The sequence below is a fragment of the Haliotis asinina genome, chromosome 13 (genome assembly GCF_037392515.1).
Source record: "Haliotis asinina isolate JCU_RB_2024 chromosome 13, JCU_Hal_asi_v2, whole genome shotgun sequence".
In the NCBI taxonomy this organism is placed as follows: Eukaryota; Metazoa; Mollusca; class Gastropoda; order Lepetellida; family Haliotidae; genus Haliotis; species Haliotis asinina.
The window spans coordinates 34,875,831-35,020,009 of record NC_090292.1 but is presented as its reverse complement, the minus strand read 5'-3'; the positions used below and the strand labels follow the sequence as shown (position 1 = coordinate 35,020,009).

The 144,179-nt window shown below is 41.4% G+C and overlaps 4 protein-coding genes across 8 annotated transcripts; 2 read left to right on the top strand and 2 right to left on the bottom strand.

Moving 5' to 3' along the window:
• Positions 1-14,576: 14,576 nt before the first annotated feature.
• On the top strand, positions 14,577-15,634 carry LOC137259997 (MICOS complex subunit MIC13-like; the record flags this gene model as incomplete). Its single annotated transcript, XM_067797676.1, has 3 exons — positions 14,577-14,729; positions 14,829-14,880; positions 15,460-15,634. Coding segments are annotated over 3 exons (309 nt in total), but the record flags the coding sequence as incomplete, so codon positions are not given.
• A 22,109-nt stretch (positions 15,635-37,743) lies between these two features.
• On the bottom strand, positions 37,744-42,744 carry LOC137260326 (MICOS complex subunit MIC13-like). The gene is made up of 4 exons (XM_067798006.1): positions 42,652-42,744; positions 38,861-39,005; positions 38,710-38,761; positions 37,744-38,134 (listed from the first exon to the last, which is right to left on the bottom strand). The coding sequence occupies exons 1-4, from the start codon at positions 42,732-42,734 to the stop codon at positions 38,031-38,033; spliced, it is 384 nt and encodes a 127-aa protein (XP_067654107.1). The 5' UTR covers positions 42,735-42,744; the 3' UTR covers positions 37,744-38,030.
• Positions 42,745-52,936: 10,192 nt separating this feature from the next.
• On the top strand, positions 52,937-85,704 carry LOC137260325 (1-deoxyxylulose-5-phosphate synthase YajO-like). 5 transcript variants are annotated; one of them, XM_067798002.1, is made up of 10 exons: positions 52,937-53,021; positions 75,453-75,619; positions 76,700-76,813; positions 77,190-77,332; positions 77,558-77,696; positions 78,616-78,789; positions 79,546-79,643; positions 80,671-80,858; positions 83,463-83,602; positions 84,298-85,704. In XM_067798002.1, the coding sequence occupies exons 3-10, from the start codon at positions 76,712-76,714 to the stop codon at positions 84,409-84,411; spliced, it is 1,098 nt and encodes a 365-aa protein (XP_067654103.1). In that variant the 5' UTR covers positions 52,937-53,021; positions 75,453-75,619; positions 76,700-76,711; the 3' UTR covers positions 84,412-85,704. The 5 variants fall into 5 exon arrangements, with proteins under 5 accessions (XP_067654103.1, XP_067654105.1, XP_067654104.1 ...); XM_067798004.1 differs by having other exon boundaries at positions 53,003-53,021; positions 75,457-75,619; XM_067798003.1 differs by lacking the exon at positions 52,937-53,021 and adding an exon at positions 66,335-66,397.
• Positions 85,705-86,384: 680 nt separating this feature from the next.
• LOC137260323 (sulfide:quinone oxidoreductase, mitochondrial-like) lies at positions 86,385-143,016 on the bottom strand. Its single transcript, XM_067798000.1, has 10 exons — positions 142,674-143,016; positions 129,892-130,062; positions 128,959-129,012; positions 126,497-126,694; positions 111,103-111,206; positions 105,501-105,609; positions 105,122-105,305; positions 93,104-93,171; positions 92,241-92,419; positions 86,385-91,106 (listed from the first exon to the last, which is right to left on the bottom strand). Exons 1-10 carry the CDS (start codon positions 142,878-142,880, stop codon positions 91,046-91,048), a joined length of 1,335 nt encoding a protein of 444 aa, XP_067654101.1. The 5' UTR covers positions 142,881-143,016; the 3' UTR covers positions 86,385-91,045.
• Between the last annotated feature and the right edge of the window lie 1,163 nt (positions 143,017-144,179).

Genomic DNA, 144,179 nt, shown 5'->3' with positions numbered 1-144,179 from the left:
CTGTGTGTGTTGGTGCGTCTTGGTGTTTCTGTGTGTTTGTGAGTGTCTGTGTTTGCGTGGATTGGTGTGTGTTAGTGTGTGTCCGTATGTGTGTTATGGTGTGTTGGTGAGAGTGTTTGCTTGTGTTGCGTGGATTGGTTCGTGGGTGTTGGTGTTGGTTCGTGTTGGTGTGTTTCGTGTGAGATGGTGTTGGTTTGTGATGATGTTGGTTTGTGTGAGTGACGGTGTATCTGCGTGTTGGTGGGTTGTGTATGTTGGTGTGTCTGTCGCTGTGTGTTGTGCTTTTGTGTTTGTGTGTTCGTGTGTATGTCTGTGTGTGTTGGTGCGTCTTGGTGTTTCTGTGTGTTTGTGAGTGTCTGTGTTTGCGTGGATTGGTGTATGTTGGTGTGTGCCCGTATGTGTGTTATGGTGTGTTGGTGAGAGTGTTTGCATGTGTTGGTGTGTGTGTTGGTTTGTGGGTATGGGTGTTGGTTCGTGTTCGTGTGTTCCGTGTGAGATGGTGTGTGTATGTATTGATGTGCGTTTGTGTGAGTGACGGTGTATCTGCGTGGTGGTGGGTTGTGTATGTTGGTGTGTCTGTTGCTGTGTGTTGTGCTTTTGTGTTTGTGTGTTGGTGTGTATGTCTGTGTGTGTTGGTGCGTCTTGGTGTTTCTGTGTGTTTGTGAGTGTGTGTTTGCTTGGATTGGTGTGTGTTGGTGTGTGTCCGTATGTGTGTTATGGTGTGTTGGTGAGAGTGTTTGCGTGTGTTGGTGTGTGTGTTGGTTTGTTTGTGTGGGTGTTGGTTCGTGTTGGTGTGTTCCGTGTGAGATGGTGTGTGTATGTGTTGATGTGTGTTTGTGTGAGTAACGGTGTATCTGCGTGTTGGTGGGTTGTGTATGTTCGTGTGTCTGTTGTTGTGTGTTGTGCTTTTGTGTTTGTGTGTTGATGTGTATATCTGTGTGTGTTGGTGCGTCTTGGTGTTTCTGTGTGCTTGTGAGTGTGTGTGTTTGCGTGGATTGGTGTGTCTTGTGTGTGTCCGTATGTGTGTTTTGGTGTGTTGGTGAGAGTGTTTGCGTGTGTTGGTGTGTGTGTTGGTTTGTTGGTGTGGGAGATGGTTCGTGTTGGTGTGTTCCGTGTGTAATCGTGTGTGTATGTGTTGATGTGCGTTTGTGTGAGTGACGGTGTATCTGCGTGCTGGTGGGTTGTGTATGTTGGTGTGTCTGTTGCTGTGTGCTGTGCTTTTGTGTTTGTGTGTTGGTGTGTTTGTCTGTGTGTGTTGGTGCGTCTTGGTGGTTCAGTTTGTTTGTGAGTGTGTGCTTGCTTGGATTGGTGTGTGTTGGTGTGTGTCCGTATGTGTGTTATGGTGTGTTTGTGAGAGTGTTTGCGTGTGTTGGTGTGTGTGTTGGTTTGTTTGTGTGGGTGTTGGTTCGTGTTGGTGTGTTCCATGTGAGATGGTCTGTGTATGTGTTGATGTGTGTTTGTGTGAGTAACGGTGTATCTGCGTGTTGGTGGGTTGTGTATGTTCGTGTGTCTGTTGTTGTGTGTTGTGCTTTTGTGTTTGTGTGTTGATGTGTATATCTGTGTGTGTTGGTGCGTCTTGGTGTTTCTGTGTGTTTGTGAGTGTCTGTGTTTGCGTGGATTGGTGTATGTTGGTGTGTGTCCGTATGTGTGTTATGGTGTCTTGGTGAGAGTGTTTGCCTGTGTTAGTGTGTGTGTTGGTTTGTTGGTGTGGGTGCTGGTTCGTGTTGGTGTGTTCCGTGTGAGATGGTGTGTGTATGTATTGATGTGCGTTTATGTGAGTGACGGTGTATCTGCGTGTTGGTGGGTTGTGTATGTTGGTGTGTCTGTTGCTGTGTGCTGTGCTTTTGTGTTTGTGTGTTGGTGTGTATGTCTGTGTGTGTTGGTGCGTCTTGGTGTTTCTGTGTGTTTGTGAGTGTCTGTGTTTGCGTGGATTGGTGTATGTTGGTGTGTGTCCGTATGTGTGTTATGGTGTGTTGGTGAGAGTGTTTGCGTGTGTTGGTGTGTGTGTTGGTTTGTTGGTGTGGGTGTTGGTTCGTGTTGGTGTGTTCCGTGTGAGATGGTGTGTGTATGTGTTCATGTGCGTTTGTGTGAGTGACGGTGTATCTGCATGTATCGGGTTGTGTATGTTGGTGTGTCTGTTGCTGTGTGTTGTTCCTGAATGTTTGTGTGTTGGTGTGTATGTCTGTGTATGTTGGAGCGTCTTGGTGTTTTTGTGTGTTTGTGAGTGTCTGTGTTTGCGTGGATTGGTGTGTGTTGGTGTGCCCGTATGTGTGTTTTGGTGTGTTGGTGAGAGTGTTTTCATTTGTTGGTGTGGGTGTTGGTTCGTGTTGGTGTGTTCCGTGTGAGATGGTGTGTGTTTGTATTGATGTGCGTTTATGTGAGTGACGGCGTATCTGCGTGGTGGTGGGTTGTGTATGTTGGTGTGTCTGTTGCTGTGTGTTGTGCTTTTGTGTTTGTGTGTTGGTGTGTATGTCTGTGTGTGTTGGTGCGTCTTGGTGTTTTTGTGTGTTTTTGAGTGTCTGTGTTTGCGTGGATTGGTGTATCTTGGTGTGTGTCCGTATGTGTGTTCTGGTGTGTTGGTGAGAGTGTTTGCCTGTGTCGGTGTGTGTGTTGGTTTGTTGGTGTGGGTGTTGGTTCGTGTTGGTGTGTTCCATGTGAGATGGTGTGTGTATGTATTGATGTGCGTTTGTGTGAGTGACGGTGTATCTGCGTGGTGGTTGGTTGTGTATGTTGGTGCGTCTTGGTGTTTCTGTGTGTTTGTGAGTGTCTGTGTTTGCTTGAATTGGTGTGTGTTAGTGTGTGGCCGTATGTGTGTTATGGTGTGTTGGTGAGAGTGTTTGCTTGTGTTGCGTGGATTGGTTCGTGGGTGTAGGTGTTGGTTCGTGTTGGTGTGTTTCGTGTGAGATGGTGTTGGTTTGTGATGATGTTGGTTTGTGTGAGTGACGGTGTATCTGCGTGTTGGTGGGTTGTGTATGTTGGTGTGTCTGTCGCTGTGTGTTGTGCTTTTGTGTTTGTGTGTTCGTGTGTATGTCTGTGTGTGTTGGTGCGTCTTGGTGTTTCTGTGTGTTTGTGAGTGTCTGTGTTTGCGTGGATTGGTGTATGTTGGTGTGTGCCCGTATGTGTGTTATGGTGTGTTGGTGAGAGTGTTTGCATGTGTTGGTGTGTGTGTTGGTTTGTGGGTGTGGGTGTTGGTTCGTGTTCGTGTGTTCCGTGTGAGATGGTGTGTGTATGTATTGATGTGCGTTTGTGTGAGTGACGGTGTATCTGCGTGGTGGTGGGTTGTGTATGTTGGTGTGTCTGTTGCTGTGTGTTGTGCTTTTGTGTTTGTGTGTTGGTGTGTATGTCTGTGTGTGTTGGTGCGTCTTGGTGTTTCTGTGTGTTTGTGAGTGTGTGTTTGCTTGGATTGGTGTGTGTTGGTGTGTGTCCGTATGTGTGTTATGGTGTGTTGGTGAGAGTGTTTGCGTGTGTTGGTGTGTGTGTTGGTTTGTTTGTGTGGGTGTTGGTTTGTGTTGGTGTGTTCCGTGTGAGATGGTGTGTGTATGTGTTGATGTGGGTTTGTGTGAGTGACGGTGTATCTGCGTGTTGGTGGGTTGTGTATGTTGGTGTGTCTGTTGCTGTGCGTTGTGCTTTTGTGTTTGTGTGTTGGTGTGTATGTCTGTGTGTTGGTGTGTCTTGATGTTTCTGTGTGTTTGTGAGTGTCTGTGTTTGCGTGGATTGGTGTATGTTGGTGAGTGTCCGTATGTGTGTTATGGTGTGTTGGTGACAGTGTTTGCGTGTGTTGGTGTGTGTGTTGTTTTGTTGGTGTGGGTGTTGGTTCGTGTTGCTGTGTTCCGTGTGAGATGGTGTGTGTATGTATTGATGTGCGTTTGTGTGAGTGACGGTGTATCTGCGTGTTGGTGGGTTGTGTATGTTGGTGTGTCTGTTGCTGTGTGTTGTGCTTTTGTGTTTGTGTGTTGGTGTGTATGTCTGTGTGTGTTGGTGCGTCTTGGTTTTTCTGTGTGTTTGTGAGTGTCTGTGTTTGCTTGAATTGGTGTGTGTTAGTGTGTCGCCGAATGTGTGTTATGGTGTGTTGGTGAGAGTATTTGCGTGTGTTGGTGTGTGTGTTGGTTCGTGTTGGTGTGTTCCATGTGAGATGGTGTGTGTATGTGTTGATGTGCGTTTGTGTGAGTGACGGTGTATCTGCATGTAGGTGGGTTGTGTATGTTGGTGTGTCTGTTGCTGTGTGTTGTGCTTTTGTGTTTGTGTGTTCGTGTGTATGTCTGTGTGTGTTGGTGCGTCTTGGTGTTTCTGTGTGTTTGTGAGTGTGTGTGTTTGCGTGGATTGGTGTATGTTGGTGTGTGTCCGTATGTGTGTTATGGTGTGTTGGTGAGAGTGTTTGCCTGTGTTCGTGTGTGTGTTGGTTCGTGTTGGTGTGTTCCATGTGAGATGGTGTGTGTATGTATTGATGTGCGTTTGTGTGAGTGACGGTGTATCTGCATGTTGGTGGGTTGTGTATGTTGGTGTGTCTGTTGCTGTGTGTTGTGCTTTTGTGTTTGTGTGTTGGTGCGTCTTGGTGGTTCAGTGTGTTTGTGAGTGTGTGTTTGCTTGGATTGGTGTGTGTTGGTGTGTGTCCGTATGTGTGCTATGGTGTGTTGTTGAGAGTGTTTGCGTGTGTTGGTGTGTGTCTTGGTTTGTGGGTGTTGGTGTTGGTTCGTGTTGGTGTATTCCCTGTGAGATGGTGTGTGTATGTGTTGATTTTGGTTTGTGTGAGTGACGGTGTATCTGCGTGATGGTGGGTTGTGTATGTTGGTGTGTCTGTTGCTGTGTGTTGTGCTTTTGTGTTTGTGCGTTGGTGTGTATGTCTGTTTGAGTTGGTGCGTCTTGGTGTTTCTGTGTGCTTGTGAGTGTGTGTGTTTGCGTGGATTGGTGTGTGTTGTGTGTGTCCGTATGTGTGTTTTGGTGTGTTGGTGAGAGTGTTTGCCTGTGTTGGAGTGTGTGTTGGTTTGTTGGTGTGGGTGATGGGTCGTGTTGGTGTGTTCCGTGTGTAATCGTGTGTATATGTGTTCATGTGGGTTTGTGTGAGTGACGGTGTATCTGCGTGTTGGTGGGTTGTGTATGTTGGTGTGTCTGTTGCTGTGTGTTGTGCTTTTGTGTTTGTGTGTTGGTGTGTATGTCTGTGTGTGTTGGTGCGTCTTGGTTTTTCTGTGTGTTTGTGAGTGTCTGTGTTTGCTTGAATTGGTGTGTGTTAGTGTGTCGCCGTATGTGTGTTATGGTGTGTTGGTGAGAGTGTTTGCGTGTGTTGGTGTGTGTGTTGGTTTGTGTTGGTGTGTTCCATGTGAGATGGTGTGTGTATGTGTTGATGTGCGTTTGTGTGAGTGACGGTGTATCTGCATGTTGGTGGGTTGTGTATGTTGGTGTGTCTGTTGCTGTGTGTTGTGCTTTTGTGTTTGTGTGTTGGTGTGTATGTCTGTGTGTGTTGGTGCGTCTTGGTGTTTCTGTGTGTTTGTGAGTGTGTGTGTTTGCGTGGATTGGTGTATGTTGGTGTGTGTCCGTATGTGTGTTATGGAGTGTTGGTGAGAGTGTTTGCCTGTGTTCGTGTGTGTGTTGGTTCGTGTTGGTGTGTTCCATGTGAGATGGTGTGTGTATGTATTGATGTGCGTTTGTGTGAGTGACGGTGTATCTGCATGTTGGTGGGTTGTGTATGTTGGTGTGTCTGTTGCTGTGTGTTGTGCTTTTGTGTTTGTGTGTTGGTGCGTCTTGGTGGTTCAGTGTGTTTGTGAGTGTGTGTTTGCTTGGATTGGTGTGTGTTGGTGTGTGTCAGTATGTGTGCTATGGTGTGTTGTTGAGAGTGTTTGCGTGTGTTGGTGTGTGTGTTGGTTTGTGGGTGTTGGTGTTGGTTCGTGTTGGTGTGTTCCGTGTGAGATGGTGTGTGTATGTGTTGATTTTGGTTTGTGTGAGTGACGGTGTATCTGCGTGATGGTGGGTTGTGTATGTTGGTGTGTCTGTTGCTGTGTGTTGTGCTTTTGTGTTTGTGCGTTGGTGTGTATGTCTGTTTGAGTTGGTGCGTCTTGGTGTTTCTGTGTGCTTGTGAGTGTGTGTGTTTGCGTGGATTGGTGTGTGTTGTGTGTGTCCGTATGTGTGTTTTGGTGTGTTGGTGAGAGTGTTTGCCTGTGTTGGAGTGTGTGTTGGTTTGTTGGTGTGGGTGATGGGTCGTGTTGGTGTGTTCCGTTTGTAATCGTGTGTATATGTGTTCATGTGGGTTTGTGTGAGTGACGGTGTATCTGCGTGTTGGTGGGTTGTGTATGTTGGTGTGTCTGTTGCTGTGTGTTGTGCTTTTGTGCTTGTGTGTTGGTGTGTATGTCTGTGTGTGTTGGTGCGTCTTGGTGTTTCTGTGTGTTTGTGAGTGTGTGTGTTTGCGTGGATTGGTGTATGTTGGTGTGTGTCCGTATGTGTGTTATGGTGTGTTGGTGAGAGTGTTTGCGTGTGTTGGTGTGTGTGTTGGTTTGTTGGTGTGGGTGTTGGTTCGTGTTGGTGTGTTCCGTGTGAGATGGTGTGTGTATGTATTGATGTGCGTTTATGTGAGTGACGGTGTATCTGCGTGTTGGTGGGTTGTGTATGTTGGTGTGTCTGTTGCTGTGTGTTGTGCTTTCGTGTTTGTGTGTTGGTGTGTATGTCTCTGTGTGTTGGTGCGTCTTGGTGTTTCTGTGTGTTTGTGAGTGTCTGTGTTTGCTTCAATTGGTGTATGTTAGTGTGTGGCCGTATGTGTTTTGTGGTGTGTTGGTGAGAGTGTTTGCATGTGTTGGTGTGTCTGTTGGTTTCTGGGTGTGGGTGTTGGTTCGTGTTGGTGTGTTCCGTGTGAGATGGTGTGTGTATGTGTTGATGTGGGTTTGTGTGAGTGACGGTGTATCTGCGTGTTGGTGGGTTCTGTATGTTTATGTGTCTGTTGCTGTGTGTTGTGCTTTTGTGTTTGTGTGTTGGTGTGTATGTCTGTGTGTGTTGGTGCGTCTTGGTGTTTCTGTGTGTTTGTGAGTGTGTGTTTGCTTGGATTGGTGTGTGTTGGTGTGTGTCCGTATGTGTGTTATGGTGTGTTGGTGAGAGTGTTTGCGTGTGTTGGTGTGTGTGTTGGTTTGTTGGTGTGGGTGTTGGTTCGTGTTGGTGTGTTCCGTGTGAGATGGTGTGTGTATGTGTTGATGTGGGTTTGTGTGAGTAACGTTGTATCTGCGTGTTGGTGGGTTGTGTATGTTGGTGTGTCTGTTGCTGTGTGTTGTTCCTGAATGTTTGTGCGTTGGTGTGTATGTCTGTGTGTGTTGGTGCGTCTTGGTGTTTCTGTGTGTTTGTGAGTGTCTGTGTTTGCTTGAATTGGTGTGTGTTAGTGTGTGTCCGTATGTGTTTTATGGTGTGTTGGTGAGAGTGTTTGCGTGTGTTGGTGTGTGTGTTGCTTCGTGTTGGTGTGTTCCGTGTGAGATGGTGTGTGTATGTGTTGATGTGTGTTTGTGTGAGTGACGGTGTATCTGCGTGTTGGTGGGTTGTGTATGTTGGTGTGTCTGTTGCTGTGTGTTGTGCTTTTGTGTTTGTGTGTTGGTGTGTATGTCTGTGTGTGTTGGTGCGTCTTGGTGTTTCTGTGTGTTTGTGAGTGTCTGTGTTTGGGTGGATTGGTGTCTGTTGGTGTTTGTCCGTATGTGTGTTATGGTGTGTTGGTGAGAGTGTTTGCGTGTGTTGGTGTGTGTGTTGGTTTGTTGGTGTGGGTGTTGGTTCGTGTTGGTTTGTTCCATGTGAGATGGTGTGTGTATGTCTTGAAGTGTGTTTGTGTGAGTGACGGTGTATCTGCGTGTTGGTGGGTTGTGTATGTTGGTGTGTCTGTTGCTGTGTGTTGTGCTTTTGTGTTTGTGTGTTGGTGTGTATGTCTGTGTGTGTTGGTGCGTCTTGGTGTTTCTGTGTGTTTGTGAGTGTCTGTGTTTGCGTGGATTGGTGCATGTTGGTGTGTGTCCGTATGTGTGTTATGGTGTGTTGGTGAGAGTGTTTGCGTGTGTTGGTGTGTGTGTTGGTTTGTTGGTGTGGGTGTTGGTTCGTGTTGGTGTGTTCCATGTGAGATGGTGTGTGTATGTATTGATGTGCGTTTGTGTGAGTGACGGTGTATCTGCGTGTTGGTGGGTTCTGTATGTTTATGCGTCTGTTGCTGTGTGTTGTGCTTTTGTGTTTGTGTGTTGGTGTGTATGTCTGTGTGTGTTGGTGCGTCTTGGTGTTTCTGTGTGTTTGTGAGTGTGTGTTTGCTTGGATTGGTGTGTGTTGGTGTGTGTCCGTATGTGTTTTATGGTGTGTTGGTGAGAGTGTTTGCGTGTGTTGGTGTGTGTGTTGGTTTGTTGGTGTAAGTGTTGGTTCGTGTTGGTGTGTTCCATGTGAGATGGTGTGTGTATGTGTTGATGTGGGTTTGTGTGAGTAACGTTGTATCTGCGTGTTGGTGGGTTGTGTATGTTGGTGTGTCTGTCGCTGTGTGTTGTGCTTTTGTGTTTGTGTGTTGGTGTGTATGTCTGTGTGTGTTGGTGCGTCTTGGTGTTTCTGTGTGTTTGTGAGTGTCTGTGTTTGGGTGGATTGGTGTCTGTTGGTGTTTGTCCGTATGTGTGTTATGGTGTGTTGGTGAGAGTGTTTGCCTGTGTTGGTGTGTGTGTTGGTTTGTTGGTGTGGGTGTTGGTTCGTGTTGGTTTGTTCCGTGTGAGATGGTGTGTGTATGTCTTGAACTGTGTTTGTGTGAGTGACGGTGTATCTGCGTGTTGGTGGGTTGTGTATGTTGGTGTGTCTGTTGCTGTGTGTTGTGCTTTTTTGTTTGTGTGTTGGTGCGTCTTGGTGTTTCTGTGTGTTTGTGAGTGTCTGTGTGTGCGTGGATTGGTGCATGTTGGTGTGTGTCCGTATCTGTGTTATGGTGTGTTGGTGAGAGTGCTTGCGTGTGTTGGTGTGTGTGTTGGTTTGTTGGTGTGTGTGTTGGTTTTTTGGTGTGTGTGTTGGTTCGTGTTGGTGTGTTCCGTGTGAGATGGTGTTTGTATGTATTGATGTGCGTTTGTGTGAGTGACGGTGTATCTGCGTGTTGGTGGGTTGTGTATGTTGGTGTGTCTGTTGCTGTGTGTTGTGCTTTTGTGTTTGGGTGTTGATGTGTATGTCTGTGTGTGTTGGTGCGTCTTGGTGTTTCTGTGTGTTTTTTGAGTGTGTGTGTTTGCGTGGATTGGTGTGTGTTGGTGTGTTTCCGTATGTGTGTTATGGTGTGTTGGTGAGAGTGTTTTCGTTTGTTGGTGTGGGTGTTGGTTCGTGTTGTTGTGTTCCATGTGAGTTGATGTGTGTATGTGTTGATGTCTGTGTGAGTGACGGTGTATCTGCGTGGTGGTGGGTTGTGTATGTTGGTGTCTGTTGCTGTGTGTTGTGCCTGAATGTTTGTGTCTTGATGTGTATGTCTGTGTGTGTTGGTGCGTCTTAGTGTTTCTGTGTGTTTGTGAGTGTCCGTGTTTCCGTGGATTGTTGTATGTTGGTGTGTGTCCGTATGTGTGTTATGGTGTGTTGGTGAGAGTGTTTGCGTGTGTTGGTGTGTGTGTTGGTTTGTTGGTGTGGGTGTCGGTTCGTGTTGGTGTGTTCCATGTGAGATGGTGTGTGTATGTGTTGATGTGGGTTTGTGTGAGTGACGGTGTATCTGCGTGTTGGTGGGTTCTGTATGTTTATGTGTCTGTTGCTGTGTGTTTTGCTTTTGTGTTTGTGTGTTGATGTGTATGTCTGTGTGTGTTGGTGCGTCTTGGTGTTTCTGTGTGTTTGTGAGTGTCTGTGTTTGCGTGGATTGGTGCATGTTGGTGTGTGTCCGTATGTGTGTTATCGTGTGTTGGTGAGAGTGTTTTAGAGTGTTGGTGTGTGTGCTGGTTTGTTGGTGTGGGTGTTGCTTCGTGTTGGGGTGTTCCATGTGACATGGTGTGTGTATGTATTGATGTGGGTTTGTGTGAGTGACGGTGTATCTGCGTGTTGGTGGGTTGTGTATGTTGGTGTGTCTGTTGCTGTGTGTTGTTCCTGTGTCTTTGTCTGTTTGTAGGTGTGTATGTTTGTGTGTGTTGGTGCGTCTTGTTGTTTCTGTGTGTTTGTGCGTGTCTGTGTTTGCGTGTGTTGGTGTGTGTGTTGGTTTGTTGGTGTGGGTGTCGGTTCGTGTTAGTGTGTTCCATGTGAGATGGTGTGTGTATGATTTGGTGAGCGTTTGTGTGAGTGACTGTGTATCTGCGTGTTGGTGGGTTGTGTATGTTGTTGTCTGCTGGTTGGTGGGTGTGTGTGTGCCTTGGTGTGTGTGGGTGTGTGTTGGTGTGTCTGTATGTGAATGTGATGTGTGGGTGAGGGTGTGATGTTGTGTGAGTGCTGGTATGGGTGTTGGTGTCTGTTGTGGTGCATTGGTGTTTGTGTGTGTCTGTTAGGGTCTAAATGTTTGTCCGAGTTCATGTGTTGTGTCTGTGTGTTTGTGTGTGCTGTGTTTGTTGGTGTGTGCTGTGTGTGTGTGTGTGTGTATTGGTGCGTCTTGGTGTTTCTGTGTGTTTGTGAGTGTCTGTATTTGTGTGGATTGTTATGTGTTGGTGTGTGTCAGAATGTGTGTTATGGTGTGTTTGTGAGAGTGTTTGAGAGTGTTGGTGTGTGTGTTGGTTTGTTGGTGTGGGTGTTGGTTCGTGTTGGCGTGTCCCATGTGTGTTGGTGTGTGTGTTGGTGTGTATATCTGTGTGTGTTGGTGCGTCTTGGCGTTTCTCTGTGTTTGTGAGTGTCTGTGTTTGCGTGGATTGGTGTGTGTTGGTGTGTGTCCGTATGTGTGTTATGGTGTGTTGGTGAGAGTGCTTGAGTGTGTTGGTGTGTGTTGGTTTGTTGGTGTGGTTTTTGGTTTGTGTTGGTGTGTTCCATGTGAGTTGTTGTGTGTATTTGTTGGTGTGCGTTTGTGTGAGTGGCGGAGTATCTGCGTGTTGGTGAGTTGTGTATGCTGGTGTCTGCTGGTGGGTGGGTGTGTGTGCCTCGCTGTGTCTTGGTGTGTCTGTATGTGTGTGTCTGTGTGTTGGTGTGTAGGTTTGGGTGTGATGTTGTGTGAGTGCATTTATGGGTGTTGGTGTCGGTTGTGGTGCATTGGTGTTTGTGTGTGTGTTAGGGTGTGAGTGTTTGTCTGAGTTGATGTGATTTGTGTCTGTGTGTTTGTGTGTGCTGTGTGTGTTTGTGTGTTCTGTGTGTGTTGGTGTGTCTGTTGGTGTGTGTTGGTGCTTGTGCATGTGTGTTTGTGTGTTGTTGTGTGTGTGTTGTGTGTGTCTGTGTGCGTTGTTTTGTCATGGTGTGTCTTGGTGTGTGTTGATGTTTTTGGGTATGTGTTGGGGTGTGTTGGTGAGAGTATTTGCAAGTGTTGTTGTGTGTTTGTGTGTGTTCCTGTTTCTTGGTGTGTTCGTGTTGGTGTGGGTGTTGGTGTGTGTTGGTGTATGTTGGTGTGTTGTGTGTCATTTGTGTGTATGTGTTGGTGTGCGTTTGTGTTGTTGTGTCGGTGTATCTGTGCGTTGGTGTGTTCTGTATGTTGGTGTGTGTGTTGGTGTGTGTTGGTGTCTAGGTGTGTGTGTGTTGATGTGTTGTGTGTGTCCTTGTGTTGGCGTTGGGAGTTTCTGTTTCTTAGTTTGTGGGTTGGTGCGTTGGTGTTTTGTGTATGTTGGTATGTGTGTGCTGGTATGCGCGTGTTGGTGTGTCTGTCTGTTTCTGTTGTTTTGTCTTGGTGTGTGTTGTGTGTGTTAATGTATGGGTGAGGGTGTGTTGATGTGTGTGTTGGTGTGAGTGTTGGTGTTTGTTCTTGTATGTTGGTGTTTGTGCGTGTGTGATTGTGCGATTGTTAGTGTGTCGGTGTTTGTGTGTGTTTTGGTGTGTTGGTGTGTTGGTGTGATGTTCTGTGTGAGTTGGTGTGTCTGTCTGTGTGTGTTCGTGTGTCTTGGTGGATGTGTACTTGTGTGTGTATTTCCATGTATTGGTATGTTCTGGTGTGTTTGTGTGTTTCTGTTTCGATGTGTGTTGGTCTGTGTGTTTATGTAGGTGTGTGTGTTGTTGTGTATTGGTGTGTGTTTTGGTGTGTTCATGTGTGTGTTTTTGTGTCGGTGTGTCTGTCTGTGTGTTACTGTGTTGTACATGTTGATGTGTTGGTGTGTCTGCTTCTGTGTTTTGGTATTTGTGTGTGTTTGTGTGTTGGTGTGAGTGTTTGTGTGAGTTGGTGTGTGTGTTGTGTCTCTGTGTTTCTGTATTGGTGTGTATGTCTGTGTGTGTTAGTTTGTCTTGGTGTGTGTGTGTTTGTGTGTGTGTTTCAGTGTATTTGTGTGTGTTGGTGTCTGTGTGTTCGTGTTTGTGCGTATGTATGTTAGAGTGTCTTTTTGACAGTGTTTGCGTGTGTTGGTGTGTGTATTGGTGTGCGCGTCCGTATGTGTTGGTGTTTTCGTGTTGGTTCGTGTTAGTGTGTTGTGGGTGAGCTGGTGTGTGTATGTGTTGGTATGCGTTTGTGTGAGTGTTTCGGTGTATCTGTGTGTTTGTGGGTTGTGTATGTTGTCGTGTCTCTTTGTGTGTCTGTCTGTATGTGTTGCTGTGTATTGTTGTGTATGTTTTGAGGTGTGTGTGTTGCTGTGTATTTGTGTGTGTGTTGGTATTTTGGTGCTCGTGTTGGTGTGTGGGTGTGTCTGTCTGTGTGTTGGTGTGTTGCGTACGTTGGTGTGTTGGTGTGTTTGTTGGTGTGTGTTGGCCTGTAGTTGTGTGTGTGTTTGCGTGTATTGGGTGTGTTGGTGTGTTGGTGTGTGTGTTGGTGTGTGCGTATGTGTGTTACTGTGTATTGGTGAGAGTGTTTGCGTGTGTTTGTGTGTGCCTTGGTGTGTGTTGTGTTGTGCATTTCTGTGACTATGTTTGTGTATCTGTGTGTTGGTGTATTGTGTATGTTGGTGTGTCTGTTGGTGTGTGTGTGTGTCTTTGTGTGTGTGTGTGTTGCTGTGTCTGTCTGTTTGAGTTGGTGTGTTGGTGTGTGTGTTAGTGTGTTTTTGTGTGTGTATGTGTGTTGGTGTGAGTGTGTTATTGATTTGTTGTGTGTTGTGGTGTGTGTCTGTTGTGTGAGTATGTTGACCTGTGTTCGTGTGTCTGTGTTCGTGTGTGTGTTGTGTTTCTTAGTTGGTGCTAATGTGTGCCTGATGGTATTTTTGTGTCTTAGTGTGTGTGTGTGTGTGTTTTTCTTGTGTGTGTTGGTCTGTGTATGCTGGTGTGTTGCTGTTCGTGTGTTGGTGGGTGCTGGAGTGTGCGTTGTTTTTGTGTTGGTGTGTGTATGTTTAAGTGTTTTGGTGTGTGTTTGTGTGTGATGGTGTGTGTTGGGGGTGTTGGAGTGTGTGTTGAAGTGTGTGTGTGTGTGTGTGTGTTGGTGTGTCTATCTGTGTGTGTTCGTGTGTTGTGTGTGTTGGTGTGTGTGTGTTGGTGTGCACATAAGGAGTTCAATTTGTTCGTTGATATTAGTGGTGGTCATTGACATTGTACATGTAACTCCATAAATATTATCATCACTCACCCTTAATTAACAATTTATCAATTAATTAATTAGCACATCCACAAGGACACAAAATCTCGCATTAATCTTTGCAAAAACAATAACAATAGGTTTTCACTGCGTTCGCTACTAGCCAGGATATAGTATCATTTGCAATCAAATTTATGTAATAATGTGACGATCATGATAGTAACAGTAACTGAATTCCAACAATATTATAACATAGTATTAATAATAATATTTATGTTTCTGTGATACCAATTTTGTAGTCTAGGACCCCTGAAAATTATGAGTATAAGTCCCAGGAAACCTCAAATACAGGACCAAGGTAAATCCCTGTGGATGTGGAATGATCATGCAGCTACCATTGATAACATGGTCTAAATTCTTGGAGATATATGGACAAACCTGTGGCCAATAGTATTGGGGGACAATTAAACTGATGATTCTGGATGTGTTTAAAATCATGCATTAAATAATTTCCAATAGTGGCATCACAACTTGCACAACATGCACAATTTAATTCTCAAGCCAGAGAATTAGAGCTTTGCATACTGTTTTCATTGGTTCTTGGGTCAACATGCTGTCACCAAAGCTGTAAGGAGACCTACAGTAAGTGAGTATACATTAAGGTGCTTTCAGAAATATTCCATGAATATCATGGCACAAGACACCAGAAATGGAATTCAAACATTGTACACATGTGGGGAAGTGACACCGGATCTTCAGTGTGATGAGTGAACAATAGCCATAAAATTAGCAATGAGGTCACTCGTTGATAAGCTACAGTCCTTTGCACCACACCTTCTCGTTTGAAGTGATGCATCTACCTAATTTTGCAAAACCATATATGGGCTGCACCAACAGACTTGCAGTAGGCCCGTCTGTTCTTACTTCAACATACAGGCTTTAGTGTACAAAGAAAGAGACCTGATTGGTCAGATGAGGAGCCCTCACCTATGGTATGGTTACAGGAGCAGTGGCAAGTGAGCTTTGGTGTATTGACTATTGCTGGCCAACAGTACTCTGAACAATTGAGGCATATGCACAGTAAACATCAATATTTTGTTACAGGCTTGCCAGCAAGCTAGCAGTTGGTGCTGGTGCAGTGTATGTGACCATTGACCAGGGTGTGTGGAACAACAGCAGCAATGGCAGTCAGGCCCTGGAGAAGGTGAAGGGATCTGTCCTGCCTGCTGCCACTGATTATGCTAAACAGGTAATCATCATCGCCACAAGTATGCATGGTAACCGATCTATTTCATTCAGGAAGAATCAAGAATATCCTCTGTTAAATTATTTTCTTCTTTCCTTTCAGATTCCATCTTTAGATGATGTCAACAATACAGTGTTAAGTGGCTGGAACTCAGGTAAACTTGTTATCTTTTGGTATTGATGGATAGTAACTCTCACATCAGTGTCACATGTTGTATTTGGGATTACACTTTCTCAGTAAAGTACATATTGTAGTACCTTTGGTTGTGTTGAGGCCTATCTGGGATTTGAACCCACAGCCTCAGAGTGAGGCAAGTCATTGCAAGCACTTAATCAGAAGCTTAACCCCAAATATAATGTGTTGCATTTGACCACTTTCTAAATGCAATTGTGTACTTTCATGTTAGTGTACTATGAATTGTAATCTTTAATATTGTAATATGTATGGTCATCTATGAGGTATGTGCAGTGGGTCAAATGGAGGGATTACCAAGCTGTCCTGCCTTTCATTCATATGTCTTTATTTAGGATTATTTCTGTAGTATGCATCACCATGATTTCAGTTTCAGGAACTTTCTATCTTGGACTGACTGTTACTGCTAAAAGATCTTTTGATTTGGGAGGTCTGTTGGGAAAAGAGTCGAGGCAGGAACGTCCAACACTTGCATTTGTTGACTTCGCTGTGTTTAGTCCTGTGACCTTGTCACTGATTTTGATTATATGATGTGTTTCAGGGGTGAAGACTGTGTTCCACTATGTGTCATCAGCACCAGATACAGTCGGGGAGTACAGCAAGAAGGCCGTGTCATCATCTGTCAACTTCGTACGTGGAAACTGATGAGGACGTGTTATTGTGTGGCAGATAGCTGAATGACTGGGACTAGAAGCATGTGTAAACAGAAGACATTGATCAGTGTATATAGCAGGGTGTGTTCTCCTTCAAACCAACACTAAACTGTTTGGTTTGTGCTCATTACCTGAACTGTAGAGTGATGTAACGGACAGTTCTACATACCATCATATCCTAAGGAATAAAATCCTGTATATTTATGACAACTGTGATCTGGTGAAGCAAAGATGACTTTGTTTTCAGTAAACACTTGCAAAACCAGTTGTTTTTGTTTTGTTCTTCTTTACAGTGGTTATGTGTAAACCATCCATCTCAGTGAATGGAAGTTCACTATCAAAGTCTAGTTACCATTCTTGCAGAACCAGGTTGGAATATCATAGCTTGATTGTAGTATGTCAATATCTTTCATTGCCCTGTTGAAAGCATACCTTTTTCAAATTCTGTGAACCATGTTGTTTGTTGATTCCTTTGGCTGGACAATACGTGGACCCTTTCGGCCAGACATTTTTCTCAGAAATTCCATCCTTCTCCTACAAGGATGGAAACTGTACTTTAAAAATCAGCTAATTCCACCTGGGGAAGATGATCTTCGTCACTGTGATACAGTCACACTTCATACTATCTAAATAAACTTTTCATGTCATTACCATGACTTTCACATGTTCAGCTCACAATGACACTGTCAAATATCGATTTACAAACAACAGTTTAACCTGTCCTACATGTCACTTTCTTCACAACAAAAGTGACCTGCTTCGGCAGCAATACTGAAAAGTTGTTCACTGTGCCTTGACAAAAAGATGCATTTGGGGTGCGATGATATGTGTGAACCAAGTCAGAGAGTCTGACCACCCGATGCCTTTAGTCACCTATTGCAACAAGCATTAGTTGCTGAAGATCAATTCCAACCTGGATCTCCATGGGTTGGATGTACTAAAAGTTCAAAACATTCTGAGTGGCAGGTATGCTTCATAATTGTAGTACCTGCCTGCACTTGTTACCCTTATGTAGGCATCTCAGCTCTTTAGGTTACTGGTGCAACAGTACCTGCCTGCCTGTGTAACACCCCTACATACTAGAGTCATGATGTTCAAATGAATTATGTGCACAACAAGGCAATATCTGAAACTGATATAAGTACATTAGAAGACTATGTAATCCAGAACCTTTGTTTATCATTACACTCTTACCATCAGAGAGTTGTACAAAGTTTTCTGGGGACAGTATGCAATTGAATTCATGCTCCTCCACGATGACATATTTCTTGGCAAATGTCATTCACCACACGACATTTGGGACATTACAACCACAGACACCACTACATGGGACATCACAACCACAGTCACCACTACATGGGACAGAACAAAGATATCCACCACTACATAGGACATTAGAGTTCTGACGAAGGAAACCCAATTAGTATCTCCTGTATCATCTAATGCTTTAAGCATTTCATAACTGCATCGTGAATATCGTGAAATTGGTTGTCTCATCAATCTTAGCCAATATGATATAACCCGACATCGGGCGTTAATAAATAATGGAAAACGTCCACATTCAGCTAAAATAACCTTGTTCGCGGTTTTGTAACTAACACGTAACAGGAACGTACAGAACTTTGCATGTACCTCTTCAATATTCTTATTTATCCTAGTACTCCATATTTCAGAACCATACAGCAAAATTGGTTGAATTTTCCCATCAAACTGTTTAAAACTTGCGTGGATCGGTAGTTTTTTGTACATGTATTTACAAATGAATTTCTTTATGACATGTAGGGCTCGTTCGGCTTGCATAGATATTGTTTCGCAGGCTCTGGAAAATATATTTCTACAAGAAAAGATGATACCTAAATATTTATAATATGATACCACCTCCAATGTCTGGCCGTTGAGGAACCATTTTTCACTATTGGAAATTTTACCTCCATTTTTGAAAACCATTATTTTAGTTTTACTTATATTTATCTTGAGGCCCCATTTCAGACAATATTCATTTAAAGTATCTATCTTACATTGTAACTGGACAACAGAATCAGCAAGGATCACGACATCATCTGCAAATAGCAGCACTACAAGATCTCTATGTTCGTTAATAAATACACCTCTCGTATCATTTAGTAACAGTTCCTTGACAAGTTCTTCGACATGTAACAAGAAAAGAACCGGTGATAGAATGCAGCCTTGCCTGACTCCCGCATATGTATCAAATACATCACTCATTTGAAGTTTATTAATTCTTACAGATGCTCTCACGTTGGTGTACATATTACGTAAAAGACGTTGGAGTTTACCATGTAATCCAGACTGTAGTAGAACATATAACAGTTTCGTTCTATTAACAGAGTCAAACGCGTTCTTAAAGTCTACGAAAAGGCAATAAAACTTCCCCCCTTTCTTCCGTAGATATTTATGGATAATACTATTTAGAGTAAATATGTGGTCGATAGTTGAATATTCTTCTCGAAATCCTGCTTGGCACTCTGATAGAAGTTCGCACGTAGACACCCAAAACTTAAGGCGATTGTCTAATACGGTGGTAAATAGTTTATTTAGCGTATTCAGTAATGCAATGCCTCTATAGTTGTTTGGGTCACTACTTTCTCCTGACTTATGTAGAGGTACTATCAGTCCTACTTTCCAGGCATATGGGAAAATACTGCTATCTAGAACCTGATTAAACAGACTATTCATAAGAGGAAGGAATAAAGAAATACATTCTGTAAAAACTTCGACTGGAAAACCATCTTCCCCGGGTGCTTTTCCACATTTCAAAGTTTTCACTGCACATACTATCTCGTTATCAGTTATATGGTCACCAAGGTATTCGTCAGACGTAATACAATCCTCGCATTCGTTAAAGTTGTGGTTTTTTACATATGTTTGCACGTGTTCCCCAGAGGGATTATCAATTTTGTTCGTATCTCCAGCGAGGAGGTTTTTAAAATAGTCAAGCCATTCGTCAACTGATGTGTTTTCAGATATCCATGTTGTGGTGCCTATGGTTTTGATGTCCTATGTACTGGCTGATGTGGCTGTGATGTCCCATGTAGTGGTGGTTCTCATCGTGGAGTCCCAAGTAGTAGTGGTTCTGGTTCTGATGTCCCATGTAGTGGTGTCTGTGCTTGTGATGTCCCATGTAGTGATGGTTGTGATTGTGGTGTCCTATATAGTGGTTGATTTGGTTGAGATGTCCAATGTAGTTTTGGATGTTCATGTGATGTCACATATAGTGGTGGATGTGGTTCTAATGTCTCATGTAGTGGTGGATGTGGTTGTGATGTTCCATGTTGTGATGGATGTGGTTGTGGTGCCCTATGTGGTTATGGTTGTGGCTCTGATTTCCCATGTAGTGATGGATGTGGTTGTGGTGTCCTATGTCGTGGTGGATGTGGTTGAGATGTAACATGTAGTGGAGGTTGAGATTGTGGTGTTCCATGAAGTGATGGATGTGGTTGTGGTGTCCAGTGTTGTGGTGGCTAAGGTTCTGATTTCCCATCTACTGGGGCATGTGATTGAGATGTCCCATGAAGTGGTGGATGTGGTTGTGATGTCCCATGTAGTGGTTGGTTTGGTTGTCATGTACCATGTAATGGTGACTAGCATTGTGGTGTCCCATGTAGTGGTGGATGTGGTTGAGATGTAACATGTAGTGGAGGTTGTGATTGTGGTGTCCCAAGTAGTAGTGGTTGTGGTTGTGAGATCCCATATAGTGGTGGATGTTGTTGTAATGTCCCATTTAGTGATGGATGTGGTTGTGGTGTCTCATGTAGTAGTGGCTGTGTTCGTTGTGGTTAAAGTGGTTCTAGTGTCCTATGTAGTGGTGGATGTGGTTGTAATGTTTCTGGTATACCATATAGTGTTGGCTGTGCTTGTAATGTCCTATGTATAACGTAGTGGTGGATGCGGTTGTGATGTCCAGGGAACCAGTAGTGGTTGCTGTGTTTCTGGTGTCCCGTGTAGTGGTAGCTGTGGCAGCCTGGTTCTCTGGGTCTGATGCGTCTGCGCTAACGCTCCGACACTGACCCAGGCAACCACTGCCGCATGGCGGCGTTCACTGCAGGGAGACGCGCCATACATTTACTATAGAAAAATCCGAGGACGGGTGGTTAGAAGTTTTTCATAGCATTTTCATCGATACTATGGTACACAATGACACACGTCCTACTTTCGCCACCGACATGTGCTTTGAAATTTCGTGTCAGCTCGCTATTACCACGAATTCGTACACATAAAACAGAGATCTGAACGGCCACACTGATTGAAAATAGTTAGCATCTTCATTTGGGGGGAATTTGATGACGTGTAATTCGTTGATTTGGCCCCATTTTCTCCTGCTATGCGTTGGAAACAAACTGAAAGCCTTGTCATTGTAACTAGAAAATGTTTTTTTTACATTACATAATTATAAGTAACAATAATTAGATCTAACACTTTTGAAACACATAAATGATTCACTCAACAATGTATTTATAACAATGTATGTTATGCAATGTTATGCAATAACAATACAAGAATATGGCCAATTTATTATTTGTATTCATTTGGTCTATACCATTTCAATATAACACTGGGCTCATCATAGTGATGCAACAGGCATTGATCTTACTCATGGTATGGCAATATCTGGGTGATGCTACTGGGAGGTTGATTACATATTGGGGCATTATATATAACATTGAATATACCCAATTCCCCAACCCATATATAGCTACAGTTTTGTATATAATAGGAAAACGGATACATCATGAAATATTCAAAATACCTGTGTTTGTATTAGCTTGTTTTGAAAGAGCCCATTTTTAAAAGGAAAGTGTGTCTAAAAGACACTGATACACAACACTCCAAGATGGGGGCTCATGTTTGTTGAAGACATGTTAAGTTAAAAAAACAGTCATTAATATTTCATAATGTGTCCATTTCCTATTACATAAAAACACTGTAGCTATACCTGGGGTTGGGGAGGGGTGGGAAGAGGGATATATTCTATTTGGACACCTCTTGTTACAAAAATCACAATAAACAGTTTAATACAGACAGTGTTGGATTGCATGACACATGCATGTCAGTGAGGCAATCTATCACAATTCCCTTGGCTTTTTAACATAAATATATACATGAGTTATATACAGAATCAGAGGTCCGTCTGTCAAAGTGTTCAGATAAAAGATGTTGGTTGGTTTGTTGTTTAAGGCTGCACTCGGCTCTGAAAACGTTATAATGAAGGACTGTATGTATAATTGAACAAAATATCTTCCCCTTAATATACAAAATTTACAGTCATTCAGTGTTTGGGACATTTGTGTATCTTCCAAAATCGACTGGAAGTTTAAACCTACTACATTTGAAAAGAACTGTGGGTGGTCTAAAGTGTATACGGATAGGGAATGTATGATTCTTTTCAACACTTAACAGTGATTTAAAATGCTGTTAATAGAAGGAATCAGACAAACTATTGATAGAACTGCATCATTGTTGTTGTAGGTTTTAAAATGATCTTTGTTTTGAAAAGTGAATTATTATCTTCACACCTTATGCTAATCACATATGTTCAAATTCAAATCTAAACAGAATATTTTAACGAGCAGCCCATCCTGGCGAGCATTTTCCGCTCATCCAGTTACAGTAGTCTGCACCAATACCTCATAGCCCTTGTGGTGTGCACAAGCTTTTTAACTTGTAGAGGGGTTCTGCCACATACTCCTCAAAGAATAGCATTGTTTGCAGTTTTGAGAAACCGTTTACACATTGTTGTTGTACATCTTCAATAATTTCACAGCATGAGGTCCCCTATACTTCTGCACACTTACACACCATAGGAACAATCATAACATTAAATATCATATTAATCTTGACATTATTTTATTTTCAACTTTCTTCTGACATCTGTACAATGCCATAACATCCTTTTTACTGTGTGCACCAAGAGTAGTTAGTGCTTTAGTCCAAATATGTTTAGGTGTTAACATACTATCCAGTATCTATATAAAGATATAATTTCTAGATACACCCCATAAAATTAAGATGTAAAAAAATAAAATCACAATAATGAACTGGTCAACAAGTACTGAGCAAATTACTCAAAATTCAAAAGCAAAATCACTGATGGTGAGTTAATTTATGTATGCATGCACTGCGTGCACTGAATAATTGCCGATGTCCGATGATTTGTATCAGATGTACTCTAAGAACACCAGGGTTATCATGCTCAAAATAATCAAAGTACAGCAAATGTATACTGATACTGGCTTCAAGCCACAAAAACAATAGTTCTCATGACAGGTTTCATAGGTAAAAATCACCCTTTATTCAACAGTTCAGAAACATTGGAATGTTCATCTGTCTTATAAGTTCTCCCCTTATATGTATGCCAGTGTATTAACATACTAATTATACCATTATTTTTGTGTGTTCAGTTTAGGAATATAAAGTACCAAATTCATTTTTTGAGCTGTAGATGTGTGTGAGTAGTATAGGGAATGGGGGTTCTGGATCACTTTCAAAAAAAGTCTCTACAACGCCTTATTTACTAACTAAGGCTTTGGTTGGGCCCTTAGCCCTACTATTACCCCTACTACATATGTCACGTTTACCGTTTAACGTGTGTTGGTAGGAGGTAACACTGTGCCGTACGGTACGATCAATAATTCTTCTCTTACAAACCCCCTACCTGGCCCATCCCTCAAGTAGTATAAGTTAGGTTCGTCGGCTTTCATATCCACTTTATCTATGTTGTAAGTTTTGACTGACCATATAGGATCGGTGGCCCGCTTACGGCTATCACCCTCGTGTTCCCCCGGCTGGTATAGATACCTCACTAGGGCCCTATCTGGTATCTGTTTCTCCTTCCCACGCAATGGAGCGGCCGACTCTGCAACTATTGATTTTAGTTTGATAGCGTCTGCCGGTTTCTTACCGGTGAGACGGGTGACTTCATGGTTGATTGCCGACACCACCTTGGGTAACCTCGTGACCCATTCAGTCGATCGTTTTCCAGGGGTGGCCATCTCCCTAGCATACTGATGGCCGAACAAGCGCTCAGCCAAAGTCTTATTAAATCTCTCAACTATGGCTTGGCTGCGATGGGCTCTGGCCGTGCCACGCCTGACCTTTGTATCGTGTTTGGCTAGCAGTTGTGACACGGCACCCATGAACTCCCGTCCGGGGTCAACTTGCAGCTCTGTTGGCCACGTCAGCGGGCTGCGTTTGTATATGCGTTCGAATCCTCTGGCTACCTGGGCCGAATCTTTCGTGGTCAAGGGTTCGGCTTCCTTGTAACGACTGGCTACGTCCACTACGGTTAAGGCATACTTGTACCTCTTGTCGTGGGGTAGGAACAGTAGGTCTGCCTGGTGAACGCTATTAGGTATGTTAATACCGAACCTCCTTCTAGGCACGTAGCGTGGTGCCGGCAAATAGATCTGCCACAGGGCTTGTTTTTCAAGCCACGCTTTGGCTTCCTCCGGGGGTACTCGCGCTATTTTAGCTAGCTTATCTACTGCGCTAGCTCCTTTCCAGTACCCACGCGGGCTGTAGTAAATAGCCTCAAATTTTTTCATGTCCATACGCGTATGTGTTTATCCCATCAATAGCTATCCAACGTTTCGTGTCCATAGGCGACAGGGACGTCTTGTTTATAGTCAGTCCGTATATCTTATGTCCATCACTTCTAAGTGTGTTCATTTTATGCCTAAAGGTACGGGTCTTGAACAGGGCTTCCTTGAATCTGGCGTGTTTGATGTGTTGTTTCACCACATACTTCTTAACCCCCTTAGCCTTCCGGATCTCACTATTGTCGGCTTTCAGTATGGAGTACATCTTAGGTCTCAAACCTATGTACTCGGCTATGGGCGTGCCAGCACACTCGTCCTTCATCTTACCTAGGACCTTTTTATTTACCGTACTGTGTATGGTATGGGTCTTAGGGTAGTCGCTGGTGTCGTATAAATCGAGGTGTTTTTTCATGTCCTCGTACACGTCCTCGGTTCGAATTTCTAACAGCAGGGAATCCGTGTCAGTGTACAGCACTTCACACCTGTCGCCGTACTGTTTCTTGAGCTTGTTGTAGTAAAAGTCGTACATCAGGTGTTTGGATAAATCGAGGATGCTCATCCCCACGTAAACAGGCTGGTTGAATTTTATGTGGCTTTTCTTCATGTGTAGGGCAACCAGGTTGTCTGTGAATATCTTACTACGGTTGAATGCCGGACTGACTATCAATCTCCTGAGCTTGTCTTCCTCACTCGACCGAACCAGCTTCACGGTCACGCGTTTCCTCAGGTTCTCCATAGTCTTACCAAACACCGAGTTGTTCATGAGCTTGTAGAGATTTTTCTCAAAATCACTGGTGGCTTTTTTTCGTAGGTCTGTGTTCATTCTGATGTAGGGCTCCATCCATGGGCTCTGGTCGAACATGAGCACCCTGTGTATTTTGGTCAGCCTCATACCCAACGACAGGTACAGCTGTAGGTTGCGATAGTGAACGATGTACTTGGTCTTATTCATTAAGTTAGGAACGAGTTTTTCAACGTCTGTCACACGCCCACCTAACAAGTTATGTTGGTACTCAGACATCCAGTCTGGGTTAACCCTCATACGTTCGAGGGCCAGGAGGTAGCTGTTGTGTGATGTGTGTAATTCCTTGGGATACTCTAAGTCAACCTCGAGGATATACCCTTTGTTCGAATCTGGTGCAACCCCCATAACCCCCATTGTTAGGATCGTAACCTTTCACGTATTGATTATTTGCTTTCGCGTATCGTTTGGATGCCATGGAAATCCCACCTCGCAAGCCTTTCTCAATGAATAGGTGCATGTCGTAATCTGTGAGCAATTCCAAATTAACTCCGGTCTTTTTAAGCAAGGCGTCCCACGACAGACCTGGGCTGGTGTAATACCATGCGGGGTCGAGTTTATACTGCTTGAAACACGTCCGCCTAAACGTCTCAAACACGTCGGCTAACAGCAGTACATCTGTCCTCAAGTACAGGTCGTGATAATCACCCAGGTTCTTACAACCCAGTTTATTCCATACGTTAGTCGCGTGCGAGTAATCATCTCGTGAGACGGACGCCTCATTCAGCTTGCTATAAAAGCAGTCAATAGGGGGTAGTCTGGTCTCGGTGAACTTGACCCAACTATCCATGTACTCATAGGGGTACACACCCTTCCTCATAAGCAGGGGTCTAGTCTCGGCGTCTGTGTATCGATCGGTGATAGGGAAGGTATTGTTGGCCTTGACCAGACTGTCGAGTGACGACAGGAGGAACTGAAACGAGTCAATGAACCTAAGTCCTTTTAAGCTGAAGGAGATGTATCTCTCCATGTTGTTGGGGATGCACGTTATATTACCATCGATTTTCGCGATGGCCTGCATGATCAAGTGTGAGTCGTACCCTCTCAAGTTGTGAAAGACAACGGGGATGTTTATTGTCTTAGGGTTGATTTTAAGCTTGAGGTTGCACGCGCTGTGAGCGGCGCCTCTATACTTACCAGTTATGTGGCAGTGATCTCTCACCGAATCACCGTTAAGTGGTGAGTCACACACGTGACAGTTAGTGCTACTAGCGTGAGCTAGCCTGTCGACTCGGGTCATACGCATGGGAGCGATTCTATACAATGCATTCCTAATAATTTTTTCTTCCTCCTGCAAACACTTTAGAAACCTTTCAGCCGCGTCAGGGCCCCTATACACTACCGGAGCTTTCGTTTCCCCGTCACAACAGACGACAATGTATCCAAACCCACAGGCTTTATGCTCTTGTGTGGGGGATTCCCCCACAACCAAGGCTTCGAAGTCGGCGTATATGATATAAGGCACAGACATTTGGTTCTTGTGGTTACCGAATTTTAGGATATTATCACCTTCCTTAGGCATGTCGACTCGTATGGCCGTCTGCCCCACACCTTGACAATCCTCCCGGTGGGATTCTAATAAATCAGCTCGTGTGAAGCCATGTAGGCATCGTTCACAGAAGTGGGTCTTTCCTCTGTGTGCCGATTGGTCATACAACAGCCTGCTAAAGTGTTTTATCCATGTGTAGTGATACTTGTCACCTCGCTGGATCATGAATATATTGATAACTTGGCGATCCTTCACCCCGCTGACCCTGTGTACTATTGTTGTGTTACCTTCGTGCCCAAAGATATTTATAGCCAGATTATTCTGTTTTTCTACTTTAGTGATCTGGGATATGGGGGTGGGTTCATCTATACCATCCCAGTTGAGCCCATCGTCTTGGGGATAGCTAGAAAGCCTATCTGAATTAGTGCCAGCTGGAAATAAGGCTGACCTGATAGCTAACCTCAGGCAATCGTTTCCTCTATTCTTAACGTTTACTATGGCATGTTTGTTCCTATAGTAGGGGGGCAAGGCTAGGTATGACCCGCCTCTGAATGGCACGTAGTTAGCTATGTCTAGATAGACATTATCGATTTTATCTACAGCCCACCCGGACCCCAAGTGTGTGTAGCGTTCTAGGTATTCTCGTATCTGCTGAAAACTGGTATCGATTGATGTGTCAATGGTCTCTGTATGTGTGACGACCTCTTGTTTACCTCGGAAGTAAGGCTGAACATACTCAGTGAGGTCCCCAACCTGCTTATTGAGCGACATTTTCACTGTGATCTGAAACTTGATACTTCCTAGGTTATTTAGTTCCTGGTTGACCTTATCAGCTATCAGAGGCTTGATATCTGTAATGTCTATGTTTCTATCAACGTGCATGTGCCAACCTCTCAAATAGTTGCCTACAGCGCGCTCAGTGCGCACGAACTGTAGGTCAATAGCTCTATTCTGTCGTAATAATTCTAAAAGTTGTGGTTTCCTCATACGGGAATATCCGCCTAAACCCAAATCGTGTGCCTCGGCTTTCAGTTGTTTTACAGTGGGACGTGCTACGGGGGTATGTGATAACAATTCGACTAACCCGGCTCTCCCCAGTTTTGAATAACCCGTGTATCCAAGCTGTTTTGCTTGAGCTTTTAATTGTTTTACCGTAGGGGCTTCTAAACCTAGTAATCTCAACAATGGTGACTTCCGCATTCGAGAATACCCGATCACACCTCTCTGTTTTGCGACCCGCTTAAGCTCGCGTACAGTAGTCATAGTGTTTACACCTAACATAACCAATGTCTAATTGGAGTCTATCTTGAGCAGTCGCCTACGTTCTTTTATGTAGCCCTTTTTATTCTCGTAGATGAGTTGATGTCTGACTACGTTCGCTCCGTGAGCTTTACATAGAAAGTAGTGCCCTTTAACCCCGATACCACACACAGAACACGTGTAGTTAGGACTTCCCATATGGAAACAACAGAACCTAGTCCTGCATTTCCTACCACAGGCCTCGGTCTTCCCCATAAGTATGTATTCGCATCGGTATGGAGCGGGTCTCATGTTTACTTATATGGGTATTTAATTTAATTGCTTCGCAACCAACGCAGTAGCTGCTATACCCAACACTATGAAGCCCAGTTCACGATTCATTTGTCCCTTGGATGGTGTGTAGTACTGAGCGAGTGTGGGTTTATTGAGCGGTTCCAATCGTTTACCAGTTAGTAGGTAGTATTCTTTCATTGCTTCATCGACATCGTTGAATGTTTGAACGGCATGGTTTTCACGCTGGAGTTGTTCGTTAATAAAATCGATCCTCTGGAGGCGTTTTTTAGCGTACTCGGCCTGTGCCTTTTGTAATTTCTCAGTAGCGAGATCGTGCCGCTTCCTTTCTTCCTGTATTTCAGCCGCGTGGTCATCTCGTAGTTTCGAGAAGAGGAAATTACTCCCGGAAAATGCCAGGGCATTCACTAACGCCCCACCGACCATCATAGCTATCGTGGCCATCCTATATTTATTTCATTATATTTTCAGGTATTATCCCTTGTTTTACTAGGATGTCTTTTGTGGCCATCGCCATACCAAGGTTCATTATGAGCATACCCATATACTGCAGGTTGAAATCTAGCTTGATAGTTGGTTGTTTAAGCACCATTTTAGTCAACCGAGCGTACCCTACGGCTAGACTGGCGACCACTGTGGCGTGGTATGCGTCGTTGACGAACGTTTTCCCCTCAGACATTATGTATATGATATAAAAATATTAAAATTATAACATGATATGCGGGTCGACAGTGGGGGTTACCCCCACACCCCCACTGTTGGGGGGTACCACCTCACTGTTGGGGGGTACTCCCACGTATAACCATGTTATAACCACGGCAGCACCTACAGCCAACAACAGTCGGGGGTTGATAATTTTATGTTGGATACACCACCGTTTTTTACCGGCAGCTACTCTCTTAGGATTCTTCTGCCTGGTTACTGTTTCCCTGGTCTCCACCGTCACCTCGGGAGGGGTTTCCCTCACTGTGGGGGGTACCCCCACCGTCACCTCGGGAGCAGCATCCATCTATACTATTATTATTATTTTTTCTCTCAAATTGACAATGCTTTGCCGTGATAATCGCCGCCGTCACTGGAGCCAACAACATGCCATATTTGTGGTACAGCTCGCAGCTGATAGAGCTCACGGCGTGTTCGATAAAAGGGTCTTTCTCGAGGTCTTCCCACAGGTGAAGTCGGCGCTCTGGTGGAATGGGAAGGAAGTATGACACAATACCGGTGTATATCTGGGTCATAGCCGATCCTATTGTCTTTGTCATTTCTGCTCCGAGCCGGGACTCGTATCTAGCGTACAGCTTATCGATTTCTTCGGCTGACATTTTGTGAATTTTATCCGGAGTGTAGTCTCCAAAGTAATGTTTGGTTTTGCCGCCAACAGCCAACGCCACCAGTTTCTCTCGCTTGTCATCATCCACTACCCCAGGTACCAACAATTGTTCGAGCAATTCCTCACACTCCATCTTATAATATAACAAGTAAGATTTAGTTTTAACTATATAATACCCGATGCAGACAAAACACAGAGAAATGAAGGTTAAGTTGCACACGACAAACACTTCAAATATCATAGCTATACTTAGCATTTGCTTAGCTTTAGCTTAGCTTTGCTTAGCTTTAGCACACCCTATATGCTACTGGTTGGTCGGTCTTGAGCACGAGCTTAGCGTGTTTAGTTTCAGCGAGCTGTTTCTTCACCCGTTCCCGTTCTAATTTGCTCATCGCATCGTTCTCTCTCAAACACTCCTCGAACGAATCCCTGTCCTTGCAGTGAAATAAGGCCACCCATCGCGTCTCCTTCCTGAGGTCTTTCAACACCGAGTTGAACTTCTGCGTTAGCACCCAGACGCTGTGATTTGCATGCCGGCCGGAGAAGGCCAGGTACGATAGCATGTCTCTCTTTTTTGTTATCTCGCGATTAGCGCTGCAGTCGTCCAGTATGAACAGCGTCGGTTCCCCTTTAAATTTCTCGTGAAGAGCTTTCAACCAGTCCTGCAGGCGTGTTCCAGGGTCGATTTTGTGTACGTCCGGGTCCGTCATCACCCAAGGTCGCGCGTACGTTTTATTCATGCTCAGAGTAGGGCACATGATAACGATGTTATCGAACACATCCTTGTAGTAACCCTCCAACATATCCAACACGAAAACGGTCTTCCCACAGCCAGTCTGCCCGCACACTATGGCGCAGTGTGGGTCAGTGGGGAGGTGGAGGTCAGTAGATGGCTTGCACGAATCTCCCATTGTCTATATTAAGTTGCGCGTCCATAATAACGTACAGATATAATTTCAACTTACCAGCGGGTTGAGCCTTCTTAGTAATCTGGATGGTTATCCCTTCGCTGCCGTTATCTATACGGCGCCCGCTACCGTGCAGTTTATCATCATCCGTGGATCGCATGTCCAACCATAGGGCGTACTTGGTGGTCAGGTATTCACCGATCTGCACGGAGCCCAGGTCCAGGTCCTTTGTTATGTAATCCCCCACTGGTAGCTTTTTTATCTCATCCCACTGCTGGTGTGGTCTCATACCATGACTGAACAGCTGGTTGGGCACGCCCTCGATGGTCACTTCCACCTTTTCAATCTCGGGGTTGAAAAACTTCTCGCTGTCCCTCCGGAATGGCTCGTAATCCTCCACGGGGACGACCAGGATACCTTTCATCGATCGCGCTGGCACGTTCAGGTTGATATTCCACACAGTGTCGCTCTTATCTCGCACGACTGATCTATGCCTCAGTACGCGATCGTACAGGATAGCCATCTTCCCAGAGTACTGGCTTCGAACCTGCCTGGCCAGCTCAGGGCTAGTGACCATGTCGAACTCCAGAGAGATGTTGTCTATGGCATAACTGGCCTCATCACCGTTCGGCGTACGCACTACTTTGCTATAGTCGTTAAACGTGAGCTCGTATTCGAGCCTATCACCCAGCGCGGCCTGGTAAAACGGCGCGTGTCCCGTGAGCAACTCGAAGTCGAGCGGCACGCAGAATCGATTCCCGTATGCTCGAGCGATGGCCTTTTCACCGTCCGATAGCTTGTCTAGCTGGTCTGGCGTGAAGGCATACCCTATGCGCGACCGGGTTGATTTGCTGATGCCCTGGTACACATCATTGACTCGTTCTCCCTCGCTTTTCCAGAGATCCCCGTAGCAGTGAAACACGTCGCTGTCGTCGATGCTCAGCACCTCGTTACCGCTGATCTTGACGGTCGTTTTCTTGATGATAGCTCGACCCACGTTCCGCACTAGCTCGCGTTTGTCGTTGTCGGAGGTCAACGTGATATTGAACGCCACTCGAACAGTGCCTGGTACAATAAGGTCATTCTCACCAAGGTTTGGAAATCTAACCAGCAGAGTTTGATTCTGGTCTATCTTGCTGGGATTGTTGGTGATGGTCACCGACTGGCGCACGGCTCTGGCTCCTAATGGCTCTCTCAATCTTCTGAAAGGATCTAATTTTCTGCCGTACATTGTTATATATAAATGAAATATATTTTTAATACTAAATAATGGATGAAGAGATACCTATGGAGACGTGGGGCGATAGTGCCCAGGCATTCGATGAGCAGGAGACCTCATTCTCAGGTGACGCACTCATGGAGGGCGCCGTCGACGATTATTACAGCGCAGTTGAAAATAAATCCAAACTCAAGCCGTTGGGAAGGAACTATTCCAGGTTTACCCTCGATAGCAATGGCACGCTGCGTTTGAAGGCTCACCCGGAGATCGATCTCGTGAATAAACGCACGAGAGAACCGCTTGCTTTATCAACACTGGGCAGTCGACATGGGAGTGACTTTATCCGCGATGAACTAGGTTTCATAGATTACGGTGGCGCGCGACCTAAGCTTCCTCCGAAGATCCGTCAAGATATGCAAGATTATGATATTAAAAAGGTGTTGGCCGACTACAAGAACAAGCCCTTCCCGGGTTTCGAACTTACCTTTCGGGGGTTGGACCTGTTGATGCAAACCATTCGTGGACAGCTCGCGAAAAGCACAGCCAAAGTGGGCGAGATAGACGACCACATCGACTATGAAAAGGAAAAACTCGGTGAAACTGAGGACGAGTCTCTGAAAGCCACCATCGAGGAACGAATACGTAATTTGGAAGAGGAAAGGCAGGTCTGGTTGGAGACAGCGTCCGGCCACAAAGAAAAGCTTCGATCCCAGGCCAACCGTGTGCGGGAAACCATCAATCAAGTCCTCTACCGAGACACCACGTTAGCAGACAGGATTCGGATATTGTTCCGGGAGCAAGGGATCACCATCGCCAGCATTCTGACTGCATTGGGTTTCATCATATCAACCTTGGTGGTGTCACTGACAGGGGGTACTGTGGGAGTTCCCCCCACACCCCCAGGCGGTGTTAAAGACTGGATAAAAAAACTCGGGGAAGGCCTACCTAAACTGGCTGGTAAAGCCGCCGAAGCCCTTCCCGGCATCCTGGGTAGCATCGTCTCGTGGTTGTTGGGCGCTCTGGCTAAAACTGCCACGTGGCTCAGTCAAAACCTGTGGGCAGCCATCGTCGCCGTGGCGGGTCTGGTGTACGTAGCGGCTAAGAAATTTTTAACCAAATAAGTCCCAAAGCTACCCCACCAACCACCAGGGCCGTTATACTATCAATATGCTGCTGATTGGAGGCCTGAATATGGGGGGCCACCTCCTGTGGTGTTGGTTGAACTTTAGACTCCGGGGGTGGCGCCACTATACCCGTTTCACGTGGTGGGATGTGTGGGATATAGGGGGTGTTAATATCGGGGTTGATACCCAACTTTTGATCCGCCGTGGCTATGACTATTTTGTTGTTATAACCCACCACTTTTTTTACTCTCAGTTGCATATCACTCGGAGCCATGTACAGCCCCACGGCGAACACGTAGTTGACTTTCGATCTGGCGTATTCTAACACGTTTTGGTAGCGTTCGATGGTCCGCGGGAGATCAACTGGAGAATTGATAGCATCCTCAACGTTGACAACGAACTGTTTCTGAGCGTCGTAAGCAGTTCCCTTACCGAGGATGTTGGAACGCGTCATCGACTGCGCACCCAACAGCGCCCACACGTACGTTCGAATCGAGTCGTTCAACCTGACTACCCCGGCATTAGTAAACCCTTTCGACGTGTCCAGCATGAACATTTTCCACCCGTCTGCGGTTGACTGCTCCACTTTCTGGACTGTGAAAGCAACACCACCTTTAAAGTTCATACGATCATCCCTCCATTCATTACTCGACAAAGCAAAGTCCTGGCGTAGTATATCTCGTTTCAGTAAATCATCACTGACTTCTTTCACTGGTCGCCCCCCATCATAAGGAATACCCAACCCGTGGTTCGGGCCCGGCAAACGCCAATCCGTCTTCGGGTTTATTTCGAATTCATTGCAAATACGTTCGTAGGCCCGTCTATCGTACGGGTTGTTTGTTGCGTCCCACGCTTTGTCCTGTGGGAGGGGGGCGCTGATCTCTTTAAGGATACGTCTGACCTGGTAGTACACGTGGAACTTGAACACAGACTGACTCAGCGGTCCACGCCGAGTGTCGGTCAATGTCACACCACACCCCGTTGTAGCGCACCACACGGCAAAGTTGAATTGATTCTGCCAGAACTGCATAGGGTTGTTGAACCAAGCGTGGACTGCCTTGACGTTAGTCACCGAAAGCTTATACTTATCGAACACATCTAAAAGCTGGGCATTGAAATACAACCCAGGAGCAACCACGATCTTCATGGGGGAGAAATCTACGTCCAGTTTAGGGTAAAACATTTGAAACTCTTATATAATGAGTATATATACTCTAACATGTACATAACACTTCCAGGAAAAACGAGCGGTGAGGCCGTTCAGCTGACGCACGCGATCGATAACACGTCAGGCCAACTCGAAGTCGCACTCTGCGATATTACCTACCTACCGCAATGGACTAACATCAACGCCAGCAACAATAAGCTGTTCGTCAGTGGAACTCGCAGCCAGATAACTGACGGCTACTACAGCGTGTGCTCTCTAAACGACGAGGTCTTCAAACCCCTGGGAGCCGAACTCAAGATGAACGACTCAAACGGCACAGTGGTGTTAATCAACAACGGAAGAAACCCCTTGAGGCTCGGCCGACCATTAGCGAGGACACTCGGTATGTCTCCTGACGAGATAAAACCAACAACAACCGTCACAGGCACGAAGTTACCCGACCTAGTACCGTACCGAGAGCTGTACATTCATCTCGGTCAGGTGAGCACAACGTACAACATTCAAGGAGGTCACCCTTCCACTATACTGAGAGCAGTGCCGGTGAAAACTGAGAAATACAACGACGGTAGAACCGAGTCGTTTTCACCACGGCAGTATAAGAGATTAACCCAGGGCAACATACCTGAGCTGATAATATCGGTGTTAGATATAAATCATAATCCTGTAAATATAGGATACCTCAGCTTAACGCTTCACGTAAAATGACCAGCGCACAAGGGCCCGGAGTGAAAAAATGCGTCAATATCGGGATCTCCGACCTCGGAGACACGCGCGGTTTCGACGCTCCCGGAGTAGATGGTAAATCGTACGCCTTGCAACTGAAAAACAACATTTACAAACGCGTTGAAGTCACCTCCGGTGGAACCCTAAGTGATATAGTAGATACCACAAGAGCAACAGTCAACACTAAGTACGCCCTTGTCAACACCGGTAATAACTGGATAATATACCCATCGTTCGGGGGTAAACTGTTCGACTTAGACGATGTTGAGAGCACTACCGTCGCCCGAAACAAGCCATATATGCTCGTCTTCACCGAAGATGACAAGTGGGTGTTGTTACCCGATAACGACTGGTTTCTCAATATTAGGCTCGGCTCCCCCTACGTGTTCATGGATAACAAAGACAACCACCTAAACAAAGTCGTGAACAATGGAACCCTGCTCGTGGCTTACGTCCCAACTCAGAGACGTAGCGTAGTCGTCAGCCCACTCGACACTATGGCAGCCCACATGCTATCGAGTAAACCGACCATACAAAACGTGACATTACAGTTGGTGTCTGAATTCGAAGGCGTGGTCAGTATACTAGAGAGTCTACCGGCAAACTCAACACTGATCATCAAAGTCTACCTAGGGGAACCATCGGGGAATGATGTCGAGATCGTGAAGGGGATCAAACTCGGGTGGGGGAAACGACACCAGTATCAAGTTTGCAACGTTTACGTGCGGGTGGGTGTCGGCTCCAACACCAGTCTGCAGGGGGTCAACGTGATCGTGGAAAACAAGATATCACTAACCAAGATCTTCCTGCCTGACAACATACACTTCATGGGTATGAAGTTCACCCCTGAACTATTATCAGAAAACCAGTTGGAAATTATATCGTAATAGTATAATAATGACCAGTCATCGTCCCAACACTACGCTTAACGACCTAGGAGATACGGAGGGATTCGATCAGCCTGGTGAGGAAGACACCTTATATATCCTGCACTTCAAAGACAACGTGTACAGACGGGTGTCGCTATCAGATTTAAAAGAGCCCAAATGGCTGATCAACTTAACACTCGCCTCACCTTATATCACAATAGACGCAGATACGTGGTATATCTCTAAGATTAGGAACAACGGTATCTGGTTCGGGGATTTCATTCCGGAGGAATTAGTACCCACGAAAACTACTGATACCGAAAAAAATAGGTTAAAGTCTGGAGCAAAAAATAAATTAACATTTAGCAATAATCCTTATGGCATAGATCTTGTTGGTAGAATATTCTCCCCTTTCACACTCATCATAGAAGTCTTCTTTTATTTAGACAATGAAAACACCTCAAGAGTACACCAATTTTTACCCGGGGTGTCAATACACTGGTATGACGAACACACAAACAAATATTGTCGTATTGTTATACAACAGGATACCCCCACGGGTCCTATAAACCGCTTAATAAGCCTCAGTGGGGTTTTTATTACAACAGGAAAGTCTATTAACCTCTCACCTATTACCCTGAGTAGTAATCTAGAACTTGTAGACTTCAAATTCATTGATAGACTATTAACTGAAACCCAATTAAAATATCTTTCAAAATATATATTATAGGATGGGTCTGTACCCAGTCGTAGAGGAAGTAGCGAAGACGCTGGAAACCGTAGATGGGTTCCGCTTGAGGCAGTTATGTGATGTGAAACGCCAACTAGAACAAGACCGTGACACGCGGAAAGCACTATGTAAAAAGTACCATAGAGCTTTCAATATCTTGGACGGGGCTGACACTACCCTTATGACAACCAGCATGGGACTAGGGGCGGCAGGTGTTGGATTGTTAGCTACCATCGTGGCTACACCTATAGTGCTAGGTATTGAAATAACAGCTGGGGTGGCAGGGGTGTTAGGGTTGGCACTTAAGTTGATATCACGCAGACTGCATCGTAAGGCATTGAAACACGACGAGATCAGGGTTCTGGCCGAAGCAAAGCTCAACACAGTAAGTGGGCGTATTTCCACGGCACTCTCTGATAGTAAGATCTCAGAAGAGGAGTTTCGTTCAATCCTCTCTGAACTCACAAAATATAACGGAATGAAACAAGATATTCGGTCCAAGTCTCGTAAGTCTGCTATCAGCGAAGACGAGAAAAAAAAGTACATAGAACAAGGGATACAAAAAGCCCAGCAAGCCTTTATTACGAACACCAAAGAGATCATAGGCGGTTTACTTAAACTGTTTCATCGATATAAACGTGATATAGGCCGGGTAGGGGGTTTGTAAGAGAAGAATTATTGATCATACCGTACGGCACAGTGTTACCTCCTACCAACACACGTTAAACGGTAAACGTGACATATGTAGTAGGGGTAATAGTAGCAAGAGCTAAGGGCCCAACCAAAGCCTTAGTTAGTAAATAAGGCGTTGTAGAGACTTTTTTTGAAAGTGATCCAGAACCCCCATTCCCTATACTACTGTGTGTATTTTTGTAGATTGATAATTTGATCCACTGTGTTATTATAATCATAAACATTTCTGAATGATACTGGCATATACGTTAACTGTTTCATTTTCTTTTGTAAAGGCTTAATATCAGAATGCCAAACCTTTGCTGTGATCAACCTCATTCATATCAATCTAAGCGCTTTAACTTGTAATTTCACAAGGCCGTCGAAACATATACCCGCTAAACCTAACGTGACGCGATGGATGACATGGGACATAATGGGCGATATTTTTGTCATCAAAGGTGCTAAAATGAAGATGCTAACAATTTCCAATCAGTGTGGTCGTTCAGATCTGTGTTTCTGGTGTCTCCTGGTAGTGGTGGCTGTGTTTCTGGTGTCCCTGGTAGTGGTGGCTGTGGTTATGGTGTCCTGTGTAGTGGTGGCTGTGGTTATGGTGTCCTATGTAGTGGTGGCTGTGGTTATGGTGTCCTATGTGGTGGTGGCTGTGGTTACGGTGTCCTATGTAGTGGTGGCTGTGGTTATGGTGTCCTATGTGGTGGTGGCTGTGGTTATGGTGTCCTATGTAGTGGTGGCTGTGGTTACGGTGTCCTATGTAGTGGTGGCTGTGGTTATGGTGTCCTATGTGGTGGTGGCTGTGGTTATGGTGTCCTATGTAGTGGTGGCTGTGGTTATGGTGTCCTATGTAGTGGTGGCTGTGGTTGGGATGTCTCATGTAGTGTTGGATTTTGTTGTGATGTCCCATGTAGTAGTGGCTGTGGTTGTAGTGTCCCATGTAGTGGTGACTGTGGTTGTGATGTCCCATGTAGTGGTGTCTGTGGTTGTGATGTCCCAAATGTCGTGTGGAGAATGACATTTGCCAAGAAATATGTCATTGTGGAGGAGCATGAATTCAATTGCATACTGTCCCCAGAACACTTTGTACAACTCTCTGATGGTAAGAGTGTAATGATAAACAAAGGTTCCAGTCTTCTAATGTACTTATATCAGTTTCAGATATTGTCTTGTTGTGCACATAATTCATTTGAACATCATGACTCTAGTATGTAGGGGTGTTACACAGGCAGGCAGGTACTGTTGCACCAGTAACCTAAAGAGCTGAGATGCCTACATAAGGGTAACAAGTGCAGGCAGGTACTACAATTATGAAGCATACCTGCCACTCAGAATGTTTTGAACTTTTAGTACATCCAACCCATGGAGATCCAGGTTGGAATTGATCTTCAGCAACTAATGCTTGTTGCAATAGGTGACTAAAGGCATCGGGTGGTCAGACTCTCTGACTTGGTTCACACATATCATCGCACCCCAAATGCATCTTTTTGTCAAGGCACAGTGAACTACTTTTCAGTATTGCTGCCGAAGCAGGTCACTTTTGTTGTGAAGCAAGTGACATGTAGGACAGGTTAAACTGTTGTTTGTAAATCGATATTTGACAGTGTCATTGTGAGCTGAACATGCAAAAGTCATGGTAATGACATGAAACGTTTATTTAGATAGTATGAAGTGTGACTGTATCACAGTGACGATCATCTTCCCCAGGTGGAATTAGCTGATTTTTAAAGTACAGTTTCCATCCTTGTAGGAGAAGGATGGAATTTCTGAGAAAAATGTCTGGCCGAAAGGGTCCACGTATTGTCCAGCCAAAGGAATCAACAAACAACATGGTTCACAGAATTTGAAAAAGGTATGCTTTCAACAAGGCAATGAAAGATATTGACATACTACAATCAAGCTATGATATTCCAACCTGGTTCTGCAAGAATGGTAACTAGACTTTGATAGTGAACTTCCATTCACTGAGATGGATGGTTTACACATAACCACTGTAAAGAAGAACAAAACAAAAACAACTGGTTTTGCAAGTGTTTACTGAAAACAAAGTCATCTTTGCTTCACCAGATCACAGTTGTCATAAATATACAGGATTTTATTCCTTAGGATATGATGGTATGTAGAACTGTCCGTTACATCACTCTACAGTTCAGGTAATGAGCACAAACCAAACAGTTTAGTGTTGGTTTGAAGGAGAACACACCCTGCTATATACACCCTGCTATATACACTGATCAATGTCCTCTGTATACACATGCTTCTAGTCCCAGTCATTCAGCTATCTGCCACACAATAACACGTCCTCATCAGTTTCCACGTACGAAGTTGACAGATGATGACACGGCCTTCTTGCTGTACTCCCCGACTGTATCTGGTGCTGATGACACATAGTGGAACACAGTCTTCACCCCTGAAACACATCATATAATCAAAATCAGTGACAAGGTCACAGGACTAAACACAGCTAAGTCAACAAATGCAAGTGTTGGACGTTCCTGCCTTGACCCTTTTCCCAACAGATCTCCCAAATCAAAAGATCTTTTAGCACAGTCAGTCCAAGATAGAAAGTTCCTGAAACTGAAATCATGGTGATGCATACTACAGAAATAATCCTAAATAAAGACATATGAATGAAAGGCAGGACAGCTTGGTAATCTCTCCATTTGACCCACTGCACATACCTCATAGATGACCATACATATTACAATATTAAAGATTACAATTCATAGTACACTAACATGAAAGTACACAATTGCATTTAGAAAGTGGTCAAATGCAACACATTATATTTGAGGTTAAGCTTCTGATTAAGTGCTTGCAATGACTTGCCTCACTCTGAGGCTGTGGGTTCAAATCCCAGATAGGCCTCAACACAACCAAAGGTACTACAATATGTACTTTACTGAGAAAGTGTAATCCCAAATACAACATGTGACACTGATGTGAGAGTTACTATCCATCAATACCAAAAGATAACAAGTTTACCTGAGTTCCAGCCACTTAACACAGTATTGTTGACATCATCTAAACATGGAATCTGAAAGGGAAGAAGAAAATAATTTAACAGAGGATATTCTTGATTCTTCCTGAATGAAATAGATCAGTTACCATGCATACCTGTGGCGATGATGATTACCTGTTTAGCATAATCAGTGGCAGCAGGCAGGACAGATCCCTTCACCTTCTCCAGGGCCTGACTGCCATTGCTGCTGTTGTTCCACACACCCTGGTCAATGGTCACATACACTGCACCAGCACCAACTGCTAGCTTGCTGGCAAGCCTGTAACAAAATATTGATGTTTACTGTGCATATGCCTCAATTGTTCAGCGTACTGTTGGCCAGTAATAGTCAATACACCAAAGCTCACTTGCCACTGCTCCTGTAACCATACCATAGGTGAGGGCTCCTCATCTGACCAATCAGGTCTCATTGTTTGTAAACTAAAGCATGTATGTTGAAGTAAGAACAGACGGGCCTACTGCAAGTCTGTTGGTGCAGCCCATATATTGTTTTGCAAAATTAGGTAGATGCATCACTTAAAACGAGAAGGTGTGGTGCAAAGGACTGTAGCTTATCAACAAGTGACCTTATTTTATGGCTATTGTTCACTCATCACACTGAAGATCCGGTTTCACTCCCCCACATGTTTACAATGTTTGAAGTCCATTTCTGGTGTCCTGTGCCTTGATATTCATGGAATGTTTCTGAAAGCACCTTAATGTATACTCACTTACTGTAGGTCTCCTTACAGCTTTGGTGACAGCATGTTGACCCAAGAACCAATGAAAATAGTATGCAAAGCTCTAATTCTCTGGCTTGAGAATTAAATTGTGCATGTTGTGCAAGTTGTGATGCCACTATTGGAAATTTTTTAATGCATGATTTTAAACACATCCAGAATCATCAGTTTAATTGCCCCCCAATACTTTTGGCCACAGGTTTGTCCATATATCTCCAAGAATTTAGACCATGTTATCAATGGTAGCTGCATGATCATTCCACATCCACAGATTTACCATGATCCTGTATTTGAGGTTTCCTGGGACTTATACTCATAATTTTCAGGGGTCCTAGACTACAAAATTGGTGTCACAGAAACATAAATATTATTATTAATGCTATGTTATATTATTGTTGGAATTCAGTTACTGTTACTATCATGATCATCACATTATTACAGCAATATGATTGCAAATGATACTATATCCTGACTAGTAGCGAACTCAGTGATAACCTATTGTTACTTGATCAAAAATTTTTGCTAATTAATTAATTGATAAATTGTTAATTAAGGGTGTGTGATGATAATATTTATGGAGTTGCATGTACAATGTGAATGATCCCCACTAAAGTCAATGAACAGAGTGCCCCCCTCATGTGCAAAATAAATGAACCCCCTCCAGAGCATGTGTACAAAATTGATTCCCCACCCACAACCAACTCCCAAGAACAAAATGGGTGACCACCTATTCAAATCATCACACCCAGCCCCAAACCATAACTTATGAACGGCACTTGTTTCATCATGAAATGGATTAAAGGGGCACTGATGCAGAGCAACTTCCGTGGACTGGTGTAAACTTTTGTTATTGTTTTTCTCCCATAAGTACCCGGATGATATCCCAGAATTCGTGATTGGTTCGTGACCTCTGGTATACAGTCCGTATGAGCAATTGATAGTTTAATTATAGTCAGATCAACTGAGGTGAAGTCATTTTTACTTCATTACAAATGTATTATGAAAACAAAAGAAACACTTTGAAGGTTAATCATCTGCCAGTGGTAGAAATGGTAAAAAACTATTAGGACGGAAAAATAACGAAGCCAATGTACGTCTCTATATTTTAAAAATAGTCTCATAACCCTAATTAGTTTATTGTCATATTTGTATGATTTTGAAAATTAATGAAAGAACACACTGTCTGCTTATACTTATAGTAAATTTCTAACATGACAGCAACATTTATACGTTGTATAGATTGCCAATGTGGATCCTATTTCACACACATAAGCAATCTAGTGTGTGGTTTCTGTCATATAGATTCTGCTGAATGCTACAACAAATAAATTAAAACAAAATGCAAATAATGAATGTTAAACAGACTAATGTTATAGCAACAATGTCAGGCTACTACCTTGTTCAGGAATGTATCCATCAATATCCACGTAAAAGAAATCGCATTCCATTCATCTGCAGCTGTTCTAATTTGCGAAAAAGTAACACATCATTTCACGTCTTTCACTTTGGTGAAAACCTGATAAACCTCTCATTGGTCACCCACGGTAGCACATCAGGCAACTAATTGTATGATGTCCGCCATTCTAAGCAGTTTAGTTAACCAATAATGAACAATCAAACAATGCAAGGGTGGTTAATTCTTTGAAGGGAGGATATTGTTTTTACACTTGCACTTTAGGACAGGGCGTAGTTAGTATACATTTGTACATCTACACATGCTGCCTTTTGACAAATTCGCTGAAGAAGATACAAGTAATTAATCAATCAGTGTGTTATCGGTTAATCCTTTGATCGATGTTTGTTTTTGTAACTCAGCTGATAAACCCTCTTGCATCACTTACATGCACATATTACATAACATGCAATACATTTGCCATTACAGACCTTAATTTATAATGTTGAGTATTTACTCCAGACTGGAGAAATGCCAAATGGGAACCTTTGTTGAGTAACTGAAGTGGTGTTACTATTAATTATACCTGTTATAAATTCATTAACTGACCATCAAGAGAATGATGACAAATAACACAAGTAGGTTTACACCATCAAACACGATTTACAGCAAGGAAGATGTAATCTCTGCGTGGCATGCAGCCTGAAAACACTTATGGGCCAAAACTGTTTTGAGGATAACAATGGAACTTTGTTACATAAGGAATACATACAGGCCTTTGCTGTGTACTTGGGAAATTTGGTGTAATAACGTTTTTTTCACGTAAGGAAATTTTCAGATTTCTCTAACAAAGGCAAAGTCATCGTTTTTAGTTTACTAATTCAAATAAAGCAACTGTGTGTTTTTATTATCATAAATAATAAACCAGGGTAGCTACCATAGCTAGCACAATCTACGTACGATATTTGCTATCACAGCTGAACCAACACTTAAAACTACCTAAATATAAAGCTTTGCTATCTTTCGGACTGAAACAAATGGCTTGCGACGTGCCTATAGACATCATATTTTCAGGTAACATGATTAAATATCGAGGTTAAATACACAGAAATAGGATCAAATTGGATCAGTCACCATACCATCCAAGCATCTGGAAAAAAAACTACACTGCTGGGGTATTTTGTTACAATCAGACAAGGAATACTATGGATATTTTTAAGTAATGGCATATGATGGGCATCAGGGAGCCCAGTCCCTTTATCCGTCACATCGAGGGAGCGGGCGCAGACCAATTTGCAGTTTGGTTTCGTAATTAGTCCGTTGGGGAGAAACATTATTCGCTCCGCATCAGTGCCCCTTTAAGCAATGGGATGAGGAGTACTGTGCACATTTCATATGCCGAAGGAACTCTTTCCTTTAATCATTATTGACAACATATGCCACCTATTGCAAGTGTTGTTTTCAATCAATAAACTCGTATTTCATCAAACGCCTACATCGACACGGCTTGGTATAGTGCTAAGTCGTCTCGTTAAATGATAACGATACTAATAATTAGCAGTGTGTGTGTGTGTGTGTGTGTCTGTCTGTCTGTGTCTGTGTCTGTGTCTCTGTGTGTGTGTGTGTGTATCAGAGTTCTGATACAGTTCTGATGTTCAGTAATATACATTTTAAACTATGCCGAGTAGGCTGTTTGGCTTAAGAACTATGAATGGAAACATCTGCCGGCTATGTTTTAAGCTTTATAATAATCATTCGTACCAACGAAAGTGAACATTTTGAAGCTAACTCACTTTACCAAGGTCGTCGCCATTTTGAAAGCATATGCTATTCCCCATAAGCACTCATTAAACATTACTCGCCTCGCTGGGTTCATCTATTACAAGGAAAGGTTAGTTTGGCAGGTTAGATGGTATATAAAATCTTGGAATGTTTTTTCTTATTATTTTATTTCGACATGATTATGTATTGTCGAATACTGAAATCTATACGCGTGAGAAAATGTCAGTAAGTGCACAGTTGTACGTGTTATATTCTCTGTGTCTAAGCTGGTTCCCGGCTTCCTTTGCGCGCTCAAACATCGCCGAAACTAGGAGCCGGTATTCATTGCGATATGCGAGACGGGGCCCAGCTAAACCTAGTATCGGACAATCTTTGCACGCCGTTCACTTGCGATATGTGATACCTACCAGAGGGTTTCACTCGCCAGTTCTCGCCAAGAAAATCTATCGGCGCCGAATCGAATTTCTCCCCAAGGAACTCAAAGAAACAAAAACATATTGATAAAGAAATTCATTGTTATTAAGCTGTCAGAACGTTTCCTGTGATTATCTCAATCCCAAACCACTGAAACTTGTGTATGTCAATTTTCCTAAAGGCTGTAGAAATTTGAGTGATTTTTAAGTCTATATTTATGTACCAAACTGTACACGAAGAAAAGTGAATAGACCTAAATATTAAGTAAATTTTAGGTGCGGTCCCGTTGATCTAAATTTTACAATTCCCCAAAATTCGTTACACACAGTGTGCAAAATATACATGTAAAAAAAGTTGAGAATCCGGCAGGTATTTCGAACTCTGGTCTTATGTAAATGTTTATATTCTGTTAATATTTGGGGGGAAACTATTAGAATGTATTGGAAAACACGCAGAAGGCAATATCACTTTCAGTGAAGAACATACGTGGTTTGACTTAGAGGGTAAACTTATTAATCATTTGAATGGTTTTTTTTACAAATGTCTCCTTTACAAATTTAACTGAAAAATGACAAAACCAAGTTTTTTAAACTGTTAAAAAGAAATAGTAAGACTCTAAGAAACATCAAAGTTTATTGCATATTCGAATTGTGGCTTTGCAAGCTTTCATGTCCTCGAGTCTTCTTTCCATTTATTGTTTGGTATTTCCCTTCACTGATTCCTGAAGACTGAACACATTTTCTAGGGGGTACTTCTAGTCTTCTCTATGTACGACGCAAGTCCGTCTGTGGGTCCACAACAGTTACAGATGTAGCTCTGATGCTCAGTGTGTGAGGACTGCCTGTAATATTGCCTCTGATTCATGTGATACTAATAATATGCAGCATATATATCGGCATTTCTATTTTCGTTTAAGTCGTACAATACGTCATGAAATGATGAATTTGGTTTAATTGGCCCTTCATATCTCTACCCATGTTTCAGACACGTTTTGTGTAGGCCCTTTCGAAGCGATTTGAGGTAATATTGAGATTCATCGGTATAATTTTAACCCAAACAGACCTATGGAGGTTGTGGTCGACTATCATTTTTACATCCAGTTTTAAAATGTCTATGAAGACGTTCATAGAACTGTTCTCATTTACATGCCCATTCTAAAGTAAACATAATGACATTAATTATTAATATCATCATACAGTTTCATAACAGGTTTTATAACAAGAACATAAGTATATAAATAGGAAATGTCTGTTAGAAACAAACAACTGTCCGGTTGTTCAAAAGCCTGTTAAATGTTACAGTTAACGTAACGACCCTTCCCTTATTATGCCAAGCCTGACAACAAGAGGGTCGTGCTGCTATGTAAAGTGGAGATAAGAAAGGTCGCCTGAAAAGCAGAAACCTGAAAAGCAGAATCCACTCTGCTTTTCACTCCATGAACGGATGAAGTCAGTCTTGTGATTCCGGGAAGGGTTCTAAATCCTTCTCACCCTCTGTCGACCTGAACGCGGGCAGTCCTAACCCCTTGGTTGCCGATTTTCATCTTTTGGACATTTTCGGGTTAATCAGCTGATAGTGGATGGACGCCCACACACTCTATACCAACGATTTGCCACATTGAGCTCTTGACAAATTAGAAGGAGCCACATATCACAATCAGCAACGAAAGCAATTGATTTTCCAGTTTGTAAGAACATTCTACAGAAAAAAATTGCTTAATGACACGATTTGCACGTGATGCACAGTTGTGACATGAATACAAATGATTATGATAGGCTTGCAATATGTTTTTCCATATGTATGGTATCATTATGATGTATTCGTTGTCTTCGTTCTGAGACAACTACATGTGTATGCGTATATTTATCTAATATTGTCGTGCAATTTGTTTTAATGTGTATTTATAACACGTTACATTTGACCACTTTCTAAAGGTGTTGTGCATTCATGTGTTGCCTTCCCTGTGACTTAAAATCATGTCGAGTTGATGAAGTATTACAAGTTTTTATTCTATCATTACTGTCTGTGAATAATTTAAGCCCAGACAAAACATGACATCCTGAGCATCAGCTCACGTCAATCACCACATGAACCATGGCCTTTTTCTAAGGGTGAAACTCGTTAAATAATTTTCTGACTTATGATTGAAACATAAAAAAATGAACCAAATATAATAATTCTACATCCAGCCATGCCATACAAATAGTTTGGCGAGATTACACGGGCTGATGTATGGTTTTACGTTTCACTGAGTTTGTTGAGGTCGGGGTCATGTGACTCGTTGTGACGGACCCACACCACTCATCCGCTGTAACGTGCACGCTATTAATCACAACTTACACAAGGCGCCTGAACAGTTGCTGTCACGAATGAGATGACAAGGGTGCATGTTTGTTAATTTTCGCACATATTACAAGAAGATGCAACACTCGTCCCTTTTGGGGAACTTGAAATGTTCCAGTTTAGCATCGGTTCTTTTATATTTTGGTTTCCTTTGGTTACTTTTTCTTTTTCCTATTTTTAACTTTCACGTGGAATGAGGTCGTTCTGTATTATCAGTGGAAATCTTACAATATGCTGACATCTTAAACGATCACCTCCTGTTAAAGATATTCATGAACGCTAGCATCATAACGCCGCCAACTAACCTGCCTGCTAAACGTGGTTTTCGGGAGAAAATGTGCAAGTTTTAGGCTGGCCCAGCTACAACCCAGGTCTTAACCCTATTAAGAATGCGTGGGGACTAATGAAGGCCCGAATAAACCGAAAACGACTTGAAAATACTGAGGATATGAAGAAAGAAGTGGTCGATTATTTGGATACGCTGTCACACGGTTTCCTACAAACGTCTGGTCAGTAGTGTATTCAGCGTTCACTCGTGTATTTCAGGGCAAGGAAGTCTCTCAGAGTACTGAAACGTCATCATATCTCAACATATTCAGTTAAGTAAAACGTCTATAGTTTATGTACGTGTATTAGATATTTGCTGAAACAACCTTCTCAATAATCTCCCTGGTAGTGGAAGGTACTTATGTGGACTTCTGTTTCGGTGTAGAACCTGTCAAGGTCATGACTTTATTGTTGTTGCTTCAATGATCAGCATTATTTTATAATAATGTTAATCCCACGTAAATATTGTAGGGTTCTCAAAGGACTAAGTGAGCGAGTTGTGTTTTGACAACCTGGAAGATTGATTTGGAGTTTTACATGTACCAGGCAACCACTGGTAAGACCCAGTACGAAAAGCCAAAACGCGTTTCAAGGGAATGAGCCGAAAGCCTAACAAGCGAGGGGTGAAAACTGGGCCTGTATGTATATATGGATTTTCTTGTCAGGAGGAAGATGTGTTGATGGCCTTAAGAGAGCACATAAACGAGGCTGCGACATCCGGCATTATGTTTGATGTTGTATATGTTATGTTCTTTACTCACCGTGTGCTGTACTAGCACCGGCACAGTCTGACTAGATACACAGTAAAGCAATATACTGTAGTGCAATCACACACTACAAATCATGCACAACCACCCTACAGTCATACCCTACCAACCCACAGTCATAGACAGTCACCGCACAGTCATACACAACCACCCTACAGTCATACACAGTCATACCCTACCAACCCACAGTCATAGACAGTCACTGCACAGTCATGCACAACCACCCTACAGTCATACACAGTCATACCCTACCAACCCACAGTCATAGACAGTCACTGCACAGTCATACACAACCGCCTTACAGTCATACACAGTCATACCCTACCAACCCACAGTCATAGACAATCACTGCACAGTCATACACAACCACCCTACAGTCATACAGTCATACCCTACCAACCCACAGTCATAGACAATCACTGCACAGTCATACACAACCACCCTACAGTCATACACAGTCATACCCTACCAGCCCAGTCACAGTCACCGCACAGTCATACACAACCGCCTTACAGTCATACACAGCCACACCCTACCAACTCACAGTCACAGACAGTCACCGCACAGTCATACACAACCGCCTTACAGTCATACACAGTCATACCCTACCACCCTCCGGTCAGTCATACACAACCACCGTACAGTCATACACAGCCACCATACATTCATAGACAACCACCCTTTAGTCATACACAGCCATACACAGCCATGTGGGTTTTTTCAGTCAGTCCAGCACATGGAGACGTTGCGATGATATGTCTTAGGTGATTCCGCAACATCCCTTCCTTGATCAGTCCCTGTCATAGATGAGTTGTGTTGGGTTGGTCACATCGGAATTTATGTTTTAGAAAACACTGTCAGTTCAACAGCTGAGAGTTGCTACTGCAACTAAATTGCAGTAAGTTCATATTGATCACTGTCCATCAAATGGAGATGGATCGGAAATATTCTGCGCCTTGAAACTATTGCGTCAACGTATCCCTCGCCTGTTCTGCGACGTATTATTTTTGCGACAGCAGTAGGCTTTGCAAAAAACAACTGGACTACAGACCACCAAATAGTAGAGGGAGACTCTGGTTGGATAATACAGCTGCACGTTAAAACGAGTGGGAATAATAGAAGACACTATCCAGTCAGAGTACTCGCTCTGCTCATCGGTGCGGGTCTGCATTCTGAAATTTGTTTACTTCCGGGCATATGTCCTGACTTCGTACGAGAATGGACGGTAAAATCATTGCAGCTTTAAGTGAAAGTAAAATCACCAGGTACTTTACAGAGGTCAAGTAGAGTAAAATTATGCAGTTTTTTCAACTGTCACAGCGACAGAAGCGTTTGTCAGACCGAAACCGAGCCGAGTCGGGCCGCTAATTTGTTTCGATTTACTGTCACACCTTTCTCACATGTCATATATTTAGGTCATGCTTATAAATGTATCAGAGTCGAACGCCTAATTCGTTACAAATTCCCTTGGGACTACAATTCTGCTTTTGACGCCAGGAGTAATAGCAGCAATAATGCCCACACCGCGAAAAGTATTGCATCCATCCAAAGTGTTGATGTTGTGGTCAACATTGTCAGCTATGTACTGAATGAAATGACCTTGAACATTTGGTAGGTCAATACCTTGTGATTTGGCTGCACACGATTCAAAACGTTTTCCCTCTGAGTAAGAAGAAAAGAAACCATGGTTGTGAATGCATGGTGATGCATCTGAACAACCAGTCCTATCTAAAGTGGTGCTTGGATGACTCGTGGGCGAGTGTTCTGCATGACAGCCTGTCCAACAGATACAATTTTTACATCAGCATTTTCCCCTGCAAACATTGTTCTCAAGAGGAGATACAAAGAATCAGGAAGAAATGAAACATTCTTGTCAATAGATGACATATCTTCTGGCTTTGGGTAGATTGTTTTTGATGTATCAATGCACTGGATATATTTATATTTGTCACAAGAACTTCATCACCAAAGTAATCTTCAATTCTTTTCTTCATATACTTGATACTGTAGTGATCTTGGCACCCAAATTCCTTCATTTTCTGAACAAGATCACTGATGGTTAACTGTTCATTGTAATTTTTATCAAATATTTTGTGACTCTCTGAAATGCTTCCTCCCTGTTGTTATCCTTGGGTCATCCTGGTGATTTTACATTTGCGGTTCTTTGGAAATGCAAGGGAATCTGTTTGCCCGTTCTGAAATTGATATTACATACTTGGTGGTAAACAGCATCAGCGGCCTGAAAATCCTGAGCAAATTCAATTCTGAGGAGGACCCTTCTCTCTTAGCACAACAGTTGGTGTCCATTGTCAAGTTGTTCTTTGCACATAACACAAACATCCATGATCAGGCATCTGAAATCCTAATAAATTCTGTTTCATATGTAATTATATGCTGCTCACGGTTGAAAATAAAACTTTTACAGTCGTGTATATTACATGGGATTTCACTGCCATTTTGTCCCTAAAATGTTTCCATAATTCGTTTTATCTTCACAGGCGGGTGACTCTAATTTACTTTTTTTTTTCAATGGAACAAGCTGTCACCAGGTCACAAATTGTCAATAAACACAAGAAAAATGTACCTCCATTCACTGTTTTTTTTCAGTAACAATTTAGACATAGCGACAAAATTGTTTACATTCATGAATTTGACGTTAACATTCAGTTGTGGTTTTCTTTTACATCCAAAAGGTTTTCTTTTACAACCATAAGGTGCAATTGTGTATTGTCAGTAATATATGTATCAAATTCACACACTTCGGGCATTGTTTACTTACCAAAACATGTATTGATCTTGCCGAAACGTCTGTTGCAAGACGGACGTCCGAGCCGTCTGCTGTTAGAGTTGTCTCCCTTCGATTCTACTGCAGTCGGTCGGGCCATAATTTTACAGTGTTCTACTTACATACTTTTACGGGTTAAAATGTGTTTTCCACCAATTGCATTTTTTCTACATTTTTTATATGCTTTTATTCAGCAATTTTTCTTTCAATTCCAAAAGAAATCACTTCTTTTGCAATTTGTTCTAGGTGCAAGTATATACTGCCTGGACTATATGCTTTTGTGTGATCCTTCAAGTGACATCGCGAGCGGCTTACCTCGCCTTGGACACGATGTTTAATGCTAAAAAATATATGCAAGAAGCATATTTTTGTCAAAGGTCATAACCTAGCACGATACGTTCAGTTACTTCCACAACATACGAAAGGTGGTGATTTTGTTTACGCAACCGTTCAAAATACCCTTTGCAAGGGCATAGTGATATTCTTGATGTTCAGAGGTTTCGAACGATACGTGCCATTGATTTATGCCTTAGTTTCCAAGAGTCCAAAATGGAGGTATTTTCCCTTGTTGTATCCCGTTAACGAGCGGAAAGCCACTGATATCGGGAAATCGACGACCATACGTATCATTTGAGAAATCACTGTATAATACGTAAATGCCTCTGGTTTTTTTTTTTTGCGTGGGAAAGAGAAACGCAAAATTTGCAAAATATGAACTGCTGCAGAATACTTCAGGTTTACAGTAGCCCTGAACGCGAAACGTGACAGTCTCTGTAGTCACGCCACCTCGATATTACATACAGATAGGCAACGTCGTCTCATTTAGTTCTCTAGAGTCTATAGGAATGCCTGATGCAAGTGGTTCCACTCAAACACCAATCTCTGTCCCAACTGTGCAAGTGCGAGTGGCTGTCTACCTGCAGCAGTATTACGCCCAGTGTCGTCTCATAATATTCAATGGGAGCCATATCTGGGGACGGCCACGGCAGAACGTTAATGCTGTCCTGAGCTTTATAATTAATCCATCGGCACCCTTACTGTGTGGGTGTTGTGAACGTCGATGGCGTTGTTGGCGTTTCAAAATTTGGGCCACGTATGGCCGTTGGCAGTGGGTTCCAGCAGCCCGAAGACGACCAGTAATCCTATCTCTGGAAACTGCTCCCCTTGACCCACAACCTAAGGCTGCTGTTACTGTTGTTGCTTGAGTTCTGTTCCTTAGATGAGTGACCCGGATGAACCGATCTTGCGCATGAGTTGTCACTCGTTTCCGTCCGGTACGTGAAAGATGAGCAGCAACCCCGGTTTGCTGATGACGTTGACCAAGTCGTGTAATGGTGATAAGGTGACAGCCAAATTATCTAGCTACAGCGTTTGCAGAGCTACCACCGTGCAATTTTCCAAAGGGACTTAATCTCAGCATCTATTGCGTGGACCTTCCAGCGTCAATACTGATTTTTTGGAAGCAAATCCTTCATAAAAGAAACCTCAGAATGAAATGCTTGCTTTCCACCCAGAACCGTCGATGCAGGTGCAACATATGTACAGGTGCTAAAATCATAGTTTTGTTGCGCTGTGGGGGTGTTTGTGAAAATGTGGATGTCAAATTGCATGACACCATCTGATCTGGGATCATTATTTCACTTTATCATGAACCATTTTGAGCTTGGTGAGGGAAAGACCCACCTGTGGCTTGACCATCTGCCACTTGTCATGTGTTATAATCAGCAGGCTTTCGGGAAAAGACGCATCAGTCAGAACACGAACTTTGTAGTGACTTTATAGTGACGAAGTATATGAACCAAAAACACCGTGTCGTTGTTGAACTATTTTCTCAGGTGAGAAAACAAATGTTAGATCCACGGTCCTTCAGAGCGCTCCTTTGGCGCTGCGTCGTACCAGTGCCAGTTTTTCACCTGAAGTAGTTTTACTTTAAACAGTATGAACATCAAACCATGTTTCGAATAGCATGCTAAGCCAAGTGTTGATGGACCATCAAAGGGTGAAAACTGGGTCTGTATGAATAATGGAACATCCGGACCTGAATTTGATGGCTGCGTAGGTATTGCGTAGAATACGAGCATCAGTCTTTAGTTGGCAATACACAACCCCCATTGACCATATATTGTCGCACACAGACACACAGTGATGTAGTCTTACACCAGTGTCATACGCTACCATATACAGTGTTACACAATCACCACATACGGTAATGCAAAACTAGGCATTGTCATACGCAGTGGTGCTTCAATGTGTTGTGTTAGTGTTGGAAGGCAATGGTGTTTCGATGTATACTGTGTTCGTGTTGTGTGCTGTGGTAGTTATATGAGGCGATGGTGTTTTTATGTGCTGTGTTAGTTCTATGAGACAGTGGTGTTTCTATGTGCTGTGTAAATTCTATGAGACAGTGGTGTTTCTATGTGCTGCGTTAGTTCTATGAGACAGTGGTGTTTCTATGTGCTGCGTTAGTTCTATGAGACAGCGGTGTTTCTATGTGCTCTGTTAGTTCTATGAGACGGTAGTGTTTCTATGTGCTGTGTTAGTTCTATGAGACAGTGGTGTTTCGATGTGCTGTGTTAGTTCTATGAGACAGTGGTGTTTCTATGTGCTGCGTTAGTTCTATGAGACAGTGGTGTTTCTATGTGCTGCGTTAGTTCTATGAGACAGTGGTGTTTCTATCTGCTGCGTTAGTTCTATGTGGCAATAGTGTTTCTATGTGCTGTGTAAATTCTATGAGACAGTGGTGTTTCTATGTGCTGTGTTAGTTCTATGAGACAGTGGTGTTTCTATGTGCTGCGTTAGTTCTATGAGACAGTGGTGTTTGTATGTGCGGTGTTAGTTCTATGAGACAGTGGTGTTTGTATGTGCTGTGTTAGTTCTATGAGACAGTGGTGTTTCGATGTGCTGTGTTAGTTCTATGTGGCAACAGTGTTTCTATGTGCTGTGTAAATTCTATGAGACAGTGGTGTTTCGATGTGCTGTGTTAGTTCTATGTGGCAGTAGTGTTTCTATGTGCTGTGGTAGTTCTATGAGACAGTGGTGTTTCGATGTGCTGTGTTAGTTCTATGTGGCAGTGGTGTTTCTATGTGCTGTGTTAGTTCTATGAGACAGTGGTGTTTCGATGTGCTGTGTTAGTTCTATGAGACGGTAGTGTTTCTATGTGCTGTGTAAGTTCTATGAGACAGTGGTGTTTCGATGTGCTGTGTTAGTTCTATGTGGCAGTGGTGTTTCTATGTGCTGTGTTAGTTCTATGAGACAGTGGTGTTTCGATGTGCTGTGTTAGTTCTATGAGACGGTAGTGTTTCTATGTGCTGTGTAAGTTCTATGAGACAGTGGTGTTTCGATGTGCTGTGTTAGTTCTATGAGACAGCGGTGTGTGTTTCAATGCGATGTATTAGGTCTATGCGACTGATGTTTCTATGTGCATTGTTAGTGCTGGGAGGCATTGATGCTTTGATGTGCAATGTTAGTACTGGTGTTACGACGTGTAAACTCTGTGACCTTCGGTGACGATACTGGATGTTTGTTGTGGCATGAGACAGGTGTGTCGTAAACATCACAGTTACAACGTCTGAGCCCAGCTTCATGGAAGCTTTATTAGCATGCCGGTTTAGCTGACGTTTTATATGTTGTTGTGTATGCGACAAGCTTCCCACACTTGACAATTAACCCATCCAAGTGAGGTCGTAAGCTGTCCGGGGATAGGAAGGAAGGAACCAAAACATTCGTCACAGTCAGTCTGCTACAGGTATGATGTTCTAGTATAAGTCATGAAGGCTGTTCACATGCACCCAACTTTAGCTTCGTCACTATGTACAAACAGGGTCAAAATGCCACAACTGAGCAAATATTGACCAGAAAATAGTTGTCATATAAGTTTGTCGATACCTGTTTTTTTTTTACTTGTTTATTTATTTATTTATTCATTCATTCATTCATTCATTCATTCATTCATTCATTCATTCATTCATTCATTCATTTATTTCTTTCTTTATTTATTTATTTATTTATTTATTTATTTATTTATTTAGTATTTATTTATTTATTTATTTATTTATTTATTAGGATTCAGGATGGAGGATTGAGTTTTAGGATGCATATTGGTTAGTGAATACATGTCGTTGGGCGAATATTTCATTGAATGCATAAACTTTCATAAACTTTATATTTTGTCCAATAACTTCGGAGGTAACACACCAGAGAAATAGCAAAGAAATAGAATCTTGAGAGTACGTAAGTTACTATCTACACACTGATATTCGATCCCAAGTCCTAGGGCCCCGTTTCACAAAACTCTCGTAAGCCCAAGATCTCGTAAGTTTTCTCGTAGCCTTTGTACCTCCTACACTGTAACAAGGAGCTACGGATCCTACGTGAAAACTTACGAGAGCTTTGTGAAACGGGGCCCAGGTGTTTACGCACTGTGATGATGACATGACTTGAGCCATTGCGATATTGATGATATGGCTTAGCCAAACTGTCAAGGCTTATATCGTCCACCTAGTAATGTCACAATATATATTCTTCACTAAATATACATCCCCCGGTGCTTATTGTTTCAAACACAAACACCGCTTCAGGTGGTGTTAAAGGAATAGTCACGCGAATAGAATAATTTGCCCATTATTATACAGACATGTCGAATGTCAGTCTCAAATAATTTTCTCTTCATTCATTTTTGATATTCATCTTAAGTCATTTCTATACGTTAGCGACCTGTCTGGTGACTTATTGTCTAACAGGCTATTACCCATACAGTGGTAATTGTTGAATAGGCATTACAAGGTTAATAATCACTTTACGGTTACTTATCAACATCAGTCCTCATGTAGAGTGGGAATTGGATGTTAAGTCCTGGGGTTAATAACACGTTAGGATCATATTTCGACAATATCGCCATGATGACAGCGTTGACAATAAGACACTATATTACCAATTTATTTTGCAAAACAGGTTACATTACGCAAATCCTCATCTTCCAGGTTAGAATGCTCACTTCTGATTTTTAAACGTCAAGATATATATTTTCTTGTAAATGAAATAACCTGAAATACACACCCGTGTATGTGCCGTGTAATTACATGACTTCCAGACCACATGCAAATTTGCTCCTTGTTCGCATGACAAGCTTACACACGTGTGTTGTATTTTTAACATGATGTGTAAATTATCTCGCTTGCGTAAACAGCTGCAAGCGAACGGGTTATTAGTATAGTACAGGTTCTATTACCGTGCGGTACCATGTGTTTGGGGGAACCATGTTTTCGGGGTACATCTTTTCCCCGTAATATCTTGCAAACAATGAGATGACCTGTGAACACCGTCTGAAGTGCAGGAGCGTCCGTCGCAAAATGTTTGAAACGTTCAGCTTTAACGGAAGTTGTGGCCTAATTTCTGTCTAAGTACTTAAATTCTAACATAGAACGTAATGCACTTTGAGAACCTTCCTAAAATTGATCATAACTTTTGAAATAACGCTCGCAACCTGTCAAACGGTCCATCGTCTAATCGAGTGAAAAACCAGGCACCGAATCGATCATCTCTTGCATATATTTTTTCGTGCAGCAGAATTTGTTCCAGGCATGTGACCTCTGGGTTAATCTAAAATACTACTGCCATGATACTATACTGCGCAGACATGACAAGTTTTATTGTTCCTGCCATGATGGGCCATGCAGTCAAGAAGAATGAATGTGCAAATGAATAACTTACCTGTAAATATGTTTATTTTTAACAAATTTTACAAAAAAACAAGGAAAAAACCCTACCAGTTTGCTTGGCTTTTAATTAAAATGTTGCATTTTTTTATTTCTATGGAGAAGAATGCATCACATGCACTTCCACACAGGGACGTGACCACTCGCAGTAACGAGTAACCCGAAAACAAGAGTTGAACAAGAGCAAACACAATGGCCATATCATTCCGACTGCACTCTCAGTATTGTCATGTACATTTTGCGTATCGTTCAGATATTCTTTTTCATTAAATTGATTTCAGTATTTACATATATCCATGTTCAACACCATATCATATGTGGATATAAGGTATGCGTTTTTATTCTTTGAAAGCTTTTGATTGTTTGAATAATATTTACATGGGAAATTGACTCAGTAAGTGTACTATACCACATTTTGAGCCTCTACACGAGTGTTGGAAGATCACACGTAGCCATTGCTGCAACATGTGCTTTAGTTAACTTCGATGTACAATATTCAATACGTTGGGATAAATATTGCAGTTTCACATGAACAGGTTAATAAACAGCGATTTAATTCCAACTTATAAGTAAAACTGATAATATTAATGAAAATAATATGTATATTTTATGGAATGTAGAGGCACGCACGCACGCACGCACGCACGCACGCACGCACGAACACACACGCGCGTATATTTATACGTGCATGACCTCTCTGTCGACGTTTGACGTTATAGACGTATTTCAATTTTTGACATTTATTGAGATTCATTTTTGATTTTGTGCGTATGACGTTATGCATTAGCACATAAATCCATTTCATATACACTTATTTGTATCAAGCTGTATTTTCTTACCTCACACTTTCCGTAAAGATGACAAATTAAGAAAAATCGTAGCAGAGTGCTTTTATGGCATTCTCTTCCCACAGAGGTTACTCCTGTCATATCTTCCTACGAAACCAATGTTCTAATACGGCCATATTGCCCAGTCATCGAGAAATCCCCTTGCGGCAAAAAGCAAAATAAATCGCAACAGGAATTATCTCCCTTGTTACTATCCAATCAGAACACGCGTTAAATAGACTTAGCTCTAATATGGCGCCTGAAAAAATAAATCGGCATCCAGGGGGTTAAAGGTCGCTAATGTGGAAAAGGATATGACGCGCCTGATCCCACACCTTATACCAGGACAGTATATTTGATACATGTAGCAGACTGTTGGCACGGCGGACGAATCACGCGCCAAGGTGTCCCTTCAGATGCAGAGGGTCAGGAGTAGTCAATCATGAAATGTCTCAGTCATTTCAAGTCTCTGATCACACATACACATCCTTAGTAACGAGTGTGTATGGCAAGCCGTTTTCACATTTATTAAAGGAATTACAGATATCTTCAAATGTTTTAAAGATATCTGCATTATATCTAAAGATATCAATAATGATTTAGAGATATCTGTACATAATTGAAGATATCTCTAATTAATTTCACATATCCAAAGTAGAATTGCTGATATCAGCAATATTAGATATCTGTAAGATATCTGTAATTCTGGCGTAACCGGTAATGGCTGATTTCCAGTACGGCATAAGAATTTAGGTTTGCTTGCATTTTGAAATCCAACTTTGGGGAATATTTGTTAGCATCGCGCGCCGCCAATGCAGAACACCTTCAGAAACGGACTATAGAGACTTGGCGCAGTTTTATACTCGGTTTGTCTTCAATCTTGGTAGTCTGTAGCTTGCCTCGAACTGTCATTCCTCTTGGTAGTCTGTAGCTTGCCTCGAACTGTCATTCCTCTTGGTAGTCTGTAGCTTGCCTCGAACTGTCATTCCTCTTGGTAGTCTGTAGCTTGCCTCGAACTGTCATTCCTCTTGGTAGTCTGAAGCTTGCCTCGAACTGTCATTCCTCTTGGTAGTCTGTAGCTTGCCTCGAACTGTCATTCCAAGAAAGTTCCTTGCCACATTTTAAATGAAGAGTATTACATTTGTCCAAATCTCATGCCAATATCAACAGAAAAGGAGAACCTGTTCTTTCAAGTTGGCATCTCCTTGTGATCCAGTAACTGCGGTGTTGGTATATGTATTATTACTGGCAGTATGAAAATGTCTTCTCTGATTTCTGTGTTTTATGGACCATTCCTATTTCATTAATAAAAGAGGTAACATTCAGCTGTGCACTCAGCCAAGGTGGTTTGTTGTTGTAACCTATCTAACAACACTATCTGACAAATGGGAGGATACTTCTCTCCCGTCGAGTACCATTTTTCTGCTGGGTGAACAATTGTCAACAATCATATTTGCCTAAGGTGAAACCACATGTGGTTCGTTGTGGGGCAGGACTAAAGTCCTACAAACTCTCGGGAGTCAAGTTGAGATAGATAGGTAGATAGATAGATAGATAGATAGATAGATAGATAGATAGATACATAGATAGATAGGTAGGTAGGTAGATAGATAGATAGATAGATAGATAGATAGAACACCCGAGAAACGCTCAGGTACATATCCAAGCATGAAAGACGTAATGACATCGTCATCATTAGACCACCAGTCAACAAACGTATTCACATCAATGACATCACACAAGTTGTCAAACAGTTCGTTTCGTTCATGCATCGTGATAGGGCAGAACATAAGGATGTGTTTGACAATGTCATTTGCTACTCTTCCACACTTACATTCACCAGATTTAATTTTGGTGACACCGACTTTTGCTATTTGTGGAACCATCCTTGGAGACAGATTCGTGCCAGACAAGTCGTCCCAGTGAACAGGCAAACCCTCACCCAAGCTATGAGGGAAGAATGGAACAGGACACCTCCTCGCCTCATCTGTTCGACGTCGTGTTAGAGCCTGCATTGATGCCGGTGGTGACCACACTCGATATTGATTCACATGCTGTCTCTGTGTCACTGACATTGTCTTATCTCATAAAACTGGAGTGATCGAATACAGGACATATAAATATCATGTGGTTTTATGCCATTATCTCTCACAATTATTGACCTCGTTTAATGAATTTGATGTTCACCTATTTGTCTTCAAATTACAACATTGATGTTCTGTTTATGCTTTGTCGTCTTTGATTAATTGGCTTCAATAATGTGCTATCGTTTCTTTTGCCCCTAAGTGTAGTCCAGAGTTGTGATTGGTGTTTATCAGTTTCTGGAGTTTTGTGATGTCATTTGCACGTTATTTGGGATCGTTCAGCTGATGATTTCATGGTACTTATATGTACTCCTGCATATGTGATGTTCATCATCTCAGCAAAATACGTGTGGGTTGTGAGGTTGTGTCGGTTGTGATGATGATGTGGTGAAAAAAGTCAGTAGTGCACTTTTACTTAGATTGTACTCGAGCTGCCATTCGCAAGCGTAAGAGTACACAATACTGAGCGGGCTTTGGAGACTGTTAGGTGAACAACAACTGTCGTCTCATCAAAAGTAGCTGTCCTGGATAATGTCCCCAAGGTAGCTGAAGTCCAAGTCCAGTTACATCAAGGTCATTGATAAGCCCATTGATATATACCGTAAAGAACCAGGCAGACATAACGCGACCCTGTCCAACTCCTTGCTTCACTGGAAACAGTTCTGATTGACATCCTGAGTGAGAGACGTATAGGACTGCATAGACGAATACACATGACGTTGTGGGGCAGGACTAGAGTCCTACAAACTGTCAGGAGTCAAGCTGCCAAACACGTCACCCATCCAAGGACTCTCCACATCCAACCTTACTTAACCTCAACTGATCTGTGACCTGAGTTCTATGCACACAACCACCACACACCACGACTTGTAAGGAATCACGTTGTCATGAGTGAAGTTCAGGATCCTCCAAAGCGCTGGTGAGTCTCACCTTCCACAAGTAGCATGGAAAGGGTGCTGCAAGCTGCTAACCCGAGGACACCTCGTCCTATGAGACGTACCTCCTCAAAGATAGGCATTACCAGAGAACAGCAACTTGGATCATCGGTCTGATGAAATGCACTGACAGCTGCAATGGCTTTTGTGTGTATAGAGGTGTCGTAACCACGAATGATCCATGTAGCTGACCCCTTTGGTAGTGGTTCAATGGTGATGTGGGTTTGCGTTTTGTTGGACCTCAAGTGGATGAGAATGAACGGCCTGCATGAGCCCCTCATTCAAGAACTGGACAATACATTACATTCGCACAGCCATGCAGCGTAACAGAACCCTATAGCCCAGGCCGAGACTGTCCTACAGACCATGAAGCAAATGCATCCAAGACATCTCACACAAGTCTAGAAAATGTGGTCTAGATTTTTTTATTAAGAGTGTTGTTCTGCAAAATATGTTTATTTCAGAGACTGGTCTAAGGTTGGGCATGTAAACCACAAAAGCAGACCTTTGTTGGCGTTATAATAGTCTAAAGCTTAGTCTCTGAATATATATAATTTTGATATAAAAATAGAAGCGCCTAAACACTTTCCACGTGACCGTATCCTGCCCCACCAGTGGCATCCACAACTGTTTACTTTAAATAATTCGGGAAAGTATGATGCAAGTGGAAATATTTTATTGACATTTAAAGCATTTCTTGACACTTTCGACGTATTTACACCATTATCAATTGAAATCATTTCACGTATTGTGCATTTTTTAAACTAAATGAGTTATGCGTCCAGATTTTACCATCTATCAATGCATACACACTGAAATGTTCACAAAAACAATAACCGTACGCGCCGATGGTATTTGTAAACAAATCAACTGTATGGGCTGTTGAAAAAATACTCCAGCTGGTGTCGTTTGATTTGTCAATTAGAGGCTGGGCCTTGGTTTGAAGCCGGCAGTTGTGTATTGAATAACATATTTGGTCCAATGTTTCTTTTCCCCAATCTTCGATCTGCTGAAATCATAGAAATATTGAATAATTCTTAAAAGCTTCTTTAATTACCCATACACTGTATACAGAACATTACAGTACATTTTACATTTTACAGAATAATGGATGCTACATTCTGTCTTTGTAGTACGAGGCACATTGTCTGTTGCCTGGATCGCGTGAATAAGCTCATGGTTTTCCACATCAGCTATCAGTTGCCTTATCAGAGGTAGCTCAGCCGAAAGTCTTTCTTCCAATGATGGCCTACTTTCGTACCCCAATACATATATATCGCCTTGGTTTTGACTTACAATTCCCTCACTGATTTTCCCCATGTACGCAAAGTTTAAACGCAATGCCACTAGCAAGAACCTCATGGAAGATACCTGGACCATTTGGGCGCTTAAATGTGTTTTCAAGCTTATCAAAAATGTGTCTGTACGGTACAGTATTGTTAATCTTTGAACTGTCTGGCTAAATTACTTTTATCTTTTTCCTCCAGGTGACCATTTTTGATCCCACTCAAACGGAGAAATTTTGACCGATTCTCTAAAATTGTTTAATCTTACTTTAAGACCCGTGAAGGTCCGAGTTAGAATATTGGCCTTCAGTAATCCATGTTTGTCATAAGAGGCGGCTAACGGGATCGGGTGATCAGGCTCACTGACTTGGTTGACACATGTCACGGGTTCCCTATTGCACAGATCGATGCTCACGTTGCTAATCACTGGAATGCCTGGTGCAGACTCATTTGAATTGCTGATTTATGTGAATGCCACTGAATTCATAGGAAGAAATGTTATCCAAAGGGAGTTTCCCATTGGTGCCAAGGTGTCCCGATTCTTTCAATGCTGAAATGACACCAGGAAGTTCAGTGACCTAGGTGATGGCGTCCTCCTCAGACTCTACAACTGTTTCATGACGACTGCTGGTGCTGCTGCACGCTACGTTGGGTTCTTTTCGTCAACCTTCTGGTTTTATTTTTACGAGTGGCCTACATCTTCAACCCTCCAGGTCAATGTCAGCCGGTCTGGTGTACACGTCTTGCCACGTTTATGTATTTCCAAGGGAATTTGAAAGTATATTTTGTTACTGTCAATATCAGGTATCCTTTGACGAACCTAATACATTATTCCCCACCATAAAGAAGTCTGTAAACTCTCACCTATATTGTTAGAAGAGAAGAGCTGGCATGTATGAATAAATCGCAATTTGTTTCTTGACGATCTGCCAAAAATGAGCTAAGGCTTGACACAGCATGGAGTGTAGAGATGTACGTACCATGGCCTTGATGATCTAGTTTCGAGGCTCGTAAGATCACGCCCAAATGAGATTGATCACTCGCAAAGGACAGACCGGATGCCACAGACTGACGAGAAGAGCGCAATGACAGCAGAAGGCGAGGCTAATTTGGGCTGGTTATTTATGAAGAGGAAAGTAAAAGTAATTTTATACTGTGCCAGTGTTTAATGCGAAGGCATTATGAATACTGATGTGAACACATGATATGAACATCCTTGTTAATTAATATTTCACAGTAAATCCATATTACATTACATGTATTTTCCAAGATTATGATATAACTTCAGGCGCTTGACAATAACACTTCATACAACATTTGTAAATGAGCTAAGTTAACATAACATAATTCATTACCACTGTCCAAACATGGCACCACTGCTCATCCTTTTAAACCTGATGATAAAACAGTACATGTGCCTGCTCCACCTGTGTCGGCCAACCTACATTTTGACTCACATACCCAATCAACACACGTGTCACTGGTTAGGTAACAGAAGCTTACCTTTTCGTCTAGTACTAGTACATTGTTACAAGCTAGCATAAGCTACAGAATCAGTCACTAATGCGTCACCACTGACAAACCAACGTTGTGAATCATTTCCTAAGTGTTCGCGCGTCTAGATACATAGTACCACTGTAATCTAGGTACACAGTACCACTGCAGTCTAGGTACACAGTACCACTGTAATCTAGGTACACAGTACCACTGTAATCTAGGTACACAGTACCACTGTAATCTAGGTACACAGTACCATTGCAATCCAGGCACATGAGTCTTATTAACCTATTCAGACAATGACCCACTTGTCAGCCGATCTGCATTGTCTCGTGTGAAAGTGAAAACAGACACCACAAACAACTCTGGTTTCGTAAGAAAATGGTATTAAAATATAAAGTGTAATTTTAAATTTTAATAACTCTGCATTTCTATATTTTAAGTCGAGGTTTAGGCAACATGCCTCAACTAAGAAATCTCAGACTGTTCCGGTTCGATGAGGTCATGAAATAGGTCCACAAGACCCCTGTAATCTAGGTACACAGGACCTCTATCATCTAGGTACACAACACCACTGTAATCTAGGTACACAGGACCACAGTAATCTAGGTAGACAGGACCACTGTAATCTAGGTACACAGGACCACAGTAATCTAAGTACATAGGACCTCTGTAATCTAGGTACACAGGACCACAGTAATCTAGGTACACAGGACCACTGTAATCTAGGTACACAGGACCACAGTAATCTAGGTACACAGGACCACAGTAATCTAGGTACACAGGACCACTGTAATCTAGGTACACAGGACCACAGTAATCTAGGTACACAGGACCACTGCAATCTAGGTACACAGGACCACAGTAATCTAGGTACACAGGACCACAGTAATCTAGGTACACAATACCACTGTAATCTAGGTGCACAGGACCACAGTAATCTAGGTACACAGGACCATTGTAATCTAAGTACATAGGTCCTCTGTAATCTAGGTACACAGGACCATTGTAGTCTAGGTACACAGGACCATTGTAGTCTAGGTACACAGGACCACTGTAATCTAGGTACACAGGACAACAGTAATCTAGGTACACAGGACCACAGTAATCTAGGTACACAATACCACTGTAATCTAGGTACACAGGACCACAGTAATCTAGGTACACAGGACCACTGTAATCTAGGTACACAGGACCACAGTAATCTAGGTACACAGTGCCACTGTAATCTAGATATATAGGACCACTGTAATCTAGGTATACAGGACTATTGCAATCTTGGTTAATAGCAGAACTGTAATCAAATTGTGTGGAACCACAGTACTGTCGCCATATAAGACCACTGTAATATAGGTAATACGTAGGTTACAGGGGAAGCAGACACAGTTCCTGAGTTCTGCACTTGAATTGTTCTCATGGAGCCATGCACTTGTTGCCATGGAACACAGAAGAAAATAGACAAATCCACAATTTTTAAATAGCTGGTGGAATACTGGTGGGAAACAGTGTATTCCGATACTCAATGATTTGAAAATTCTGCTGAGTTGTTTATTGAGAGTACGAAACTTTTCTAAAAGGTTAACCTTACCCGTCATGGGAGGGATTAGCAAGATATGGAAAGAGACCGAGAGAAGATTCATCATCGAGCTGAGCAACAATCAAGAAGCGTCAGGCCTACTTTTCAAAAACGACTCTCTAAATGACATATTAGGTGAAGAGGATGCTATACTGCTTTTGATAATATGGTATTACATATTCAAACAAACGTCTTGCTGTGACACTAAGTCCATTTTTTATACAGTCTGGTGAGTGTATTGTCTTTTAACAGTGCATGAAATAGCGTCTGCAACGTGGCCCGTTGCGTGCTAGTTACATGGCGGGCGTACACCTTTATGTTATAGTCAGCCCTGTGGGCCAGTACAATGTATACATTTTCCAAGGGTATATATTTGACCATGTCATTGGCTACGAGAAATATGTTGATATAAATAATTTATAATTGTGGTAGCTGGACGATTTCTGTATAGTTCATGATTAATCAAACCATAAGTGCCACATATCCTAATTTTAATTCAGGTCTGGTTACAGGTTAACTAGGCCAGCAACATTTTTTCAGTGTCATACACTGTTTCCATTATCCTGTTCACCTAGCCCTCATGATGCAGATAGAACTGTCGACAAACTGAACAAGGCTTTGAAGGTTATAGATGTATTTAAGCAAGAAAGTATCATGTATCTAGAGTGATTTTAACGCTTAAATTGGACGTAAAAATTGGAAGGCAGTCTACCGGAAAGAGGATAAATCGTGAAGCTCGCATGGTAATACATTTACTGACTAGATGTTGCATGGCAATCGGTTGTTGGATGTAAAGCTTTTACCTATGTTAAAAAGGATGTTTTGGAATTCATCTACTTTTGGGTTATGTATAGAAAATCTCATCCAAGTGTCTTTGATATTAAATGTATTTATTTAATTTACAAATATCCGAGGCTTTTACTATTGTAAACGAGTGTTGATATATTCGACATCAGAAGACACGGGGGTGATATTGTATTTATCATAAAAATTCAGTATAAGTAATACTATATTCAAAACTCACTCCACAGTAGTTTTCTATGAAAAATGTAAATCTCTGAACACGTTAGTGACATTAGACTTGCAGTGTAGCGATGTCATAGCATTCTGTCGGCATCACGTTCATGACGTCATAGCACTGTTAGGAGACATCGTACGATTTCATACAAGTAATATCTCATGTGGTACATAATCTTGGATAATAAATAATTATAGGATATGAAACGAGCTTCCACTTTCATATCATGCTTATGTCCCATGTGAAATAAACTTGATATGAAAGGGGAACGTGTTTTGTATCCTATCTGTCAACGCGGGCCTGTTAGTTCGGTATTAGATGAATTAGCTCGTGATTTCGATGAACACATTATGTTGACGATGATGAATGAATACGTTGATGAAGACGAAGGCATAGTTTAGCTCGAACTTCTTTAGTTGGTTTCACAAGACAAGTATACATGAATGAGGTGAGCGGACTTCCAGCTCAACCCCAGGGCCTTTTCTGCGAGCGGCATAATCCTGCTGGCGATCGTCCCTACAAAGACATTCGGAATGCCGGTCTCCACACTCACATCTCACCTACAGTATAGATGTGAGCATACATGTATATAGTTTGTAACAACAATAGACAGGCAAAGATTCAACAATGGACAGATAGAGTAACTAATAGTACTTCCTTCAACAGTTGATATGATGACAGACACACCCCATGGGGGTGACCAATAAGGTCCATAAATGTCATATACAGTAATTAATGGAAGTGACAAAGAGGAACAAGGTAGCTGACCAAACAATGTACTCTGCGGTAGTGATAAAGATCAAGATTGCAGATTGAATAATAATATCTAAATATCATATAGCCTGGCTACATAGTTTTTGGTCTGTAGAAATATTTGGACAGGGCTGTCCTGAAGCAGACATTATAACATATCTATTACCCACGTTCCAAAAAATGAAAATATCGTTAAAATATATTTCCTATAATTAATCGAGAAAATAAACAAATTAAGAGGAATCAAGTCGGAATCAAAATTTAATTCTTTTCAATTGAGGATTTGGTTTCAAATGCAATGATGTAATTCGTCAAAACACTTGTGAAGTGTTAACATTTTTAACTTGACTACGTGACCTAAATCTTGCCAGAACGTAAGTCGGCTATCACTTTGGAGATAAACATCAATTTCAGGGTGTTATAGAGTATTTGAAGCCCTGGAATATATTTGGAGCCGACAGCGTCAGCCGGAGCTTTCAAATGAAATATGAAACCTACGTGTCAATACGCAGAGTGGCAGAGATACTATGCTGGCTCGCCGCATGGAACTCTGGGTATGAGAGTGTCTTTGCCACAGGCCAGAAAGATGTGACAGTTCGTCACATCTCACACAGTTCAGTCTATATAATGTACAAATTTCATAGCTGTTTTATTTTTGATGAGTCTACACATCTAATTACACATTTTTGTTAACATGGTTCAGTTTCACTGAGAAATCATCCTAAAACCTGTAACACTATTTCGATTTGCGTAGCGACCCTTTGTTTACATGGGTTGTACGGCTCCACGTGCTGTCATCGAAGCCTAATGGGTAGCATACGTGCAGCCGGTTTGAAATATATATATATATAGTCATAAACCTTACTGACGCAGTTGTAGAAATATATTAACGTAACAGTGTAAAACATTATGAAACCTCGTCGAATCGCATTATGCCAGTCTCAGCATATTAATGAATGTGCGCATTTGTTTACAAACAAGAGAAAAGTCCGGTCATGTGATATGCAAATTAGCCTGTGGAAGTGATGTTATGCTAAGTCGTCGCTGCGCCGGAGTGTGAACAAACACATGAATTTATTCATTCTACAACTTAAATGTGCATTGTGGGAACGTTGTCTTGTCACTGTTTAATCAGAGTATCTTTGGTTTAATAACTAATCCAGTCTGTCAATCAAAACTGGCACAAGCGTCAATTTCGGCCAATCAGCAGTCCGGGTGCGCTTTGTTGATTTGTCAAACTTATTTCCGGGGTGAAACGATGTGTTATGCACACTCGCTATATCGATCATATATCACTGCGATTTGATGTATACCTCAACAAAATCAATACGGTCAAGACAAAACAAACTGAGGCGGAAGAAGAAATACGATAGCCCTCACGATCAGTTAAATGCCGACACCATCCTTCACGAAACCTACGTCTGCTCGAAGGTGAGAAGTTGCACGACTATTCATTGTCCTTGGTGTCAGTCAATCCTCTCATAATAGTTTGTGTTTTGCATGAAATAGGTTCGCGTTGAACTGTGTCGTAACGACTTGACCTGATTTGACTGGATAACCGATGACCTCTCAGTAGGTCACGTTCTGGCGGAACTACTTTTTCATTCAAACAAATATATGGAACTGGACGTCACTCTAAACACCCAAGAATTAAATGAAAATTTAAGTACATGGGCTTAAATACGGAAAGAAATGCCGTATTTTCGCCCATGGGCTAAATTTCGCTTGGGCCTAAATACGTGGATTCCCGGTATGTGACTCGCAATCCAGTTACAGGGCATATTGTCAGTAGGGCACCTAGAATCAGAAGGACAAGACAGTGAAGCTGAAAGTCTGTGGTTATCATGGAAATCATCTGCGCGTAGAAAATGTCTTAAATGCAAGGAATGAAATGAAAGACAAATCTGTTTCGTAAACTGGAAAAAAACATTACCATCAATGTGAACAGCGACGTATATCACATAAATAAAAGCACCGTGATTCGCACCCTTTCTGGAAAACAACAGGCACACTAGACCAATAGGAGACAAAAGAAAGATAGATTGCCAAACGTCAGTTTTCTTTACAAATGTGAGCCGTAGTGATGAGTGGCATTCAGTCATTTCCAGTCAAAAAAACAACTGACGGTGTCATGGTGCGTGAGAAATTGGTAAATCAGGTTTTGAGTCTGAAGAGCGAGATGTACGCACCGAAGTGCTGTATAAATTCGATCATTGTATCATGTTGCATCACAGTTCATCGAAACACACCAAAGATCGATATGCCGAGATTAACATGTGAAGAAAGAGAGAACCAACAGTACGTCAAAAGAATGGGAGCTGCACACGTCGAAATTGATAGAAGGTTCGGGTGTGCGTCTACTATGATTAAAAGTACAAGGTCGATTACCCATGACCTTTTGAATGCAGCTCAAAAATGTGGATTTTCAGACGTCACTGACACCTTCATGACAACTGGAGAATTCCCATGCAAAAATGTATGGAATTCCATGGTAAAGAAGGCTATATGCCATCATGAACTGAATAGAGAGGTAAACTTCACGAGCGCCCACATATGCAGAGAGTTGGTGCCATTCATACACGTCTTCTTCCTCATCGTCTCTGGAACCTTTGTTTGGGGTATAACATGGTATAACCTCCTGTCTATGCTCTGATAAAACTTGGTACACTGCCCGTCACACCTGGGCTGTGTCTGTTATGCGAGATTGAAAGAGAGGACATTGTAAAACATCAAGTACTATACTGTGACAAGCTGGTAGAAAACAGAAATGCACTGAGCGAGCATATGTTTGATAACGTGTGTCTCGACAGGTACATGAGACTCGAGGAAGCTGAAGACGAGGCTAAAATCCTGACATACCCTGGTTCCATTACTCCGGTAGTGCAGGACATGACTCTTGATAGCTGGGCTAAGCTCATGCACATTATTGCAAAACACATCAGTGCATGGAACTTGGTCAGCATTCTGTATTTATGAGAATAGCGATCAGTGAACGCTTTGTACATACTGACCAGTTATCATCTGTTGCCAAGAGTTAAAGTTTATTGTGCTCGGTTGTATGTTTCAAATACTATTACATTTTGCATCTTTTCGCGAATATATGTTTAGTTCTAAAATATATACATAATTGGATGTAAAACTCTCCAAACCTTTGGAGGAAATAGAGAACATTCATTCATTCACTCATGCCGAGATTAACATGTTAAGAAAGAACCAACAGTACGTCAAAAATGAGAGCTGCACACGTCGAAATTGATAGAAGGTTCGGGTGTAGGCTACTGGTGGTATACAATGATATCGGCAGACAGGAAGAACTGACGACAGGCCCAGAACGAGAAGTTCTCCAGTCACAACCCTACGGGGAGACCGGTAAATAAGGATCACCAGACCCACGAAACAGATTCTTTACGACGACGACGACGACGACGACGACGACGGCTGCGACATCGCAATGCTCACGTACAGTACTACATAAACATCACTGAAAAGCAATATTTTCTAACCTACAATCGTTCCACTATCGCTGACACGCCATGTATTGTCAGAACATCATTCATTATGTGCTTGATTGATCACCTGTAACTTTTTTATTTTGTATTATACTTGTAATCAACATACATGTACTTCCTCTTAGTTTAGGAATCGTTCACGATGACGGTGGTGATGATATGGTAACTGAAGTTACCCACCCCATCCAACAGCAGATAGTTTCTGAGATCTAACTTATTCCCACCCAATGACTCCTACATAACGGAGACCCGATTGGCTGTTGTCTTGGCCGCTGAAGCAAGGAGTGAGAGGCCGGTCTTTCTATTCAATAAATCTATTTAATAAATAACGCAACACACAGGCAGGTCCGAGGATGGGCTGGGGTGATGGGTGCACAGCCCCTTTGTCCTGAAGGGTTATTACAAAATCACCACTGAAACTCATTAATACGGCTGAAAACGAAGCGTACACTGCCTACCTAAGCTAAACGATAAAAATGACTCTCAGCGGAAAACTTCACGCACGTGAACAAAAGTACCTGTAGGCAATCTGTATATAAAACACGAGCTGAACTGTTCGCTGTCACACTTACACCCGTACGACCAACAAGACATGCATCGATTAACATCAGAGCAAAGAGAAGTGTGTACGCTGGAGGTGGGAGCCACACACTCGTATGTTGCAAGAATCATGGGCTGCTCACAAAGGACATTTGGTCACACGTTCGCGAGACAGCAGAATGGCCAAAGAACGGCAGACCAAGGATCACCAACCCCTCAGGAAGACATTTACGGGCGTTACATCTGAGGAACAGACTTCTGTAACGTCATCAGCGGCGAAAATCTTGTGTATCGAGTCAGGTAGATAGTAATCAAGCGTCTTCGTGCACAGAACTTCCAAGTGCATGACGTTGACGTGTGAACTTTGACGTCGTAGATTGGCATGGGTAATGAATGTTCGTCATTGGCAGCAACGAAATTGGCGTCGAGTTCTTTTCAAAAATGAAAATAGGTTCTCAGTGAGCAGACCCGATGGCTGAGTGCGTGTCTGATGGCGACGTCTCCTATTGAGCACCAGTGGAAACCAACTCCGACGTCACTTCCGAGAGCATTTATCGCCTCCGTTGACCAGGAATGCGTTGGAATTTATGCGACATTTATATTCAAAGGGCCATTTCTAATAGTTTCAAGAAATCTAACCATATTTATGTCCAGTAGTAAAAGATACGACTTATCATCCAAATAATTAAAAGGTTACTGTTTTGATCAGTCCTTTCACATAATTTTGTCATAATACATCGATCTCAGTGATTTTGAAATCTCACTTACAGTTCCCATTACGGTTACAGAGCGATGTAGATGTTAAGGAGATTTACAAATGCACTTCTTTGAGCATCGAGGCTAAGACTTGCAGCTACATTTCATATTGTGGATAACAAGTTTTTTTCTGCGGACAAGCACACATGCTGTTACCACGTGAATATCTGTAAACCAGACGAACATGTGAACATGTACATGACCGTTTTGTAGATAATCCATCTGGGAATGACAGTCCAGCGAATGATACCATGAGCATCGCCCTTCGTCTTTCATCAGCCAAGCCATCCGATAACGTTAGTCCCCTCCTGCTTCAATCATGGGATTGTGAACTCCGATTCTCAGCCAGACTTTTGCACGTCCAACCATTTGCACTCACTGAGAAGGGGTAATGAATATGTCAAAGTCAGTATCATGGTATAGGAGTCCCTGCTTGTTCCCAAATACTTAAATTTCATGACAGACAATTATCACAGTCACTGTAGATTGGCTTATATTATGTATATTATTAGTTATACGGTATTTTGAAAGGGTGCACGGGATCATGAGGCCCTTGTAAATTCCGTATATAGCCTAAGGCGCAGCCGAATGAAATACGGAACTTACAACGGTCTTATAGTCCCGTACACCCTTTCAAAATGCCATGTGATAATATATAATATTGATGTGATATATACAATATATTTTCCTTAAAAGTTACATGCAACCCAAAAATCAAGTGTAACGAAGCCTTTTCATTAGCCACTGGTTCATTTGCCGATGCGCTTTACCGACTCTTCGTTTATAGCCCGATAGGCGTTAACTGCTTGTCGTCATTGATTGAAGTTGTGCATTGCATATTGTCATTACCAAAACATCAAACATCTGGGTCCCTGACACTGTCCAGAATGGTAAATGAATTGTATTTTGATAATATGTCCCAAGCATGTCAATAATACTCTTCATGTCTTCGGTTTGATAATGGCAAATATATTATAACAGTCATATATTTCAGCGTTTAAACGGCCTTCTCAGCCTTACATTAGAACCACGTGTTAACCATTTTTCAGATAATGGTTTGATTATCAAACTTATCAACAACCATTTCATGTACACGTGATTACAATCCGACCGTTTGACAATTTCTGGTTGGGAGCACAGGAAGGCACACGCAGGAAGCTGAATACATCAACCCATGTCCGCACCAACTTGTACAACACATAAGTTGTGGTGATAAAACAATGACAACACTGCATACTGGTCAATTTTAATGGAGGCGCTTTTAAGAAACATCTTGCACCATTTAATCCATGATTTTGCTAACAGCTACATTTATTTATTGTTTACAGAAATGGAAACTTCGGAGTTGTTCCTTGTGTACCCAATCACCAATGACAGCCTATTTTAAACCGGCTATAGTGATACCTTTGATTTAACAAAATGCGCTCTGATCTGCACTTTTGACCCAATAAATAGCAGCTAAATGCCCCTAATATGTCTAACACATAAACAAACACACAGCACCTGATACGGAGAGGGGATGGGATGGGACGAGACAAGGGGGCCTTAAGGGTGCAATGTTCAAAATTAGGTCACACAAAGGTCACACTGTAATGTAATGAAAAAAACATGGCGGATATAATCTGATGTCACATTTATCACATGTGAAGCTGCCCCACACAGTCACCAAGTCAAGAACGCACCTATCCGCGTCAAGCGTTGCTCAACTTCAACTGATTTGTGGCCTGAGCCCAATGCATTGATCCACACACCACCACATATGATAGGAACTCATATCCTGTTCACCAGTCCTGAATTTTTGGACTAAATCATTTAACTGGATCCATGAATATTAACCAGTAAGATCTGATAAATGTAAGCGCTTGTACATTGCAGCACCACGCTCCTAATCCAAGCAAACACGTCTTACGGCGTGCTCTGTAGTACAGCGAGCGCCTGACAAGGGAAACCTGCCACTAGAAAGGTTTGGCTGTCTGGTACGGAACTGATATTGCATCAACCACATTGTGCGGTACAGAACTACGCTGAATAAGCGCAAAAACACCTAACAGGTTTAACCAGTGAGCCAGATGCTTTGTGAATCATTTTACGACCTCATCAAGCAGGGGCAGTCTGTGATTCCATAGTTAAGATATGCAGCCTAAACCTCGATCAAGTATAGAAATACGGTGTTATGAAAGTTTAAAATTAAAATTCATTTGTAAATACCATTTCCTTATGAAACAAGAAATTGGAATTCAGCGTAACCCGAGTTGTTTGTCTATTCTCAATTTAGCACGAGAAAAACCGGATCGGTTGGAAAGTAGAATAGCTTGAATAGCTTAATGGGATTTTTGTTTCGGGTCAAACAGTAATCACATTTTCAAATCATGTATTGTTGTCAAGTCGTTTACGTTTCAAACGGGATTGGGCTGTGGAGTAGTCTAGAGGTTAGAGTGTTGGTTTGTTACACCGAAGTCACGGGTTCGATTCCCCACATGGGTACAATGTGTGGAGTCCATCTCTGGTGTCCCTCACCGTGACATTGCAGGAATATTGCTAAAAGTGATGTGAAGCCATACTCACTCACACAAACATAGTGAGCAGAGTCTCTTTCTGTGGTAAACATTCAGATGTTTTGTGAAACATACCTAAGAATAATCTTATCATCTCCCGTCTAACAGTCTAGTGTCAGCTGATATTTTTGTCTATTTCTCAGGCCTTTCTATATGATGATAAATAGCATATGCAAGATATTGATAGCCGTGGTCTGCAAGCGTCAAGCGACATAGGGAAATGTTTGTGTCGTTTTTCATGTTCACAAAGCTGAAACTTACTGAAAAGACCCGTCACACCAGTCAGTCAAAGATAATCACATTGTGTGACTGTGCGTTCTGCCCAAGTACGAGCCTACACATTAAACTGTGTGGTGAAGTGAATCTCCACGCCACATGTTACCAATTATCTCATAATGTCTTTAGAGCATAAACTTAAAGTCTGATTTGTCATTCAGGATTCCTGTGCCATAAATCAACATCACTGGTGTTAGTCCAATCAGCGTATGTACACCTGCATACATGGAGAAATGTAGCAACATATGTTTTTCAGTGTACTCGTGGAAATCGCGGCGCCTGCATGAGAGGGCTAGGCGGCTGACAATCGTGTGTTGACGTTTACGTGCATGACTCTGCAGGTGTGGAATCGAATCCGAGATATATCACCCAATCCAATAAAAGTATTAGAATCTGTACTTTACTGAGGGAAGTGCAGTCCCACTTATGACATGTCTTGCATTTCACCACTTTATAAACGACGTTGTGTTTTCATTGTAGAAGATGAATTTCATTTCTTACAGGCTGTAATTTATATTTGATCTGCGATGTTACACGGGAATTAGTAGCTTCATTTGAAGCTGACACCTGCATTACATAAGCAAGCCCCCTTGTCGCGACGTCTAAGATTTTAAAATGCTTTCACTCTAAACAGATTATATACAGTGCCTAGAAGTGTACAATTCAGTACAGTAGGCTCAAAAAACTTGTCCTATTTTCCCCTCTGTATGCAGGGCCTGGGTATAAACTACTTTTGAAACTGACCTACTTTGTGGAAAGGTCTAGCCGATGACGGGCTGAATTATCGTCGTTATATAACTCCACCGTTTTCCGACTTATGTAACCAGTTGATAAACGAGCTATGAAAACGTATATTTTTAATTTAGATATATTTCAGTTAAACAGAGACTACGTCTCTCTGTCAAGTGAACGCTTATGAAGACAGTAGCGAATACGTTTCCTGGAACAAGGTAATTTTCTAACTAAAATTAGGATCTTCATCATTTGTTTTCCTTCATTTGTTTTCATTGAACAGAAGTAGTCTACCTTATTTTCGTAAGGGTGGGGTAGTTACCCACTGAGAGACAACATAAGTTGTTGCTTTCACAGGTATGCGTCAATCGTGGCGCAGTCAGCGGCTGAGTCACGAACTGCAGCATTTTCTAAGGCAGGGACGGGTAACCCGGATACCCAGGACGGGTGGGTAATGAGTTGCTCCCGGGTATTCGCCTCAGTGCTCGGACCCCTTATAATCATGTGACTACCAGATTAAACAATGCAATGTGTTATTCTTTCATGATTAAAAGGTTGTATTGTGTTTACGATTTAGACAATTTATAGTCACTTCTTTTGAATATAATACATGGGTCCTATATTGAAAAAATAAGTAGCCTCCAGGCTGAATAATATATTTCATGCAAATTTCATGTCGGAAATTAACATAACGGATATCCGGGTAGGGTAATAGAGGGTGGGGTACCCGGGCAGAAAATTTGGATCTGTTCCAGCCTTAGTATTTTTTCATCTGCCCAGGTCTTTGACCGGTACGAGTACTGAGTCCCGTGGGGTACGAGTACTAGTACTGACTCCCGTGGGGTACGAGTACTGAGTCCCGTGGGGTACGAGTACTAGTACTGACTCCCGTGGGGTACGAGTACTAGTACTGACTCCCGTGGGGTACGAGTACTGAGTCCCGTGGGGTACGAGTACTGAGTCCCGTGGGGTACGAGTACTAGTACTGACTCCCGTGGGGTACGAGTACTGAGTCCCGTGGGGTACGAGTACTGAGTCCCGTGGGGTACGAGTACTGAGTCCCGTGGGGTACGAGTACTAGTACTGAGTCCCGTGGGGTACGAGTCGTCAATCGTCGTTCAATGTACTTCGAGGATCACAGATTGTATGAGTGCTCTGTTCTCAGACGTATCCATTTCAGTGGGGATACTTGTGATTAGGTGTCATGAAACAGAAAACTAGCGGCATGTGCATGTCAATATAACGTTTATGGGAATGATGTAAACCATTCTTCAGTGTCATAAAGTTGTGTTTAACATGCACATATCAGAAATATTTTAGGCTCAAAACCGTTTGATAGTCTCTCGTGTTCAGAGACAAAGCGTTAATCTGAGCCAGAGTATGCGGGTCGAAGGTCTGAAAGTTTATTGAATGACCACTGGAAATCCTCGCCACCACCACCCTTCTAAAAAATAGCTGTGTCCGCCTCTGTCAGTGTTTACACAGAGACTTTCAGTTAACTTAATTCAGGGACAATATAAGATTCCCTGTTAAAACCTATACCGAGCCTACGAAACAAACATTTTGATATACACACGAAAGAAGTATCGCAACACTTTTGAATCTTAACTATCGATAGTCATGTCATAATTTTGTTTGTATGCTTATTTTTCTTTCGAACGGGCAAAACACTGGTTTTAGATATGTACGCGTTACATTCAGTATGAGCACCAGGTGTGTAACGTGTATCCGTCATTCAGCAGATATCAACATGGGCCCTCCTCCTTGACAACTGCTTAGAAAGGGTGGCATTGTTATGAGGAATTCTGGCATGACATTGAGAGCATTTGCAATAGATGCTGGTTTGACAGCATTTGCAATAAATGCTGGTTTGAGAGCATCTGTAATAGATACTGGTTTGAGAGCAGTTGCAATAGATGTTGGTTTAAGAGTATTTACAATAGATGCTGGTTTGAGAGCGATTTCAAAAGATGCTTTTTGAGATGCTGGATGTCGTCCATCGACAATTAATCATTTGGATAGAAAACCTCAGCAAAAGCTAATATCATTATGGATGTCGATCGTGAGTGACAACTACTTACGAGGTCACAACCCTTTTCAGAATCACTTCATTTTCAGAAAGACTTCATGTCAAGAGGCTTGTGAAACACAGAGTGGCTTGAGGAGATTTATTAGAGCAGCACGCCTGGCCTGGTGTCAAGTGTGACGTCGATTGAGGTTGTTCATGACTGAGGCCGTGCTTGGCGCCACAGAAACATTTCACATACACACCGGATTGTCTTGGAGTAAGTACCGTTTGGCAGGTGTTTTATCGGTGGTATGGCTATGCTTCTAACAGGCCTGTGGACAAGAGCACATGACTGACATCTTACACGGGGTTGTAGTGTATTCCAGTGGAGAACCTCACTACACTCAGCCGGTCCTAAAGAACGACGACGCTAGGCCACATTGTTGCACGTGCCGGTGAGGATGTCTTACGTCGAGATCATGTCCGCTATGAGGAACTAAACAAAATGACTCGTCAAAGTCAAGATGAGATGTTACTTTATCATCCAAAACTATGTTACACAGCCGATATTGCTTATGTGAGGATCAAATGATATTTCCTAGGATATGTTGTTTTGATAGTAGATTTGTACAATACAAAGATAATAGTATGACTTAATGGGCTTGATGACGTCACGTTGCTATGACATTGTGCACTGCAAGTCTAATGACAGTATGTTCAGAGATGTATATTTTTCAAAGAAAACAAAATCCTTTTTGATAATGGATATAATCTTACCCTCGTGTCTACTGATATTGATTATATCAACACTCGTTGATAACCGTAATATTGATTAAGATGTAACTTTATTAACTCGTGTTGATACTATTGGTATCAGTAGACACTTGGGTGAGAGAGTCGATGCAGGCACTGGAGGTTCCAACCTATCCTGACAGTGAGCTCGGTTATTGATGCTTCTGTCATTTCTTAAGGACTGCATATGCCAGAAAACTGAAAATGGCCACACTTGTTGACGTCACACAACCATAATTATGAATAGTTCAAATATTTCAAAAGTAGTCAATATTTTGGCATGATTGCTGGTGTGTGTTTTTGCGTTTAAAATTGACATTAAATTATTCCTTGAAGGCATTGTATCAATGGTTCATTGTAACAAACTGATACAGTGAAAATATTTTTTTATTCATGTGTATGCATTGGTTAGCGGACTACATCTTGTAATTACCACTGAAGAATTTTACAGTCAATATTATTTTGTACTGCATAGATATGAAGCTCTCGTGTCCTATCATTTTCACGCAGACATTTACTCCCTGTGTATGTGCATTCGGCTGAACGTAACCTGTGATTGTTTCAGCCGGCACATGGAATGATGAGTGATACCAGCAAGATGGAGTACCGGTTCATGGGCCGGTCTGGGCTGAAAGTGTCCTCCGTGTGTCTGGGAACCATGATGTTCGGAGACAGGGAGGTAGGGCGGCCCCACGGGTCTTATTCTCGGATAAACAGTGGCTTGCTTATGTGTTGACAATCTCCGACACGAGATCCCTACTGTGTTGATTAATATGTTGACAGTCTGTAATTCGAGATCCCTACTGTACTATTGTGACTGCGTTGACAGTCTGTAATTCGAGATATATCTACTGTACCATTGTGACTGCGTTGACAGTCTGTAATTCGAGATATCTACTGTACTAGTGTGACAGTGTTGACAGTCTGTAATTCGAGATATCTACTGTACTAGTGTGACAGTGTTGACAGTCTGTAATTCGAGATATCTACTGTACTGACTTTGTCAACTAGTATGTTCACGGTCTGCGATAACATGTTGTTAATGTGTATTACAGAACCCCTATCCTGGTCAGAGTAACACAGCCACCTCGCATGCCATGCTCGACCGTTTTGTTGAACTAGGAGGCAACTTCATCGACACGGCTGACGTCTACTCCAATGGTCAGTCAGAGGCCATCATAGGGCAGTGGTTGAGTGGGTGCGTCGTCTAAAAGTTTCTGTGTTCAGCATTTACCTTTTCACGCATGGCATGGCCTACAGATTGATTCATTGCATACATGTAAAGGATTTCATTACCCAACTGTATTAACAATAATCATATCAACAATGCAGCTTTTCATGCTCATGTCAAATTCACTTCGAGAACCTGAATGTTTATAGATGTGACAGGCTAAGATATTTTACTTTTTATGCCACTTTGCAGTCGCAGCAGAGATGATATCGTGCTGGCAACAAAAGTGGGACTCAGATCCGAAAACCGCGGGTTGAGCCGACGATCCATCATAGAGTCCTTGGAGAGAAGCCTGGAGAGGTTACAGACACAGTACATAGACTTGTATCAGGTATACAATCGTGCTCCTTTTCAAAGGTTGCTGCGTTACAAACACAAGTCATTGACTCGGACCTTTAACACAAACTAAGGTTGCTGCGTCACAAACACAAGTCATTGACTCAGACCTTTAACACAAACAAAGGTTGCTGCGTTACAAACACAAGTCATTGACTCAGACCTTTAACACAAACAAAGGTTGCTGCGTTACAAACACAAGTCATTGACTCAGACCTTTAACACAAACAAAGGTTGCTGCGTCACAAACACAAGTCATTGACTCAGACCTTTAACACAAACTAAGGTTGCTGCGTCACAAACACAAGTCATTGACTCAGACCTTTAACACACACAAAGTTTGCTGCGTCACAAACACAAGTCATTGACTCAGACCATTAACACAAACTAAGGTTGCTCCGTTCCACAAGCTCAGGTCATGAACTGAGACCAGAAACTCAAACTTAGGTTGTTCAAACTAAGTGGAATACCAACTATAACTTGCTAGGTTATACCAGAGACACGACATTTTTATGGTCTTTGGTTCTGAATGTTGAAAGGCCAAGTAAACAACGAAGACATAATCTTTTTTGGCGGCTTTGTTCCCTGTCCTTACGTATTATCCATCAGTTTGAACACAGTATGAGTTCAATCCACTTAGCCCACCGATGCCTCCATTTTCATGACAGGAACAAGGGCAAGTGGAGATGACAAATGCTCCGATTAACTGACATGCAACAATGCTCAGCAACAGAGATTCTTATCTAGATTCTGAAATCTGTTGTAGTCTAGTATTAACCCACTTTTAGCAATATGACAATAATATGCACCTAGTCTTATCTAGTGTGAATTTGCTTAACAGCAAGGTAACCTCTCTGGCAGCACAGGTAACATGACTTGCCCGGAACTTGACAATGTGTCACTGTCTATATCAGACACACTTCTGGGACAAAGGGACACCTGTTGAGGAGACTCTACGAACCTTTGACGACCTGGTGCGGTGCGGTAAAATCCGATATGGCGGAAACAGTAACCTGTGTGGGTGGATGGTGCAGAAGATTGCAGACATGACAGACCGACTCGGGATTAATCCATTCATCAGTCTACAGGTCTAACTCTTTTCTCAGTTGCTAGTGCATCTAGAGGGTGTCTGTATCTGTGGCGGTGTCTGTACCTGTGGCGGTGTCTGTATCTGTGACGGTGTCTGTATCTCTGACAGTGTCTGTGGCTGCTGTTATTCATGCAGTAACTGTATGTCTGTGTGGTGTTTGAGTTCACAGGTCTGTGGGTGGTGTTTGGTTACAAACATTCAGGCAGAAACTATGTCTGTAGCTGGTGTTTTGCCACATACATTCACGTAGAAACTGTGTCTGTAGCTGGTGTTTTGCGATAAACATTCACGCAGAAACTGTGTCTGTAGCTGGTGTTTTGCCACATACATTCACGTAGAAACTGTGTCTGTACCTGGTGTTTTGCGATAAAAACATTCACGTAGAAACTGTGTCTGTAGCTGGTGTTTTGCCACATACATTCACGTAGAAACTGTGTCTGTAGCTGGTGTTTTGCGATAAACATTCACGTAGAAACTGTGTCTGTAGCTGGTGTTTTGCCACATACATTCACGTAGAAACTGTGTCTGTAGCTTGGCCACATACATTCACGTAGAAACTGTGTCTGTAGCTGGTGTTTGGCCACGTACATTCACGTAGAAACTGTCTGTAGCTGGTGTTTGGCCACAAACATTCTCGTAGAAACTGTGTTTGTAGCTGGTGTTTGGCCACAGATATTCACGTAGAAACTGTGTCTGTAGCTGGTGCTTCACCACAGATATTCACATGGTAATTGTGTGTGATTCTTGTTTACAGCAGCGCTACAGTCTGGGTAGCCGTGACTCTGAGTGGGATGCCTTCGCTGTTTGTAACCAGGTGGGTGTCGGTGTGATGGCCTGGGGGACGCTCATGAGGTGAGACATTCTGACGGCATCGGCTTACTATCTGGTTGCGTGAAAAGGGAGACTTCAATATCTCCTTCATGTTAACCATTTGCGACGTCATTTTTTAAATCATTCACTCATGCACCTGTATAATGTATTCCAGCTTGTTCATGCACTTGTATATATATTGCAAATGGCTCCAGATATATATTTCAGCTTGCTCGATGAGTCGAAGTCTAAAAAAAATGGAATTGCTAAAACTACTAAACTGGGTGTTGGGAGTGGGATTAAGCCTAAATAAGCCCTTGAGGGGCACCTGGTCTAGAACGACCAGTCTTTGTTATGACTTAGCAGCATCATAATCGGTGAGGCTGCTAGGCTGGATGACAGCCATATTGTTTGTCATCGAATGATGTCTCTGGCTCAACAATCAGAATATTTACGTGGCGGTGGTAAATTGAACCTAAATAAGACCTTAAGGACACATGGTCCAGAATTCCCACTACAACACTACTCTCCTACTGCAAACACAGGAAACCCAGGGGAAAAGCATACCATGCTATAGGTGTGCTCGTTGCTTGTTGCTTGTTGCTTGTATCAAAACCAAGCACAATTGTAGCAAATCAAGCAAAATCAATCAAAGGAAATGGGGACACTTCTCCAGCAAGGTCTCAAAAGACTTCTGCCATGTTGGAAGTTGTTTGTGGCTCGGGGTCTACTCTCAGATAGTTGGTACCACCTCAGATTCTCATATATCTGGCTTGCAATATGTGGTATTTCCTCTTCGCTTCCCGAAGGGTAAATGACTGGATCTTGGCATCTTCGAGCGATAGCATTGTTCCTGGCACAATATCTCTAACTGGAGTGCACTTGCCCCAGCGGAATTTTTTGGGACATTCTTTGTTCCACCAGAACTAGATTTGCACACAACTCTGCTATTTTTAGTGGCTTTGGGAGCCATACTGGCCGTGTGGAGGCTCCAAGCCCATGGTGCGATCCCGAACCTCCCTGTACTACTACTGGTACACTATTACAAAAGCTGTATATATTGTGACAGCGGCTTACTGACTGGGAAGTACAAGCAAGGACAGCTGCCTGTCAACAGTGGAAAGGAGACCCGTCTGTCCTGGCTGGCAGAGGACGAATCCCGGTGTCGGAGAATCTTCCCGTCGTGGACAAAGGTGCAGGAAGACACACGGCTGTGGGAGACACTTGACGTTCTTAAGCAGCTTGCCAACACTCACAGTAGGTACCCCACACCTCGGTTCTCACACACTTGGCCAACACTCACAGTAGGAACCACACACCTCGGTTCTCTCACACACCTCGCCAACACTCACAGTAGGCACCCAACACTTCGGTTCTCTCGCACACCTCGCCAACACTCACAGTAGGCACCCAACACCTCGGTTCTCTCGTACACCTCGCCAACATTCACTAAAGGTACTACCCTCGCTAAAGGTACTACCCTCTGACTTCCATAATGTTATGTTCGTACAATCAGCTATTTGCTAAAATAAACCAGAATGCATGATGGTCAATTTCCGAAAAAGCATTTGATGTATTATATACACAAAGACTTTAATTAAGCTTCCCTGACATATCTCGCGATTGAATGAGCCCCGAACACTTATATATCTTGCGAGGTTGTTGTGGTGATTGTCCGTGCGCTTCCAACAATTTTAGAGTTTCAAAACAATAATACAAAGCCTGTGAAGGAACCTTTGAAAACAGATAGAGGAACACCTTTGGTTTCATGTAATCCATTATCTTTTTCCTCGGTGTGTTACACATGTATAACTAATCAATGTTAATCTTTAACACTGGGCATATATTTCGCATCTGTGGTAATATTTAAGAGTGACTTTTGGGGGATCATTCATATATTCTTCAGCGACTTCAGTTAATTCTATTTGGGGTATGACAGCAAGGGTACACGAATGTTCGGTTTCAGAAATATTATTGAGTCTTTTTTGAGTTTCTCCTTTGGGATTTAATGTAGCTTGGGGGTTTGGGGGTTTTGTTTTTTGTTTGTTTTTTGTTTTGTTTTGTTGTTATTGTTGTTGTTTGTTTGTTTTGTTTTTGTTTTAAAAATATTTGCATATTCGATAAAACGAATCTCCTTTGTAATTATTAAACCCTTTTCAAATATGTAAACACAAAAATAAGGTGATCATGTAATAATTAGAATATAGCTTTAACAAATATGTTTTCTCCTTTTAGGTGTACGAAGCAGGCTTAATTCTTTTAAATAGATAAGTAAAAACAAAAACAGCAATACAATGATAGGGAGTGCCTCGGTGATATTAAGAAACATTGGCATCAAACAGGGTTGGAGTTATCGTTCCTGTCAAAAGTAGTTCTGATGTTCCTATGCTAATATTCGAGAGGGACGCAAGTCCCTGTTCGGCTTGTCCGGGCAAAACGCGAGTATGTCACAAATGGAATGGTCTGAGATTCTGTCTTGTATGTAAAGCATATATAGAAGATGAATATATTGATAATGATATGTGCATTTCTGTTCACGAGATGAATACTCATAACGCTAACACTCAAAGCAGGCATATTATTACCCCGGATAACCCTTGTTGCATGATAGGCGCTAGAAGGTTATAGTCACATGACCTATCCCACCGGGTACCCATCATCTGCTGGGTTACCAGAAGAAGTCTTGAACAAACTCACGTGCCTGAGGTGAGATCGCATGTACTGGTTCTTGGTGTGATGACCTGCTATAAGCAAGGACCTCTGATATATTTTTGATTAACAATTTGCAAGTTATACATCGTTTGCAAATCCCCTTAAACAATATAAAACTTGAGACAGTCTTAGTGTTAGACCAGTCTAACACGATATATTGATTATGCATACAAAAATTAGAAAATGCATATAAGAATATTGCTAAGTTTTGTTCAGCAATAGGTACATGCTAAAATTAAAATTTATTCGGCGTAAATGTTAGACGATGCATATAGACAGCTAAATGATGAGCATAATTTGGATGGAATTGCTTCATTTTGGGTTGTTGATAGATGGTGGGTTTACTAATGCCAATGCAGACAATAACGCCTAGAGTCTTAAACAAACAGTTCCACTGATTTACGTACACACGGGTGCATGCACGAAACTAATGAAAACAGTAGGCCAAATATAAACATCTGCTTAAGTTCACCAAGGGTCTGCCAAGTATGAAAAAGTACATATATAAAAAAGTATAACAAAGAAATACATTACTCATGTTGTGGCTAAATAGACTTGCTTTTACGACGAATTTTCTTCTAAATATATATTCAGTATCCACAAGCGAAATGTAGCCCTTATCGACTATGTAGGGGGCGCGGTGGTCGAGCGGTCAGAGTCACCAAACTAGTGATTCAGCGAGCTTAAGATGCCGGGATCGAGCCCATCTTGGAGTCTACTTTGTGTGTAGTCTTTCAGTGTTGTCACATCCGTTAGTGTACAGTACAACCGTATGCACGTGGAAGTTCCCCTGAATCGAGACAGTGGTCTCATGAATACGTGCTTTCACATAGCTACGGATACAGCAACGTGCAGCAATAGATATGACACATCTGGGAAAGCCACATAAAGTTGGCGGGCCTAATGGTTGCATGACTTCTATAATCACCAGTGAGTTGGTATTGAAAATACGATATACGAATTTATCGTTAAATGACATCCACTTATCGAGGGGGAAATAAAACGCCTTTGCGCAGGTGAGCCGGATATTGGCGCTATACAAATATTGATATGTATATATGTATGCATGTGTTTAGCGTATGTATACGGACCGGTGGCCTGATGATCATACAAACGAGTCATGATCGTCCGACCTGCTGTATGTTCCAGACAGGAGTGTGTCCCAAGTTGCACAAAAGTGGGTCCTGCAGAAAAACATATCATCAATAATTATCGGCAGCAGGGACTTGCCTCAACTCCAAGCCAACATGGTGGCGGGCCATACAGACTGGGAACTCTCATCACAGGAGGTTAGTATCGTGTCCTCTTGTCTCTCATTTGTGGTAGGCACCTTGACGTCAATCCTAGATCAGCACCTCATACTGATGATGATGATGATAATGATGATGATCTTGCTTGGGGTATTATTTGTTTGGGGGGTATTTTTTGTTTTGGTCATGTTTCGTTATTTTCTTTAGTTTGTTTTGGGGTTTTTTTTGTTGCTGTGTTTGTGTTTTAATGTCCACGTGTGCGTGTGTTTGTATGGGGGGGGGGGGAGGGGGTTAGGTTATGTTTGTAGTGTTCAGTGAACTCTGCAGCACCATTCTCTTGGTGGTAGCGTGGTAAGCCGGTTCTCTGCAGTGAATTAGTATTTATATGGCGGCGGCTTGTCATTCGAGTCTGGACCAGACCAGTCTGGATCAACGGCATGGGCCTCGAACTACGCATTGAGGATACAATAACAAGAGTCATCCAAGTCAGTGAGTCTGACCACCCGGGTTGCTGAAGACCAGGGTGTCGTGTACAACCTTAGCACTAAGACTGTCATACGTCTATAAGATATTGTAGTTGTGATCACCTGAGCGCTGAGGTTGTTTTGTTCAACGGCACCCAGCCCTAAGCCCGGATCTTCACAGGTCGCTCTTTTGATACGACTTAGGGATACTTCAGCCAGTTTGCAACTCCGATGTCTCTGTGTGTGACTTTGTGATTGTTGTTGTTGTAGATGCAGCTCCTACATGAAGTGTCGAATATATCGCTTCCATATGAACAGGAAAGTTTCCGGGCAATGGGTACTGGCAATACCAGTAGATACAACCGCTTTAACCCGCAGTACTAGTACCGGTCAGGTGAGGCTTCCGCGACCTATGGCATCATGAATGTAAATATGTATTGGTAATAAAGTCATTAACCTTATGTATATAAACAATCCCAACAAACCCATCTAAAATGTGTATAAATATTTTATACTTTGAATCTCATTATGTGAAATATTTTATGTGCGCTTCGTCAGGTTTCTGTGCATAGTTTCGACGGGTGATTTGACTGCAGTTGTCATTGTCAAAATACACTTGAAGTATAAATATTGTTAGTAACATTAACTGATGCATTGTATGTACATGAGACGTACTGAACGATAAATGTTCCTGAAGGTCCAGAGATTTAATTTGACAATTCTTTATAAATCAAATAAAGACAAATTAAAAACGTTTGCACTGCACCTGTCTCCTTAAATGAGAGACAGATTTGAAAATAATCCATTATGTTATTGGTTGAACAATTATTCCCATGCGTGTAGTTTAAAATATGTAGATTGGCTCCTTCCAAAAACACTGTAAATCGACAGGGCGTGGTCCCCTAATTTGATAACACTCGGCAATGATTTTCAAAATATCGGTTGAACAAAAAATAAAAATATACATACACCCGATCAGCCTAAGGTTGATTTCATGATGTTACTTATTGGTTAGTTAGATTCTGCCCACTTACTTCTATCCCGTTTAGAATTAACAGTATCAGTGGTTCTCCTGATTATCTGGTTTACACACCACGTTATGATGACATGTACCATCTGCAGGCTAACGTACCAGCTTATACTATCAGCGTTCATAACTTAGATAAGGTAGTGCAAATGACCAACTGTAACAGGCACCAAGTTGTGATGGGTGTCTTGAATATTTGATTTGCACTTAGGACCATGGATGGTACTTTTTAGTTGATGTTGTTGTTGTGGTATTCAGAATCTGCTATTATTTATAGAATTCAAAACATTAACCCTCCCGCTGGACCCCCAGATATTGTTCCATTGTGGCTTCATGACTTAAAATATCACCCAGGCTTTATATTTCCAGTAGAACATTAGGACAGCTTAACACATTTATTCAGTACTGGCTCAAAGGATTCATCCACGTTGGGCCTAGGTATGCAGCACTTTTCTAACTTGGATGTATTGAAGTGAAATGATCCCCTCAGTAATTGCAAATGAGTTTTCATAACTGCTTCCCACAGTAATAGTATCACTAGTGTATGTTGACCTTCCACTCTCTTGCATAATGTCTGTCATTCATTACTTTGTCATGATTTGCATAGATTAGTAAATCTAGTGAATATTATAATACAGCTGTTTAACGTATGGCCTATCTTTGTTATTTGTTTCATGCTCACCAAGTGCCCATGACATAGGTGTCATAGGCATCTCCCTGTTGGTATCAACAGCAATGTGAAAACTCAAAGTACAATGACTATCAGATCAAATACCTGGGTAACAATCAGAGAATAAATTACAGAAGTAGAACACTTGAGAAAGATAGCAAAGCCTCTATTATTTCAATTTAGGCTTCAGTTCAACGGGCCGTGTCAACCTTGGTTTAAGCCATACATCATGGGCACTGACTTGACAACCATTTCAGTTGCTTTCACTTTTGTTTGCACCCTGTAACGATCTTGGTTGGAAATGCTCTTCCATAACCGAAGCTTGTTGTAAGAGGTGACAAACCGACTGGGTGGTTGGACATATTGACTTGCTTGAGACACATCATTGTATCCCAGTTGTGTTGATTGATGCTCAGAATATCAATCACTGGATTGTCTGGTCCAGACTTCATTATTTACAAACTGTTGTCATATAGCTGGAACACTGCTGAGTGGGGCGTTAAAAATCATCAATCCTTTTTGAATGCTCCGCATTACTTAGGAATAATACTTTACTTTACAGAAATAACTTCCAGTGTTCAGTAATGTTCATTATATGAAGCTGTCAGGTAAACCATAGTCCCCCTAAAACATTTTAGTTAAGAGAAACACAAGACTCACAAGATTTCTTCTCCTTTAATGCTGGTGACATGATGAGGCACCTGACTGCCCTCCTTTCAGTGTTACACTGCTTGTAATGCATCTACATGGTGAGGAAAGTGTCTAAAGAGAATCCTAACATCATTAAAATTCAAAACATTCAGACTTGGGATCAAACCATCCCTTATACTTCAAAATTAAGCAAATGAAAAAAGAAAAACAAAATGTTTAAGCATACTATTCCATTTTCAAACCAAATGGGTAAAAACTACCCCCAGGCTATTCAAGTCCAAACCAGTTGTACGTATACAGGGGTGACCAATGACATATTTTGGAGTGTAATAAATGTAACAAAATATGCTCTATATTTCTCTGAAAGGGTAATATGGTCTGATGCTACACAAAGTCGTCCATCAGAAGGTGTTATCAGTGAGAGAAGTTTAGAACGTATTACCTTAGCGCCATGTTAACTGTACAAAATAAAAGTGTATTTTTATTTTGAAGATCGATATGCTTGTTATTGACAGTATATGTTTGGTGTGTACACAAAATGGTGTCTGCCTGACAACTGGACTTGTAAAATCAGTGAAACATATTCTGACAAACAACTGGTACTGTATCTACAACAAATTGTTTAATTATGTTTAAGCTGAGGGAGCAAATGCTTCAATGTGCAAAATACTTAAAATAAAGCAGTGAAAGTCGGTAAAATACATGAGTACATTGTGAAATCAAAACACTGAAAGACAAGCAGGAGGCGATGCTACACCAGCTATACACACAAGTACAATAGATGTGAACACCACCACAGGAATGTGATCTAATGGAAGTAGTGGTGCGTGGACCAGTAAACCCGGACGTTGACCCCGATCTCAATACCAGGATCCGTAATAATCATGCAACTAACAGATAAAACAATGTAATATGTTATTCTGATTAAAAGGTTGCATTATTTACAGTCACCTGTTCTAAATATAACACAGAATTAAGATATTAAAAACAGTCTCCAGGCTGCCATTGCTTACAAATTTGACACCAGGAATTAACATATCCAGTATCTGGGTATGGTAATAGGGGTGGAGTCCCTGGGTAGAAATGTTAGCTCCCTCACAGCCCAACAAAGTAGCACTCACTTGACACTTAAAGACTCTAATACCATGTTTACAGCACTGATTATGCTTAAATGCCCACACACGCACACATGCACACACGCACACACAGAAAGAGAGACAGAGAGAGAGTCCCAAGGACCTACAAATATGACAAACTCAGTATTTACAGCGATCACTCAAAGTTATTGGGCTTATTTAAAAAAAAATAATATGTGTAATACATATGCAATATTGAACTAAAAACCTGGGGTGGCAAACATCACAAATGAAAATATAGTAAACCCCTGGACATGAAAGGATGACATGTATGGTACATCACTTTAGATAAGCAAAATTTTGATGGCCTAAACAAGAGTCATCAGAAGATGACATATACCACCGGCCCCCACATGTTTGAAAGGACAAATCATCTCACAGTTACTCATTGCTTATTAGACTAAGTTTGAATTGTTTCCATGGAATTCAGGAAAATTATAAGTGCCATATATCTGTAATCAGCAAAGTCACAATTTCAAGATCTGTCTCATATATCTGCCAAGATCTGTTGAAACATATAAACTGGTTTTCGAGTTGTGCTCTGGAAGCGAAGCCCATCCCTCCATTTTGAGACTAAGTCTGAAACGTTTCCATGGAAACCAAGAAAATAATACATCACAAAAACCTTTAAAAACCAAAAGACATCACTTTGGGGTATGCCACACATATGTGCCGTTTTACTGACAGATATTAAGAAGTTTCTGAGTTCTGCTCTGGAAATGAAACACACCTCTCACTTTTTAGACCAAGTCTGAAACGTTTCCATGGAAACCGAGAAAATAATAAGTCACAAGATCCTGTACATAGCAAAAGGCACCACTATAGGTTCTGATTGATATATCTACCAAGTTTTGCAGAAAAATATTGAATGTTTTTTTAGTTCTGCTCCGGAAATGAAGCCCATCCCTCCATTTTGAGACTAAGTCTGAAATGTCTCCATGGAAACCGAGAAAATAATAAATCACAAAAACCTCTATATAGCAAAAGGCACCACTTTGGGATCTGCAACACATATCTGCCAAGTTTTACCAACAGATATTAAGAAGTTTTTGAGTTCTGCTCCAGAAATAAAACACACCTCTCACTTTTGAGAGTAAGTCAAAAAACGTTTCCATGGAGACCAAGAAAATAATACATCACAAAAACTTGTACATAGCAAAAGGCACCACTTCAGGTTCTGATTGATATATCTGCCAAGTTTTGCAGAAAAATATTGAATGGTTTTTGAGTTCTGCTCCGGAAACGAAGCCCAAACCACCATAAGACTAACAATGGTAAAAATCTGTAAATAGCAAAAGGCACAACCATAGGCTGAGATTACTATATCTATCAAGTTTGGTCTAAAAATATTGAACGGTTTCTGAGTTATGCTCCAGAAACAAAATGATTACGGACGGACAGACGGACAGATGAGGTGTCGACTATATCCCCCCCGCATTACATGCCAGGGGGATAAAAAGCAGTTATTGACGTTGAGAGTCAAGATAGAGGGTTGGCTTATCTATGGTAATATACAGTATTACACAAAGGGTAAGACTCACAAACAGTCCATGACAAAGAGACAACGTCTGGAAATACATGTGTATACATATAATGTGTGTATACTGTGTATATACATATACTGTGTGTATACATAGAACTATGTAACAACCACAACTCTTGACACCTACAACACACTTAGGTGATGCAGGAGAATGGACTGCAAGGGAATGTAAGGAGCCAGTAGGTGTACATCTTCTACCTGTGCAGCAGGTGTACTCAGTACATCTTCAACCTGTCTAGCAGGTGTACTCAGTACATCTTCTACCTGTGTAGCAGGTGTACTCAGTACATCTTCTACCTGTGTAGCAGGTGTACTCAGTACATCTTTTTCTTGTGTAGGTGTAGAGTACATCTTACACCTGTAGCAGGTCTACTGAATGCATCTTATACCTGAGTATAGGTGTACTCAGTACATCTATTCCTGTAGTAACATGTGTACTCAGTACAACTTACACCTGTGTAGCAGGTGTCAGTAGGTACATCCTATACCTGTGCAAATGCGCAGTAGAACATACATAGTTTCCCCATTCCAAATGACCAACCATATCCTGAACTAGGCAACCACAGGACAACCACACACCAGGTGAAAACAAGTGCTGCTTACAACAAGCCTTTCGACAACCATGCTGCACCACTCAGAGGAGCTACACCACTACAACATTTGCAGCTAATGCAAGAAGTCAAAACGAAAAACCACAGACATGTCTTACATGTCAGAATGTAGGTCAAGGCCATCATCTAGTACTTTGTTGAACAGATACATCTGGTTTGCCATCAAATGAGAAACTCTTTCACTATGAAAAACATGCTGAATCAAATTCAATATTCATTTTAGAAACACATATAAGGTCAATCATTTTTCATATATACTGAGAGGTGTTCATCAAAGAACCATCTCAGTTTGTCATTTAAACATTTAGACATTTAAAAAAATATGCTGGCTATCTAATCCGTTATTTAACAGGAAGCCACAACTGGTTTCCACAGGTGATATACTTTATTGATCAAGGTCCGTCTCCAAGGGAATATTGTTCATCCAGATTGCATCGTAAACTTTTTCAGACCTTTGTGGTGCAATGACATCAATATGGGATACCATCTTTGTCACTGAAGGTGGCTGGTTGTTCTGACGACATGCAAGTGCTAGTGTGAGTGCCTGTTAGGTTTCATGCTGCACTCTGGGAACCAAAGACATGTCAAACTGGTCAGCGAGCCTAACCACCCAATCCCGTTAGTCGCCTCTTATGAGTTGGTTGCTGATGACCAATTCTAACCAGGATCTTAACATACAAGACTCCAGTGTTACAGAACAAGCCACCAAAAAGATGTAATCTTGAAACATTGAGGTAAACAATACACATGTTCCTAAGGGTTTGTCATTACTGTTTACACACACAGAATGTACGAAAGGCGATAAAGAAACGAAAACTTGTGTGATTTTGCACCAGAAACATATTCACACTCATCAGTAAGAAAGCATCTGACATTGATCTACTCCTGCTGTTATCAAACATCTCTTTGGTGAGATGTGTACACACACTGACCATCTGGTGGGAAGAACCCTGGACAGTCTTCCCATCCTCGATGTTCACACAATCCCTCATGTATGGACCTACCTGAACCAGGTCAATCATCAGCCTGGAAAGGCAAGGTAATGCAAGAAATTAGACTGCATTTTCTAAATATATTCAGTGGCTTGTTGTTCACCACACAAAACACAATGTCAAGCCTTTCTGAAATACTAAACAAAAGATAAATTGCATAGATGTATTTGGGACTTAAAAATATTCCAAAAAGTTTATACTCTAACAGATCTTAAAATCTGAAATTATTCGTCTGTGCTTTAAAGATGAAAAGGCAAGTATCACAGATGTTCACTGGACTTGATCCCCACGGCCGCAGCTCCCTTCAACCAAACTGCTGTTCAATTATACAGTATTTCTGGATGCTTGTCTGCGTGGCATGTTGGCAGCTGCTGGTTGTTGCCCGTGTCTACTTTGACAGTCCCAGGTGAAGCATCTTGCGGGTCAAGGCTGGGCCATTCCAGTTGCCCCTGTAATATACAACATCCATTAATTTGTGATAATCTTGCTTTTATACTGCCCTCCACTGACAGCTTTTTAAAAAAGTATCAACATATTCATTATCAGTATATGGCTTTTGTCACCACAATATGGCTAAAATATTGCCAAGTGATGCAAAATTTTTCTTCATTCAAGGACACACACAAACAGTTGTGGATCAGTGAAACCCCTCAAACAAGCCTCCTCTCTCCAGAACACAAAGAGACATAGATGAGGATCAATGAAGCCCCTAAAACAAGCCTCATCTCTCCAGATTTCTCACAGACAGATGATGATCAATAAGGTCCCTTAAACAAGGTCCTTCTCTCCTTGACACATACAGACATAGTCGAGGAGTGATGATGCCCCTCAAGCAAGCCATATCTCTACAGGACACACACAGCATAAATGAGGATGGATGAAGCCGATTAAACAAGCCCCATCTCTACAGGACACACACAGATGAGGATGAATGAAGCCCCTAAAACAAGCCCCATCTTTCCAGGACACACACAGTTGAGGATCAATGAAGCCCCTATAACAAGCCCCTAAGAACAAGCCCCATCTTTCCAGGACACACACAGATGAAGATGAATGAAGCCCCTCAAACAAGCCCCATCTCTACAGGACACACACAGTTGAGGATCAATGAAGCCCTATAACAAGCCCCTAAGAACAAGCCCCATCTTTCCAGGACACACACAGATGAAGATGAATGAAGCCCCTCAAACAAGCCCCATCTCTACAGGACACACACAGTTGAGGATCAATGAAGCCCTATAACAAGCCCCTGAGAACAAGCCCCATCTTTCCAGGACACACACAGATGAAGATGAATGAAGCCCCTCAAACAAGCCCCATCTCTGCAGGACACACACAGATGAGGATCAACATACACATAAATGAAGATCAAAGAAGGCCCTCCAACAAGCCCCATCTCTACAGGACACACACAGATGAGGATCAATGAAGCCCCCAAAACAATGCCCATCTCTTCAGGGTACATACACATAAATGAAGATCAAAGAAGGCCCTCCAACAAGCACCATCTCTACAGGACACACACAGACATAAATGAGGATTGATGAAGCCCCTAAAACAAGCCAAATCTGTCCAAGACTTACTTGAGCATAACATTCCAGTACAACTCGGGCATGAAATCTTTCTTCATGTGGTACATGAGTCTCCTCTCCTTGCCCTGGTCAATGGGGAAAGTTTCCAGGGGCTGGCCAGCGAAGTCAAACTCTGCCAGGATGCACTTGTTGTTCCCCGTGAGGAGAGGACAAGATGTGTAGCCATCATACTGAAACACATGCTCCACACTAGAACAGGGCTGAAGGGAATACACCATGAAACACTATTCTTGCACTAAGGGACACAAAGACAAAACAATATTCACTAGATGGTAATAACAGTCATAGAAATATTTACAATGTAAATGTCAAGGAGTGGGAGGAACACCTGCCAAGGAGTGGGATGTGAGTGGGATGAGCAACTATCAAGGAGAAAGAGATACAACTGTCAGTATGTGGGAGGTGCAACTGTCAGGGGGAGGGAGGTACAACTGTCAGTGTGTGGGAGGTACAACTGTCAGGGAATGGGAGGAACAACTGTCAGGGAGAGGGAGGTACAACTGTCAGAGAGAAGGAGGTACAACTGTCAGGGAGTGGGAGGAACAACTGTCAGGGTGTGGGAGGAACAACTGTCAGGGAGAGGGAGGAACAACTGTCAGAGAGAGGGAGGTACAACTGTCAGAAAGAGGGAGGTACAACTCTCAGGGTGTGGGAGGTACAACTGTCAGAGAGAGGGAGGAACAACTGTCAGGGAGTGGGAGGAACAACTGTCAGGGTGTGGGAGGAACAACTGTCAGGGTGTGGGGGGTACAACTGTCAGAGAGAGGGAGGTACAACTGTCAGAAAGAGGGAGGTAACAACTCTCAGGGTGTGGGAGGTACAACTGTCAGGGTGTGGGTAGCTGGAATACTAACTTGACTCTGAGCTTTACCACCAGACATGACAGCTTGCAGGTTCTTCTTGAGTATACCACTCTGAGCAGCTGAAATGTAAATAAACATCATGAAATGTAAAGCAACTCATCATTTTAAAATTAATGCTAATTTCATATAACAAGAGTCATCAGAAGATGACATATATTCCACCAGGCCCCCACATATCTGAAAGGACAAATCATCTGACAGTTACTTGATGTTTTCTTAGATTAAGTTTGAACTGTTTCCATGGAAGTCATGAAAAATATAAATGACATATATCTTTAAACCCAAAAAATTATAAATCACAAAAACTGTAAATAGCAAAAGGCACCACATTGGGGTCTGCTACATTTATCTAACAACTTTTGCTAAAAGAAACTAGGAACTTTTTGAGATGTGCTCCGGAAACAAAATCACCTCTCACTTTTGAGACAAAGTCTGAATCGTTTTCATAGAAACCAAGAAACTAAGAAATCACAAAAACTTGTAACTAGCAAAAGGCACCATTGTAGCTTCTGACTGATATATTTACCAAGTTTTCCAGAAAAATAAAGAACGGATTTTGAGTTCTGCTCCAGTAATGAAGCCCATCCCTCCCTTTTGAGACTAAGTCTGAAATGTTTCCATTAAAACTGAGAAAATAATGTATCACAAAAACCTGTAAGTACAAAAAGGCACCACTTTCGGTTCTGACTGATGTATGTAACAAGTTTTGCAGAAAAATATTGATCAGTGTTATAGTTCTGCTCTGGAAACGAAGCCCATCCCTCCCTTTTGAGACTCAGTCCAAAACGTTTCCATTATAACCAAGGAAATAGCATATCACAAAAACTTGTAAATAGCAAAAGGCACCACTTTGGGATCTGCCACACATATCTACCAAGTTTTGCAGAAAAATATTGAACGGTTTTTGAGTTCTGCTCCGGAAACAAAGCCCATACCCCCATTTTGAAAACATTTCCATGGAAACAGAAAAAAATAATAAATCACAAAAACCTGTAAAGAGCAAAAGGCACCATTTTGGGATCTGCCACACATATCTAACAACTTTTGCTGACAGATATAACAAAGTTTTTGCGATGTGCTCCAGAAACGAAACACACCTCTCACTTTAGAGACAATGTCGGAATCCATGGAATCTGAGAAAATAATAAATCACAAAAACATTAGAGCAAAAGGCACCACTTCAGGTTCTGATTGATATATCTACCAAGTTTTGCAGAAAGGCATAGCATGGTTTCTGAGTTATGCTCTGGAAACAAAATGATTATGGAAGGATGGACAGACAGACAGACGAGGCGTTGACTATATCCCCCAACATTACACACCAGGGGGATAAAAATGAATAGAATCACTTACTTGTTTTTTTATGTAAAAAATATGAAAAGTGACTAAATACGCAAGGAAAGCATAAGAGTGATACTATATTTAATCTTTAATATACTTGTAATAGTGTGTAAATATATGTCACTATAATGTGTGAAACTTCAGTATTTTAAATTTAGGTATAAAACTTTATCATTACCAAAGTGGCCACTAACACTTGCACTGTTTAACTAACTCACTTGTAATCTAGTTGCAGCACCTAGCTTGGGCTCTATTGTTATTGGTAAGCGATCTGTGTCAGGTTCAATCTCTGCATTGGCCAGTAGTCAAAGTTACAGTTTCTTTCATAGATTTCACCTCCTCCACATATTTAAAACATTTACTGCCATTCATTTGTGAATCTACAATCTTTCTACTTCAGAACACAATCACTGCACAACACCAGCACATTGTGGGGTAAGTTAAATTAGATCTTTTAGTATTATATGCATAGCAGGGATATTAGAATTTAGTATGCTAGATTACATGTATTAAGGAATAGTGTTTTATCATATTTAGTGTATGTTAGGTGTTTTGTCCATAAATATATGCATGTTTAGTATTTTGGACAAATGCATGATGCCTTGTGTATCAGTACGCTAGTATACTGGCACGAGTTTATTTGACCAGTAGGGCATTCTATACCACCATGACGCCATGATATGTATCATGTATATGTAGTAGGTATATGTATATGTAGTAGGTATAGGTATATGTAGCAGGAATATGTATATGTAGCAGGTATATGTAGCAGGTATATGTATATGTAGCAGGTATATGTATATGTAGCAGGTACATGTATATGTAGCAGGTATATGTAGCAGGTATATGTATATGTAGTAGGTATATGTAGTAGGTATATGTATATGTAGTAGGTATAGGTATATGTAGTAGGTGTAGGTATATGTAGCAGGTATAGGTATATGTAGCAGGTATATGTATATGTAGTAGGTATATGTTTATGTAGTAGGTGTAGGTATATGTAGCAGGTATAGGTATATGTAGTAGGTATATGTAGTAGGTATATGTATATGTAGTAGGTATAGGTATATGTAGTAGGTATATGTATATGTAGCAGGTATAGGTATATGTAGCAGGTATATGTACATGTAGTAGGTATATGTATATGTAGTAGGTATATGTATATGTAGTAGGTATATGTAGTAGGTATAGGTATATGTAGCAGGTATATGTATATGTAGTAGGTATATGTATATGTAGCAGGTATAGGTATATGTAGTAGGTATATGTAGTAGGTATATGTATATGTAGTAGGTATATGTACATGTAGCAGGTATATGTATATGTAGCAGGTATATGTAGTAGGTATATGTATATGTAGCAGGTATATGTATATGTAGTAGGTATATGTATATGTAGCAGGTATATGTAGTAGGTATATGTATATGTAGTAGGTATATGTATATGTAGCAGGTATATGTATATGTAGCAGGTATATGTAGTAGGTATATGTATATGTAGCAGGTATATGTATATGTAGTAGGTATATGTAGTAGGTATAGGTATAAATAGCAGGTATATGTATATGTAGTAGGTATATGTATATGTAGTAGGTATATCTAGTAGGTATATGTACATGTAGCAGGTATATGTAGTAGGTATATGTAGCAGGTATATGTATATGTAGTAGGTATAGGTATATGTAGTAGGTATATGTATATGTAGCAGGTATATGTAGTAGGTATATGTATATGTAGCAGGTATATGTATATGTAGCAGGTATATCTATATGTAGTAGGTATATGTAGTAGGTATAGGTATATGTAGCAGGTATATGTATATGTAGTAGGTACATGTAGTAGGTATATGTATATGTAGCAGGTATATATATATGTAGCAGGTATAGGTATATGTAGTAGGTATAGGTATATGTAGTAGGTATAGGTATATGTAGTAGGTATATGTAGCAGGTATATGTATATGTAGCAGGTATATGTATATGTAGTAGGTATAGGTATATGTAGTAGGTATATGTAGTAGGTATATGTATATGTAGCAGGTATATGTATATGTAGCAGGTATATGTATCTGTAGTAGGTATATGTATATGTAGCAGGTATATGTACATGTAGTAGGTATATGTAGCAGGTATATGTATATGTAGTAGGTATAGGTATATGTAGTAGGTATATGTAGTAGGTATATGTATATGTAGCAGGTATATGTACATGTAGTAGGTATACGTATATGTAGTAGGTATAGGTATATGTAGCAGGAACATGTATCTGTAGTAGGTATATGTACATGTAGCAGGTATATGTATATGTAGCAGGTATATGTATCTGCAGTAGGTACATGTATATGTAGTAGGTATATGTATATGTAGCAGGTATATGTATATGTAGCAGGTATATGTATATGTAGCAGGTATATGTAGCAGGTATATGTATATGTAGCAGGTATATGTAGCAGGTATATGTACATGTAGCAGGTATATGTAGCAGGTATAGGTATATGTAGCAGGTATAGGTATATGTAGCAGGTATATGTATCTGTAGTAGGTATATGTATATGTAGTAGGTATAGGTATATGTAGTAGGTATATGTATATGTAGTAGGTATATGTATATGTAGTAGATAAATGTATATGTAGTAGGTACATGTATATGTAGCAGGTATATGTATCTGTAGTAGGTACATGTATATGTAGTAGGTATATGTATATGTAGCAGGTATATGTATATGTAGCAGGTATATGTATATGTAGCAGGTATATGTAGCAGGTATATGTATATGTAGCAGGTATATGTAGCAGGTATATGTACATGTAGCAGGTATATGTAGCAGGTATAGGTATATGTAGCAGGTATAGGTATATGTAGCAGGTATATGTATATGTAGTAGGTATATGTAGCAGGTATATGTATATGTAGCAGGTATATGTATATGTAGCAGGTATATGAATATGTAGCAGGTATATGTATATGTAGCAGGTATATGTAGTAGGTATATGTATATGTAGCAGGTATATGTAGTAGGTATAGGTATATGTAGCAGGTATATGTATATGTAGTGGGTATATGTAGCAGGTATATGTATATGTAGCAGGTATACGTATATGTAGCAGGTATATGTAGTAGGTATATGTATATGTAGTAGGTATATGTAGCAGGTATATGTATATGTAGTAGGTATAGGTATATGTCGTAGGTATATGTAGTAGGTATATGTATATGTAGTAGGTATATGTAGTAGGTATATGTATATGTAGCAGGTATATGTATATGTAGTAGGTATATGTATATGTAGTAGGTATAGGTATATGTAGTAGGTATAGGTATATGTAGTAGGTATATGTAGTAGGTATATGTATATGTAGCAGGTATATGTATATGTAGTAGGTATAGGTATATGTAGCAGGTATATGTAGCAGGTATATGTATATGTAGTAGGTATAGGTATATGTCGTAGGTATATGTATATGTAGTAGGTATATGTAGTAGGTATATGTATATGTAGCAGGTATATGTATATGTAGTAGGTATAGGTATATGTAGTAGGTATATGTATATGTAGCAGGTATATGTATATGTAGTAGGTATAGGTATATGTAGTAGGTATATGTATATGTAGTAGGTATATGTATATGTAGTAGGTATATGTATATGTAGCAGGTATATGTAGTAGGTATATGTATATGTAGTAGGTATAGGTATATGTAGTAGGTATATGTATATGTAGTAGGTATATGTATATGTAGTAGGTATAGGTATATGTAGTAGGTATATGTATATGTAGCAGGTATATGTATATGTAGTAGGTATAGGTATATGTAGTAGGTATATGTAGTAGGTATATGTATATGTAGCAGGTATATGTATATGTAGTAGGTATATGTATATGTAGCAGGTATATGTATATGTAGTAGGTATATGTATATGTAGCAGGTATATGTAGTAGGTATATGTATATGCAGCAGGTATATGTATATGTAGTAGGTATAGGTATATGTAGTAGGTATAGGTATAGGTAGTAGGTATATGTAGTAGGTATATGTATATGTAGCAGGTATATGTATATGTAGTAGGTATAGGTATATGTAGTAGGTATATGTAGCAGGTATGTGTATATGTAGCAGGTATATGTATATGTAGCAGGTATATGTATCTGTAGTAGGTATATGTATCTGTAGTAGGTATAGGTATATGTAGTAGGTATATGTATATGTAGTAGGTATATGTATCTGTAGTAGGTATATGTATATGTAGCAGGTATATGTATATGTAGTAGGTATATGTAGTAGGTATATGTATATGTAGCAGGTATACGTATATGTAGCAGGTATATGTAGTAGGTATATGTATATGTAGTAGGTATATGTAGCAGGTATATGTATATGTAGTAGGTATAGGTATATGTCGTAGGTATATGTAGCAGGTATATGTATATGTAGTAGGTATATGTAGTAGGTATATGTATATGTAGCAGGTATATGTATATGTAGTAGGTATATGTAGTAGGTATATGTATATGTAGCAGGTATATGTATATGTAGTAGGTATAGGTATATGTAGTAGGTATATGTATATGTAGCAGGTATATGTATATGTAGTAGGTATAGGTATATGTAGTAGGTATAGGTATATGTAGTAGGTATATGTAGTAGGTATATGTATATGTAGCAGGTATATGTATATGTAGTAGGTATAGGTATATGTAGCAGGTATATGTAGCAGGTATATGTATATGTAGTAGGTATAGGTATATGTCGTAGGTATAGGTATATGTAGTAGGTATATGTAGTAGGTATATGTATATGTAGCAGGTATATGTATATGTAGTAGGTATAGGTATATGTAGTAGGTATATGTAGCAGGTATGTGTATATGTAGCAGGTATATGTATATGTAGCAGGTATATGTATCTGTAGTAGGTATATGTATATGTAGTAGGTATAGGTATATGTAGTAGGTATATGTATATGTAGTAGGTATATGTATCTGTAGTAGGTATATGTATATGTAGCAGGTATATGTATATGTAGTAGGTATATGTAGTAGGTATATGTATATGTAGCAGGTATATGTACATGTAGTAGGTATACGTATATGTAGTAGGTATAGGTATATGTAGCAGGAACATGTATCTGTAGTAGGTATATGTACATGTAGCAGGTATATGTATATGTAGCAGGTATATGTATCTGTAGTAGGTACATGTATATGTAGTAGGTATGTGTATATGTAGCAGGTACATGTATATGTAGCAGGTATATGTATATGTAGCAGGTATATGTAGCAGGTATATGTATATGTAGCAGGTATATGTAGCAGGTATATGTATATGTAGTAGGTATATGTAGTAGGTATATGTATATGTAGCAGGTATATGTATATGTAGTAGGTATAGGTATATGTAGCAGGTATATGTATCTGTAGTAGGTATATGTATATGTAGCAGGTATATGTATATGTAGTAGGTATAGGTATATGTAGTAGGTATAGGTATATGTAGTAGGTATATGTAGCAGGTATATGTATATGTAGCAGGTATATGTATATGTAGCAGGTATATGTATATGTAGTATTTATAGGTATATGTAGTAGGTATAGGTATATGTAGTAGGTATAGGTATATGTAGCAGGTATATGTATATGTAGTAGGTATATGTATATGTAGCAGGTATATGTATCTGTAGTAGGTATATGTATATGTAGTAGGTATAGGTATATGTAGCAGGTATATGTATATGTAGTAGGTATAGGTATATGTAGCAGGTATATGTATCTGTAGTAGGTATATGTATATGTAGCAGGTATATGTATATGTAGTAGGTATAGGTATATGTAGTAGGTATAGGTATATGTAGTAGGTATATGTAGTAGGTATAGGTATATGTAGCAGGTATATGTATATGTAGCAGGTATATGTATATGTAGTAGGTATAGGTATATGTAGTAGGTATAGGTATATGTAGAAGGTATATGTAGTAGGTATATGTATATGTAGTAGGTATATGTATATGTAGTAGGTATATGTATATGTAGTAGGTATATGTATATGTAGTAGGTATATGTAGCAGGTATATGTAGCAGGTATATGTATATGTAGTAGGTAAATGTATATGTAGTAGGTATATGTATATGTAGTAGGTATATGTATATGTAGTAGGTATATGTATATGTAGTAGGTAAATGTATATGTAGTAGGTACATGTATATGTAGCAGGTATATGTATCTGTAGTAGGTACATGTATATGTAGTAGGTATATGTATATGTAGCAAGTATATGTATATGTAGCAGGTATATGTATATGTAGCAGGTATATGTAGCAGGTATATGTATATGTAGCAGGTATATGTAGCAGGTATATGTACATGTAGCAGGTATATGTAGCAGGTATAGGGATATGTAGCAGGTATAGGTATATGTAGCAGGTATATGTATATGTAGTAGGTATATGTAGCAGGTATATGTATATGTAGCAGGTATATGTATATGTAGCAGGTATATGCATATGCAGCAGGTATATGTACATGTAGCAGGTATATGTAGCAGGTATATGTACATGTAGCAGGTATATGTATATGCAGCAGGTATATGTATATGTAGTAGGTATAGGTATATGTAGTAGGTATAGGTATATGTAGTAGGTATATGTAGTAGGTATATGTATATGTAGCAGGTATATGTATATGTAGTAGGTATAGGTATATGTAGTAGGTATATGTAGCAGGTATGTGTATATGTAGCAGGTATATGTATATGTAGCAGGTATATGTATCTGTAGTAGGTATATGTATATGTAGTAGGTATAGGTATATGTAGTATGTATATGTATATGTAGTAGGTATATGTATCTGTAGTAGGTATATGTATATGTAGCAGGTATATGTATATGTAGCAGGTATATGTAGTAGGTATATGTATATGTAGCAGGTATATGTACATGTAGTAGGTATACGTATATGTAGTAGGTATAGGTATATGTAGCAGGAACATGTATCTGTAGTAGGTATATGTACATGTAGCAGGTATATGTATATGTAGCAGGTATATGTATCTGTAGTAGGTACATGTATATGTAGTAGGTATGTGTATATGTAGCAGGTACATGTATATGTAGCAGGTATATGTATATGTAGCAGGTATATGTAGCAGGTATATGTATATGTAGCAGGTATATGTAGCAGGTATATGTATATGTAGTAGGTATATGTAGTAGGTATATGTATATGTAGCAGGTATATGTATATGTAGTAGGTATAGGTATATGTAGCAGGTATATGTATCTGTAGTAGGTATATGTATATGTAGCAGGTATATGTATATGTAGTAGGTATAGGTATATGTAGTAGGTATAGGTATATGTAGTAGGTATATGTAGCAGGTATATGTATATGTAGCAGGTATATGTATATGTAGCAGGTATATGTATATGTAGTAGGTATAGGTATATGTAGTAGGTATAGGTATATGTAGTAGGTATAGGTATATGTAGCAGGTATATGTATCTGTAGTAGGTATATGTATATGTAGCAGGTATATGTATCTGTAGTAGGTATATGTATATGTAGTAGGTATAGGTATATGTAGCAGGTATATGTATATGTAGTAGGTATAGGTATATGTAGCAGGTATATGTATCTGTAGTAGGTGTATGTATATGTAGCAGGTATATGTATATGTAGTAGGTATAGGTATATGTAGTAGGTATAGGTATATGTAGTAGGTATATGTAGTAGGTATAGGTATATGTAGCAGGTATATGTATATGTAGCAGGTATATGTATATGTAGCAGGTATATGTATATGTAGTAGGTATAGGTATATGTAGTAGGTATAGGTATATGTAGAAGGTATATGTAGTAGGTATATGTATATGTAGTAGGTATATGTATATGTAGTAGGTATATGTATATGTAGTAGGTATATGTATATGTAGTAGGTATATGTAGCAGGTATATGTAGCAGGTATATGTATATGTAGTAGGTAAATGTATATGTAGTAGGTATATGTATATGTAGTAGGTATATGTATATGTAGTAGGTATATGTATATGTAGTAGGTAAATGTATATGTAGTAGGTACATGTATATGTAGCAGGTATATGTATCTGTAGTAGGTACATGTATATGTAGTAGGTATATGTATATGTAGCAAGTATATGTATATGTAGCAGGTATATGTATATGTAGCAGGTATATGTAGCAGGTATATGTATATGTAGCAGGTATATGTAGCAGGTATATGTACATGTAGCAGGTATATGTAGCAGGTATAGGTATATGTAGCAGGTATATGTAGCAGGTATATGTATATGTAGCAGGTATATGTATATGTAGCAGGTATATGTAGTAGGTATATGTATATGTAGCAGGTATATGTAGCAGGTATAGGTATATGTAGCAGGTATATGTATATGTAGTAGGTATATGTATATGTAGTAGGTATATGTATATGTAGCAGCCACAAAACTTCCGAGTTCCCTGCTGGGATTCGAACAACGGACCTTCTGATCTGAAGTCGGATGCCTTGTCCACATGACCAAAGAGGTTAACCCCGTCTGCAAGCTGACAAGGAAGGATGTCATCTTTGGGATGACTTCATGCCCTGCTACATATACATATTAGGTATTTTATGATTGGCACGATATAGTAATGTGTATCGTGTACGTTTATTACTCATAAGGTTCAGTTTCTAAATACACATTTATGCATGTATTAGTGTCAGTAAGATAACTATATATGTGTACGCTAATGCCATTTATGATGCATATCTTTATAAACTAGCAGCATACTTAGGCAACATTTTGTTCATTTAGGTTCATTGAGATGTATTACTTAGTTGTTGGCCTAGTCTGCCTACGTCCCTGAGACGAGGTAAGGTATTGGTTTAGATTGTGATTGTAAATATTAGTAATTCTACAATGATCAGAGTACATGTCTTTGTTTATTCTAAATGATTGGCAGTTATCAGATGTATCAATAGCCTAGTGGTAACCATATTGAACGTATAACCTGTTGTATGTAGGACAGACATGAAGTAATTGATGTATTGTTTCATCATTCAGGGCACTTTGTTAGTCCAGTTGTATGGACAGCAAAGTGGCTATCTCCATATCCCACACTACCAGCGCTGGCATAAGTCCCTGAAAACCTTCACAAGTGTTCACCTATTGCACTACCTTACAGAAACACCTCTGTTACATACTAATACATTCGGTTATCCTCACATAACTGTTTTTCGACCATATAAGGCGACAGCGTTCATACAACATCAATAATTGAGCGGAAAAAAATAAAGTACATTTCCTACCTTAGCGGACACATTCCAGAAGTCAATACACACAATTCCCAATGTCAGACATATCCTCGTTAAATGGCGCTACTACCATTTGTATGCAATGTCAACATCCGATCAATGAAGTGACGTCAACAGTTAAATCCATAGATTTAAAATTTTGACAGGACTATCCGGCTGAGAGAGTCATGTAAACATTGCAGACGATGTTCCACACTGAGGTTTACGTGGTATATTTAAGATATCCTTATATTAAATTACTGACATGCATTCAAGAAAAGGATGCAAGCATAAATTGCACTATGTTCACAATATTTCCAAAGTGACACTTATCTTTGGAAGCTTCACGCGAAGCTTCACGCGAAGCATTTTGTCGGAGTTAACTGTCAATTTGGCGGCTCAGTGATGTCACATGACTGATTATAATGAGAGAAACCGAGAACAAAATGGCCATTTGAAACTAGGAGTAGTTCGAAAACAGGTTGTGCGACTACACAATTTATGTTACTGTAGGAGATCGGGTATTTTATATTGTAGAAATGGCATGTCGGGTGGAATAAAATGGTGTTATGGTGTTTTGGGGTTGTTTGTGTTTATATATCGGTGGGTTGGGTGGCTTTTTATACATGTGGTTTTGTTAATGTAAACAAATAGGTTATGTGGCTTATAATTACATCTTTGCCTATCGTGCAAGCACCGTATTGACATCGTTATCTTGTAGTCATTTATTCTACTTATCACTCACGTTTGGCAGTAAAATTCCATTGGAATTTCCTTCGTTGGTCATGTAGTGTAGCTGGGTATCTGTCGTATCCCTTTGCTGTCCACCATGATGGGTGCGGAAGCGGAAGGTGCGCAGTGCCGCAGTGAAGTTGTTTATTATTGCGTAGCCAATCATAACACTTCATTGTGACCTTTCAGAGGTTAGCTCATGGGGTATATAAGAGCCTGATGCGACTGATATCGTCTTGCATATCGGTGTTCCGAGCAAGTAAGTCCTCTGCCTATATGGGGGATGTTCCCTACAGCTCGTTAGGGTTGGTTTGTTTTGTTGGGACTCGTATTGATGAGTAGTTTTAAACTGTAGCCCGGTGGGAAAAATAGATGAAGATATAGTATAGTTTACGGGATTGATATGTAGGTAGCGAGGGTTGGGGGAGAAATTACTGTTAGGAATTAAGTAGTTGTAGGAACTAGAATAGGAAATAGGTTTTGTTTTTGTTAAAGGAGTGAGAGAGAGTTATTTTTGTTCAGTTTTTGTTATAATTTGTTTTGCTTATTTTTCTTATGTTTTATCAGAGACCATATAATAGATATTGTGGTCCTACTAACTTTGCCTGTGTACTACACAACAATCTTAGGTTGACCTTGTCCCTGAACTGACCTGCTGCAGCTGCTGTCTTGGAGGTTGGCACACTTGTGCAGTCACCAATACCGAATATGTTAGGGTACTTCACATGCTGCAGGGTTTCCTTATTGACGTCCAGGTAGCCATCTGGGTTAACAAGACTGCTCTGTCGGAGGGGGTCAGGGGCCGACATGGGAGGGGTCACATGTAAGAAGCTGTACTGAAAGTACATCACACACATCAGCTGACCTCAATTCTAGAAATGGTACAGTTATAATGCTGTCAATAGTCTTGCATTTCTTGTTTTTCACAATGTAAGCATTTGGGGGAATTCAATCCTGGTCTTCTGCGTGATCAGAGCATGCTTAACCATTATGCTACCCCACCGCCCCTTGTATGTGGATGACTGGGTTACCTGGTATGTTTCCGTGCGTCCTTCTGGGCTGTCCAGGTCCACAAAGACTGCCTCCTTCTTGTCTGGCCGAACCTCCACAAGGCTCCGTCTGTAGTTCACCTCAATGTTCCTGTTAGTGAGTGAGTGAGTGAGTGAGTGAGTGAGTGAGTGAGTGAGTGAGTTTAGTTTTACGCTACTTTTAGCAATATTCCAGCAGTATCACGACAAGCGACACCAGAAATGAGCTTCACATACTGTACCCATGCAAGGTATCAAACCAAGGCCTTTATCATGATAAGTGAACGCTTTAACCACTAGGCTACCCCACCGACCATCCTGTATGTAAGTACTGGAGCATTACAAACTGTCCTAGTGCTTGCTTTTAAATTTAGTTGCTAGCATGAAAAAGAAGGTACCTTATCTACACTGTGTCTAAGTGAGAGAGTTTAGGTTTACACCATACTCAGCAATAATCCAGCTATATGACAACAGTCTGTTGATAAATCGAGTCTGGACCTGACAATCAAGTTATCAACAACATGAGCTGGGAACCAATGACATGTGCCAGACAAGTCAATGAGCCAGACCACTAGTTACTCATTTCATTAGTTGCCTCTTATGATATGCATAATTGCCTTTTGTCACAAGTATGGATTGCTGAAGACCTGTTTTACCACAGATCTTCCTGGGTCACATCTACACTGTAACTAAATTGGTCTTCAATAAGGCAGAGTTAAATATACAAATAAAATAATACTGCTACTTGTGCCTGCAGTCTAATATGACACATTACTATGTGATGGCAAGTTAGCCTTTAAACAAGCACATCATGACAAAACCATCCCATGGTTGATGTTACGAGCAATGCTCAACAATGGACAAGTCATTAACCAAATCACTGGGCCCAACAGATTATTCAGTTATGTCTTACACCAAGCATGGGCTGTGGTTTGACACTACTCAGACAGAAGTGTAACAGAACTACTACGAGGACAAACTAAATAGTATTGTATTTCAACATCTCACCACTATCTGTACAGGACCTACTGCTAAAGAACATTACTCATATCACAGACCAACACTATAGAATTACACAGAAAATCATCCAAAATGCTCAGTGTCTGTCAGTTTCGTGATCCATTCTGGGATTTAACCCCCTGGATGCCACAGAGACATATATGTCCTTCCTCTACATAACTTACTTTGAAGTCCAATAAACTTCTAAATATACCACGCATATATAAATACTTCACAGTTTTGAATTCTGCGGAAAATTCCCAGTTTCTTGATACTATCCACTATTATCTCAGACCAAGCTAAAGTGCTTACAATCGCCTTTCAAAATAGACTTCATCGTAAATGTCGTCAACTTTCAAACTGTACAAAATCGAGATTCACAGCGTTATTTGCAGTATGTTTTGAAATGTGAAAATCGGATAATTACTGGGAGTAATGAATTTCAAAAACAGCATATTGATGATCACTGATATCAAGTTTTCATGTAACCAGTAATGATAATTCTGAAACGTCACCGATGTACCCAGAATCGGTTGGGATGTTTTCGAAATTACACTCACTCGAAATTGCACTTTTAGTGCAGCGTGACGCCATGACTGACGCAAACTCACGCAGAACGACAACGGTACTTATCAGCATTTCTGGCTTCTTCCGTCATTTACAATGTAAACGATAAGAACATATAACAGTACACAGATAGTCAGAATAATTCTGATTACTTACATCTCACATTTATGTACAAAACATCCCTGAATGAAGGAAAAAGTCCTCGCTAAATCCTGTGCACCCTTGCCAGCGAAGCCGCCATTTTGAAAGAAATCGGTCATCAGTAGTGATGTCACACGTCAACATTGTTGCACATATTAGGCAACTTCTTTGAGGTGAAGGTCGGTTGAACAAGAGTAAACACAATGCCCATACCATTCCGATTGCACTTTTAGTATTGTCATGTATATTTTGCGTATCGTTCAGATATTTTTTCATGAAACTGATTTCAGTATCTACATATATCCATGTTCAACATCATATCATATGTGGATATAAGGCATGCTTTTTAATTCTTTGAAAGCTTCTGATTGTTTGAATAATATTTACATGGGAAATTGACTCAGTAAGTGTACTATACCACATTTTAAGCCTCTACACAAGTGTTGGAAGATCACACGTAGCCATTACTGCAACATGTGCTTTAGTTCCCGTGATGTACAATGTTCAGTACATTGAGACAAATATTGGATAAGAATGAAGATTTTTATGGATATCAACTTCTTTATGAGAGAACACAACGTTTCGGAGTTAATGCTTGCTCCTTCATCAGGTGATTGAGAAAGGGATACAGAGGTGTATTTATATGTACAGGTAAAACAATAACAAAGTAACAAGTGGAATGAGTGCTGATAGGAAGACGATAGTTAAGATAACAATGATGGAAGCCAATGGTAATGCATTACAGTTGATTGGATATGTTTACATAACACAGATACGGGGTAAGGACGATGTACATGATTGGGGATGAGGATGGAAGCCAAAGGTGATACATTACGCATGATAGGATGATGTACATAACACACGATAGGGGGTGAGCATGTTTACATGAGGGTTGATGATGTACAAACACAAGTAGGTAAGGATGTACTCGGGTAGATTGGCTATACATGAATTACATAGATAGAATGTACACAGGTAGATGAGATTAATTTATCAATAAGTCCCAGGCACTTGGTAGGTACACTCCTTGGTCGCGGTTGATGGCTGGTTTCTGTCTCCGGATCTCGATGGCCTCTTGCAGTTTCCTTTGGCGCCAGTTGTTGTTGTTGGTAGATAGTATCCTAGTGTCCTCCCATCGAATAGAGTGTTCAGGGTTCTTGAGAATGTGTTCAGAGATGGCCGATTTCTGGTCGAGTTTCCTGACTGAGGTCTGATGTTCCTTCATTCTGGTGTTGATTGGTCTCAGCGTTTCTCCAATGTATAGGTCGCCACAGTTGCAAGGGATCTGGTAGATGCATCCTCTCGGGTTAGGGTGTTCACAGCTGGGTCCTTTACCGTTGGCTTTTAGGTAGGTCTTGATGGTCTTGCCACTGGAGAAGGTGACATCGATGCTGGCTTTGGTCTTGATGAGGCGTGATATTTGATGACTGATGGGGCCAAGGTAGGGTATGGTTACTCTGATGGGTGATAGAGAAGGTTTGGGGCGGGGTTCTCGGTCCTTAAGGGTCTTGTTGATGGTGGCTGTGACGAGCTGGGGAGGGTAACCGTTGAGTGTGGTGAATGTCTTTATTCATAAATTAATCTCATCTACCTGTGTACATTCTATCTATGTAATTCATGTATAGCCAATCTACCCGAGTACATCCTTACCTACTTGTGTTTGTACATCATCAACCCTCATGTAAACATGCTCACCCCCTATCGTGTGTTATGTACATCATCCTATCATGCGTAATGTATCACCATTGGCTTCCATCCTCATCCCCAATCATGTACATCGTCCTTACCCCGTATCTGTGTTATGTAAACATATCCAATCAACTGTAATGCATTACCATTGGCTTCCATCATTGTTATCTTAACTATCGGCTTCCTATCAGCACTCATTCCACTTGTTACTTTGTTATTGTTTTACCTGTACATATAAATACACCTCTGTATCCCTTTCTCAATCACCTGATGAAGGAGCAAGCATTAACTCCGAAACGTTGTGTTCTCTCATAAAGAAGTTGATATCCATAAAAATCTTCATTCTTATGTATTTTCACTTCTAAATGACATTCAAAGACTTGATACAAATATTGGAGTTTCATATGTACAGGTTAATAAATAGTGACTTAATTCCAGCTTATAAGTAAAACTGATAATATTAATGAAAATGATTTGTACATTTTATGATATGTTGAGGGCACACATATTTAAAGGAATTCTCTTGTTCATTGTATTGGTTTGTGTCGTTTTTATAGAAAAAATAAATTATGAATATTGATTGACCAGGTGCGAGTTTGTCAAGAATGATTCATTATCATTTTTTCGATAATAAAGTCAATTCAAATTCGATTAAAATATATCTAATGGCAGAATATCTAACTCAAACAATATTTATACGAAAAATGTTAAAAACATATAAACCAGGTCATGTCTTAATTTGGACAAGCCTTACGTCCATATTCTAATACTTCTGTACTGAAAAAGCGATCTCTTTGTACCTTTCATTGCATACTTATGACGTGAAATAATTTCATAATCATAAGAAGAAAAGTCTATTTCCTAAATGAATATTCAATAAATATTCAGGTGTTGTGAAATTTTCATTTACGCTAAATTGAGCTAGACAGGTGCGCGTGTTGCTCACAACAAGATATGTAGTAAAACCGTGTATTTGTTGATATATTCAGGACACTATTTCAGTGGTAAAACCATTCATTTTATATTTTAGCTCAAAAGTGTTGAATTCTGACACAGAAGCCGAGATCTTTTACACATTGAGTAGAAATTAGGTTAGATATATACTAATCAGCAACCAGAGTCGTCTTTTTCCGACGTCACAAAATGCACAAACACGCCGTGACGTCAACTAAAATGTCGCATTATTTTCAGTTATTTCATTACATTTGCAAATGTGGCTGTTACTCCGTTAATAATTATGTAAAATTAATCAAAATACATCTACACAAACAGGAGAATATGGGAATCTAAGAACTAAATAATGTATCGGATAGGTCCATCCAAAGCGCTATTACCTGCTTTTTGATGTAGCACATTGGCATCTTTTATTACAAATTGTGAAACTACCGAAAGGTATCCTCTCACATTGGGGAACTTTGTATTGGAATAGTTTGGTTCACTCTAAACAAAACATAACGAAAATATATTGTCCGTATCCACAGCAAATTCTCTCCATGTGATCTGAGTTACATTTACCTAATGTAAAGCGTTGCGGAGTTATGCCCCCTTATCTTTATACGTGCATGACTTCTCTCTCGACGTTTGACGTCATAGAAGAAAATCGATTTTTGACATTTATTGCTGGTCATTTTTTATTTTGTGAGTATGACGTTATGCATTAGCACATACATCCATTTCATATACACTTATGTCGGTCAGATATCAAGCTGTATTTTCTTCGCTCACACTTTCCTTAAAGATGCCAAATTAAAAAAATCGTAGCAGAGTGCATTTATTGGTGCACGATAAAAAATGGAGAAATTTACTGTTTTTCAACACACACAAAAGTTTTTGACAACTTTTAGCAGTGTCTATTTCTCAAACCCCTGAGGTAGCTACAGTTATATTTATACCAACGGATAGGAATTAAATATTCTACATTCCTGTGCAATTGTATAGCCGTACACAGATCCAGGACCATGTGAGAGCAAATCTTACACAACGTTCACTTTTCAAACCTACGAAAATGTGCGCCTGAAAAAAAAACTCGGCATCCAGGGGGTTAAACAACAGACCTTCTGATCCTGGGTCGGACGCCTCGTCCACATACCCAGTCAGTGAGCTGACAAGGTGAGGATGCCATCTGTGGCATGGCTCCACTCCCTGCTACATCTGGGCAACAACGACCATTGCATAGTTTTCCACATATCCTTTTGTCTGTGCCTCGTACCTGTTTTTCACTATATCCATCAGTCTCTCTGCATATTTCTTCACCCCAAATATGACCCCAAGAGAGGTGTTGTAGATGATATTTGTTTTGTCTCTCTTGCCTGCCTGCAACAACACAAGTATGGAGTCATGCATGCAGAAGGTATAATGTAAGTAACACGTCAGTCACAACACACTTCAATAAACAGCAGCCAGGGCTTTAAACTTTCTCTACAACTATGCTAGAGAAGTTTATCTGTGATATATGATATCTTCAATGCAGCAATAACTTTTTTGCCCACAAGCTCAACAGCCAAGTAGTATATACAATGGGGGTTTTGGCTCACTTTCAAAAAAAAGTCTCTACAACGCCTTATTTACTAAATAAGGCTTTGGTTGGGCCCTTAGCTCTTGCTACTATTACCCCTACTACTTAACGTGTGTTGGAGGTAACACTGTGCCTATGTCACGTTTATATCGATGAAACAGTTTAACGTGAACCGCCTACGATCACTTTGGTGTTCGTAATAAAGGCTTGCTGGGCTTTTTGTATCCCCTGTTCTATGTACTTTTTTTTCTCGTCCTCGCTGATAGCAGACTTACGAGACTTGGACCGAATATCTTGTTTCATTCCGTTATATTTTGTGAGTTCAGAGAGGATTGAACGAAACTCCTCTTCTGAGATCTTACTATCAGAGAGTGCCGTGGAAATACGCTCACTCACTGTGTTCAGCTTTGCTTCGGCCAGAACCCTGATCTCGTCGTGTTTCAATGCCTTACGATGCAGTCTGCGTGATACTAACTTAAGCGCCAACCCTAACACCCCTGCCATCCCAGCTGTTATTTCAATACCTAGCACTATAGGTGCAGCCACGATGGTAGCCAACAACCCAACACCTGCCGCCCCTAGTCCCATGCTGGTTGCCATAAGGGTAGTGTCAGCCCCGTCCACGATATTGAAAGCTCTATTGTACTTTTTACATAGTGCTTTCCGCGTGTCACGGTCTTGTTCTAGTTGACGTTTCACATCACATAACTGCCTCAAGCGGAACCCATCTACGGTTTCCAGCGTCTTCGCTACTTCCTCTACGACTGGGTACAGACCCATCCTATAATATATATTTTGAAAGATATTTTAATTGGGTTTCAGTTAATACTCTATAAATTAATTTTAAGTCTACAAGTTCTATACTAGTATTCAGGGTAATAGGTGAGAGGCTAATAGACTTTCCTGTTGTAATCAAAACCCCACTGAGGCTTATTAAGCGGTTTATAGGACCCCCGTGGGTATCCCGTTGTATAACAATACGACAATATTGGCCCATGTGTTCGTCAAACCAGTGTATTGACACCCCGGGTAAAATTTGGTGTACTCTTGAGGTGTTTTCATTGTCTAAAAATAAAAAGAAGACTTCTATGATGAGTGTGAAAGGGGAGAATATATCAAGACTTATGTTAAAAGAATAATTGATAAATGCTAATTTATTTTTTACTCCAGTCTTTAACCTATTTTTTTCGGTCTCAGTAGTTGCTATGAATATCCTCTCCGGAATGAAATCCCCGGTCCAGATACCGTTGTTCCTAATCTTAGTGACAAACCCCGTATCTGTATCTATTGTGATATAAGGTGAGGCGAGTGTTAAGTTGATCAGCCATTTGGGCTCTTTTAAATCTGATAACGACACCAGTCTGTACACGTTGTCTTTGAAGTGTAGGATGTATAATTCATCTTCCTCACCAGGCTGATCGAATCCCTCCGTATCTCTTAGGTCGTTAAGCGTAGTGTTGGGACGATGACTGGTCATTATTATACTATTACGATATAATTTCCAACTGGTTTTCTGAAAATAATTCAGGGGTGAACTTCATACCCATGAAGTGTATGTTGTCAGGCAGGAAGATCTTGGTTAGTGATATCTTGTTTTCCACGATCACGTTGACCCCCTGCAGACTGGTGTTGGAGCCGACACCCACCCGCACGTAAACGTTGCAAACTTGATACTGGTGTCGTTTCCCCCACCCGAGTTTGATCCCCTTCACGATCTCGACATCATTCACCGATGGTTCCCTTAGGTAGACTTTGATGATCAGTGTTGAGTTTGCCGGTAGACTCTCTAGTATACTGACCACGCCTTCGAATTCAGACACCAACTGTAATGTCACGTTTTGTATGGCCGGTTTACTCGATAGCATGTGGGCTGCCATAGTGTCGAGTGGGCTGACGACTACGCTACGTCTCTGAGTTGGGACGTAAGCCACGAGCAGGGTTCCATTGTTCACGACTTTGTTTAGGTGGTTGTCTTTATTATCCGTGAACACGTAGGGGGAGCCGAGTCTAATATTGAGAAACCAGTCGTTATCGGGTAACAACACCCACTTGTCATCTTCGGTGAAGACGAGCATATATGGCTTGTTTCGGGCGACGGTAGTGCTCTCAACATCGTCTAAGTCGAACAGTTTACCCCCGAACGATGGGTATATTATCCAGTTATTATTACCGGTGTTGACAAGGGCGTACTTAGTGTTGACTGTTGCTCTTGTGGTATCTACTATATCACTTAGGGTTCCACCGGAGGTGACTTCAACGCGTTTGTAAATGTTGTTTTTCAGTTGCAAGGCGTACGATTTACCATCTACTCCGGGAGCGTCGAAACCGCGCGTGTCTCCGAGGTCGGAGATCCCGATATTGACGCATTTTTTCACTCCGGGCCCTTGTGCGCTGGTCATTTTACGTGAAGCGTTAAGCTGAGGTATCCTATATTTACAGGATTATGATTTATATCTAACACCGATATTATCAGCTCAGGTATGTTGCCCTGGGTTAATCTCTTATACTGCCGTGGTGAAAACGACTCGGTTCTACCGTCGTTGTATTTCTCAGTTTTCACCGGCACTGCTCTCAGTATAGTGGAAGGGTGACCTCCTTGAATGTTGTACGTTGTGCTCACCTGACCGAGATGAATGTACAGCTCTCGGTACGGTACTAGATCGGGTAACTTCGTGCCTGTGACGGTTGTTGTTGGTTTTATCTCGTCAGGAGACATACCGAGTATCCTCGCTAATGGTCGGCCGAGCCTCAAGGGGTTTCTTCCGTTGTTGATTAACACCACTGTACCGTTTGAGTCGTTCATCTTAAGTTCGGCTCCCAGGGGTTTGAAGACCTCGTCGTTTAGAGAGCACACGCTGTAGTAGCCGTCAGTTATCTGGCTGCGAGTTCCACTGACGAACAGCTTATTGTTGCTGGCGTTGATGTTAGTCCATTGCGGTAGGTAGGTGATATCGCAGAGTGCGACTTCTAGTTGGCCTGACGTGTTATCGATCGCGTGTGTCAGCTGAACGGCCTCACCGCTCGTTATTCCTGGAAGTGTTATGTACATATTATAATATATAATTTATATATTATAATGGACTTAGCACACTTGAAAATCGTGGTGGTAGGTAGTACGGGGTTTAAAACAACCTTTATTAATATCTTTGAAAACTATATCGTGACCGTTAATAACGCGCAGGCGGTGGTAAACTGGAATCAAAACCCAATGCAGTTTGGGCAGAACCAACTCAACTTTGCTGTGTGGTGTGCGACGACAGGGTCGGGTGTGACACTAGACTACGGTATAGACGAACTGAGTAAGGCAGTCATTTTGTTTCATATTTATTATCAAACGAGACGAATATTGAAGGAAATAAGGGCTCCTCTTCCCCAAGATAAAGCGTGGAGTATGACGAATAACGCCTATGATAAACGCGCTTATGAACGTGTTTGTGGGGAGTTTGAGATTCCAACGAATAAAGACTTTCGCCTTCCTGGTGTTAACCATGGTCTCGGTATAGTTTACGTGTACTTCTACAGGTCCGGAACATATATAGCCGGTTCTGCAGATGGTACATACAACCCACACCGTCATACATTTACAGGCCCCACAACGAATGAACAGATCCATGTCAGCTACATAAAGCAAACCAATCCTGATGCAGCCACAGCCTGGACTAAAATGATCTCAAAAACATCGAAAGGATTCACTCGTGCTGGTACTATACGCTTGAACGACTCGATTCGAACGTACGTGTGGGCGCTGTTGGGTGCGCAGTCGATGACGCGTTCCAACATCCTCGGTAAGGGAACTGCTTACGACGCTCAGAAACAGTTCGTTGCCAACGTTGATGATGCTATCAATTCTCCAGTTGATCTCCCGCGGGCCATCGACCGTTACCAAAACGTGTTAGAATACGCCAGATCGAAAGTCAATTACGTGTTCGGCGTGGGGCTGTACATGGCTCCGAGTGATATGCAACTGAGAGTAAAAAAAGTGGTGGGTTATAACAACAAAATAGTCATAGCCACGGCGGATCAAAAGTTGGGTATCAACCCCGATATTAACACCCCCTATATCCCACACATCCCACCAAGTGAAACGGGTATAGTGGCGCCACCCCCGGAGTCTAAAGTTCATGTGGGGGTACCCCCCACACACCCCCATATTCAGGCCTCCAATCAGCAGCATATTGATAGTAAAACGGCCCTGGTGGTTGGTGGGGTAGCTTTGGGACTTATTTGGTTAAAAATTTCTTAGCCGCTACGTACACCAGACCCGCCACGGCGACGATGGCTGCCCACAGGTTTTGACTGAGCCACGTGGCAGTTTCAGCCAGAGCGCCCAACAACCACGAGACGATGCTACCCAGGATGCCGGGAAGGGCTTCGGCGGCTTTACCAGCCAGTTTAGCTAGGCCTTCCCCGAGTTTTTTTATCCAGTCTTTAACACCACTGCCACTTGGGGTTCCGCCGCCGGCAGGCCCTGTCAGTGACACCACCAGGGTTGATATGATGAAACCCAATGCAGTCAGAATGCTGGCGATGGTGATCCCTTGCTCCCGGAACAATATCCGAATCCTGTCTGCTAACGTGGTGTCTCGGTAGAGGACTTGATTGATGGTTTCCCGTATACGGCTGACCTGGGATCGAAGCTTTTCTTTGAAGCCGGACGCTGTCTCCAGCCAGGTCTGCCTTTCCTCTTCCAAATTACGTATTCGTTTCTTGATGGTGGCTTTCAGAGCCTCGTCCTCAGTTTCACCGAGTTTGTCCTTTTCATGGGCGATGTGGTCGTCTATCACGCTAATTTTGGCCGTGCTTTTCGCGAGATGTCCGCTAATGGTTTGCATCGTCAGATCCAACCCCCGCAGTTCCCGAAAGGTAAATTCGAGACCCGGGAAGGGCTTGTTCTTGTAGTCGGCCAACACCTTTTTAATATCATAAGTCATGTTTTGAACCGATGTGGCGTCCCTGATGTCTTCCAGACCTTGACGGACCTTCGGAGGATACTGCTTAGGTCGCGCGCCACCGTAATCTATGAAACCTAGTTCATCGCGGATCAAGTCACTCCCATGTTTACTGCCCAATGTTGATAAAGCAAGCAGTTCTCTCGTGCGTTTATTCACGAGATCGATCTCCGGGCGAGCCTTCAAACGCAGCTTGCCATTGCTATCGATGGTAAACTTGGAATAGTCTCGCCACAGCGGCTTGAGTTTGGATTTATTTTCAACTGCGTTGTAATAATCGTCGACGGCCTGCCACGTGAGTGCGCCACCTTGCGAGAATGAGGTCTCCTGGTCATCATCGAATGCCTGGGCACTATCGCCCCGTATATCATCCATAGGTATGTCTTCATCCATTAGTATTAAAAATATATTTCCTTTATATAACAATGTACGGCAGAAAATTAGATCCTTTCAGAAGATTGAGAGAGCCACTAGGTGCCAGAGCCGTGCGCCAGTCGGTGACATCACCAACAATCCCAGCAAGATAGACCAGAATCAAACTCTGCTGGTTAGATTTCCAAACCTTGGTGAGAATGACCTCATTGTACCAGGCACTGTTCGACTGGTGTTCAATATCACGTTGACCTCCGACAACGACAAACGCGAGCTAGTGCGGAACGTGGGTCGAGCTATCATCAAGAAAACGACCGTCAAGATCAGCGGTAACGAGGTGCTGAGCATCGACGACAGCGACGTGTTTCACTGCTACGGGGATCTCTGGAAAAGCGAGGGAGAACGAGTCAATGATGTGTACCAGGGCATCAGCAAATCAACCCGGTCGCGTATAGGGTATGCCTTCACGCAAGACCAGCTAGACAAGCTATCGGACGGTGAAAAGGCCATCGCTCGAGCATACGGGAATCGATTCTGCGTGCCGCTCGACTTCGAGTTGCTCACGGGACACGCGCCGTTTTACCAGGCCGCGCTGGGTGATAGGCTCGAATACGAGCTCACGTTTAACGACTATAGCAAAGTAGTGCGTACGCCGAACGGTGATGAGGCCAGTTATGCCATAGACAACATCTCTCTGGAGTTCGACATGGTCACTAGCCCGGAGCTGGCCAGGCAGGTTCGAAGTCAGTACTCTGGGAAGATGGCTATCCTGTACGATCGCGTACTGAGACATAGATCAGTCGTGCGAGATAAGAGCGACACTGTGTGGAATATCAACCTGAACGTGCCGGCGCGATCGATGAAAGGTATCCTGGTCGTCCCCGTGGAGGATTACGAGCCATTCCGGAGGGACAGCGAGAAGTTTTTCAACCCCGAGATTGAAAAGGTGGAAGTGACCATCGAGGGCGTGCCCAACCAGCTGTTCAGTCATGGTATGAGACCACACCAGCAGTGGGATGAGATAAAAAAGCTACCAGTGGGGACCCCACATTATATAACAAAGGACCTGGACCTAGGCTCCGTGCAGATCGGTGAATACCTGACCACCAAGTACGCCCTATGGTTGGACATGCGATCCACGGATGATGATAAACTGCACGGTAGCGGACGCCGTATAGATAACGGCAGCGAAGGGATAACCATCCAGATTACTAAGAAGGCTCAACCCGCTGGTAAGTTGAAATTATATCTGTACGTTATTATGGACGCGCAACTTAATATAGACAATGGGAGATTCGTGCAAGCCATCTACTGATGGGGGGTACCCCCCACTGCCCACTGACCCACACTGCGCCATAGTGTGCGGGCAGACTGGCTGTGGGAAGACCGTTTTCGTGTTGGATATGTTGGAGGGTTACTACAAGGATGTGTTCGATAACATCGTTATCATGTGCCCTACTCTGAGCATGAATAAAACGTACGCGCGACCTTGGGTGATGACGGACCCGGACGTACACAAAATCGACCCTGGAACACGCCTGCAGGACTGGTTGAAAGCTCTTCACGAGAAATTTAAGGGGGAACCGACGCTGTTTATACTGGACGACTGCAGCGCTAATCGCGAGATAACAAAAAAGAGAGACATGCTATCGTACCTGGCCTTCTCCGGCCGGCATGCAAATCACAGCGTCTGGGTGCTAACGCAGAAGTTCAACTCGGTGTTGAAAGACCTCAGGGAGCAGACGCGATGGGTGGCCTTATTTCACTGCAAGGACAGGGATTTGTTCGAGGAGTGTTTGAGAGAGAACGATGTGATGAGCAAATTAGAACGGGAACGGGTGAAGAAACAGCTCGCTGAATCTAAACACGCTAAGCTCGTGCTCAAGACCGACCAACCAGTAGCATATAGGGTGTGCTAAAGCTAAGCAAAGCTTAGCAAAGCTAAGCAAAGCTAAGCAAAGCTAAGCAAAGCTAAGCAAAGCTAAGCAAATACTAAGTATAGCTATGATATTTGAAGTGTTTGTCGTGTGCAACTTAACCTTCATTTCTCTGTGTTTTGTCTGCATCGGGTATTATATAGTTAAAACTAAATCTTACTTGTTATATTATAAGATGGAGTGTGAGGAATTGCTCGAACAATTGTTGGTACCTGGGGTCTCCCCCACTGATGACAAGCGAGAGAAACTGGTGGCGTTGGCTGTTGGCGGCAAAGCCAAACATTACTTTGGAGACTACACTCCGGATAAAATTCACAAAATGTCAGCCGAAGAAATCGATAAGCTGTACGCTAGATACGAGTCCCGGCTCGGAGCAGAAATGACAAAGACAATAGGATCGGCTATGACCCAGATATACACCGGTATTGTGTCATACTTCCTTCCCATTCCACCAGAGCGCCGACTTTACCTGTGGGAGGACCTCGAGAAAGACCCTTTTATCGAACACGCCGTGAGCTCTATCAGCTGCGAGCTGTACCACAAATATGGCATGTTGTTGGCTCCAGTGACGGCGGCGATTATCACGGCAAAGCATTGTCAATTTGAGAGAAAAAATAATAAGAATAGTATAGATGGATGCTGCACAGGAAACCCCAGTGGGGGTACCCCCCACAGTGAGGGAAACCCCTCCCGAGGTGACGGTGGAGACCAGGGAACCAGTGGGGGAAGTGACCCCTTCACAGGAACCCCCAACAGTAACCAGGCAGAAGAATCCTAAGAGAGTAGCTGCCGGTAAAAAACGGTGGTGTAACCAACATAAAATTATTACAGTGACCAACCCAACCCGACTGTTGTTGGCTGTAGGCGTAACTGCTGCCTTGGCTATCTCGTGGTTATATAGTGAGGGAAACCCTCACCGTGAGGTGGTACCCCCCAACAGTGAGGTAACCCCCACTGTCGACCCGCATATCATGTTATAATTTTAATATTTTTATATCATATACATAATGTCTGAGGGGAAAACGTTCGTCAACGACGCATACCACGCCACAGTGGTCGCCAGTCTAGCCGTAGGGTACGCTCGGTTGACTAAAATGGTGCTTAAACAACCAACTATCAAGCTAGATTTCAACCTGCAGGATATGGGTATGCTCATAATGAACCTTGATATGGCGATGGCTACAAAAGACATCCTAGTAAAACAAGGGATAATACCTGAAAATATAATGAAATAAATATAGGATGGCCACGATAGCTATGATGGTCGGTGGGGCGTTAGTGAATGCCCTGGCATTTTCCGGGAGTAATTTCCTCTTCTCGAAACTACGAGATGATCACGCGGCTGAAATACAGGAAGAAAGGAAGCGGCACAATCTCGCTACTGAGAAATTACAAAAGGCACAGGCCGAGTACGCTAAAAAACGCCTCCAGAGGATCGATTTTATTAACGAACAACTCCAGCGTGAAAACCATGCCGTTCAAACATTCAACGATGTCGATGAAGCAATGAAAGAATACTACCTACTAACTGGTAAACGATTGGAACCGCTCAATAAACCCACACTCGCTCAGTACTACACACCATCCAAGGGGCAAATGGATCGTGAACTGGGCTTCATAGTGTTGGGTATAGCAGCTACTGCGTTGGTTGCGAAGCAATTAAACTAAATACCCATATAAGTAAACATGAGACGCGCTCCATACCGATGCGAATACATACTTATGGGGAAGACCGAGGCCTGTGGTAGGAAATGCAGGAATCAGGGGTTCTGTTGTTTCCATATGGGAAGTCCTAACTACACGTGTTCTGTGTGTGGTATCGGGGTTAAAGGGCACTACTGTCTATGTAAAGCTCACGGAGCGAACGTAGTCAGACATCAACACATCTACGAGAATAAAAAGGGCTACATAAAAGAACGTAGGCGACTGCTCAAGATAGACTCCAATTAGACAGTGCGAGTACTGGATTCACTATATTTTTTATCAATGTGACCCAATTAGACATTGGTTCTCTTAGGTGTAAACACTATGACTACTGTACGCGAGCTTAAGCGGGTCGCAAAACAGAGAGGTGTGATCGGGTATTCTCGAATGCGGAAGTCAGCATTGTTGAGATTACTAGGTTTAGAAGCCCCTACGGTAAAACAATTAAAAGCTCAAGCAAAACAGCTTGGATACACGGGTTATTCAAACCTGGGGAGAGCCGGGTTAACCGCATTGTTATCACATGCCCCCGTAGCAAAACCTCCCGCTGTAAAACAACTGAAAGCCGAGGCACACGATTTGGGTTTAGGCGGGTATTCCCGTATGAGGAAACCACAACTTTTAGAATTATTACGACAGAATAGAGCTATTGACCTACAGTTCGTGCGCACTGAGCGCACTGTAGGCAACTATTTGAGAGGTTGGCACATGCACGTTGATAGAAACATAGACATTACAGATATCAAGCCTCTGATAGCTGATAAGGTCAACCAGGAACTAAATAACCTAGGAAGTATCAAGTTTCAGATCACAGTGAAAATGTCGCTCGATAAGCAGGTTGGGAGTACCACTGAGTATGTTCAGCCTTACTTCCGAGGTAAACAAGAGGTTGTCACACATACAGAGACCATTGACGCATCAATCGATACCAGTTTTCAGCAGATACGAGAATACCTAGAACGCTACACACACTTGGGGTCCGGGTGGGCTGTAGATAAAATCGATAATGTCTATCTAGACATAGCTAACTACGTGCCGTTCAGAGGCGGATCATACCTAGCCTTGCCCCCCTACTATAGGAACAAACATGCCATAGTAAACGTTAAGAATAGAGGAAACGATTGCCTGAGGTTAGCTATCAGGTCAGCCTTATTTCCAGCTGACACTAATTCAGATAGGCTTTCTAGCTATCCCCAAGATGATGGGCTCAACTGGGATGGTATAGATGAACCCACCCCCATATCCCAGATCACTAAAGTAGAAAAACAGAATAATCTGGCTATAAATGTCTTTGGGCACGAAGGTAACACAACAATAGTACACAGGGTCAGCGAAGTGAAGGATCGCCAAGTTATCAATATATTCATGATCCAGCGAGGTGACAAGTATCACTACACATGGATAAAACATTTTAGCAGGCTGTTGTATGACCAATCGGCACACAGAGGAAAGACCCACTTCTGTGAACGATGCCTACATGGCTTCACACGAGCTGATTTATTAGAATCCCACCGGGAGGATTGTCAAGGTGTGGGGCAGACGGCCATACGAGTCGACATGCCTAAGGAAGGTGATAATATCCTAAAATTCGGTAACCACAAGAACCAAATGTCTGTGCCTTATATCATATACGCCGACTTCGAAGCCTTGGTCACCCACAAAACACAAGAGCATAAAGCCTGTGGGTTTGGATACATTGTCGTCCGTTGTGACGGGGAAACGAAAGCTCCGGTAGTGTATAGGGGTCCTGACGCGGCTGAAAGGTTTCTAAAGTGTTTGCCCCTATGAGTACATGGATAGTTGGGTCAAGTTCACCGAGACCAGACTACCCCCTATTGACTGCTTTTATAGCAAGCTGAATGAGGCGTCCGTCTCACGAGATGATTACTCACACGCGACTAACGTATGGAATAAACTGGGTTGTAAGAACCTGGGTGATTATCACGACCTGTACTTGAGGACAGATGTACTGCTGTTAGCCGACGTGTTTGAGACGTTTAGGCGAACGTGTTTCAAGCAGTATAAACTCGACCCCGCATGGTATTACACCAGCCCAGGTCTGTCATGGGACGCCTTGCTTAAAAAGATTTGGAATTGCTCACAGATTACGACATGCACCTATTCATTGAGAAAGGCTTGCGAGGTGGGATTTCCATGGCATCCAAACGATACGCGAAAGCAAATAATCAATACGTGAAAGGTTACGATCCTAACAAGCCAACCAATCACATTCTCTACCTCGACGCAAACAACCTGTACGGCTGGGCCATGAGCCAGTATCTACCTACAGGGGGATTCGAATGGGTACCCCACGTTGATGTTATGGGGGTTGCACCAGATTCGAACAAAGGTTATATCCTCGAGGTTGACTTAGAGTATACCAAGGAATTACACACATCGCACAACAGCTACCCCCTGGCCCCCGAACGTATGAGGGTTAACCCAGACTGGATGTCTGAGTACCAACATAACTTGTTAGGTGGGCGTGTGACAGACGTTGAAAAACTCGTGCCTAACTTAATGAATAAGACCAAGTACATCGTTCACTATCGCAACCTACAGCTGTACCTGTCGTTGGGTATGAGGCTGACCAAAATACACAGGGTGCTCATGTTCGACCAGAGCCCATGGATGGAGCCCTACATCAGAATGAACACAGACCTACGAAAAAAAGCCACCAGTGATTTTGAGAAAAATCTCTACAAGCTCATGAACAACTCGGTGTTTGGTAAGACTATGGAGAACCTGAGGAAACGCGTGACCGTGAAGCTGGTTCGGTCGAGTTAGGAAGACAAGCTCAGGAGATTGATAGCCAGTCCGGCATTCAACCGTAGTAAGATATTCACAGACAACCTGGTTGCCCTACACATGAAGAAAAGCCACATAAAATTCAACCGGCCTGTTTACGTGGGGATGAGCATCCTCGATTTATCCAAACACCTGATGTACGACTTTTACTACAACGAGCTCAAGAAACAGTACGGTGACAGGTGTGAAGTGCTGTACACTGACACGGATTCCCTGCTGTTAGAAATTCGAACCGAGGACGTGTACGAGGACATGAAAAAACACCTCGATTTATACGACACCAGCGACTACCCTAAGACCCATACCATACACAGTACGGTAAATAAAAAGGTCCTAGGTAAGATGAAGGACGAGTGTGCTGGCACGCCCATAGCCGAGTACATAGGTTTGAGACCTAAGATGTACTCCATACTGAAAGCCGACAATAGTGAGATCCGGAAGGCTAAGGGGGTTAAGAAGTATGTGGTGAAACAACACATCAAACACGCCAGATTCAAGGAAGCCCTGTTCAAGACCCGTACCTTTAGGCATAAAATGAACACACTTAGAAGTGATGGGCATAAGATATACGGACTGACTATAAACAAGACGTCCCTGTCGCCTATGGACACGAAACGTTGGATAGCTATTGATGGGATAAACACATACGCGTATGGACATGAAAAAATTTGAGGCTATTTACTACAGCCCGCGTGGGTACTGGAAAGGAGCTAGCGCAGTAGATAAGCTAGCTAAAATAGCGCGAGTACCCCCGGAGGAAGCCAAAGCGTGGCTTGAAAAACAAGCCCTGTGGCAGATCTATTTGCCGGCACCACGCTACGTGCCTAGAAGGAGGTTCGGTATTAACATACCTAATAGCGTTCACCAGGCAGACCTACTGTTCCTACCCCACGACAAGAGGTACAAGTATGCCTTAACCGTAGTGGACGTAGCCAGTCGTTACAAGGAAGCCGAACCCTTGACCACGAAAGATTCGGCCCAGGTAGCCAGAGGATTCGAACGCATATACAAACGCAGTCCGCTGACGTGGCCAACAGAGCTGCAAGTTGACCCCGGACGGGAGTTCATGGGTGCCGTGTCACAACTGCTAGCCAAACACGATACAAAGGTCAGGCGTGGCACGGCCGGAGCCCATCACAGCCAAGCCATAGTTGAGAGATTTAATAGGACTTTGGCTGAGCGCTTGTTCGGCCATCAGTATGCTAGGGAGATGGTCACCCCTGGAAAACGATCGACTGAATGGGTCATGAGGTTACCCAAGGTGGTGTCGGCAATCAACCATGAAGTCACCCGTCTCACCGGTAAGAAACCGGCAGACGCTATCAAACTAAAATCAATAGTTGCAGAGTCGGCCGCTCCATTGCGTGGGAAGGAGAAACAGATACCAGATAGGGCCCTAGTGAGGTATCTATACCAGCCGGGGGAACACGAGGGTGATAGCCGTAAGCGAGCCACCGATCCTATATGGTCAGTCAAAACTTACAACATAGATAAAGTGGATATGAAAGCCGACGAACCTAACTTGTACTACTTGAGGGATGGGCCGGGTAGGGGGTTTGTAAGAGAAGAATTATTGATCATACCGTACGGCACAGTGTTACCTCCAACACACGTTAAGTAGTAGGGGTAATAGTAGCAAGAGCTAAGGACCCAACCAAAGCCTTATTTACTAAATAAGGCTTTGTAGAGACTTTTTTTTAAAGTGAGCCAGAACCCCCATTGTATATACTACTAGCCATTGTTGCAGACTAATGCGTAGTCCCTGACTATATGTATAATTTTCATAGCAACTAATAAACCCATTTAAATTGAAAAGGGGATGCAATGCAGGGAGGGCTAGGCATTGGGGAAAATAATGTGGTTAAGGGACTGTGAGACACACTACATTGTAGGGAGGGCTAGGCTTTGAGGAAAATAATGTGGTTAAGGGACTGTGAGACAGACTAAATGGTAGAGAGGGCTAGGCATTGGGGAAATTAATGTGGTTAAGGGACTGTGAGACACACTACATTGTAGGGAGGGCTAGGCTTTGGGGGAAATAATGGGAGGGCTAGGCTTTGGGGGAAATAATGTGGTTAAGGGACTGTGAGACACACTACATTGTAGGGAGGGCTAGGCTTTGGGGGAAATAATGGGAGGGCTAGGCTTTGGGGGAAATAATGTGGTTAAGGGACTGTGAGACACACTACATTGTAGGGAGGGCTAGGCTTTGGGGGAAATAATGGGAGGGCTAGGCTTTGGGGGAAATAATGTGGTTAAGGGACTGTGAGACACACTACATTGTAGGGAGGGCTAGGCTTTGGGGGAAATAATGTGGTTCAGGGACTGTGAGACAGACTGTCAGTGTTGTTATTGGATGTGTGCATCAAATTCCACTCGCAAGTTGTCTCCCTTTACATCATATTTCTAAATGTGTTATGGGTTACTAATAAACCTGTTCAGGTGTGCACTGTCTAATCTATTAAAAGAAAGCACAGAATATTTGGAATGTAGTTCTTTACACAAGTTTATCATGTGCACAATGCTCACAAGTCCATTTCTAACTTGGTTGACAGAACAGAAATCTAAACAGTCAGACACTTCTTAACGACACACAGGATTATGATTTGATGACCAAGTTGTCTGCACTTTCATACAATCAAGTTCAATCTCTGCACATCTAGAAAAATGAAACCTCCCACACAACTACCAAGCAATGTTTGGAGTGTGAGTCTGACCAGGGCAGTACAAGTGCTGCCTTCATCTCACAGCTAATCAGAGGGAACAGCAAAAATGAGAAAACCCTGTGTTTTGTGATAATTTGGAGACAAGTTCATTCAAAAAGACATTGAATGAAACATACAACAACACGCTATCTACAACAGTATCTACAATAACTGAATCCAGAAACTATCAACCAAAACATGCCTACTTTCAACAATAGTCAAACTTTACAAATTCTGCGATTACACAATGTCATTTACAAAGTGGTCAGATGTGACATATATTCCATTTTGGATTACATTTTCTTAGTAAGGTATAGATTCTAGTGCTTTTCTAGTGTTGGGTTGAGTCCCATCCTGGATTCAAACCCACACCTGCAGCATCAGGCACCTAATCCCCAGCACACAAAGTCAGCCACAAAAATGGAAGTCATATAACTTTGTGTAACCTTTCTGAAAAGTGTAAAGTGGCACAGCTTCCACAGCTGAAAGCTATGATTACACAATGCCACTTAAATAAAATACTTCCTAAATACTGGGGTTTATTTCTATCATATGTTTAATTACATTTTTTTTTCCATATTTAAAAATGCACACTATTTTGTGTATTTTGTACCTTCCTGAGGTAGTGGTCGGCTAGATACATGATCTTCTGAGGTGCTCCAGCACACTTGATGGGGGTGTTGGGGAAGGTGAAGATAGCGTTTCCCCCCTGCAGTGCCTCAAGAGCTGGGAATGTCTGAGTCACTGTCTCACTCCAGTAGTTGGAACACACGGACTTGTCCACCCTGAATGCTTCAGGTAAACCTTTAATCTGCAATATGGACAACATGAGGTTAGTCAGTCCCCTCGAGCTGGTTACACACTGATAAATCTGGCCCTATTATACAGCATCAAAATAAGGGTACCTGGATACTAACGGGACCTTAATTTGATTTCAGATACTTAGTGGTAGTAAACAATTAAAACTGAATTCAAGTAAAAATTTAACTAAACAGAAACTGATAGTGGTTACACTGATGTAATAAACTGGTTGACCTGCCATGCATTCCATTTTACTATGGGATGATTAAGGTGTGTTCTCACAGGATGACTTGTAGTAATAACAGCTGCAATATCAGAACATCCCCAACTTAACAAATTTAAGCGTATATAACTGATTGAAGCCAAACTGTAAGATACAGGACTTGTTCTAATTCCAACAAAGTCGTAGGTTAACTTCTTTGAGTGGCATTTAGAAGTTGGTATGAGGAAGAGAACAGTTTTGAATGGACAGACAACTTAGATCTGTTGCCATCCCTTGGTTTATGTTGACATCATGGCAAAGACAAGACTGGAGAAATTTGATTTCACCAGAGAAGCCAAGTGGTGAGCCACCAGATAATCCCAGTTGCCAAACCACACTGATTACTGAGTTGCTGAGTTAAGTGTGAGAATCTTGTGAAATACAAGCTGTATGTGACTTAGAGGCCATTCATAATTTATGAAGACCCCACTAGTACATCCTCCATATCTCCAGGGTATACGTTCTGATAAATCTCCACTATACATTGGAGGCATCTACGCCAAATGAATTTATTACCTCCCTTGACTGGCTTTTTATCCAATCAGGTGTCTATGCTGGAAAGTTCAGCGTGATTAGTATCACAATTTACTTTCGCTCTTTAAATTATCATAACTGATTAAACTTGGCAGCACAAATGATGCAGAGGTACTCTGAAAGAGCCAAAAGGAGGTCTTGCTTATTTTGTAAAAGTTTCAGACTTGTCAATTTGTCTGTATGATTTCCTCCAAAATCTAAGTCACACCAAGAACAAACCTTCACAGTTGCAACAGCTTAAACTTTGTTGACACTTGCAAGTTTGGTTGTAATGGTGGCTTACCTGATTGGCTACTGTGAGAATGCACAGCCAGCAAAGGAATGATGCCATTTAGAAAGTGATGAAATGTAACACATGTCATACTTGGGATTACATTTTCTTAGGAAAGTACAAATTCCAGTGCTTTTTGGGTTGAGTCCCATCTGGGATTTGAACCTGCACCCTCAGAGTCAGGCACCTAATCTCCAGCAGACAAAGTCAGCAACCTAGCCCGCTTGGCCACAACAACTTGCACAAAAATGGAAGTTGGACAACTGGTAGTCTAGACTGCAAACTTTGTGTACCCCTGTGATAAGTGTAAATGCGCACAGCTCCAACAGCCGAAAGCTATGATTACACAATGCCATTTAGAAAGTTGTCAAATGTAACATGTCATATTTAGGATTACACTTTCTTAGTCAAGTACAAATTATAGTACTTTCTTGGTTGAACCCCATCAGGATTCAAACCTGCACCCTCAGTGTCAGGCACCTAATTGCCAGCACACAAAGTCAGCCGCCTAGCACAGTCAGCCACAAAGTGGTCAAATGTAACATGTTATATTTATAGGATATTAAATGAGCTTCCCCTTTCATATCAAGTTTATGTCCCAAGTGAAATAATTTTGGTTTGTCATAGAAGTGTTTTACATGCTCTCAGGTGTGAAAAATTTTGAATGAAACTCATGAATGAAATCAGTGACGAAAGTAGTACCAGTAATGTTAAAGTTCACGCATTAGCCAATCAAATCACTCAAAGGTGTTATGACACATAAGTCTCATAACACTTTGTTATGAATCACCTTTACGAAGTACCATGTGGGTAATAATTGGGATTACACTTTCTTTGTCAAGTGGCTATTCTACCTTTGTGGACGTCAAGGTGGCTGAGCGGGCTAGGCGGTTGACTTTGTGTGCTGGCAGTTATCTGTGATTACACTTTCTCACCAAGATACAGATTCTAGTACTTTTGCTGGGCTGAGTCCCATCAGGGATTTGAACCCACACCTTCAAAATCAGGCAGCTAGTTGCCAGCACATAGCCAGTTAGGGATGCATGAACCAGTTGTCCCCCCAGTGCCATTTGGGAGAGTTAACCTGCGTTTGAGCTATTGCATTGTCTTGTTGAGTAATTACTTTCATCACTCCAATCAATTCATGGCTTCCGATGCACTCAACCACTAATCTGGAAGTCCTACTGTTCAGTGATAGGAGACTTACCTGACTGTAGTTGAGTTGCATACCCATCGCAACCACCAGGTAGTCGTATCCTATCTGGAAACACCAGCAGTGTCACATCACAATGTGAGGAACAAAGCAAACAGAGAACCACAAGGATCTACAGTGTGGCAATAAAATAAACAACTTTGTCATTGCAGTCAGAGTTCAAGCCTTGTGCCCGAATATGATTTGTAAGCTTCCATCAAATTTGAACTACTTGACAATATTGTTTACAGGAAACAGGAACTGACATTCCAATTTTCAGCTATGTTAATAATGCAGTTTCAGAGAGGCTATTTAAGCAGGTTACAATAGCAAAAGTCATTTAGCAACACTAGACAAACAGCGGTAAAGGAAAATCACAGTTCATGAAAATGTCAATACAAACATGCCCCAAAATGTGCATTACATGTACTGGTAATTCCAAAGAGCACATACTTACTGTAAGTCAAATTTTGTTGCAAGCTTAATGACCAAAAATGACACAATATTGCCACCATGGCTTTCATAGAAATTCAGTCATGTGTGCTCCAAATATAACCAACATACAGGAAACTAGTGCAGAACACTAATACTTACACCATGTTGTTTAAGCTGACCTAAAGTTTGTATCAAAGTCAGAACAATTATATTTCTTGTTTTACAGAATTGTTTGTCCTCACAAACCTCAAGGTAGGAGAGGGAAAAAAAGGTCACCCGTCAAAGTAATTTTCCTTCTTATGCTGAATTTTTTTACCTTTTATGCAGTTAATGGCGATTGATCTGGCCTAAATATCCATAACAACAGGAGATGAAGCGTGGTGGTGTGTGGTTTTGTGCATAGTGTGTCAACATTATGCAATCATCATCATCATCATCATCATCATCATCATCATCATCATCAACTTTAATCAATCATCCCATACTGCAGTAATAAATTAAGTGCTACAGTACCTGTTCCCCACTTGCAGTGGTCACCATGCAGCTGTCAGGGTCAAACTTGACTGCCCGATCCTTGATCCAGTCACAGCTGCTGGGCAGGACAGACTGCATGGGTCGCCCTGAGGCTTGCAGTGTCTTCAGCCCTGCTCCCACCAGGGTCCACATGGGCTGGTAGTAGTGCATCTGCCAGACAGAACATAACAACTGATGCCAAAATGGCACTGGGCTCAACATAGGAATGGACTCAGATTTCAGAGCACCACTGAGTTGACTACTAGGGCTTACTGTCAGTAGATTCAACTGACTCTGTGGCTTACCTATCATTTTGAATCAACTTCACCCAGGATGTGACTACAGGCTCGATCTCCTTTCTCAAGCTGGGATGTTAACCTACTTGCACCAGATGCAACCTCAGATGAAAACCTAGTTTCAGCAACCCAATTCCAGTTGCATTGCTTTTTTTGTAATATGTAATGAAAGAAATATACTATTGAAATATTTAGATGCTTTATTCTGAACGATACCCAGTCAAAATCTGACAGACCCTGGTGCAAGTTAGATGATGACAATGATGCACCTTGTGATATAGGGTGGCAATACCAGGGCAGGTAATAAAGCTCTATACTGAGCCCTGTGAAGCCAATATCTGACTACAACTAAACTTGACAAAATAAGTTAGGGATATTGGTATTTTTATGACTGATATTTCATACATCATTATTCATAACATCAAAATTAATAAATATAATTAACTATTTTAGTCCAGTATAGTGACCAATACTAGACAGACAACTGACAGCAACATACACCTTCAGTCCATGCTGATTGATTATTCGTGTATTATACTTTTCTCATGTTTAAACCCCTGATGCACATTTCTACCAGATCTGAAAAGTGAAATGTTGTGTGAGAATTGCATTCACATGGCTCAGGATCTACAGAGATATGTGGAATAATAAATTTGCTTTTTCTTTCAAGACCAAATTCTGTCGTGTTATGAAAAGTAGACAGTGTTAATTGTTTCAAGGCACTATACACTTTTTTCTATGAAACATCTTTAGGGAAACTGTGAGTGAACAAAATACTGCTAGATATCTGAATGCCATAACAATACAAATGGATTTTTTGGCTTATGAAACACATTTTTTCATCCCAAACTGTGTTCCACAGGAGATGTTCCTAGGAGGTATATCATTTTGACTGTAGATTTTGTACAATGCCCTGACATGATGTACTTGATGATGTCACAATGCTATGATGGTAGTACTCTAATGGTAGTGCAGTGTTGACAGATGTACATTTTTCACTGAAATCTAATGAAGAATGATTTATAATGTACCTCTTGCCATTATACCTAGAGATCATCTAAGATGTAACACTTGTGAGAGATTCAAAATACTATACTGAATCAGTCGATTTCTTAAATAATATTGTCGAAACAAACAAAAATTTTCAAAGGACAAGAGTATCTTGAAGCCATTATCTACATATATGATATGATATTGAAAATGACAAAATGTAGATAATGAATTAATTTCTGTTGAAAATATCTTACAGATACACATCATAATACTGAAACTGTAAGCAGTGGGATAGGATCACTGTGTTCACCCCAGATCAACCAACCTGCACCTTAAAGAAGTCACCAAACACCCTAACTGATTCTATGTCTATTGTCAATGTTTCAGAGGTATCATTGCTGATTTGAAGATTAACCTTCTCTTAAAATAAGCATTGGTTGCTATAGACCAATTCACAAATGGATGTTCCATGACAGGTGAGGAATAATCAAACCTTCTTTCAGGCATGCATTCCATCCTGGACAAAGAAATAAATATTAGATTGTACCTTTCAATGATAGGATGCACAGGTGCATTTTTTTATTTACGAGCTCGTATACCAGTGGAAACAAATAAAGAAACACATGGAAGTACAAGTGTTCCTATATTTGTTTCCTGGTTTCTACAAATCAGAGTTGACTGTTTTTGTTTAGAAATCTTTCCAGTGACATCTTCCATCTAATATATAAAATTATGGTATAACATTATAGAAATCAAAGTAATTTCATCATTGTGTAAATGGTATAAATGAAGCAAACCACTTTCAGTAGACTGTTAGCAGGAATGTTTCTCAACTGCATTTAGTACAGTCGGGGTGCACAGGCCAGTGTTAATGCCCACATCAGGGTTCCCCCCGACATTTATACTTGGGGGTCAGGTTGGCTCTCCAGATTTTTGTGGGGAGCCGGAATTTGGGGTCAAACTATTTACAAAGATAATCGACTATCAAATAATTTTATCTTTTTTTTTCAGGTATATCTTCCAAGTCTGTGAATTCTAAAGAATTATCTCCCTTCAACAGTTTGCTAAATGACTGTGGTCAAATCAAGCAATATAAACAACTTAGCTAATTTTTAAATAATGATTACACAAAAGCTAAGATTTCACCTATTTATTCAATTGATAATTTCAAAGCCAAGTGGTCAGTGATCAAGAAAACTGTTCTAACAGTCAACATTGTGAATGAAACAGAAGCTGAATGGGAACTTCGTAAACTTTGACATACAGGTAAGGATAGAGCCAACATATTGACTAAAGATAGGACCTGGTATTTACTGTAATGCTGATGCCGTCACAGCAACGCTTAACTATTTACACAGTTTAGTCTCTAATCGCCTACATCTCCATTCGCCAACAAAAACAAAGCTGACTGATGACTGCTTGATAAGTATTAGATGAACCAGCGCAGTGAACGCATTTGTGACAAGCAGGCGGGGCAGGTAATCTTGATGAATACACTTGGTTGATACAGGTAGGTTGGCAATTGAACATGTGCAATACATGCTGACCGTGATGTGAAATCAATACTGCTACTGTTTAACATGTGTCTCGTAGAGTGATTTAGTTCAGCAAAACACCATCACAAGACGATTCACAAATTGAACTTTTCAATATTTAGATTGGGCATTAAATGTATTTGTTACTCGAGCATGGAAGATACTGCAGTGTAATATTTTTATGGCAATATTACACTAGTATTATATGTATGACGTCATTATGGTTTATAGGCATGACGTCACAATGCTAATGCCTCTGTTGCAATGGTACCAGACCTTGCTTGACTCATGGAGAGCTGCAAGTCCTCACACTATAAGCAATTTCGCCACTGTTCCGATCAATATATATTAAAGGGTAATAAACAGGACACAAAACTCATTTCCGTGAAATACCTTTTTCATTCAACTTTTATTAAGGTTAGTATTAAACTCACTTTCACTTGTTTGATACCAAATCATTAACTCGTTTATTAAAAATGGTATTACATGGAAGGTCATTCTATATATCCCAATCATTCTGGGGAAATTGTCTTCCTAGTATTTCTTCCCATTAAGACATTAAATATCTTATAATATCAATGAATAAAGTCAATTTATATCCCTGTATACCTCTTTTTCTTTTTTCAAAAAGAAGAGTCCAGTTTCAGATCACAGGGGTGGCACTCGTTTATCATTGCACAATCTGTGGTCAACAGACCTTGTCATGTTTGTGTTAAGAATGTAGGCGAATAGAGAACTACACATTCACATTTGTGAAATGAATGTCTCCTTTCTTAGGTTTCCATGCTGCAGCAGCATCGGGAACTTCCTTAGATCTGGGCTTATCTAGTCATTATCAATGAGTTCACTTCCATGAAACTTTTTTCAGAGGTTTAGAAAACGACATAACATGTCACTTTGCATGAGCGAACAAGAGAAGACGACTTTTTCAGCAAAGACAGTAAGTCTGCAATTAAACATCACTAGACAAGACTGTTTGCCATCTCAATTGTTTGTCTTACATACAGGCATTAACATAACTGTGTTTATTTTACTTGTATTCAGAGTCAGAAATAGCTATCAGCTGTGAACATGTCCCTGTGATTTACCGGTGATTTTCCCAGATGAATTCTTATGCTGTGGTCAGAAAGACATAGTATCTGAAACTGTTATTCTATCAAAAGGAATATATTCTAGCACTGTGTGATCATACCATGATAGGTAAATGGTCATTTATATTGCATGATAGGGCGTGCATCGATTTTCTTTTTTTGTGGAGATGTATGTTAATAGAAATGAAATGTTAAAGGTCATATGCAAGCAAAATATCAAACATATTTAAAACACAGTTATCACTTATTCATGATATATAAAATACACTGCTGATTAACAGAATAATAAACATATAATCACAAGTCAAAAGCGCAATATTTGGTATTTGGGTTTACGTCCCTCAAAATGAAGCAGTTGCGACACCAAAGCCAGTCAGAGGTGGTGGGTGTGTACTCAGGTGTAACAAGGCCTCTTCAATGGCCACGGGTTCATTTGCCGATTGTAAGCCCAATAGGTGTTAATTTCAAATTGCATGTGGTCAGCGAGTCAAGTTGTGCATTCCATATTGTCCTTAGCAGACAGGCACATGTACATATAGGTGTGAATAAACCAGGCATTGAGTTTTCTGTGTGACAGAGTCTGCTTATCACAAACAACGTGTTTTGGGGCTTTTTTATGTAAACGAGATTATTTACTTGTTTGTTTACACAACCATAATTAGACTGCTGCTCACGACCTGACACTCCAGACAGGCATACTGTTTTAAAGGGGCACTGATGCGGAGCAATTTCCGTGGACTGGTGTAAACTTTTGTTATTGTTTTTCTCCCGTGAGTACCCGGATGATATCCCAGAATTCGTGACTGGTTCGTGACCTCTGCTGCGCAGTCCGTAAGCGCAATTGATAGTTTAATTATAGACAGATCAACTGAGGTGAAGTCATTTGTACTTCATTACAAATGTATTATGAAAACCAATGAAACACTTTGAAGGTTAATCATCTGCCAGTGGTAGAAATGGTAAAAAACTATTATGACGGAAAATAACGCAGCCAATGTACGTCTCTATATTTTGTCTCATAACCCTAACTAGTTTATTGTCATATTTGTATGATTCTGAAAATTAATAAAAGAACACACGATTTGCTTATACTCATAGTAAATTTCTAACATAACAGCAACATTTATACATTGTATAGATTGCCAATGTGGTTCCTATTTCACACACATACGCGATCTAGTGTGTGTTTTCCTGTCATACAGATTCTGCTGAATGCTACAACAAATAAATTAAAACAAACTGCAAATAATGAATGTAAAACAGACTAATTTTATAGCAACAATGTCAGGCTACTACCTTGTTCAGGAGTGTATCCATCAATATCCACATAAAAGAAATCGTATTCCATTCATCTGCAGCTGGTAAATAATCCTGCTCTGTGTCGCGTGTCTTACGCAACTGTCTCATTTGCGAAAAAGTAACACATCGTTTCACGTCTTTCGTTGGTGAAAACTAGATAAACCTCTCATTGGTCTCCCAAGATAGCACACCTGGCAACAAATTGTATGATGTCCACTATTCCAAGTAATTTAGTTAACCAATATTGAGCAATCAATCAATCAACGCAAGGGTGGTTAATTCTTTGAAGGGAGGATGTTGTTTTTGCACTCACACTTTACGACAGGGTGTAGTCATCTACACACACTGCCTTTTGACAAATCCGCTAGAAGATAAAAGTAATTAATCAATCAGTGTGTTATCGGTTAATCCTTTGATCGATGTTTGTTTTTGTAACTCAGCTGATAAACCCTCTTGCATCACTTACATGCACATATTACATAACATACAATACATTTGCCATTACAGACCTTAATTTATAATGTTGAGTATTTACTCCAGACAGAAGAAATGCCAAATGGGAACCTTTGTTGAGTAACCGAAGTGGTGTTGCTACTAATTATACCTGTTATAAATTCATGAATTGACCATCAAGAGAATGATGACAAATAACACGTGTAGGTTTACACCATTAAACGCGAGTTACAGCAAGGAAGATGCAGCCTGAAAACACTTATGGGCCAAAACTGTTTTGAGGATACCAACAGAATTTCGTTACATAAGGAATACACACAGGCATTTGCTGTGTACTTTGGTAAATAGGTGAAATAAGGTTTTTTTCCGTAAGACAATTTTCAGATTTCTCTACCAAAGGCAAAGTCATCGTTTTTTTGTTTACGAATTCAAATAAATCAACTGTGTGTTTTATTATCATACATAATAAACCATTGTAGCTACCATAGCTACCAAAATTTATGTATGCTATTTGCTATCACAGCTCAACCAACACTCAAAACTACCTAAATATAAAGCTTTGCAATCTTCCGTACTGAAACAAATGGCTTGCTACGTGCCTGTAGACATCATATTTTCATGTAACATGATTAAATATCGAGGTTAAAAACACAGAAATAGGATCAAATTGGATCAGTAGGTATACCATCCAAGCATCCGAAAAGAACTACACTGCTGGGATATATGGTTACGATCAGACAAGGAATACCATGGATATTTTTAAACAAATGGCATGTGATGGGCATCCGGCCTCCTGACTGTTTAGGTTAAGAAATTCTGCTAATATGGACAGGAGCCCAGTTCCTTTGTCCGTCACGGTCGAAGGAGTGGGCACTGACCAATTTGCGGTCTGTTTTCGTAATTAGACCGTTGGCGAGAAGCATTATTCGCTCCGCATCAGTGCCCCTTTAAGATCCACAAACCTATTCACTGCGTGCATGCATTAGCTGTTGAAACCACTTTTCTCCAATGTTTAGGGAAAATTAGTGAATCGTTTGAACTCCAATTTCGCAGGCATTTCTTTTCTTGGTTGTTTTTTTCAACTTTAGTTGAATTGGCATTTTTTTATGATTTGTTTCGGTAAGTATATACTGAAAGGGAGCAGAATCTGCAAAGTTGTGTTTTATGTTGCATGTGAACTTTAATATTTTAATACTGGTGAAACACAAACTAAATTTAGCTAGGTTCTATGCAAATGAGACAGAGCTTTATGTAAATGAATGCCCTGCCTAACTGACATAGATTTATCTTTAGAAATGGATGATAGATTCATGTATGCAACGTGTACTTTCAAATCAGTTTGAAATCAGATATCAGTTTAGTTACATTTATTACCTATTGAGGGCTAGCCGAGTGGTTAAAGTGTGCGTTCATCATTCTGAAGACCTGGGTTTGATTCCCAACATGGGTGTCATGTCTGAAGTCATTTCTGGTGTCTCCTGCCTTGATGTTGCTGGAATATTGCTAAAAGTGGCATAAAACCATATTCACTCACTCACTTAATGCCATGGCCCTTCCTTGAATGATGCAGCAGTAATATATGGCATTCTCAGGTTCTCCACACAATGCAAGCACCACAGATTTGTGTTAACATTGACAGATTGCATGTGTGATGTCCAGCCATTTTTGTGCTCATATTCTCAGACAACAATCAAGCCACAACCATAAGCCGTCAAGTAGGTCTCTGTAATCATGTCCATTGGTCTATATAAGAAGTTGAGTAGGTCTCTATAATTGTGTCGTTACGTCTGTATAAGCCGTTACGTAGATCTCTATAATCATGTCAGTTGGTCTGTATAAGAGGTCAAGTAGGTTTGAGAATCTCTATATAATGGTGTCAGCTGGTCTACATAGGCAGTTGTGCAGATCTCTAAAATCATGTGAGTTCACCTTTCCTTTGTCTGCCTTCCAAATACAGCCCCAGTAGAAGATAATGAAGTGCCTACATAGAATGCTAAGTACAGCATTATCTACCTTGGGTTGCTGGCACTCTGTAGCTTTGATCTTCAAGGTACTGTCATTAACTTGCATCAAAACTTGTGATAACCTATCACTATTCTGATTGTTGTTTATACATACTAAAAAAAATGACTCCCCCAAATACAGTGAAACCTGTCTAAACCAGCACTCAGTCTAATGAGTGTGTCTGTGTGATTAGACAAGTAGCTGTGAACAATCAAATGAGTGTGGCTGTACAATCAAACTAGAAGGTGTGAACAATCTAATGAGTTGTTACGTACAATCAGAAAAGTAGGCCCGCAAATGAAACCATAAACATCACCAGAGTCCTGCAGTGATGTCATGGAAGGAACAATTTTCAGTTAGTTATATAGAAAATGTGTAGGAAGCTCATCATTTTGTGGATTTCTCGACGTCACCAAAGACATGCCGAATTGTTGTGTTGCCATCAATTGCTCCTTGGGGTCAGGTGATGGTGTCACTATGCACAGATTTCCACAGGACTCTGTAGTTTGTGCTTAAATTGGTTGTTTGTGTGTGTGAAGCAAGCATTGTGGAAGCCTGTAGTATATAATAAATCAGATGGTTCGCCCCTTACCACGCTACCAGGATAGAAAATGGAGTTCAAGTTTCATTGAGTATATAATATATACAATCAAGACTGCTTACTACATATTGCTGACCAAAAGGATTTTGCATGAATATAACACTTTCTTCCTCGGAAGCAAGGAAGGAATCAAACTTGAATAGCATTCATTCTCAGACAGGACGCCGCCATTTCTGAAAATCGTGAAGTCACGGGCTAAAGTCTGTTAGAATTATTGAGATTATGGTTTGTTTTCATCAAGTTAGAAAATCAAAATTACTTTTTGTTAGTAGTAAAATATGCATTTGAATCATGGCCAAAAGCATTTTGCATGACACAACTTGTAACAGAACGACTTTTTCCACAGAAGCAAGGTGGGGGTCGAAGTGACATTAATATTGCAAGTAATATTATACTGACCTCCTCTTCGCTTCCAAGAGTGAAATTGACATGTTATAAGCAATGTCATGCAAAATACTATTGTCCATCAATCAAATACATATTTTACTGCTAGTAGAAAGTAATTTTGATTTTGTACTTCAGTGAAAACAAACTTAAATTGCATTCATTCTCAGGCAGGGCGCCGCCATTTTCAAAAATTAAAAAGTCCATTTATATTAATGAGATTATGGTTTGTTTTCATCAAGTTAGAAAATCAAAACTACTTTTACTAGCAGTTAAACATGTATTTGAATTATGACCAAAAGGAGTTTGCATGAGACAACCTGTAACATAACATAAGCGAGGTCAGGGGCAAAGTGAAAATACTGCGCGATAGATTTCTTCACTTGCTAAATTTGCTTGGTTTGTAAACGTTCACTCACCAGTATGTAGACACTTGTCAATATACGTCCTTATGTTTGGTCTCATAATCCTAATTACTTTAAATTCATACTTATATGCATTTTGAAACTTAATTAAAAGAAGCGATCTGTGAATGTATAAGAGGAATGCAACATCTAGACATTTTATAGTTTGCCTATATGAATTATAATGCTCATGCATGCCCTAGTGTGTGTCGTCTGTATCATATTACACTTCACAACAAAAACAATGATTCTGTTGAAAGCTACAACAACTTAATAAAAACAAAATACAAATATTAAAATAGTGATATATAATTCATCTGCAGATTTCCCAAGTGATGTGTTTTTTAACAGTCTAATACATGTATACGAAAACGTGATGTATCGTTTCAGGTTTTTCACATTCCTGTATAGTCTCATTGGTTACCCAAGATAGCACACCTGGCAACTAATTGCATAATGTGCATCATTCTATTAAAAAAGTTATTCAGTTAGTCAATAATGAGCAATCAATCAATGTATTGGTGGTTAATCCTTTGAAAGAAGAGTGTTGTTATTACACAGACACAGACACAGACACGACAGAGTGTATTCAGTATAGATTAGTAAATGTACATACATAAACACTACCTTTTGACAAATCACCATGTAAATCTGCATAAAAGTAATTAATCAGCGTGCTATCAGTTACCACTAATTATACCTGTCATAAATTCATTAACTGAGCATCAAGTGAATGATGACAAATTACATGTAGGTTTATACCACCTAACTGTTGGGTATTAGATGAAAATTACGTTGACAAAGACAAATGAATACATTGATGAAGACAAAGGCATAGTTTAGTTGTTCGAACTTCTTTAGTTGGTTTCACAAGACATGACAAACAAGAATACATGAATGAGGTGAGCGGATTTCCAGCTCAAGCCCAGGGCCTTTCCTCCAAGCGTCATAATCCTGCTCGCGATCGTTCCTACAAAGACCATCGGAATGCCAGTCTCCACACTCACATCTCACGTACAGTGATAAAGATCAAGATTGCAGATTGAATAATAATAACTAAATATCATATAGCCTGGCTACATAGTTTTTGGTCTGTAGAAATATTTGGACATGGCTGTCCTGAAGTAGACACCATAACATAACTCGGAAACTAGGCAAAGCAGGAGACAAAACCAAATGATAGTAGATTGTGAGAACATATCACTTTCATTTTTCACAACAGCCGTCAAAGTCTCAGGTTTGTACAAACCTGTAAAGAAAATAGTTTACCCCCTGAAATGTAGATGAATTCTGCATAGACCCTCATATCTATACCTACTATTACGTCACGGAGACGCGCCCCCCGATTGGTTTAAATTTCGCTTGCTGCTGAGAATTGTGCACTGTTGTCAAAAAGGTCGATTTAAGGTAATCAAAGATTGAAATGAACAGTTTTAATGACAGTGTTTCATATATAACGATGTCAGTGAGTGATTTATGCATTTGCACCCCCTAGAGTATATGTGATCTTTAAAGGAGACTCTTGTCCTGACTAATTTTCCACATGCCCTGATTATATGACACAATGCTTGATGTTACAGTGATAAATTTACTCTCTACTAGCTCTGCTTTATTAATATTGCTAATTTTAATAGCTTCATTATCAGCAGCTATGTAATGAAATCAAATATTATTTGCAGTTTGAAACCATTGGTGGAAATTATCTAGTAGCCCATGGACAAGTAAGATACCATTATTTGACTGCCCAAAATGAAAATGACTTTTCCCGGGTATCAGGGGATGGGATATTTGAGCCCCTGTGTGAACGATCTTATGATTGTGTCTGTATAATCAGACAAGTAGGCGTGAACAATTTAATGATTGTATTTATACAATCAGACAAGTAGGTGTGAACAATCTGATGAGCGTGTGTGTATAATGAGACAAGGTGTGAACAATCTAATGAGTGTCTATACAATCAGACAAGAAGGTGTGAACAATCTAATGAGTGTCTACACAATCAGACAAGAAGGTGTGAACAATCTCATGAGTGTCTACACAATCAGACAAGAAGGTGTGAACAATCTAATGAGTGTCTACACAATCAGACAATCAGACAAGAAGGTGTGAACAATCTCATGAGTGTCTACACAATCAGACAAGAAGGTGTGAACAATCTAATGAGTGTCTACACAATCAGACAATCAGACAAGAAGGTGTGAACAATCTAATGAGTGTCTACACAATCAGACAAGAAGGTGTGAACAATGTAATGAATGTGTCTGTACAATCAGACAAGTAGGTGTGAAAAATCTCATGAGTGGATCTGTTCACAACATATGGACAAGTAAGATACCATTATTAGATTGCCCAAAATGAAAATGACTTTTCCCGGGTATCAGGGGATGGGATATTTGAGCCCCTGTGTGAACGATCTTATGATTGTGTCTGTATAATCAGACAAGTAGGTGTGAACAATCTAATGATTGTATTTATACAATCAGACAAGTAGGTGTGAACAATCTGATGAGCGTGTTTGTATAATGAGACAAGGTGTGAACAATCTAATGAGTGTCTACACAATCAGACAAGAAGGTGTGAACAATCTAATGAGTGTCTACACAGACAAGAAGGTGTGAACAATCTCATGAGCGTCTACACAATCAGACAAGAAGGTGTGAACAATCTAATGAGTGTCTACACAATCAGACAAGAAGGTGTGAACAATCTAATGAGTGTCTACACAATCAGACAAGAAGGTGTGAACAATCAAATGAGTGTGTCTGTACAATCAGACAAGTAGGTGTGAACAATGTAATGAGTATGTCTGTACAATGAGATAAGTAGATGTGAAAAATCTCATGAGTGGATCTGTTCACAACATATGGCTGGACGGTGCGAGGATTTTTATGATCCCCAACCCCTATCCTTATCCCAGAGGAAAATGGGTAACCCCCACCATAAAAATCAGTATCTGACAGAGCTTTTGAAATTGACATAGGATCATGTCTGTGAGAGTAAAGTGCATGTTTGGCAACTCATCACATAAAGAATAGTAATACTGTAGTTTAATAATGGAACTTTGGTAAAACAGTCAAAGATTAATGCTATTAATTTTGAGACATAGCAATGAATACTCAAAAAAATACAGAATCCTACCCCTGTACTCCACTTCTACTAATCCCTCCTGTATACATACTCTTGGGGTAAAAAAAATTGTCTGAGGCACTAATGTACACAGCTACGGCTGTGCGTGACATAACCATTGACAATGGATTCTATATTTAGCATCTGTGACGAGGGTTATCATTGTAGTGAGCTCAGCATGGGTCACAGTGTACCACATACTTTCTGAGTACTGAAACTGAATGTCACTACGCCCTGAAAGTCTTTGTCAGTCCCAAAACAATGCTATTTTCCCCTTCCCCTCGTCATTCCTTAAATGTTACACCCTACAGTCCCCGAGAAGCGGGAATAGACTTTTCCACCGATTACAATAGAATCTCACATCGCAATGAGACTTCTTTTCCTTTCAAATATTGAGGTTTTTCGTCTACAAAATACAGGTTTTCATACTCATATCATCAGTGTAAATGACACCACTGCACACACGATGATTATGTCCTAAAAGCTGATCACCAGAGCAAGGTTTGTTAGGCCCAGATTCGACTGTTAATATTCCGACCGCAGTTACATAAGCGGTGCTCCGTATCTCCGTTCCGTCTGCTTTCAGTCCGACTTACCTCGCTGGGATCAATGACTGCAACATGTCCCTTTCCTAGTCTTCCGGCAAACTTGGCAGCAGTAGCACATCCACCAGACCCGCCTCCCACGACCAACAGCTGATAATGTTTTTTGCTATGGTAACTCCCAGAAGTGCTGAACCCACGCCGGCTGCTCTGTCGTATAACGGTGAAAGTGCGGCGTGACAACGGCACCAAGGTAGACATTTCGATACGGTCAGTTAATTGTATCTGCCCAATAACCTCAAAATCTACAGTCAACTTCTTACCCGTTTGCAAACAGCTTATCTACATTGAAGGTTACCCTCAATGAAACGTGGTTACACGCGGACATCCTACCTGTGTAGTTAAGTCGCTCCCGATTGGACGAGTAGTTACGTTACGTCCAATCAGGAATCTAGTAGGGTGCGAGTCAGGTACGCAGTATCAGTCGGTCGATGTGATCACGTCCGCGGTATGTTTACAAGTACAGCGAGAAGTCGGAAGGGGCAGTTTTGGGATGAACGATGTTTCACGCACTGTGACTTTCGAAACCTGTCCTGAGTGACATATCAATGACACAGCCAGTCGTAGATTTCGTCATGTTTCTTTGCCAACCGTGGGAAAACCCGTGAGGATCCGGATTACAACTGGTCTTCAGCAGTGCGTGTAATTACGAGGCGAATGAGGCAACAAGTAACGGGATCGTGGAGTAGCTGACACATGTCATCACACACCATTTGCGTAGATTGATGCTCATGCTGTTGATGACTGTCTGGTCCAAACTCGATGATTTAGCTGAATTATTGCTGAGTCCGCAGTCTCAAATCGCTTACGTCTCCGATCGTCAACAAAAACAAAGTTGACTAATTAGGATGAAAACTGCACGCCTACTCTTAATATGAACTCCATTATTTATTTAGATGAAAATCACTTGCGAATGAACATTCTTCTTTTAGTAGTGATTGTTTTTATAAATGGCCTAAGATGTCAAACTTGTTTTCAAGTTTTAATGTCCAAGAGATACAGCTAGGTTAGTTTGGTCGCCGCGTGCAAAGGCAATAGATCTAGTTTTACATGATTTGTAGTAATGTGTTTTATCTCACTTTATATCTGATGAAAGTTTGGTTTAACTTCTTTTATGATCATAGTGTAAATATTCTTCTTTACTATTAGGCAGATAATGTTTAGAGAGTTCCTATTTTCCCCCTTGAAGCCAAATAACACAATATTTTCTAATGTTAATTCAATTTGTCCTTCGCCCAATATCCTGAGCCATGGGGACGATTCGGGCCACACTCCCTTTACAAAACTACACCCAACAGTAGATTTCATACAAACTCTCGTACCTGTTTACAAAATGTGCATAACGGTGATTCACCAATTCCAATCTTTGTAAAGAAGTATTAGTTCTTATAATATTCTGAGTCATCTTGTTTGGAAATATTTCAAATGTACACTCTGGGTACATCTATTGGGCATATAACCTAATCATTCTGGGAAAATCGTCTTGCTAATATTTCTTCA

Bases quoted from the DNA above. Each gene is read 5' to 3' on its own strand.
- LOC137260326 (XM_067798006.1), bottom strand. From the start codon at position 42,734: ATGAACCCAGCGAGGCGAGTAATGTTTAATGAGTGCTTATGGGGAATA. The intron at 38,762-38,860 runs GTAATCATCATC...CTTCCCTTTCAG, and splicing joins CCACTGATTATGCTAAACAG to ATTCCATGTTTAGATGATGT. The intron at 38,135-38,709 runs GTAAACTTGTTA...GATGTGTTTCAG, and splicing joins GTTAAGTGGCTGGAACTCAG to GGGTGAAGACTGTGTTCCAC.
- LOC137260325 (XM_067798002.1), top strand. From the start codon at position 76,712: ATGATGAGTGATACCAGCAAGATGGAGTACCGGTTCATGGGCCGGTCT. The intron at 80,859-83,462 runs GTAGGTACCCCA...TGTATGTTCCAG, and splicing joins GCAGCTTGCCAACACTCACA to ACAGGAGTGTGTCCCAAGTT. The intron at 83,603-84,297 runs GTTAGTATCGTG...TTGTTGTTGTAG, and splicing joins GGGAACTCTCATCACAGGAG to ATGCAGCTCCTACATGAAGT.
- LOC137260323 (XM_067798000.1), bottom strand. From the start codon at position 142,880: ATGTCTACCTTGGTGCCGTTGTCACGCCGCACTTTCACCGTTATACGA. The intron at 105,610-111,102 runs GTACGAGGCACA...ACTCACTAACAG, and splicing joins ATGGATATAGTGAAAAACAG to GAACATTGAGGTGAACTACA. The intron at 91,107-92,240 runs GTAAGTCTTGGA...TGTATATTACAG, and splicing joins TACTGGAATGTTATGCTCAA to GGGCAACTGGAATGGCCCAG.